At 41.4% G+C, this 144,179-nt stretch overlaps 3 protein-coding genes and 1 long non-coding RNA gene across 5 annotated transcripts in view; 3 read left to right on the forward strand and 1 right to left on the reverse strand.

The window, feature by feature from the left end:
• Positions 1-23,491: 23,491 nt before the first annotated feature.
• On the forward strand, positions 23,492-108,378 carry NPAS2 (neuronal PAS domain protein 2). Its single transcript, XM_018554113.1, has 21 exons — positions 23,492-23,940; positions 56,265-56,323; positions 57,245-57,393; positions 61,831-61,922; positions 63,704-63,793; positions 64,714-64,834; positions 66,612-66,725; positions 71,650-71,768; positions 74,140-74,222; positions 75,577-75,683; positions 76,952-77,099; positions 78,815-78,899; positions 84,238-84,379; positions 86,766-86,875; positions 87,144-87,233; positions 94,228-94,368; positions 95,195-95,410; positions 96,595-96,764; positions 97,616-97,699; positions 100,463-100,631; positions 108,232-108,378. The coding sequence occupies exons 1-21, from the start codon at positions 23,764-23,766 to the stop codon at positions 108,376-108,378; spliced, it is 2,613 nt and encodes an 870-aa protein (XP_018409615.1). The 5' UTR covers positions 23,492-23,763.
• A 3,098-nt stretch (positions 108,379-111,476) lies between these two features.
• Positions 111,477-135,851, forward strand: LOC108785118. The gene is made up of 3 exons (XR_001941111.1): positions 111,477-111,513; positions 115,298-115,300; positions 135,697-135,851. It is a non-coding gene; the product is annotated as an uncharacterized LOC108785118 (long non-coding RNA).
• Positions 123,489-130,293, forward strand: RPL31 (ribosomal protein L31). The gene is made up of 5 exons (XM_018554126.1): positions 123,489-123,587; positions 124,815-124,923; positions 125,311-125,436; positions 125,932-126,044; positions 130,224-130,293. The coding sequence occupies exons 2-5, from the start codon at positions 124,817-124,819 to the stop codon at positions 130,253-130,255; spliced, it is 378 nt and encodes a 125-aa protein (XP_018409628.1). The 5' UTR covers positions 123,489-123,587; positions 124,815-124,816; the 3' UTR covers positions 130,256-130,293.
• A 147-nt stretch (positions 135,852-135,998) lies between the features above and the next one.
• The window catches only part of TBC1D8 (TBC1 domain family member 8), a 77,595-nt gene continuing 69,414 nt past the window's right edge, over positions 135,999-144,179 (reverse strand). For both annotated transcript variants that reach the window (XM_018554143.1, XM_018554142.1), the window contains exons 16-20: positions 142,347-142,587; positions 142,098-142,163; positions 141,552-141,641; positions 139,763-139,863; positions 135,999-136,664 (exon numbers count right to left, since the gene is read on the reverse strand). In XM_018554143.1, coding sequence (XP_018409645.1) covers positions 136,221-136,664; positions 139,763-139,863; positions 141,552-141,641; positions 142,098-142,163; positions 142,347-142,587 — 942 coding nt within the window. In that variant the 3' untranslated portion in view covers positions 135,999-136,220. The remainder of the gene's footprint in view (positions 136,665-139,762; positions 139,864-141,551; positions 141,642-142,097; positions 142,164-142,346; positions 142,588-144,179) is intronic.

Consider the following 144,179-nt stretch of genomic DNA (forward strand, 5'->3'; position numbering starts at 1 on the left):
GGCCTCCCACTATTGTTGTTACTCTGAATGCTCCCGCCATGGTGGATGCATTAATATAGTGCTCCTGCAACAGGGGCCCTTTTTTTTGGGATCATCTACTGGGCTGACGGCATAGATTTAACCCACATCTAGCTGTTCTACTGTCACATGATAAATTGCTATACCTGTACTTCTCAACCATTACTCGAGTTGTCCGGTGATGGCTGTCCGCTTGGGCGGCTATACTCTGTTTATGTATATTTGTTTGTTTGTGTAAACCCTCAATAAACACTTATTGAACTAAAGAGAGTCGTTGATTTTGTTAAAGTAATGTTTTCAAAACTCCTAGCAGATATTGAAACAAATTTAAGAAGTTGTGTTTTTTTCTTTAAAAATAATTAAAAGCATTGTTACATAATTACCTGAATCACATATAATCCCCTACACAGCACACTCAGTAAAAATGCTGACAGGAGGAGTGAGGATACTGAGTAGAAGGATGTTTCAGCTTGTGAAGCAGGCTAGGGCTGAGGAGCGAGACCACTGGATTTTTGAACTGTAACTTACAGGAAGGGGTCATGTTCATGGCTGAGGTGTAGGAATAACAAATGGGGCAGGTAAGACGCTTCAGATTTCTGTTATTTATAGGTAGTTATTTTCATACAGTGAGGTATGCATAAAGGGGGAGTACCGCATCCTGATAATTTGTATCATAGGGAAAAGGAAGGAGGGTTCGGACTTTTAAGGTACTCCAAGGATCACACAAACATACTTTGTTTTTATATAAAGTATAACACATTTTTATTTAAAAACGTATTTAAAAATGCATGGTTTTAAAAAAAGACAACAAAGATTGCCTAACAAAGACCATAGGATGTAGCCGCATCCTCCCACATTTTTGTATATATATTACAATACTTGTTGCAGTTTGCTGGATATCAGCTTCCTAGTTTTATTGTAGTCCAGTGGGAGGAAAACAAATTTCAACGCGTTTCACGGAGATCCGCTTCTTCAGGAATAGTCTACTGTCTTTCTACATGAAAATTATATTTTTTATATAAAACAAATCATAGTTTACCTATGCAAATACATTTGATATTTAATACAATTTGTTTAGTTCCATGAACTTACGATAGTCTATAGAGATGGCTGGATCCACCACTGACCATCACTCAATCATGGGTGCAGACCAGTGACGTGCGGTACCTCTTGCTCGGGGTGAGGCATTCCCCAGCCCCGTCCCCGCCGGCTGAAGCCTGCCCCCACCGGCCGAAGTTCCACCTCCTGCCGACTGAAGCTCTGCCCCTGCCCGACAAAGCCCCCCCAACCAGTCCCCAAGCTAGTGTAAAGGAGGAAGGGAGGAGCCTCCCTGTCCCTCACTTGCTCCTCACTGCTGAGGCTCCGTGACAGGTTACACAGCGGGGAGGATTTCCCTGCTGTATAACCTGTTATATGCCAATCTGAATGGAGAAAAAGCTGACAGCTTCAGACAGGAAACTGATAGCTTTTTCCTCCATGATGCTAGGTGAGGCTCTGCCACACCTGCCTCCCCTGACCGCACGTCCCTGGTGCGGACGGGGAGGGACCAAAAGAAATGGGGTAGAGAGCAAGACAACCCCCAAGTCAGAGCAGAAAACAGGAGAGTGAAAAGCATTCAGAAGAGGCCAGATTTCTGTTATTTGTGTACATGTAATAAAAATGAGAGTGCTAAATACATTTGCAATACAGATGTGGGCAAAACATTTTACATTTTTGGATCATGAAAGTTTCACTAATGCACGACAAGAAAGTAAAATGAGGAACACACATCAAATATTACTCTCAGGTAAACCTTACAATAATGGCACAAGATTGGGTTAATGCATTAAAAGCAGAGAAAAGAAAATGGTAGCAGAATTGGAAATGTTGCCTCTAGCATCCAATCAAAATATTGCTTGATATTCGCAACTGCTTTTGTTCTCATTTTACTATCCCCACATTTTATTGATCTAGCCTCAGTATATTCTCACTGAAATTACACTATGGTTTTCTAGTGATATTACATTGTTTGACCAATTTAATACCTACAGCGTTGTGCACATATTCATTCTTATGTGATAATGTGTAAAAAATTATAGTTCCATCTCAATTTTCACATAAACAGTGGTCAGTTTGTCAGCTTATCATTGTTTTTACTCAAGATTTACACACTTTTCAATTAGTAAATGTAACAATCTTGGACACGTAGACCCTACTATCTTTGTTTTACAAATAAATATTTAATACATAACAGAGGTTTCCATAGAGCACTGCCGTGATGCTCCGTTTGTATGACACAAAGGCTGTCCAACAAGAGACAAGTCACTGGGATAAGTCAGCCATGTCTAACTGTGAATTGCAGCTTAAGCTATTGAGGTCTGTAAATAACTTTTTTTCCCCTTTTTGACACAGAGTCTAAAGCTCCACTTTCTGACTCCCAAGAAGAAGGAAAATACTGTAATGCAATATTTTATGTTGACTATATATCCCCTTTATGTTAACCTGAAATACTAATCCATACCTGAATCTTCATTGGCACTGCATAACATATCCTAAGTTCCAACATTTATCCCCTTGCACCATCCAAGCAAACCTGTTGGTCAAGGAAGAGTGGGAGAGGTGGGCCACTCTCGCTCTGTTTTGCATATAAGATCAGCTTATTATATCTCTGGCTCTAAAGATAATTTTCACTTTATTTGTACTGAAAACAACGTCTGCTTTTCCAAATAAGGTTTTCTTTTGGGGTATTGTTGTCCGAAAATTATTTAATTTTCTATATGGTTTAAAGTCAAAATAAAGTAAAACATAGAAATAAATATGTGATACGTGGGGGGGGGGGGTGTTGCGCTAGGTCTTAGTGTATCAAAGGACTATTTTTCAAGCACACCAACTTCCAAACACCTACACCAGTACCTTAGCCCCCGAAACACCTGGGCTATTCAGTGGTCTAGGTTAGTGATCATAAACCTATGTGTATATATTACTCTTTTGATAGTGTATGGTGACCATTGAGTGAAATGATATAAAAAACCTTCTGAATTAGTAACACATGAAATCAACATAAACGTGAAACCCCTGGAAAGTGGTTTACAATGATGGTAACACTAAATCATGCAGTGATAATAGTGCTCTAAAACCGAGCAGAATAAAAAATAAAAATTATAAACACAAAGATTGTGAACACTTCATAAATCAAGTGTTTCGTGGATCTGTTATATCTATTCCAAATCAGATCAAGTGAATGTGAGTTGTTAGCTCTTAGTCTTACCCCAAGTGAAAAAAATAGCAAAAAAAAAAATGTGTTAACAATGAATGTAGGATCTAGATAGGACCTTAGACGCAAATAGTCATTCTACATCCAAAGAACGAAAGAGCAGTTAATGTTCCGTATCTTCTTGCATGGCACTTTCCTCGGTTGCGTGGAGAATAGGAGTTCTATATTATATTCTCCAAATTATCCCGGGGTGTCTCTAGCAAAAACCCAATATTCTACTTTGCTCTCCAATTCCCTGGTGTGTCAGCGGATAAGCTGACCACACACAGCTCCCTCTATTTAGCCTTCTCTCCACCACGATTTCTGGCAGTGCACACTCAGAGGTATCCCGAGGGAAAGGAGAGAGAGAAAAAAAAAAAAAGATAATAGAAATAGAAATAAATATGTTTTCCATTTTAACCAATGATAATTTTAAAACAACTAGTGTTACTGTACTACAAAGTACATATTTTATTCTGGGATTGGTCACATCAATTACAACACTAATTTCGACATTGTTTTTGCACTTTGATCTGCTATAAGAGCTGCAACAAATTATATTAGTTTATATGAATGTTGAAACTGTCACAGTGATCTTTGAAAGTATTCTAGCAGGGTCACATGTTTAATTGTGCACAGCAGGGGGCATTGTAGGGCCTATATACAATACAGTATATAGTACTTTTGTTACTCTCTTCCCTGTATTGACGGGTTTTGGGCTTGCAACGATAGCAACCATGGATTACAGTAAGGCTCACATTACAGTATTGTTTTATGTAAAAAAATCTGAGGGTTTAATGTCACTTTAATTACTGTACAACTGGCAGATTTTTGTCTTTCAAGCAGTCTAGAAAACTTTGTCTAGTTGGACAAAGATTTACAGGTTAGTGGCGTTGTTGTACAACAAAAATCTCAAGAATAAAACTGCACATGCTCAAACGAAAATCTGTCCTTTCGATCGATGAAATCAGCCAGATGGTGGAGCTGATGGGCGTTAATTGCGAACTACATTGGTCTGTGCATGATGGGCTAGTTGTGAGAAAATTGAACGAGGGTTAGCTATCTGGACAAAAAAAGTTGTACAATGGTTGTAAGGTGTATGGCTACCTTAAGGCTGCCCATGCACCTTGCGATCATCGGACTAAACTTTTCGTCCAATGATCAAACCGTTGTACGATTTTCGTACGGCGGCCCCATCCTGCCCCTATTATCGCAAGGTTGGATCAGCGGTAATTAGAAGAAAGCACCTGGATGAATTGAGGTAATCGACAGCATGTAGTTTCGTTAGACATGTGCGATTCGTTTCGTTCCGAATCGAAATTGGGGTGGAAATTCGGAGATTCGGATGTATCCGAATTACAGCTAAAACGAATGCAGAATCCGAATTTCCGATTTCCCGAAATTCTTTAGTGGTAGTCTGGGCGAAAATTTGTTTATTGGACGAAATTTCATTGCAACAAAATGACATTAGAAAAAAAAAAGAGGTTCCCCCAAATTCATACCTAAAGGGTCTGGTATGAATTGGGGTGAAACCTCACGCTTTTTTTTTTCTCATCTTCTGCAGACTAAAAAAAACAAAAGTTTTTTTCCCCCCTCAAATATCACTTTGCTGCCACAAACGAACGAAAAGGAAACTAACTTTCGACCGGAATACCGCTAATTAATTTCATCCGAATCCCGAAACAAATTAAATTTCTGAACAGAATCCGAAAAACGAAATAATGCAAAATCCGAATCAAAACAAATTTTTTGCTGGTGCACATGTCTAATTTTCGTCTGTGCATGTGCAGTGTAGATCGCACGAATTTTGACGTACGGAAACGCCACCAACCTTGCGAAAATAGTACGATCGACCAAAGTTTTCTAACCTGCTGGTTAGTCAAAAGTCGATCTATTGTACAGTATTTGCGGTTGTACACTGCCCACGCACCTTACGAATATCGGACGAAAACGAGATTGCATACGTTTATCGGTCGATATTCGTAAGGTGTGTGGGCAGCTTAAGAGCCAGCCGGCTTTGAGGATCAAGTGAGTATAACTTTTTTATTTTTCTCTCTAGACCAAAACGAGCAGTTAACCCTTGCAGTGCAGGAGTAGCCCCGCTGTAAGGGTTAATAAAAAATTTCCCTGGAGTTCTTCTTTAATTCTGTGACTGTCTCTTTCAGAAAATGAAAACATTTCAGATGTGTAATAGATAAGTTCTCAGTTACACTGCACAGAAATAAAATCTAGGTCACTGGGTTGGGGAATAAAAGCACAAGCCTGACTGTGAGCAGCCTCATAACAACATAAGAGCAGTGTCAGCATAGCCTGCCAACGGGACTTATATATGATATCACCATCATGTGACCGGCGGTAAGTGTTTATCTAAAGGTGCTGTTATAAATGGGTTTGCTGCGATCAATTATTAACTGAGCGTGGTTTACCAACTGAAATCTTCCATTTCTTTGAATGATCTGTTCTTTTGAGCTCCATAATATATGAAATGTAGGGATTGTTTTGTGAAATGACAGTTGGCTGCCATTTATTTACTGCGTTTGGCAAAAATATAGGTACAATTTAACAATCACCATATATAGCTCTTTGCCTATAGCAAGATTGTACCTCACAGCACTTTTAATCCATTCATTCTTCCTCCCATCCCTGTTACTGAATGTCTGTACCTTGGTCTATACCTTGGTACGGACACGGATGGGAGGGGAAAAACAGCAGGACACAGAGCATTGCACTTGCGATCCACTGGTTGCAGTTGCAGTGCTTTACTGGCTCCAATGCAAACAAATAATAAATCCACATATTTTTCTTTTATGAAGATGTGTGCATTTTTTTTTAAAGTGGACTTTGCCTTTAACAACACAAACTTTTTCCCTTGTGCTGGTTGCTACAGCTTCTGGGGTCAGATTGAAAGCTGTGGCAGCTTTTGGGTTGTTGAGATCAGAAGGTCTAAGTGGGGGGGCCAAACCAGATACTATATACGTAATCCACTGGACTACCAATAATAAAATGTGTGTTACAGTGTTGCTAATGCCCTGGGCCTAACAGTGCTTAGACAGCCCTAAGAAACTTTGGTAGGCTTGAAGAAAATTTCTCATGGGTGAATCCCCTAGGGTAGAATGGCAGAGCTCAAAGCCAACATGTGGGTAAGATTTGATGACACTGTGATCCTTTAGCCGCACCAATATAATAGATCCTATACCGTGTATATTCCAGCTAGAGCAATACAATATTTCATAGCTGGCATTGTAATATATCGCATTATATATCAAATTATGTCATCCTGTTGCAGCTGAAGAACACACTATAGCTGGCCATACACTATTCAAATTTCGGCCGAATTCTGCGAAAATTTGAGCATTGGGTGGCACTGCTGGCACCAGTTAGTTTAACAAAAGTCAATGTATTTGTCACTGTCTCTATCATTGACACTGTTCATCTGACAATTTTCAGTCAAGTCGACTGAAAATTGTCAGCTGATCAGTGATGAAGCAGGCACCAGCTGTCAGAATACAATAGCTGACAGGGGAGAATGAAAAAAACTGCCTGTTAAAGACCTGTTAAAGGAATACTGTAAATGTCCTCATGAGTACTTCACTTCCCTAACAGCATTCCACTACCCCTTCACCCCCATAACAGCATTCCACTACCCGCTCCTGTGCAATTCACCCTCTCTAACAATAATTCCTTCTCTCCAGGAACAATTTAACCCCACCCCAGCATCAACTGGATTCCCCTTGCAAAAATGTATGCAATTTACAGTCCCAGTTCTTGCCCTGAGTACACCAGACCGTAGGGCACACCAGCACAGCCAATAGTAATTTGTCTTCCATCCATAGGCCCAGTCCTTCCACAGTAAAGCCTGCCAGCAACTGGTGACTAAGGAGCATCAAACAAGCTATTTGTAAAATAAGATTGTGAAATTACTCCGGCAAATTTGGAAATGATTATAAAGAAAACTTGCCATAAAGAAATATGAAAATCTAACCTGCTTGTGCATGATTAACACTGCATTTCCTGATAATTTATTTAACCCAGGCTTACTCCCTGGGGTGCCTTCTGGCTTCTCCAGGGGCGCCTTGAAGTCTTGTGATGGTAGGACTAACTACTGGTCAGAAGCCGGATGTGAAGGGGGGACTAAAGTTTCAGATGTGAAGGGGGGATAAAGGACCCTGGTGTGAAGGTGGGACTAAAGTCTCAGACTAAAGTCTCAGATGTGAAGGGGGAAATGAGGACTTTTAATTAAATTTAATAATTTGAATTATTATTTTGTGTTGTCATCGCATCAGAAATAAAGGCAATGTTGTTGGAGTAAGACTGTAGTTGTGTCATGTGGAAAAATTCAATGGGTTCGCCAGTGATCCCCCAAACCTAACTGTCTCCTGGACCTGAGAGCCCTTGTCATGCATTCACCCCCCACCCCCCCCCTCCTTCCTTGTCAGGTGTATGTAACCTACTGAGTACAGAGTGCAGCTGTCACGAATATGCAACGTTGTCCTCAAGTCAGGAAGTGAGGGAAAATCAATTTTTAGGAATTTAGGACACAGACCACAAAAATCAATTTTCTTTTAGTAAAGTGTAGGGGGGCTGGAGCCCCAACCATCTTTTTACAGAACTGTCCTTAATGAGCAGTAAAACATAATATGAAGTTTAAGTATTTCTCCCGTTATAAAAAAAAAAAACTTTGCTGAAGATACAATGTAGGCCTACCAATACCTCACCTTGTTTTAGGAATCAGTAGGGTCACTCAGGCAGTGTATTTGACTATGGTATGGTTAAGGTACAGTGGAACTAGAATGAACACACATCTACTAATGGGAACCATAGTCACAATTGCAATCTTGTCTCTAACACTGTTTATTAAGAGAACACCTAGGAGTCTTGGCAAGTATTGGGAAAAGTCATGTTTTTAGAAGCACGGTAAAGGGGTATTCACTGTCTCAGGAATACTGATTTATACCTGCCTAAATGAATGCAGTCATGCAAATTCATGGGGGTATGAAACGACATAACTCAAGTGATTAACTTGTTATGTGGATATGGTAGGCGCATTTTAAAACATCAGGCCACTACCTCTGAAATCAGAGGCAGCACAAAGGCAGGGTTTAAACACGTGGTCCAATAACAATGAAATACCTGCAAGGAATGCCGTGACACATTAAAATGTTGTAAATTGTTACAAATGTTTTGTATAAATAATTGAGACAATTACATGTAACTAAAATATATTCCTCAGCTTAAAAAGCACATCACCAAACATTTATTTCCACTGAAAGTAATTGCTTCCAGCATATAAAAAATATATGTTCATGTTAGATTTAATTGAAAATGACAAGTAGGTTAATTAAAAGAAATGAAAATATGACCCTTTCTTAAAAGCCTGACAAGCTGTAGGGGCATGAAGTTTAATTTAGTTTTTGTGCTCTGGAGAACTGTGAGGTAAGCCACAGCTATCACTAGGAGCACTTCTTAACAACTGGAGATACACTGAATTGCTCTGGATTAGTTTCTGATTAGAAAATGCCCAGAGCATCCCATTTCCATCGCAGGCCTGTCACTGAACTGAGCACCAAACTGAACACATGGCAGGCATGGAAAATGTGAATCTACTGCAACATGTTTTAGGCACAGTGTGGCCTGGAAACCAACAGCAGCTGTATTTTCAGTCCTGTCCTGAAAATATATTTTTTATGACATTGCCGTATTATGCCAAAGTCAACTTAATTTATTCTAGTGCATTGCGTGCAATTAATTAAAGCACAAGTTTTTGTGAAAAAAATAAATAACAATGTATCTTATTTGTGTATCGCTCAGCTGTAGATCCTCAAATCATCTCTGAATTGGTGCTGACACTGTCCTTCCATCTGGAGGGCGACTACTTTTCTTCCCCATGGTCCCTGTGTTTTTGTTTTAGGGCCCGTTCACACCATCCAGTGTGTTCATGCCACAGTTCTGTGACATGAACTCACTGGATTGCATAATTAAAGCCTCCCCACATTCTGGGGAGTGATCATCCACACAATTTTCTTGTGTGATCACATCGCACTGGAATACATGGCATTGCTGTACCACACGTTCCAGTGTGGGTGATCGCACTGCAGGATGAAGTTGTGTTTGAGGTGCCATTGCAATGAATGGCACCGCCATGATTAAAATACCTACTACTATAGTAGGCATTCGTATTACAATGCTGATGTCATAACAGGATAATATATGCTGGGACTTTATAACTTATTTAAAGAAATCTCTAACTTTCCTGTGATTGTCATATGTGTCCAGTCTGTCTGTTCCTTCACCGTGGAATCTAGTAAATAAAATTCAAGTTCAGGTTTAACTGGCATGTTCTAGAGACCCAAACTAACTCACTAATACATACAGTATAGGAAAAAAGAGGAATAGATAGATGCACACATATACTGTATACAGGCATACACATGAAAAATATGCTCATATAAAAAAGTAAAAAAAAGTAATGAAGCACTTAGTTATTTTAATGAAATGAGGGTAACAAGACGTTATGTTAAAGTAGCCTCAGGAGAGGAATTGGATAAACCAACTGCACATAATAGCACGGCATAATCCAATAGCCTCTGGGCCAGTCTAAATGGCACCCTGGTGTGCTTTTCATGCAAGAAATCAGCTTGGAAATTGTCTCAACATGATGTCTTCTACTGCTAAATAATGATAAGACACCCCTCAGTGACAGATGTTAATATTAAGTCAATATTAAGTCAATATTAAGTCAAGCACAATATAACATTTTTACCTGCTAAATTACAATATAGTGAATACTAATCCAATCCACACAGGTAAATAATAAACATGTTTGCTGTTACAGGATGATATCCGGAATAACACTCCCTAATGGAAATTAGAACAAAAAAGAACATATTTATACAGATTATATACGTGATACAATTGGTTTGTTTGTTTGTCTTAATAACTTGAACAGAAATGTTTAATCACAAATTCTTGTCATTTTACAAGGTTACCTGGAATAGGTATTGTTGCAGCACAGTAGCCAGTTTTTATGTAATAATGCCTGGCCACTATATATAAACTATGAAAAAGAATATGCCTTTTATCTCAAGGCCTTTTGTACAACTCTTTGGCATGCTGCCATCTCACTATTTTAGCATACGGACCTATTATTATTATTATTATTCATGATTTATATAGCACCAACAGTTTGTGCAGCGCTTTCCAATATAAGGAAATCATTACAGTTACAATTTAAGACCAAATGGTTAGGAGGGCCTTGCCTGTGAGAGCTTGCAATCTAAAAGGAATAGGCAAGTGATACAAGAGGTGGTAGCTGTGTGGGGATGAGTTGTTTAAAAAAAGGAATAGTTCAGCAGTTGGGTTGAGGCAGAATAGGCTTCCCTGAAAAGATGAGTCTTCAGGAATTGCCTATATTAATCATCTGCAATTAAAACATTTTGATAGCCTATAATAGGGTTTTATAACTATTTTACAATTACAGGCCTGCAGTGAATTGCTCTGCTCAATAAGTCCTAACAGGGCCGCCGTCAGGGGGGTACGGCTGATACTCATGTAAGGGGCCTGGGCAGCCTTCGGGGCCCGCCCGGGACCCATACATGAGTATCGGCCGACGGTGAAGGGCAAGGAGGCGGCCGGGCCCCCACAGCAGCAGCGGTGGAGGCCTGGCCCTAGCAGCGCAGGGCCCCAGCATTGCCACTCCAGCAGCTTCGAGACAAGCTGGAACCCCACATACACATAACATACACGTGCACCATATTGTGGTGTACGCCAGGCACATGCGCTGCAGTGCGTTGTTAGAACGCATCGCAGTGCATGATTTTTTTCTATTGTAAAAAAACATTAATTTAGCTGGTGCAGCGCATGGCAAAGCTTTGTGATGCATTGCCGTGCGTTGTGATAACTTGTGGTGTAATTAAATATATGCCTGTATCACAACACAGCGCAAAAACCATTTATAACATAAATTGCTTATTTACAGTTTAGTGTTCCTTCATTTTTTTTTATAATCCCCCTTTCCTCAGCCTCTCATTGGTGTGGCAGTATTAAAGAAAAGTGTTAGGCCTCATTCAGGCGCCATTCACACCAGGGCGGAAGCGTTTCACCGTGGTTTCTGCAAGATTTTTGAAAGATAATTTTTGTCTGTTTTTAGTCATGTTTCAGCGCTGAGATTTCTAGTTAACCCTAACCCTGGGATTTCTAGTTACGCCCCTGGTGAGAACCCTCTCCTGCGCTCCTCCCCTACACTGGCTGCCAAGGTCTCTGGAGAAAGAGGTTCTGCAGGAGTTAGGTGAGCCAGTGGGGTCTATGGGTGATGGATGGTCCGGGGGGGAATCGTAAAAAATCACCCCCAACGGGTCATTCAGTGCACCCACATTCATTGCTATGGGTAAGCTGTACCCTGCTGGACTACTGGAGGCCACCAAAAGTACAGCTTAAACTTAGAAATGAATGGGGCCACAGGGCACATGCACATACAAAGGAAGATTAGGCAGAGATGCTTTTGCAGAAAGTGCTGTGGCCATGGCCGCACAATAACGATTTCTGGATAGAGGCGGACAATTAGTATTTGTCAAGGTGGGCAGTACTGTGGGGGGTTGGGAGAATTGATTATAAGACAATTGTACAAAGGTACAGTTGTCATTTAACGTTACCCCAATTAGCAAAATATATTGCAACGTATCAGTCCCTACGGCCATCATGCACAGAGGCTTTTTTTCTTATTTTTTTATGCCTCTGAACACAGGTCTATTTTGGCCAATGTGTCCATGTACATTGTGGCCATGAGATCCGTAGAGCAACATTCAGGGGCATAAAAATAAAATGTTTCAAACCTGCATTTGTAGAGGAACTTAATGGAATAATAAATGCATATATGCATGTAAATTAATTCTAGTGGCTAGTATAAACAAATAAATATTCTAACCAACAGAATTAGTTTGGGCACATATGTGTCGTACGCATGTTAACCTGCATAAACGTATAATTAAACACCAAAACTCACATTCTTTATGCTGGATTTTCTCCCAGAAAGGTCCAGTGTAGATGGGAGTATTTTAATACACCCGTCTGCATGAGCCCTAAATGTATTAGTTTTCTTTCTTCAGGTTTTTCCTCGTTTTTTATATTTGTTGATCCTGCCGGGAACACATTTCCTATCCTAATGAGACAACGTTCATTCACTGTATTGTACTGTATTGAGGAGCAGCATTATCAACCTAGGATAGGAAGTGTGGGACAGCCGATCCATGCCTGGATATCAATAAGCGAAACAAATAAATTTAAGTGCGCAGGATTTTCATGAACACGTCATTTCAAAAGAGCACTGGGTACTGAAAAATTAATAGCTTGTCATATATTGCAGATCAAAATATTGTCTGCTTGTCAACCACTCACCTTTCTATCTACCAAGTTGTTTAATTATGTATTTATCTTTGTGATTAAATATTGAAAAAGCAAATGGTAGTGAGAAGCAGGTATGTGCCAATGATTCACAGGTTCAGGGGGAATACAATTAAGACTATTTTAACAACTGCAAAAAAGCCACACCAGACAGATAATAACAGATGAGATACTAAGTTCTAAGCTTTGATCATTTCCTTTTTATGTGGAGGAAAAAATCTAACCACAAATTAAATTGCAGCTCATTGGTAATCACTTTTGTGTAGAGCACTATAACTCTCTGTAAGAATAAATGCTTTATGAGGGTACCTGCACACAGGTTCATAGGGGTTGTACACTTAGGGGGTTGTTCAATAAAGAGCCGAAGCTTGTAGCTGAACCGAAGGGCTGCTGTAAGCGCTATTCACAATAGCCCGTACAGCAGCCGAAGCACACAGCCAAGCTGAATGCTTTGGCTCGGCATAGCCAACTTCCTGCAAAGTACTGAAAAATAGAATAAAAGAAACACAGTGCAGGGTCCCCCTCCCAATTCATACCAGACCCTTTAGGTCTGGTAGGAATGTTAGGAGGGACCCCCGATGGAAAAAATACATGGGGTTCCCCTACAAATCCATACCAAACCCTCTAGGTCTGGTAGGAATTTTAGGGGGGACACCAACACTCCCAAAAAAAAAAGAAAAAAAACCCAGTGGGATCCTGCCTAAAATTCCCAACCAGACCCTTAATCTGAACACTGGCCTGGCAGGACAGGAAAGGGGGGGGGACGAGCGTGCGCCCCCCCCACCCCTGCATCATACCAGGCCACATGCTCTCGGCATTAGGAGGGTGCTTTTCCTGGGGGGGCCATGCTTATGCGGACAAGGGCCAATTCCCCACAACCCTGGCCCAGTGGTTGTGGGGGTCTGCAGGCAGGGGGGCTCCTATGCATCTGGATACCCCCTTTCACAAAGGGGGCACCCAGATGCCACACCGCCCCCACCCCCGCCCTTGTGAAATGTAGGCCAACTATGAGCAATGTAAATGCAATTCAAAATAGAACACCTGAAAAATAATACAGTCAAAGGCCTCATACTGTCACCTAGATACAAGATTAAGCCAAAGATAGGTCATACATATTGGCATCAGTGCAGTGTGATATAACTGTGTTAACACAAGCATGAATATTTAAGGCCGTTCTCCAGACAGAAAATCTTACTTTGATCAAAGCAACTGTTCCAGCTAAACTTTGTTTTGTTTTATTTAATCCTGTACCTTCTATAGATTGTCAGGAAATCCGTTAAAAAGACCAGTCCGCATGTTAGGTGTGAACACTGGCATTGTATATGTATCAGGAACTGAAGTGACAACATTTCATCACTACATAAGATGGAACCACTCTTTTGGCCATACTGTAGATTGCCACTCTTCTGACAATAAGAGTTTTATACTCTTGCTGTGTTCTCCATAATATAAAATAACTGGAAGGATAAGTTCCCTTTTTAATGGTTGTGACAGGCGTCGAAAGTTGGAATCTCAAGTGCCAGAAATCTTACCATCAGAGAATGCAAGAGATAAAGCCAGTAGACCTTTCACATTTAAAATAAGTATATGATGAATAACTATATATTTAGTATTGTTACTATTGGCAACATTCATTTCTGCTCTCTTGATGTCTGTGTGCATACTTCCGGTGTTACCTGCTGAAAGGGAGCAGGGAATATTTTTTTTAAATTTCCACTAGGACTAAGTCAATGTTAGTCTCATGAATGCACATGTTATGTGTCTACAAAAATATGTCTCATGAACTTCTGTGTGATATGTCTACAGAAATGTCCATAGGTCACTCTCAGCAAAAGGGCGACAGGCTTTGGGCTTGTGTTGATGGCATCAGTTTTACACACTTCTGAGATCATTTGGAATTCATTGGCAGGTTTATTTGACCTGCAGCTGACCGCTTTCTGAACTGCATTTGACCAGCTTTAAGCTGGTTTTGCATTCCTTAAAGAACTATGGAGTTAGGGCTTTTCGCCATAGTTCTACTAAGGGTAACAGGAGGACACAAGCTAGCGTCCTCCCGTCACCCTAAGCTTAGTATACCGCGAGCTACAGCTCGCGGTATACTGAGACGCCGCAGCTGAAGCGGATCCTACTGAGCCGACCTGTGACAGTCTCATTGTCACATGTCGGCTAGAACTTTGAGGTGAGTGGAAAGCACTCACCTCATAGTTCTCCTTTAAGACTTGTATGGGGATGTAAAACCCGTTTAACATGAAACAAAGAAAAGCCTGTCAACACCGGCCGTTAGAATGCTCCTAACTTGAATGAATTAAATAAACTTTATTTGGGTAACTTTTTGTGCACTGAGAATCTATATTATGTGCATAGATATTGCTGTTAATGGCAGTTACTAATGGTTTTTGGTACGGTATTCATTCATCCTTTTTACATTTTAAACTGGCATTTTATATCTGTTTTTACACTTAATATATAAAACGTTGCTTTACAGCTAAACATTTAATAGAGTTCAACCTTGTTGCAGGATTACAAGAGCACCTGTTCCTCCTATATAATATGATTATATAGCAATAATTTCAACAGTCCTCCCCTATATAGCATTCTGTAACTAGATCCTCCTCAGTTCAATGGTGGGACCCATATGATGCTAAAGAGATAAGTCAGGAAAGGAAAATTATTGTACGTATTCGGACATGAGTTTTTAAATGTTCCTGATATCTCCCTGGCAACACACTACCAGGAAATAAATGGGGAAGAGATGCTTAAGTGGTTTATATTAAAGGAGTTACTGACAGCTGGAGAATGTGCTTTAAGTCCAATTCCTAAATCCTCCCACCTGATCCGGTGGAGGCTACCTTAATCCAAGTGATCTTGCAAGAACCTCTTTCCAGTCTGTATTTAACAAATACTGACTTCTAATACAACAAGAACTCAATGGTTATGTCAGTGATGGAGGAAGGATATACCTACCCTAGAAGAGGAAAAACTGGAATGGAGCATTACATACTATGCTTCTCATATTATATTATATGATATAATAAAGACAGGAACATCCAACTTACAAACTTAAGATGTTACACAGAGCCTACTACACACCTTGCCGTCTTTCCAAGATTTACAGTACCTCTAGCCTCCTCTATCCTAAATGTTTCACTGACCCTGGCTCCTTTCCTTCATATAATGTGTTCTTGTCCTGTGATCAGAAACGACTGGTCACAAATCATCAGTTGCATCTTGTGCTTGGATCCAGTTGTTTTTCTCCTCAGACTGATCGATAACTTTGACCTACCTAAGGACACCCGACTTTTCCCCTGCAATGCTTTCTTTTATGCAGGGAAAGAATTTCTCCTTTGATGGAGTCTCTCTTACCCTCCTAAAGTTTCTGAATGAAGAACACTAGTAGACATTGCCATCCCTTCATAGAAACTTACTTTAAAAACTACTTAAAAAACACAAAACTATTATCAGGTATGGTGCAACTGCATTGCATTTCATCACATTATTGACCCCCAGAGGCCATGAAGTTATTTTATAGATGTATCTTGGTTTAATACAGTCTCCAATCTTGTGTTTCAGACAATACAGCATCTACTGTACTAATTTCTACTTGATTCTTGCTATTATTAAGAGACTCATAAGAACACTATGCACTTTTACCTTGGGTTGTGTATTATTAGTGATGAGCCGAACACCCCGGTGTTCGGTTCTAACTCGAACTTTCGAACATGGAAAAAGTTCTAACTCGAACTTAGAACTCAATGCAAGTCTATGGGGGTAGAACTCAGAAATTTAAATGTCCCCATTTTGAAGCCTTATATGCAATTTATTGGCCATAAAAAGTGTATGGGGATCCGGGTACTGCCCTGGGGGACATGTATCAATGAAAAAAACACTTTTAAAAAATACAATTTTTAAAGGAGCAGTGATTTAACATCACTTAAAATGAAACATTAAAAATGAAAAATTCCTTTAAATATGGTGCCTGGGGGGTCCCCTTTCACTGACCGTAAAGTGGCACATCTGTATGATGTAATTCGCAGTGCATTGTGGGATGTGCCGGGGTCGAACAGACCGCGGACATCCCATAATGTTCGGCGTTCGGCGAACGCTAGAACATGCAATGTTCGAGTCGGACCTATGGTCGACTCGAACATGCAGCCCATCCTTATGTATTATACCACATTTCTATACCATCTTGTCAATGTTTCTATACCATCCTGTCAATATTTTTGGTAATGTTACCCTTTAACATTCATTCTGTATCTGACGGCAAAAACGTAATAAACTAACCCGTTAAAGAAATAAAATAAAAAATTGGTATTTGGTGTTACAGAAGCACCAATTTCCAATGACAGCATCAGCGAAAATTAAAAAAGCCATGCTTCATTTCTTCTTTTTAAACCCACCATTGAATAACCTTCTATTATGCGTGCTTAACAGAGCTTTAAGACCGCTTTTCAGTTGGTTTTAATGCAGGTATTATGGCCAACATGCCTCCTAATCTCAGCAGTCTCAGAAAATTAGCTAGATTTCTCCAACCATGTGACTCCTCATTCCGCACTCTCCAGCAAAATGTCTAGGATTACACAGGATGTTGTGTAGGGGAAAGGGATGTAGAATTTCTTGTGTAGTATTTCTATAAAAACATGTAAAAAAAAACTTTAAAAGTAAGTGTTTCATAAATGGAGCATAACTATTTTGGCAAGCTGGCTGGCGAGTGTGCTGGGAAAACTTTTTGCTGTTTATACTGTATAAAGCCCTTCCATGTGCACCTTGCTGTAAACCTGGTAACAAATTGATGAGTGCGTTTGCCATTTGTTTTGCTTGACTGATTTGACGCAGTGATGCATGGGGAGTCTCAGCTGCCTTGAGATGTGCGGGATCCCTTGTGCGTCCCTGTGCCTTTAAGGGAGGTTGGGCTTCCTCCTGACAAACCTGCACTCAATTTGATCTTTTGCCATATGTGCTCCAAGAGGGAGACTTTCATTATTATTATTATTACATAGTATTTATATAGCGCCAACAGTTTGCGCAGCGCTTTACAATATAAGGAAGACATTACAATTACAATACAATACAATTCAAGACAAGATGGTAAGGAGGGCCCTGCCCCTGAGGGCTTACAATCTAAAAGAGGAGGGGGAAGTGATACATGAGGAGGTAGCTGTGTGGGGATGAATTATTTGAGAATGTGAAGGTTCAGTGGTTAGGTCGAGGTGGGATAGGCTTCCTTGAAGAGATGAGTCTTTAGGGAATGCCTAAAGGCAGTCAAGGTGGGAGATAGACGGACAGGTTGGGGTAAAGAGTTCCAGAGGATGGGAGAGACTCTAGAGAAGTCCTGGAGGTGAGTATGGGAGGAGTGGACAAGGGAGCTGGAAAGCAGGAGGTCTAGGGAAGAGCGGAGTGGACGGTTAGGGTGATACTTTGAGACAAGGTCTGAGATATATCCGGGGGCAGAGTTGTGGATGGCTTTATAAGTGACTGTTAATATTTTGAATTTTACCCTCTGGGCGAGTGGAAGCCAGTGTAGGGATTGGCAGAGGGGGGATGCAGACACTGAGCGGTTGGAAAAGGTGAATGAGTCTGGCAGCTGCATTCATGATAGACTGAAGGGGGGATAGCCTGTGTAGTGGAAGGCCAATGAGGAGGGAGTTACAACTCTCATAGTTTAGAGTTAGGACCGCACCATTTAGAGGTGCCTTACGCGGCTGTGCGGCTTTCACATTTAACCTTAGCGGTAAGACAAGTTTTTTTGCATGCTGGCTGGTGAGTGTGCTGGGAAAACTTTTTGCTGTTTGTACTGTATTAGGCCCTTCCATGTGCACCTTGCTGTAAAGCTGGTAACAAAGTGATGAGTGCATTTGCCATTTGTTTCTCTTTAACTACCTTCCCGGTTTACTTGTCAGCGAAGGTTTATGGCCGCCTTCAGACAATCTACTTTTTCTAAAGATATAAAAATTTGATAAGAAGTATATTTGTTCAGGATATTGAGAGTAAAGACACATTTTTGAACCTGACAGATTCCTAGAAGATCTAAATTAGTCCCTGTCTTGAAGGCTCCAATCACACATGGCGTTTGCGTTTTCTGCGGGGTTGTAGTTCAAAAGTGCTACTAATAATTAATAGAATTGACCTGCTTGTTGTCATCAATTAATAAAAAAGTCAACTGCTAGACAAGAGACCTTCAGTAACACAACTGGCCAACTGATCTCCCAAAATTGCTAAATTCTGCAGTTTAGTTGTGTAGTAAAAACTGTTAATTAGTTTCCTCCATTGTACTCCATAGTTTTTAAACCGCTAATGCCAGACATAAATTACTCCTACCGACCACTGACAGAGAGGTATTGATTATTCCTGCAGACCACTGATGCAAAGACATTGGTTAATACTACTGACCACTGATGCAGGAGAATTGATTACTCCTACCAACCACTGACGCTGGGGCATTGATCACTCATACCAGTGACTGACACAGGGGCATTGATTACTCCTACTGACCACTGACACAGGAGCATTGATCACTCCTACCAGTGATTGACACAGGGGCCATGATTACTCCTACTGACCACAGACACAGGAGCATTAATTACTCCTAACAACCACTGACACAGGAGCATTGATTACTCCTAACAACCACTGACACAGGGGCATTGATTACTCCTACTGACCACTGACACAGGAGCATTGATCACTCCTACTGACCACATACACAGGAGCATTGATTACTCCTACTGACCACTGACACAGGAGCATTGATCACTCCTACCAGTGATTGACACAGGGGCCATGATTACTCCTACTGACCACTGACACAGGAGCATTAATTACACCTAACAACCACTGACACAGGAACATTGATTACTCCTACTGACCACTAACACAGGGGCATTGATTACTCCTAACAACCACTGACACAGGGGCATTGATCACTCCTACTGACCACTGAAACAGGGGCATTGATTACTCCTACTGACCACATACACAGGAGCATTGATTTCTCCTACTGACCACTGACACAGGGGCATTGATTACTCCTACTGACCACTGACAAAGGGGGTATTGATTACTTCTATGGACCACTGACATGGGGGCATTGATTACTTCTACGGACCACTGACACAGGGGCATTGATTACTTCTATGGACCACTGACACAGGGTTATTGATTACTCCTCTTGACCACTGACACAGGGGCATTGATTACTCCTACTGACCAGACACAGGGGCATTGATTACTCCTACTGACCACTGAAAAAGGGGTATTGATTACTTATATGGACCACTGACATGGGGGCATTGATTACTTCTATGGACCACTGACACAGGGGTATTGATTACTTCTAAAAACCACTGACACAGGGTCATTGGTTACTCCTAATGACCACTGATGCAGGGGCATTGATAACTTCTAACGACTACTGACACAGGGGCATTGATTACTCCTAACAACCATTGATGTAGGGGCATTGATTACTCATACTGACCATTGATGTAGGAGCATTTTTTTCTCCTACTGATGCTGGAGAATCCAAGTGAGTAATTCTATAAATCTGATGCTCCTGCACTAAGAACTATAGGGGACTTCCGGTTCCGGCGCCCAATGTGCTAGTCGTGTGCAACATCGCTCCGTCCCGTACAGTTATCGAGTGCACCGTTCGGCTCTCTCACAACGCTCTGCAATCACCGGAATCACCAGAACGAGTCATCCACATACATGGACAGGTTTGTTTCTCGGCCGAACCCGACGAGAAGGGCAATCCTACCTTCTTCCAGCGGCGCCTCCGAGACATCCAAGATGGTGGAGCTGGCGGAGACAGACAACAGTTTAACCTTTTTCCTAAAGGAAATAACTGTTGCTCTAACTGTTCTGTCCCTGCTACATATTGCCCTGTGGCTTTTGAATAGCTTGACATACAGCTAAATCCTCCTAATCTGCAATAAGCCAGACTGGGTGAAATCTTGCTTGATTAACAAAACAAGGTGGGGTGAAACTGGTAAAAGAACATAGAAACATACAACTGGTATATAAAACATGTAAATATAGTGTCAACTCACAAATACGGAGATAAACCAGTCCCTTCATACTAGCAATGCTGCCTAACAGAGATTTGGGCTCTTTCCTCCTGCTGCGGATGGCAGTGGATTTTTCATTCTTCTTTCTAAAATAGAACCTGATCTCCCAAGGTGCACTTGTTTCCTTCTCTTTGGGCAGAGTGATGTTGGAAGTTTTTAAAGGCAAGGTTGTTTAATGTAGTTGTTTACATTACATTACATTACAGCTGAGCGAGCTGCATGTCCTGCACAAAGAGGGTGACCCTTTTGGCGTGCAGACTGCAGAGGGAAGAATCTTCAAAGAGTCGCACCAGAAAGGCTTCAGCTGCCTCTTGTAATGCGATAATTGCCATACTTTGCCACATTTATGGCACGCCACAAGTAAACTCCATGCAGACTTCTCTCACCAGTCTGGCGTAGGGGGCTTTTCTTATTAACAGATATGTTTACTTTTCATATTTTCAAATCTCCATGAGTGCGCTTGTTCCTGGCCGATAACGACGCACAGGTATGTGGGGTGTGACTTGTCGCTTCTTGCTTGGTGTCGCTATTGGGGACGGTGGAGGTGGTGCCACTCTCTTAGGATATGTTGACTTACGGCGAGATGACGAGGATCTGTCAAGTGGTCTCACTCTGGATGCGCACAATTTATTTGGATAGGCAAGACCCTATGTGCGTACACCGGCCCCGCTCACACCGTTCTTACAATTCGACAGGATGTTAAAAGTTTTTACTATTAAAGGAAACCAATCCTAAAGCTGCTTTAAATATAGAGGTTTTCTCTATAACTCCATCTTGTGGCTGGTTTCGATATTTCAGGTAGATAAACTTAATCATTTGTTATGACGGAGGCAGAACAATCACTGTATAAAATGATTAGCTGGAGAAAGAACTCCTGAAAAAACGAAGTATATAAAATCAGCTGGCTTACAATGAGATAAGTGCAAGAGGCCTATGACAGCCCCTATCTGTCTCACTTTTCTTTACAATGTACTGGTTTACTGAGCACCAATAGTATAGCTTTGGCTATACACTGGCGCTTTGACAGAAGAGATAAGGCCTGCTTACAAAAGTGAGACAGTAATTTGTCTTACTCAAAGCGCATTTAAAACCACAGGCCCATCTCAGTCAACTCTGTCCTCAGGGTGACACCGCAGCTGTGCAACTTTACAGCACAAAGTACAGTGTGTCACCTTGTTAGGCCCCTTTGAGACAGGCGATCAGATCAGCCTTTCAGGCGATTTCATTGGAAGCCCAATGTTAAGTTGGCCATATACAATGCGAAATTCAGTTGCTTTTTGATGAACCGGATAAAATTTGCATCGGCATCCCTCGATCAGCTGACCGAAGGTGTTGGTCGAGAAAATGTTCAAACAAAAAGAGTCGGCAGCCAATCAGCTGCCAGCTCTGTTCAAGTATTCTGATAGCGGCTGGTGGCCGCCATCGAATACATTGAGGACAGCAGCAGGAGATTCCTCCATCAACATTCATAAGCGTTGATGGAGGAATCGGTTATATCTTCTTTGTTTAGCCCGCAGGTTGAACAAAGAATATATTACAGTGTATGGCCAGCTTTACTCTACGTGCAGCCAGATCTAAACTGATGTGCACCCGTTTACCGCTCCCGTCTAGGTCCGGAAAAACCAAACCAGAACAGTTCTGTTCTGGTGGACCTGATCATGAGAGATCGGAGGTAATCTGATGTAAATGCACACGTCTGTTTACATCTGACTCCCTCCCCATAGACCTAACATGGATCCATAATCCTCCTGTCCCATCGCACTCCTGACCGGACAAAAACCCAAATCCAACTGGGTGGGTGCGGTGGTGACAACGGATGCCTCCGTGAAATGTAGATAGATGAAAGTAGTCACTCGCACTCCATGATATTAAAGTCAATGCTGTTTATTGACTGAGATAACACATCTCCTTAGTATCTCAGTCAATAAACAGCATTGACTTTAATATCATGGAGTGCGAGTGACTACTTTCATCTATCTAACATAGATCCATTCTGCTCAGTTTTGACCTCCATCATAGATGGATTTACAGAAAGGATCAACAGGTAATACTCAGAAAAACAAACGCTGCTGTGTTAACACGCTTCATCATATCTGCATTCTCTTTTAAGTTGCATCTGGTTCCGCTATATTTATAGAACCGTGAGGCGACGTGAGCTTTAACCCCTTGTTGACAACTGCCTCGGTCCATCACAAACAAGCCAGCTGTTGGCAAGAGTTTACCCGTCACCATGCGATGACAGTCTTACAGTGTAGCGTGATCCCTGATAGAGTGTAGGCTCTTGTGAGCAGCTTAGGGTGACATTGTATCAGCTAGAAGGGAATGCTTAGTAAAATGCCCATCTTGTGCTGTCATTTGCTCCCAGCCATAGCAGAAAGCTGCCTGTGCTGTGTTCTCATTCTCCCTTCTCTGGCTCCCTTGGATCCTCCCTGTTTCCTCCCACACAGCAGAAAAAAAAGGTCACGTATGTTTGGGAAAATATGTAGGTCAGTGGAACATTTCCTGCACTTGTGCCTGGCAGCCAGCGAGCTTTCCTTTATCAAACCCCATCTGCAAACCACCTACATTAGGATTTGAGTCATTTTTTTTTGTATTTCTTTCTCCTATTAAAGAGTAATTTTTTTTATTCCTGATTTTGACCCATTTCCACAGCTAACAGACACTCCACACCCACTGTGACTTGCTACCATCACCCACTTCTACTTGTGGTGCCATAGATGACATGTTATTGGCAGTGTTCATGCCCCTGCAAGCTTCCCTTCATCTTTGCTGTGACTTCTGAGGAACAAAGCACACATATTAGCAGAGAAGAAGATGGTGTAAGACCTATCATGACTTTGGCTCTGACAGGAGCAGGAACTTTGTGGCCAGCTCGAGATGCAGCCCTTCTCTGGGGTCTGTGAGGGTCACCACACCGCCAGTGCTGAGGGGATGCTGGAGAGTCCACCTTCGTATTGTCGCCTGTGCTCGTCAGCTGCCGCAGCCTCCCCTCAAGTGTCAAGCAGTCACTGCACTGCCTGCTGAGCCTGGCATGCGGTGCCCCCTCGCACCATGAGATACAGCGGCTCTAAAGCCAAGGCGACTACTAAGGGTTCGCCTTCGGACTGCACAGCGCCGGACAGTTCCCGCTGCTCGGTCCTCACACAGCAGGATTCGGCGGACAGCAGCACTGTGGGGAGCAAGAAGTGCCGCCTGAGGAACACACTGCCGCCCCAGCGCCTCAGCGCCGCCAGGTAAGAGCTCCGCAGTGAGTGACACATGGCCAGGCGGGGAGAGGGTCAGTCCCGGCAGGCGGGAGGTAGGTACACGCTGCCGAGAGTGACACACAAGACAAGTTGCAGCATTGACTCCGAAGGTGAGCTGTACAGAGACTTATGGGGGACACTCTACATGTGAAGGTGGATGTGTTGGTGCGGTCACACGGGGCAGAAAGTTATCACTACTGATTCTTAAATCTCAATTTAATGAAAATTACCCTCGCAGTACCCCTCTCCCTCACTGAAAGGGGTAAATGCCCTTTTTTTTTTTTAAACTAAGGCACTGTTGGCCACGGTCACATGCACACCACCTCACATACAATGCAGGACGCTGCAATAGCTCACATATGGTGAGGGCCCACCCCCAACACTGAGTGTCAGGGAGAAGAGGAGAGTGTCAGAGGCTACCAGAGTGAGGGATAAGGAAGGAATACATCCTTTTTCTCTACCCAGGGTTGTCCCGATAATCAGGCAGCCCCCGTGGGGTTGGCTTCATGCAGAGCTGCACAATGTTTGCAGTGTGCCTGCCACCCACTTTTCAGCCACAGCACCCCAAGTTGCTAAGAGCCAGGCTAGGAGATGTGTAAGGGCAATACACGTCTCCACCCGGCTCTTGGCAACCTGGGATACTCTTGTCGGCGTCCCGCCAAGGTCCTGGCAACCGGTGACGTCATTGGGTGCCAGTAGCTCGGCAGGAAAAAACACTAAGGATGCCCCTGTATTTATCGTTAGACTCTAGATGCCCCCCCCCTCCCCGGCAAGGGTTAACTGCTACTTATTTGCAGGGCCGGCCTTAGGCCTTTAGGCGCCCTGTGCGAGAAAGCTTTACAGCGCCCCTCAGTGACCACACCCCTCAGTGGCCACACCCTTTAGTGGTCACACCCCCAGTATTGCCACGGGGTAGAAGAAAAGGCTGTAATAGTCACCCTATTCCTTGCTTCAGGAGGTTCCCTCCATCTTTGTGGCCAGTCTTGCAAAGCCTCTTCTCTAAGGCACTCCCGGCCACATACAATGCAGGACTAATAGCCCTGCAATAGCTCACATATGGCGAGGGCCTGCCCTCAACCTGGGGCTTCAGGGAGTGTCGGAGCCTGCCAGGGAGGGGACTAAGGTAAGGGATATATCCTCTTTCTATTCCTATGCAAAAATGAGTAAAGGCTGATAACTGTGCATGTTCTGTACCTTGCATATTCTTTTCTGTAGCTGTAGATGTAAACTACAACTTCCAACAGCTGTAGATTTACAAGAAAAGGTGGGAGAGGAGACAGATGTGCATTTTTTCAGTTTAGGAGCCTGGGTGCCTCTCACTTGTTAATGTTCTTCATTTCACCCCCTGCCAACTACAGATTTTAATATATCACATGTTCTGTTGATCACTACTAATTGTAATACATTACATTCTGTTTCCAGTAGTGTGGAAAGTGTGGGAGAGAAAGTAACAGATCGTCTGTCTGATTTTGCCTGTGAACTGCTGTGTAAGCAAAATGAGGGAGGGCAGTGACTGGGAAAGGAGAGCAGGATGCTATATTAAGTAGGGTGAACAAATTCCTAATGAATGAAATCAATTTTTGACTGCTGATACGACTTTATAATAGTTGATAGGGTCAAATTCATGATCAATTTTGACTGCAGTGATGAAAAAAAAAATAAAAGGAGCATGCTGGAAAATATTTCACGATCTAACAAAATTCTAACAGTGAATGTGGGAAACTCCATTCATTCTAAAATCAAATGTTAAATTAAAAATGACGATTAAATGAGTTTGTGAAGGACATTTGTCAAGTCTCTGACAGCATTATTGAACGTTCTGATGAGATTTTTTATAGCAATGTTTTATAGAGAAATTCCGAATGGCAACCGGCTATAGAGGAATACAAATCTAAACAATACATTATACAGCAATGCCAAATGGCAACCAGCTAGAGAGGACTACAAATGCCAGCAATGCAAAATAATAGTATTATTCTACATTGCTGAATAATGCATTGCTCGGATTTGTAGTCCTCTACACTGAGTGGCCAGATTATTATGACCACCTGACGTTTGTAGGCAAATTAGCTACAATTAGCTATAATTTTGCGCTGAAATTGCTAGAGGGCCAGACCATTATAAATAGGGAAGCAGGTTGTTTACCACGACAGTAGAAGTGATTTTTTTCTGAAGATATGGGTAAATAACGCGATTTAACAGCCTTTGAACGTGGGATGATTGTTGGCGCTCGGAGCCATGGAGCGAGTATCAGCAAAACAGCAGAATTCGTTAAATGTTCAAGAGCATCTGTTGTTAAAGTGTTTAAAGACTGGACTGTCAGCCGAAAATCTGGGTCTGAACATGTGAATTGTGGCCATCAGCGACTAGTCAATGTTAGGGCAGAACGGAGAGTGGCAAGACTGGTACAAGACAACAGAAGGGCAACAGTGCAGTGTCAGATTCCTCGCATCACCTTTCAACATCTTGTGGAGTCATGAAGTGGCCCATCTAAGTCATCTCGTGGCCCAACGAAGTACTGATGGGGTGGGCATAAAAGGTGGCCAAAATAATCTGGCCACTCAGTGTATAGTCTGTTGCCATTCGGCAGTGCTGTATAATGTATTGCTGGGATTTGTAGTCCTCTATAGCTGATGGTATTATCATATTATATGCTATAGAGGACTTCAAATCCCAGCAATACATTATACAGCAATGCCAAATGGCAACCGGCTATAGAGGACTACAAATCCTAGCAATACAATATACAGAAATGCTGAATAATATGTTGCTACATACGTGGTGCTGCTCCAAGGGTGCCGGCCTGATGTCTCCAGCGGAGGGGTGCGGTGGGTCTCAGAAGGCATGCGGCGGGTCTCAGCAGGGGAAGATGTGCGGGCAGCAGAAGCACTGTAAGCAGTGTTGTGTGATTCCCCAGAAGGCTGCTGCTAGGGTCACAGCAAGCGTGGGACCTCAGGCAGCCGTTTAAGTTTAAAAATTGAAAGCGCCAGTGTCGGTTTTTAGTATTCAGGCATTTTCAGAAGTACGAGCCATGGTACTGGTATCATTGCATCCCCACAATGTCATGTGCCAGAATTACGACTAGGACGCAAGTGCCGGTTTTGGCACAAAAACATCCTGTAAGCCAACAAAAGCAAATGGTTTTCTCAGTGGGATAGTTAAATTGCCACAATTAATTGTTCTTAAAAGCACAACTCTACTGTTTCCATTTAAATCTGCAGTCCGATTTTTACATTTCTCTTTTTAAGAACTACGGATGGTTGAACAAAATGCCTGATTATACCATCAACTGCACTCCTGATTGGTTCACTGCTCTTCCAAGCAGTCTACAGAGATGCCAAAAATACAGGCATGTCGTGCAATAGTTCTAGCAGTACTTTTTCCCGTAAAACTTGCACATATTGTGTCACATGTATCACATAATCATAAATTACATAGTAAATGTGCTCTATAGGTTATAAAACCCTAAACTTGCTACTGCCAGTGGAGCTCAGAGAACTTTGAGGACAAGATAAGGCACTGGTTATGAGAAAACCATTTTTGTGATTTAAGGTGTGCTTTTTTAATTTACCTTTAAGCCCAACTCCAGCCTAACAGGGTTATCCACAAAAGGGTGAAGAGTTTGGAGAAGGCAGGAGAAGTGAACAATCTAGGACAACATAGCTGATGTGGAAAAATTCTCCAATTCTGCTCACTTTCCAGTTTAGCTATGTTGTCCTAGATTGTTCACTTCTCCTGCCTTCTCCAAACTCTCCACCCTTTTGTGAATAACCTTGTAAATGTTTCGTTTGAATGTCAATCTTGGGTTAATAATGAGAAGGTGAAGTGGTTAGAAATGGTAGCCTCTATATTAGCCCACTACTGGTTTTCTTTGAAGAGTCACTGTCACTTTGCCATTCAGTTGTGAGAACAGTGCGATGACGCCCTCAGTTGTATTGGTCGCTGGATGCCATTATTCTCTGTTTCCCACCAGTTGTGCTGCAAAGGGGTTAACTCTGTGGGACTGAGCGCTGATGTCATCTGCTAGGCGGAGTGTCATATGCACACTCCACGCTCTCTTTCCCACCATACAGCATCAAGGAAACATATCCCTGCTACTGATCCTGTTGCAAAGAGTCACATGGTACTTTGCTCTGTTCCTGTTGCCTGCCTAGAGTGACTTTGGTCACCGCCTGCCATCTGATCCTCTGGTCACTAACCCTCATCTGCAATCAGCCTTTTCCATGTTGTGTGCCTTCCTTGCCTTATCTTTAGTCTATATGTGCCTAATTGAGCTGTGGCTACAACATGCCTGATTCTAGACTATCCACTAATGAGTAGGAAGCTGCTTGCAGCGCACCTAGGGATAGTGCTGACATCTGCTGCCTAGAGTCATGTAGTTCTCTGAAGTTAGAGTCTCTCTCCTCCTCAGAGTCCTCTTAAGCTCACTCAGCTGTGGCTGGGTCCTCTGCCCTCTGAGCTGAGGTTTTTACCATGGTCTTGCCTTAAAGTAGTATTAAACTCAAACTTTTTTTCAATAATGAATCCAGATCAAATAAATATACATTGCCCAGCAAAGCATTGCTTTACAATAAATTTTTACCCAAACACTTACAGTCATCTTGTTTCTGAACAACTGGCTCCAACTTTCTCAGCTCTGCTTTCTTGCACTTCCTGCCCAGCACAGGATCACAAAGGACAGTGCAGACTCCAGCAACTGTATCTAATAGTTGGAGAATGGAGGAGAGAGGAAGGAGTGGGGGGCAGGGGAAAGAGAGCTTGCCTTGCTTTGTCTGTGTGTTTGTGGAGACACACACAGCTTACTAGCACGCACGAGGGTGACTCCATAGCACTCTGCTTGAGAAAGGAGGCAATCTAAAACAGGAAGTCGGGACCAGTGCACCATCCATGGTAAGTGATTCCAACAGCATTTGAAATAGCTTAAAATCCTTTTAACTTTAATATCACTTTAACAAGGTGGTGGATGATGATTCACCTGCCTTTACTGACCCTACTGAAGCAGTTGAAAGTCTTTTCAAGAGCTTAGTTCTCCCTGGCAAGTCCCACCATGCACCCTGATTGTGGCTATGACTTTGTTAAATTATATCTGGCTGGTTAAAAACCATTACAAATGATCTAACAGCTGCTACAGTTGATCCCTTGTGGAGCAGATGGTTGCACATTACAATTCCAGTTTTATGTAAGCCTCCCATCTTATCTCTCACATGTGCCTCTTGTCAGTGCATATTTGTAGGGCAAATTTGCTGGACTGTGGAACCTTTGTGTAAGAAGCAACAACGTCTCTTTGGATAGGCTCTTTAAAAAAAACCAAAAACAAGTGTGTTGCTTTTGGCAAGAACACCCAATCTTCCTCAGAGGCCTATCAAGAAGCAGCCCTTTAATTTCACCACTCCCTTGACTTTAGTGTCAATGCTCTTCAAGTTTGGATCCCTGTACAAATAGCTCCTTGAGGCCAGGGACTGATGTGAATGTGCAACTATGTAAAGCGCTGAGTAAATTGTCTGCGCTATATAAATACCTGTAATAAAATGTTAAAAAAAAGAATACAAATGCACAGTCTCATTACTTGCCTCCTCCTTGTTTTCTCACTTTCATTTCACGTTCAACCTTCCTATGTCTCTGCACAGATTAGCAGATTCCCATCTGGCCCTCTCTGGTCTTCTGAAACACGGCCATTGTCTGAGTTCCTGAAGCGGAACGGTAGAAGGGGTTTTCATTCGACTCATTCAGTGTTTCCAAGTCCAAGGCGGACATTTGTCCCATCTTGGATCTCAAGGCTTTGAATGTTTTCATTCATGCCAATAACATCCAGATAGAATCCACAACATCTGTCATTGCTCCCCTCCACCAGGGAAATTATCTGGCTTCTGTGGACAACAAAAATGCTTACCTTTTTTTCCCAGTACATTAGAGATTTACAATTGTATTGGTGTCTGTGTGAATAAGCCATAATCCAGTAGCCATCCAACTCTCTGCTTTTGTGTAAGAGTCTTGAGGCTGATGATAGGAAGGCAGTTTTCGTTGCCCAATTTCAGTCAGGACATCTACAACACAACAGTCTGTCACCATTGGATAAATCAATCCTATCTTTGGATTCTGCAATCAACCAGCAATAGATCACTATAGCAGTGATCTGCTGCTGCAGAGAGAGGCCCCAGCCTCCGTTCTTGGAGGAGGTGCTGTAACATCATGCATGACATCACATCCCTTCCAGTGTAAACACATAGTGTATGTGAAGGGAAACCTTTTTTAAAAATTATTTTTAGTTTGTGGCTGCTGACTTTTCCAAGATGGAAAATAGGATGAAATACTGGATTTTAGAGTTGACACCAGAGCAAGAGATGATGGACAGGACAGGAATTGAAGGAAAATCTATATAATTCACATTGTACAACAGTAATACAACCATCAAACCAAATCTCAAGTAACAAAAACTTACCCTAATGTAAAGAAAGGACTTATCTGTCCTGCCACCAGCACCCCTGGTCTTTACTGATTTGCAGAGCTACGGTGGTGGAAGATTTTTCAACACACTTTTGTTTCAATACTTGGTCTCCCTTTGTGTTTTGTGGTTCCATCCACTGGCCGCTACGTCACTACAGGACATGTATTTGCTTAATAGTAGCATATTTTTTGTGGCTCAATAAGTAATATCTCTTTGAATGTAACACAAAAGAAAGAAAAATAAGAGGTGGAAATAATGAAGGGCAACAAAGCTGGTGAAAGGAGGACACTTATCGCACAGTGTATATCTTCTTGAAGCTTAGAGCCAGCTCAAACAGCGATTTCACAAAGGAATTATGTAGTTCTTTACACGTAACAGTTGTGGCGATACTGACCCAGACTTCCCAAGTATGTTGTTTATTGCTTTTTTGATTAACCAAGTACTACTGTGAACCCAAAATTGAAAGGACTTAGTTACAGCACAAAGAACCCAGAGAAACCAATACCCGATCAGTCGTCAGATGATGAAACTCTACATATTACTGAAGCTGTCATTCTCCAAAACATTTAGTCAGCTTCTAATGGATTAAGATTAGAAATTCAAAGTTTTTGTGATCAATATTGTAACAATGGGATTAAGATGACATTTTATCTAGGTTTAACGTGAAGATCTGTAATACAATGTAATTCGCTGTTGTTGAACACCAGAATTTGTAGTATCATTTGTAGAACAGTACCCCAGCTAAAATAATCCAACGTAAAGTTAGCCCATGAAGCTAGAAATATGGTAGCTGCCATTGTTGACTTTTTTAACCCTGTCACTGCCACGAACATGTCATATGTAATGACTGTAGCTGTTTCCTATGTGGCCAGTGATTTATGTAATATATAATGGCAATAAAAGGCTTAAAGTGGACCTTTACCCCTTGTGAATTTGGGGAGCTCACAGAGCACTTGCCCAGGGGGCTTTGCATAAAACAAAAGCATTTATTTTCCTCTTGCAGGGTAGCCAAAAACGGTAAACACAAATATATGCTTATCTTCAGCAAACTCAAAGTAAAAGTCCAAATCTTCGGCACAGATAACAAAATATAAATGTGTCTCACCGACTTGTTGTATAAAAGTCCCAAACCTGGGGAAATCCCTTCCCAGGAATATAAATCCTGAAGCACAGCAGGTCTCAATCCCAATAGCCACAGCTGATTCACTTCCTCCTCAACTCCCACAGTCCTCTCTGGAGTGGCTGTCCTTTTAAACTGCTTCCTGTGGCAGGAAGATTGACCACTGTGGCGGACCTTAAGGGAACAACAACCCAAATAGTGGCAAAATATATCGTCCGTCAACAACCTAGGCTTGCCGTCCTCTACACCCCTTTGACTAAAAATCACATCAGTGTGCAGCTCTGCATGCTGATATGAAATCAGCTTACATCCATTAGCTAAACAAACATATTTATTTTACGTACAATTTATTTTTTCCACTTCCTGGTCCACTTTGGCACAAATGATGTAATATGCCCAGGCATTGCATTCTGGGAAGGTTAAATCAGCAGAACATTGCTGGGGAATCTCATCTGTAATTTAATTAGATCTCAGGGAAAGACATTTTTCTCCCCTGAGATGATGTGGATGGTCACATGTCCTAGTCACATGTGCCAAATATCTAGTAACCTGCCCTTAATTAAAATGGCCACTCTCAAAAGACTGGGGAAGAAAATAAAAGTAAGGTGTGCAAAGAATAAAACGCCTGCAATTATCTAGAAGTATGTGTTTGTAGATTGTCATCACTAAACATTTCTAAATGTGCCTTTGTTGTTATTTTGAAGATATGGGTAAAGTTCCTATTTAATTCAGGCTTGATTTAATTTGAAAGAGTGACCCCTCTACTCTCTACACTTATCTTCCTGAACTCAGAAAGTGATGATTAGCTATGTTATAAGGGATATCTAATAATTAAATAATTAAACGTGTTAAGTATAGTACCCTGGAAAATCTGAAGCATATGCGTGTTCTTCTCTTAGGCTCAACCAAACCTGATGAGCATGTTCGGCTAAACCGAAGTGTGCCGAAGCCGGCCGTTGCATGGCTGAAATCAGCTATACACAGCTAAAGTAAATAGCTGAAAGGGGTTCAGCTCACTTCACTTCAGCTCGGTTATTCACTCGGCTGCTTTCGGCAGCTGGGTGAATAACCTCCCGTGTCTTGAATTACTCCCGAAAAATAACAGTGATCTTTCTGTGAATAGGCACTCCATTACCTCATAGTTGTATATCTGTAGTGTGATATTATCTAAGGAAGCTGATGCCTGTGGCTGCAGATCCAGATATGAGATGTCATGATGTTGCTACTATGCTGTTCCCCTTGCTGGAGAGAAAGGTGTACATAAGGAGCTGCAGTGTAAGGGTCTCTCTGCTTCTGCTTCATTCATTTTGTGAATTTGTGCTTTCTAAACCTCTCCTGCAGCTTCTTAAAATTTCCCTGACCAGTTATTAGGAGACAGCTCTAAAATTAGGAAGTAAAGCTTTCTCCTTTACCAAGATGACCATCCCTACACAGAGACACGGTGTGGAACAAGGCATGGAAAATCTGGAATGGGAACAGATACTAGTGAGTAGTCCCTTGCCATCTTTCATTCTCTTGGAAAGCTAAGCTTCCACAGTACAGGTTCTCTTAATAAAAGAAAGTATCTTTGCCACAAACACACTGACATGCCATTGGCTTTGGTCCTTTGCTATTTTTTAGGTTAAGAATGGTGATTGAGGAAATAAGCAAACATGAATCTTAAGTTCACTGATCTCTTAGGCTTTTTCTTCACTGCATCACAGGATGAAGGGAGAGATGAAGATTAAGGAGTTTGTTCCCTCATATCCATCTTCACCACACAGGGAAGAAATCAGGAGTCTATTGGAATCCCTAATGTCTCCACAAAGAGGACCTGTTATCCCCTGCAAATAATGTTACACAGAGAGACTGTTAACACTTGTGAAAGTGACATTAACAAAGTAAATATTAGTTAAAATATGTAAAATGAATGATTAAAACGTAAAAATAAAAGATACAATGGAAAACATGCACACACATGATATAAACATGTGTGCAGCTGGGGCTCACACATTAAAGTAGAACTAGGGTCTCTCGTTTCAAAATAAATTATAAGTGCATCTACATTTAAAGTTTTCTGTTTGTCCTCTAGCAAAGTCTAACAAATACCTGTTGATCCTGCCAGTGAAGTCCACCTACTGCAGCTTACTGTAAGGATGTGGCAACAATACTGCACTTATTCTGAATTCAGAGCAGATTTGCCACTCTCGATTAGGAAGTGCTTGTTTGCACTACGTTTGGAGGATAGGACGTTTCAGCATTGTCACTGCTGATTCACAAGCCTGTAGCTTGTCAGTCAGCACCTGGCTACACCTAGTCCTGCCCACTGCTTTCTGGATTGACAACCCAGCCTCTATTCCACCTGCCCACTGTGAGCTGCAGTGTCTGGAAGAGGGAGTATAGGAGACACCAATGAAGGAAGATTTAGCTCAGTCAGAAAGGTAAATTATGTTTTTTTGTTTACTTTAGACTTATGCATTACATCGTAACTCCATTTGGTACTTGTTTAGACTGTCACACAGGAGCCTTTAGTTGTACTTTAAGTATTCACATACATGGTTTAAGAATTATGCAAGGGGCACACATCATTTTTTTATAATGCTAAATAATGAGGTAGTAAAGGTCTTTAATGTAAGTTGGTTATTCACAGTTTTTTATTCCTTTAATCTGTCTGTCTCTAAATGTACAAACATAAAGCCCAACTCTGGGCACAAAAAAACTCACCAGTATCACAGCAGATATAAATTCAGTTGGCAGAAAACAAACCTCCCGTCCTTCTGACTTTATTCTTCAGCTGTCAAATATGTTCTTCTATCTTCAAGTGGAAATACAGCTGCCTCTGTACTTCCATGCCAGCTCGGATGTAAGCACTGCAGATTTCAAAGTCATCATTGCTATGATCGCATCTCTGACCCCCTTGCCTCCTGCACAGTCAGAAAACACACATCCCAGACTCCTTTTTGTGAGTCAGTTTTGTGAAGTCTGAACTCCACATCTCCATGCTTGTTCTAGTTTGGTGGCTCACTAGGAAGAGCATAACTGTCCCACAGCATACATGTTTAAAAACCAAGCCAGCAGTGGTAGCTCCCATTATCCTGTACTCACAGATTCCTGTAACAATCTGCTAAAGACAATATCCCGGAAGGGGAATTTGTTTAATGTACGCTGTTTAGCTGGGATGGGGGAATCAATTGCAGACTGAATGAGAGAAATCTAAAGGTGTATGGCCAACTTAAAGTGTAGTTCCACTTTTGCAGCCAAATTGGAATAACACTTACTTTATATTTTTATATGTTCCCATTCACATTACATAACCCGCTGGCTGATTGACAGCTGGCTCTACCTCTCTAGAGACAGCAGTGCTCACCCCCTCCCCATCTGTTCCTCCAGTTAGTGCTGGAAAAACAGAGAGGGGACTGACTGCAATTAAAAACGCCCAAACTGCACTTAACAGCGCGGTTCCATTGAATGCAGTATGGAAACTGCGCAGATTAGTGCGGGAAAAAAAGGGTCAAGTAGCAATTTGGGCGGGAGGCGGTTCGGAAGATTTGCGGCAGCCGAACCACCCTAGTGTGAATGGGGCCTTAGGCCCCTTTCGGGCAGATGGTCCAATCAGGTCCACCTGTCAGTTTTTCAGACTTATCTAATCTGAAGCCTAGGGTTAGTGTAAGGGCAGACGGATCTTAAAGGAGAACTATGGGGTTAAGGCTTTTCCCCATAGTTCTCCTTAGGGTAACGGGAGGACACAAACTAGCATCCTCCTGTCACACTAGGCTCAGTATACCGCGAGCTGTAGCTGTATAATGAGACGCCGCAGCTGAAGCGGATCCCGACAATTGTGCCGGGATCCACCCAGCTGCGTGACTGACAGCTGGACGTTCCACCAGTCACCGCTGGCGGAGCGGGGAGGGGGGGAATCCAGCCCCTCTCTGCCGTGACAGGATCGAGAGGTGAGCGAACGCCGGTATGTGTTCGCTCACCTCCCGATCTACTGAGCCGACCTGTGACAGTCTCATTGTCACAGGTCGGCTAGAACTATGAGGTGAGTGAAAAGCACTCACCTCATAGTTCTCCTTTAATGGACGTGCATGAGTTTTCGTGATTATAAACACAAGGTCATAAACTGTACATATCATTTCTATCTGCTATCTACATGCAACTTTGCATTTTGTGACAGCTGCAACTACACTGAAAGAGCCCCAACAAAAATGGCATGTGCTATGACCAGGTCTGTCCTTACTGAGAACCCCTTTACATTTATGCATACACGTGCGTAAGGAACATTTTGTAGTGCATTGCCCATTAATTTTCATGCCCTTACCCCTTTGCTCTTTACTTGTGTTAAATCCATATTATAGATGCCAGATTTATTTATTTTTGCACGCTACAAGGTAATGCATGAGAGGCCAATGCATTTGTTTACTCCATGTATATGCACTGAGGTGCCTTTTAAAATGAATAGCAATGCAACATAATGCACATACACAGTACATAACACTCAACAAAATGTGCATTAATAGTTGTAAAGCCACCTAAGGCCTTGTAGGATGACAAAGAATGTAACTTGGAGACATTCAGGTTATAAAAATTATGCATCCTTATACAAATATATTGAACGACTAAATACAGTGCCAATGCTCCACGTAATTTCGCCATACACTGTTATAAAGATTGCTTGTATTTTTACTGTTGATAGAATTTCCATTGTCAGTGTTTATTAAAGATAGTATTGCCACACCATCAGTGTCTATGTGTGCAGAGATTCTAGTAACCATAGTAACATCTATTTTATTAAAACCCACTAAAATCAAGCTATCTGGATCCTTCTCATTTTCACATATTCACTACCTGCTTTTTTTTTAATTTACTCTATTCACTCCTAAACCAGAATATAATCTTGACCATTTCAATTTTCCTGCTGTCCTGATTAGAATTTTACTGGTCTCCCAGTAAAAATGGGACGTGTCATGAATGTTAATAGTAGTAAAAAAAAGTATGTTTTTTTAATCTAAAAAGGTGGTAACTTTAGTTGAAGGATAAGACACAGATTATTAATTGCCAAATGTTTTTAAATTAAAGGTGCCAATACACCTTACGAATATCGTACGATACTCATATGCGATCGACTTTTCGTACGACAATCGTAACGTGTGAATTTTTTTTTTTTTTTAGTTTAACATGGGCTTTCAGTGCGTTCCAGGCATTTGCATGCGTTTTTGATGCGACCCAGAGCAGGTAAAATAGGGCTAGCTGCAGTTTTTTCACCTGCTCTGGAAGTGCACACTGCGATGTGAACTGGAGCAAAAAGTACCATTGGAATACATTGGACGCAGTTTTGATCCGGTCTGCAACTGATCTGCTCTGCACCTGCTCCGCGCTTGGTGTGAACAAGGCCTTACAGGTATGTATTACTTCTCACAGAGATCAGAATACCTCCTCTGACAATACATTTATCTGCTATCCTTGACAAAAAGACAGCACCATATTTCAGCAGGCATTATTCAGAGAACGCATCCACATCCTAGACTGAAGTGCTGGCTCAGGCATGACAGAGTCATGTAAATCCTGGTGCTTGTGCAATTCTTGCCATTGTTCACAAATATCTGACACAGCAGCCGCTCACCTTGTGACTTTTTACAAAATTACAGGGGGACTTTTATCAATTCTGTTGCATGAAAAAACAATGCTAATCAGGAGCAGTGAAACAATTTGTAAGAGATTTTCTACAAGGTTACAGCATAAGTCATAAATTCCTCCTCAGCTGCGCTAACGTAGCACTGCAACAATAAAAACTGACCCTGATCACTTCTTAATTTACCAAATGTTTCTACTGGAAATCTTTCACATCTTTAGTAATAAATCTGTCTTTGCAAACCGTCACAATTTGTTGCCCAGGAATTCAGACACACAGAACTGTAAATCTGTTGCAGAGAGGCAGCCTGATTTGCAACTAATTATGCTTACTTGCTTGATAAAAATCCCTCCAGGGTTTTGCAGTCTGAGCAGTCACTAGAGGAGAGCAGATCGAGGAAATGCTTCATCATGCCTGCAGCAGACAGATGATATCATATCATGCCACGCAGCAAAATCACTTGCTTTCGATGCCTTGGCCTTTTTTTCCACCCTTTTTTTGCACACATATTGTAAACCACATTTTAGGCCTGAAAATGACTACAAACCCCCAAACATTATATATTTTCTGAAAGCCAAGACCCTGTAGAATACAATGATGGCAGTTGCAAATTTGTATGTAGCAGGATATTAGCGCAGCTCTTTAGCAAACCCCAACATTTTGTGAAAAATGCACTCAAGTTAAATTTAGTGCCCCAAAACAATATAATAACAATTTTTTTGTAAAAATATAAAAGAAGATGTTACGATGAGTAAATATATACCCAACATGCCCAGGCTAAAATTCTGAAACGATCATTAGTGTCACCTTCCCACTCTAAATAAGTTATTAAAGTGCAGATCGCACTTCAATAGCTTATTGCTCGACTTCAGGAGCCCAGGAATGACAGCTATGGGACCAGAAGTGATGCAATCCCCGTAGCTCCCAGTCCCATAGAGTGGGAAGGAGATCGGTGAACGGACGTTCGCCGCTCTCCTCCCCAGCTCCTGCCAGTTCTGGGCCCATGCCAGTTCTGGGCATGTGGGTGGTGTAGCGGAGACGGGTAACACAGCGGGGATGTTGAGCGAGGGGGGCACTTTGCTGGCCCGTAGAAGCGAGTTGACGGCAGCTAAGTGGCCAGAATCCCTTCTATTGTAAAACCGACAGCTGGCTTTACAAATGTGAACAATTGTCTGTTTAAATGGGCCCGATGCCAGTGATGACTGGTTGTGAAGGGGTTGATGATAAAATCTAGGGTTCTTTTGAAAAAGGACATTGTTTCTGGCTATTGTGACATGTCAGGGATGTGTTTGTGCAAACTGGACTGGTCCATATAATAATCTGATCATTGCAAATGACAAGAAGGCACTCTTTGCACTTGGGGGAAAATAAGTTTAACCTTCACATGCTGAGAGGCTTCTTTACAGTAAGAGCTGTGAAAATGTGGAATAGACTTCCACAAGGATGATTTCCAGTTAACTGTGGTTTGCTTCAAAAAAGACTGTATGTGTTTTTAAAGGTTTTTAAATTATAGTTAGCTATCAGTATAAATATAACACTGTAAATTATTGATCCAATGAGAATATAATTGCCTTTGAGGACTAGGAATGATTTTGGCCCTATTGGAGCAAATTAGACTTTTGCCTGATAAGGGTTTATTGCCTTTTTCTGGATCAAGTGCAAGTTTCCGATGATGCAGATTTTAATCTATTTATTTTTGTCCTATTGTTTAACTTGGTGGACATGTTTTTTTTCAACCTTACTATCTGTTACTTGATAAGGTACTGAGCCCACTTAAAAAGAAAAACCCATTAATGAACTGAGGTAGTATGTTATAATTCTGATTTTGGCACACCTTGCCACAGTGTTTTTTCTCAGCAAGGATGTTCTCTGAGGGCATTTGAGGTGAATGACTCAAGCGGAACAAGGGTTACAGGAGTATTTATATTTGCAGCCATTAGGAGTAGAAGAATGAAACCTGTTATCTGCACATCTAAGCTAATATTGTCTACTTAACTCATTCAGTTCTAAAAGTCGATGGGATATTTTTGTTAAAGAGGGCCTAAACTGTAGGAGCTAAACCTGGAAAGGGCAAGCTGAGGGCAAAGTACAAGTTTCCAGTATTGCCTGTGGTCTCCCTACAGCTGATCTTTTATCGGTTTACCATGCCTTGTTCCACACTGTGTCTTGATATGGAAGCAGCCATAATAGTGCAGAAACAGGTCGTTGCTTCCTGATGTCAAAACAACCCCCTGGTGAAAAGTAATGTGATAACTGGTGTGGTTAAATGTAAGAAGCACCGGCCCCCCATATGCCAGAAAATGAACTGTTATTTTTCTGGAGGAATTCAAGGTAAAAGGTAGATTTTTCAGGGTACTGTTTCGGAACAATTCAAGTCCATCTCTAGGTCAAGCTCTATCCCATATCATCCCTACTGACCAGCCATATTTTTAAATGTTTTATTTATGAGGGATCTTGAAGAATTTTCCGTAGTTGTTGACAGTGTGTCAAGCATACAAAAATATAGCCCATGGTCTGCACAGGGTGTGACACAGGATGCAATTTCATCAGCTGCTTCACAGGAGAGGACACAAAGGAATTCCTGTCATTCTCATTGCTCCAGTTCAGCCTTGCAGGGTTTGGTATGCCGATGTGGTTCACCTTTTGCCATACAATCCCTGCCTTCTTTCAGATCAACCAGATTTCTTATCTCAGGACCCAATCTTCTACCCTGTTTCTCGGTTGCTGGCTTTAACAGCCTGGCTGGTGAAGCCCTTGTGTTGAAAGACAAAGGAATTTCACATTGTTATTCCGGTTATGCTTAAAGGAGAACTATGAGGTGAGTGAAAGCCTTTCATCCTCATAGTTCGAGCCGACGTGTGACAATAAAACTGTTGAACGTCGGCTCAGTAGATCGTGAAGTGAGCGAACACATACCGTCGCTAGCTCACTTCTCGATCATAAATAGAAAAAGTCACCGGCACTCCAAATAATTAAGTCAATAAGGTTTTATTGACCCAAGTGATAACATCTCTAGCAACGTTTCGGAACCATGCGGCCCCTTCTTCAGGCAAACAGAGAGTGAAACAGCAATACATCACAAGTTTTAAATACATACTGAAAACGACCCATCTACCAATCAAAAAGAATCCCAACCCACATATGACATCATAAAGGCGTCATTTTCCCGCCATTGGTAAACAGGTATGATCTACTGTGTAGTATTCATATAATCACAAATTATGGAACGTACCTTAAATAGATCAACCCAGAGTATAATGTGACCTCACCCCTGGTGTCCCTGAAAGTGCACAAAGTAACTCGCAGGTACATCGTAGTTGGAGACAGGAAGTGCCATCCACTGATGGCTACTAACTTCGATCAACCATTGTGTGGGGACAGGCTCGGTCGGTCGCGCGCAACATATTTCCGGCGCACACGTATTCCCAAACATCATTGCACAGTCCATCGGCCAATGGGTGTGGGCATGCCAGTCAGGTGATCGCTGCGTTGCCAGGTAACTGGGGGACGCTTGTCACCATATACAGAGCCCCGTATGCAGCAAGTGACAGCCAAAAACATAATGAAAACATTGTAGACTGTTGAATGACAGAAAAAGTGTTCCTGAGTGCAAATGTGCAGCTGGCCAATTAAAGGCATATAGCGTGAACATATGCCTCAAAATATGATTGTGAGAAGATACATACAACAAGAATATATCCAATAAGAACATAGTGTCAATTAATCTCATGATCCCAAATACATACAACATTATCCTACACAATCGTCAACTGAGTCATTTGATACAAGCTCTGTTTGGGCACCTGTGGAAAGCGGTTAATGTGTGGGGAGGAAAATCAAGATAAATAAACCAACATATACTTAAACGGTCCAAGCTATCGTAAATCCATGGACCTGAATAAAATCAACAAGAACATAAGCACCATAATAAATAATTACTGCCCTTAGTAGGTTATTCTGGTGGAACTATATACCCGGAGTATCGATGTCTATCAATGAATAAATATGCAGTAACTAGTGTCCCCATATCTACTAGGGGGCATTACCTATCTGACAGGAAGCATGTGTATGATGAATTGGAATTCAACCCCCTTCGTACAACCGTATCGAGGGTGTAAATCCAAAAGGCTTCTCTACGTAAGAGTTGTAGATCCCTATTGCCGCCTCTATGATCTGCCTGTATGTGCTCAATAGGCATCCCACGTAGTTCATGTATTTGGTGCTTATTTTCCACAAAATTATTTAATATGGTGCTTCTGTTCTTGTTGATTTTATTCAGGTCCATGGATTTACGATAGCTTGGACCGTTTAAGTATATGTTGGTTTATTTATCTTTAGCTCTGAGTGAACTAAAGAGGACTCTGAGGAGGAGAGATTATGGAATCCAAGGCAGCTAGACATCTGCCTTTAGATATACTGAAATGGCTACCCTCTAGACTACGTCCATCTATCATGGCCCCTACCCTCTCTAACTCTTTGGTCCTTTGGGACCGTGTAAAAACGTATGGAAACATTAGCTCATCCTACACTCCCCCTTGCTCCCTTGCAATCCGTCATTTGTGCCTGGTATTCACTGTAAACAATTTCAATGGTGGCTGGATAAGGGATTATATAGAATTTGTCAATATCTTAAGCTGGGGAGACCTCTGACTTTGGAATATTGCAGGGAGCAGCTGGGCATGCCATCATCGGAGCTGTTCCATTATTATCAAATTACTCATTTTCTATGTACTATACTTGCACGAGGTGACCGTGGCAGTGGCCTCAGTCCTTAAGAACGCTGGTGACTTCAGTCTACTAATCAGAAAGGGGCCATTTCCCTACTTTATTCTATATTGTTAGAGTCCCCCCCCCCCCTAAACAGCCATATATGCTGTCCTGGGAACAGGACTTGAAAATGGTAGTTTCAGAGGAAGTATGGAGTTGTCGCTCAAGGTGACAACCCGGGGTTTGCTTAATGTTTCACTGCTGGAGGCTAATTTTAAAGTCTTTTCCAGGTGGTACCTGGTGCCCTCCAGACTTGCCCTTATGTATCCAGGATCATCTGCTCTATGTTTTCGGGGATGTGAGCTGGGGGGCACTATGTGCCATGTGTGGTGGTCGTGTCCTCGTATCCATGCATTTTGGGGAAGGGTTTTCAACCTAATTTTCCGGGTTACGGGTGTGCGTGTTCCTAGAGACCCTGGGTATGCCCTTCTTAATGATACCGTTCCTGGAGTCTCTAGACATTGTACACGATTGATAACTTTCATGTTCATGGCAGCTAAAATTACGATCGCTAAAGCCTGGAAAAAACCCACAGTCCCTCTGAGGCAAGTAAAGACTAAGCTGTCTTGGATCATGACTCACGAAAAATTGGCGAGTATTCTCCAGGACAAAGTTGCGCAGTTCGAGCTTACATGGGATCCCTGGTTGGCTTATATAAGCTGTACAACAATATGAGAAAGATAGAGTGATTTTGGGCCCCAGCCCACCCCAACCAAACTACTTACCTTGATACTGGTTCCCCTGTTTTAGTTTTACTTTTTCTGGTTTGATGTTCTTTTCCCCTGTCTGTTTATTGTCTTGTATGTTATTCATGTCATTTGCCTTTGTTAAAGATATGCTTTAAGTGCATCTTATCAGGGATTATTTGCCTATTAACCCCGATTGCTATCAGTTATCTTTTCAGTGGACTACCCTCACCACTTCATATTCAGAATAAAGCTTTTGGTGAAATATACCGTGTTTTAACTGAATTATATTTTAAAGGTGTGCCTGAAACGTTATCTTTCTTGGCACACCAAGGCTATCCGTATGTATTTTTACACGGTATGTTTAGTATAAGAAACCAGTGGTGCTATAAGAGTAATGTCTCTTTTAGGATGGATGTTGTTTAATACTTTGTTTTATGTTGTATATGTCTTATTATGTCTTGATGAAAACAATAAAAACTTTTGACAGTAAATACTTTATTAATAGAGTCGTATTGTTGCGATTATAGCACCGGGCACCTAGAACATCATTCCAATGTTTTGGAGCCTGCTTGCTCGCATGTGGAAGAAACTAGGTTTGCACTTCATACCTGCAGTAGGCTTGTTTATACTGACACTTTAACTTATTTTAGTCTACTTTGTCATAAACAATAAATATTTGTTAGGACGCAGAGAAATGTAGCACCATGTTATTGTTCCAGATTTGTTTTGAAAGCCGCAAAAATATGAGCTACATTTTCCTGGAGCACTGCCATTGACTTCATAAGGAGTTGCATGTACAGTCTAATAAAATGTATTTGTTGTTTGTCACCGTGTATCTAAGGAACAAAACAAGTTTATCAAACAATGCAAAATATTTACTGACATTGATGAAAACATATGTGTAAACTATGACAATTGAAACTGCTGTGCAAAAAGAAGAGTTCAGATGTGTACATCATTTTATTGGTGCATGATGTAGAGACATTTACACAAGATTAAGTAACATGATTGTATTCTGCAAACAGGTGTGGTCAAAGCTAGCTGTAGCTGCACTGATAATTAAGACAATAAAGAACAAGTCGTTCAGCTATAATATTTCTGCTGGCAGTGTTTCACAACTTTGAGTCCACACCCTCTGGAAGATTTTAATTTTGTGAATATCTTAGTTTAAAGTGACACTAAGCATAGGAGTTAAATCTTAAAAATGCATTTAAATATCTTAACTATTAACAAAAATTTTTTTTTTTTTTTTTTTTTTTTTTTGTGTATCACTCAGCTGTAGATCCTCGAATCATCTCTGAATTGGAGCTGACATTGTCCTTCCTTCTGGAGGGTGGCTACTTTTGTTCGTCATGGTCTGTGTGTGTTGTAAAGTAGCCACCACTCCAAGCTCACTACTGTGATGGACTACAGTCTCGCGTTTAGTTTACTAATTTGTATTGAGATTGTAGTCCATCACGGGAGTGGAGCTTGGTGCGGTGGCTACTTTACAACACACACAGACCATGACGAACAAAAGTAGCCACCCTCCAGAAGGAAGGACAATGTCAGCTCCAATTCAGAGATGATTCGAGGATCTACAGCTGAGTGGTACACAAATAGGATACATTTTTGTTAATAGTTAGGGCACTTTAATGCATTTTTAAGATTTGATTCCTGGGTGTAGTGTCACTTTAATGCCCTACCCACTGAAAATTAGAACAACCATAACAGTTTTACTTTTATTTCAAATTAAAACAGATCTGCTTTGGAAAAAATATATTTTACAAAGTGTCTAAAGACTTAAAGCCCATTTCCACCTTTGCAGAGGTATTTCTTAAAAAACATGCCAACGATGTACACTGAGGGGTCTTTTCACGAAGCTGCCGAAGGATCTGGCCGTAGCTTCGGCCAAACCTTCAGCTAGCTTCGGCCCCAGGACCCCTTCGGTTAAGTAGAACCGAAAACGCATTCAAAACACAAACGCATGCATATGCACTGGAACTCTCTGGACTGCACCTGTAAGCCTATTTTAAGCTAAAAAAAAAACACTGCAAAATTGCGGCAAAACGCACTGCACTGCGTTTACAGATCTGCTTTAGATCTGGTCCAACCATGGTGTGAACATAGCATTAATGTACGCAAGTGGACATGTATCCCCATGATTGCTCACAAAACTTTTCATTTGGATGGATAAATAATGAGTAAAAGGCTGCAATACTAACCTTTCCTGGAGAATATGCCTCTTCATATTTCCTCAAAGCAGAAGTAAACTGGCATTTTTAACTAAACATCATCAGCAAGTTGTTACTTCATACTTTTGTTAGACGGCATCCCGTTCATCCATTCCTTCCCATTTAAGAGATATCTCTGAAATTATTTTTTGTGCCACTATCAGCACTAGACATGTAAGCTGACAAAAAAATTGTTTAGTTTCGAATGTTTCATTATTTCCTTTTTCAGGGTTCATGTCTGAAAGTCAATTTGTTTAGGCATTTGCATTCGGATGAATCCGAGTTTTCATTAATTTCGGATGAGTGAAATGAAATTACGAACCAAAATTGCCTTTCCCAACTCTACTAAAGAAAAAAAATATATATAATTCTGATTGTGTTGCTTTTACTACCTGTCTGGTAAAATGTCAGCAGGACCAGAAGCGCAGGTAAATCTCTCTGTTGGAACTCCAGATAGCAGTAAAAACCTGACACTGCTTGGAGAGTCAAATTCTCTCTGCATCTTGGTCAAGATATTGGACTTGTGGCAGCTCAATAGTAGCTGCTTCATGTAGCCAACAATGCATAAGACAACATGAGGGAAGTTCTCTCAGACCCTTCAATCATCCCTTTTATATCTATCCACCCAGATATATAAATGTAAACATGTTAATGTATTATTTTCCCCTTAGCCAAACAAGCATTTAACCCATGCAGTGAGGGGAGATCCTACTGCATGGGTACATTTTCAAGGAGCCGGAGTGGCTTTAACTATATTTCATTTTTTTTGTTTCAAATTAATTTTTATTAAGATTTTACATGGGTACAATAGGGATACATATATATGTTATCGACCCGCACACGGGTCGTTCGATGTGTCAAATATACAAAGTTTTGAAATCCCGGATACAGTGGCGTAACTAGTGACCTCAGGGCCCCATTATTTTTTTTAAACAAAATTAGACAAGGAAAGAAAAAAAAAAACACTGTCCTCTTTCATCTCCCCCTTCATGTCCCCAGCGACCCCATGTCACCTTCGTTGATACTTCCAGCTCCCTGTCTCGGTCTCCCCCTTCGTGTACGCAGCACTCGGCATTCGGCGGCAGTTCTGTGTGATGAGGGGGCGGGGATTACACCGCTCCCTCTCATTGGCTGCTGCTCGGCTGGATGATGCTTCACGCTGCGCCCGGAACAAGATGAGGGGAGCAGCGTGAAGCATGTAGGGCCCAGGACGGGAGGAAGAGGTCCCGGGACTGGTAATCAGCGGTCACCAGTGGCCCCTTCCTCCTGTCCTGGGCCCCCTCCAAGTGGCCGAACTCCAGGGCCCGGCCGCGACCTCTGCGACCCTGGTAGTTCCGCCACTGCCCGGATATTAACATATAGGGGGCCAGTGGGGTAGTACAAGGTGGGGGTATGGGAAGAGAAGGGAGGGTTAGGGCGTAAGTACCATCAGTGTTCTCATGCTACCAAAATGTTCCAGTGAGCTCAATGGAGTCTCAACAGAGTGTCCCGGTCAAATTCGTCGACATCAAGGTATACCAAGTTAGTCATTGAATTAGGTATGCTAAATGTGTAGCGTATCAGCTGTGCGAGTGTCATATATCCATAGTTGATACCCTATTGTTTTTCGTCGGAGCGGTCTAAAGACCGAGAGGTTAAGGTCAGTTTGGCGCATAGAATTGTAAGTAGCGGACAAAGGGAAGTCAGTGGGGGTGCATGAGGAAGGGGTTGGGTTAGGGATGTAATATAGGGGAGGCGATACAGAATTGGTTCCTACCAGACCTGAAGGTGGCTCAATAAAGGGTGGTTAGGTCAGTTGTCGCGGTAAAGTAGGTCCAGCAAGCCCACATTGATCTAAAGTGATCCAGTTTATCTTGTTTGGTGGCCAACAGTTCCTCCATTTCGTAAACATGGCCTACCTGTGCTAGCCATTCACGGATCGCGGGGACGTCATTCTGCCGCCAGTGGCGGGGGATGACTGTGCGTGCAGCATTAATGAGGTGTCTGTGTAGATATTTAAATGCTCTTGTTGGCTGGTCAGGTTCCCAATGTAGAAGGGAATGTGTGGGCGTAAAGGGAAGTGTGGCTCCTGTGATCTTACGAATAGCCTCGTAAACCCTCCTCCAGAACGGTTGTATTAGGGGGCAGGACCAAAAGATGTGCATGAGGGTGCCATCTTCTTCATGGCATCTCCAGCATAGCGAGGTCACGGCTGGGTGTATGCGATGTAGCAAGTGGGGAGTTCTGTACCAAGAGACTACAAGTTTGTAATTAGTTTCCTGCATTCTGCTGTTAAATGCGCATTTGTGTACCGTTGAGCAGATGTCCACCCATGTGTCCTCAGGGATCGTGGTGTGGAGAGTCCGTTCCCATTTGGAGCGTGGGTGAGTTCCATGTCTTGGGAGATCACTCTGGAGTAGGGTATACAGCCAAAAGATCAGGTGTCTGGTCGGGCCTTTGCTTAGGCAAAGCCGTTCGAACGGGGTAAGGTCTCTAGAGGTGGAGATTCTACGTGTGGGGCCCATGAGAAGGTGTCTGACTTGAAAGTAGATCCACCAGGGTAAAGATCCCCGTTTGGTGAGGTCTGCTAGGTCTGTTTTAGGTATAAATGTTTGGGATCTGAAAAAAAGATGTGCTCGAAGGGGGGTTCTTGGGACCAATGAGAAATGAAATCTCTTGTGACACCTGGAGGAAAGTCCCTATTATGCATCAATGGTTCCATAGGGCCATGTAGGGAAGTGAGGGCTTCTCGACGTCTGGTAGAAGAGAAAACTGCAAGGGTTGCTCCTATGATTGGGTGGGTGCGTATAGTTAACGGCCATAGCGTGGGTCTGAGCCATACCATCGATGAGAGTGGGATGTCAGAGGTGGCATTCTCCAGCGAAGCCCATAGTTTAGTATCCGTTAACTATATTTCTTTCTACGGTTTGGCAAATTGTAGTCTTAAAAAAGTGTAAAGATTTATTATTGGTGATACAGTTACAATAGTTTACTTGGTTACATATAGAGATACGGTACCGGTATTTCAGTATTGAGTACCAGTACCGATATTTTTTTCCGGTACGCACCGATACCGGAAGCCCCACTCAGGAAGCCAGGTGGCGTGTAATGATTTGCCACCTGGCTTCCTGATTAGCCGGGAAGCTCGGCAGCGTGTAATGACTTGCCACCCGGCTTCTAGTGACGAGAAGCCATCCACATGCTTCTCGTCACTAGATGACTAGAAAACATAGAGCCAGCTTTCCAGCCAATCAGGAAGCTGGGCGCCAGCGTAATGGCATGGTGTCTGGCTTCCTGATTGGACGGGAAGCCGGCTCCATGCTCCCTCATCATGGGGTGACGAGGGAGCATGGAGCCGGCTCCCTTGCCAATCAGGAAGCCGGGCAGTGTGTAATAACTCGCTGCTCGGCTTTCTGATACTGGAAGTTTCAGGCTAGGCATTGGAGCATTTGGGCGAGTGTGAGTACTCGTCTAAATAATTGTCATTGGCACCGATACCGATTCTAGTATCGGTGCATCCCTAGTTACATGCCTTCAGGTGTTTTCTATTTAATGACTGTTACCAAATTAAGTTATTTTCTTCTAATTTTTACCTCTCTTTCGTTTTCTTTTTCTTTCTTCCCATTTCCTTTATCTATATATACCACTTGTACGTGTGTGTGTGTATAGGTGCTTAAAGGTTGTCCAAAAATAGCTACTGCAATCTCATGCAGTAAAGTACAGAGCTCATGTCTAATTCATAACATTTTATTATAATGTAGCATTACACCCTTTTCAGATGGTCACATCCAGTACAATGCAGATTCTTACTTACAGTATGTTTGGAGTATGCTTTACCTTCCTTTGTTGCTTATTACTCACCACTATACTGGTACAGCATAAGGCTTGTTGTTTGTTTCTGTGCCAATGCTTTATAAATAATCAATGTGGAGATACAGAGCACCCAGTTGGTACGTATCAAAAGCATCACATACACACCATAATTAATGTAAATGTTTACAGCGGTAGGATATTTTAAAGTACTTGATCCCAAAACCTAAAATATAATAATATATAATAAAGAAAACATATTGTTACAGTATAAAAAGACATATTACAAGGAACATACCTTCATACTCATCGAGAATATGCTTTAATAACCATATATTGAAAAAACGTTTTTGCAATCTTTATTTTAGGGACCGTCTAAAACTATTTATAAACATATGCAGGGTCCTGCACAGTCTGTCAATAGGTATATTTGTATATGTCTTGCTTGTCTCTAATAGTCATATGTGGCTATATCAGCTGTAACCAAATTGAGTTTAATGTTTTCCACAATTATTACCAACTCTAACTTGTAATTCCTCTATAGTCATTTGACCAATGTTGTTTATGTCCCAGCAGTAAGATTAATAGCAACTCCTAGGAGCTTCCTCAGGCATCTCTGAGGAGGTAATTTTCCTTTGGATGAATGTAAATGCCAGGCTGTAGCATTGCTTTACACATGTACATAGACTCTGGTTATAGGGCCTCTCATTTGTCACTGTATGCATACAGCAGTGAAAGGGTTCATACCCCCCCCAATATTAAACATTACCTGCAGATAGTGGGGTGGAATGCAGGCAATTATAAAATCAAACCCTGCATGGTTGCATTGTAAACAACAGCAGGGCAAAGGTCACCAGCAATTCTCTGGTCGTCAAACTTGACCACTGAGGCCTGATAGCCAATGAACCTGAATTTGGTTTTACTCCAAAACAATGTATTTTGTTATATTTAGGGATGTTCCGATACCGATGCTAGCATCGGAATCGGGCCCGATACAGGGCATTTTGGCAAGTACTTGTACTTGTCAAAATGCCCCGAAGCCTAGCGCCGAAGCTTGCGATAGGTTTTTTTTTTTTTCTTCTTACTTACCTCGCCGAGCGTCGCGTCACTGCTCGGTGAGGTAAGTAAGAAGAAAAAACCCCGGCAGCGGCCAGTCAGCGCTGGTCAGGTGAGAGGAGCTCCAATGCATATATACAGCTCACACCTCCACTACACTTCAGCAATAGAGTTACAATTCTCCACTGCTAACATGAATAGGTTAAATCATGATCCATAGTACATAACATGTAGTTGTACTATGGATCATTTAAAGTCACTCGTCCCTTTAAGAAAAAGTATCGGTAATTGGTATCGGCAAGTACATGAGGGGATGTACTTGTACTTGTACTTGGGCCTGAAAAAGTGGCATCGGGACATCCCTAGTTATATTCATATTATTACTTGTAAATTGCTTAGCAATATCTTCTAGAAAGTCGCGCTATCCCGGCCGTGCGGATCTGCTCCAAAAGGTATGTCACTTAGTGTGAATGGGGGCTCAGGGTTTCCCCTCTCCATTTCTTCAGCACTGACTAGAGTAATGTATGGGGGAGGGTGCGAGCACATTTGGCTCTGCCTCTAGAGAAGCAAAGCCAGCTGTCAATCAGGCAGCGGGGTGGTTCCGGACAATACTGTAGGGATCCTTCTCGGCTGCAGCGCGGCTCTGCACTGTCAGCCTATAGCAGGCATTTGCCAGCTATTTGCTGAGTTTTGGGTCACGGGTGGACATTAGTATTCAGTATGTCCTCCTGTGACCCTAAAGATTGGGCCGTAGTTCTCTTTTAGGGTCAGATCTAGCTGAAGTTCAGAAATATTTTAAATATATTTATATAAGACCCCTGCCCCAGTCCCAAATACCAGGAAGTGCTGAGAGAAAACTTACATTCTTGACATATCAGCATATATGTTGGTTTATATAAAATATGACTGCTAGCAAACTACTGCAATAACATCATCACTGTGCAACAATGTTGTTAAATTAACCTACTTTTACTGAGAACAGGCTAATCCAGTTTAGCATGGCAAAAGGAGGACGGGCACACTAAAAATATTTCTGGTGTATGAAACTGAAATTATTCAGTGATGTGACATGCAGTGCTTGCCTCTGAAGTGATAAGAGGAGACTGAAAAATGGTGGCTTTCTTCTCCTGGCAAGGGCATCAGAGGTTTGTGACATTATTGGCAGTTATTCAATATTAGCAGTAGCAAAGCTCACTTATTTTGCAGGCACACCTGTGTACACAACTCTCTGGTGGTTAACAGTTAAACAGAGTTTAAATGTCATAGCAATGGTTTGCAAATCTCTAACAATTTTAGATTTAGAAGACAACTGAACAAGCCTCTAATAGAAACTGCAGATAGAAAGATTTAAAAGCACAAATACATCTGTTACTTAACATGCACAATACGAATAACACACAGAATAAAAGTGTATTACTGCGAACAATTGCTAGAAGTCTGCAATACTTCAGTGGCTGCTAACACTTTATTCTACAGTCTACAAGTACATAGATAATGAAATTCAGATTCACTGCTGCCATGGGTCTGTGGCAGATCCAGCGGGTTTGAAATTCACGTTCCCATCAAATTAATGCGGAAATTAACCAGACCAGATTCTGTCTAACCAAAATGCATTGCCTGGTTTTTGAACAGAGAAACTGGCTTAGAAGGGCCAATAAGGGGGCTTTTGAATGTGTCAGCCCCCTCACTATAAAAAGGTGAGGTCACAGCAGCCAAATTGGCAATGTGCTTTATCTGTGATAGCATGGGGAAAGTATGGAGAGTGCTACTGACAAACTTCATAGGGAGAGATCAGTGTAGGGCTTTAGGCACTGGCAGGGCTGTTAAAGTAGATATAAACTCTTACTAAATGTCATGTAGGTAGCACAATGCTGTGTATCTTTGGAATTGTGGGGGTAGGTAAAGGTTATAACCCTATCTAGAGTTACAGCGTAATACAAAAAGGGCTAAAACAAGGATACTAACATATCAGTTGTCAACACATAACAGAAAGGGGTTGATTTACTAACCTTATAAACACGCCACAAACAAGTATACACCTCTGTAGTGTGTTCCCTCCCAGCATGATCTATTGGTGGAATCTAGACACCTTTGTAGTGTGTACACACCCAGCAGGTGTGTTGTGCAAAGCCCTGCATGAATTGCAAGGTGATGTTGTGTAAATTAGCTCTTTTAGAGACTTTTTGGTTGATAAATACGTTTTGCTGTGTACAAATCACACGCACCTAGTGCGTGCGTGTGTTTAGGTTAGTAAATCACCCCCATAGTGTCCAGATAAGGACCATTATATCAGTGTCCTTAACTATTGTTTTCATGAAAGTTAGCAATTTAGAAAAAAGGCCTTCCAAGTTATAATATTATATTAAAGCCTATATGAGATTTGAGTGATTGGGTTTGCATCTACTTTGAAGAACTGAAGCAAAAACTTTTTTTCTGGTTTTGCATAGTGTGGGGCAGGGTTTTAACCTCTGTCAGCTTTTGTTTGTCATCTGTGCCCCATTGTGGGATGATTATCCTTCGCTTCCTGCCCATTAGCCACAACAGGAAGCAAGAGAAAGTCCTTCCAAAGTGAGGGAAATCTATGGGGGTGAGCAGAATCACCCCAACTAGTGTCCCTATTGGAAGATATCTCATGTATTCCTGTTCTAGTGACAAAAAATGTGGGATTTTCTTTCACTTTCAGTGATAAAGGTCAAAGGGACAAATAGAGAGGCTAATTCTCTCCAACGGGGACACAGGGAGCAATAAAAACCAGACAGGTGTTCTAATTCCTTTCCACTTTATCAAAACTGAAAATTGGCTTCAGTTGCATTTTTACAATCTGAGCTTGAGTAAAGTGCTAGGGGAAATTCTCTTTTGTACCATACCTGTATTTACAGATCTGTAAAGCTGGCCATACACCTTACAATTATCTGCAGATTTTCTGTGGTCAGATGGAAAAGGTGCAACAGATTCCTCCATCTACACATAACTGTGTGGATGGAGTAATCTCCACCTGGGCCAATCTGTTGCACCTTTTCCATCGGACCACAGAAAATCTGCAGATAATTGTAAGGTGTATGGGCAGCTTAAAACTAATATCTGTCTGCAGCAACTGATTCATAGCTAGCTCTTCAGTTATTAAAGAACTCCAGAATTTTTTTTTTATTAACCCCTGCAGTTGGGCTACCCCAGCACTGCAAGGGTTAACTGCTTGTTTTGTGTGTAGCTAACAAAAAAAAAAGGATATACTCCTTTTTTTTTTTTATTCCAGAAAAAAAATGACTACAAGCAGCAATAGTCAAAACCCTGCAGATACACGCAAAGAAGGTGTGTTTTCTACAATTAGAATTCAGATACACTTGTGAAAACAACTGAGGAGAGACAGGACAGTATGTGAGATGTTCCAATAGGCCATTTATCTGTAAACGCAAGTCAGTTTTTTTTGGTTAATCTGACATTCACCAAACAATCACTACTGGCAAATTTTCCTGGTGCATGTGTTTTAAATGACAGTGATTTAATTACCACCAGTGCATCTTTGGTAAAAGTCACATTCGCTGCTTTAAAAATGTGCCCCTACTTAGTGTACCTAATGGCCACAACTTGGTATTCATTTTGCAGAAAGTCCATCACTCTTCAAGGGCAGGTTCACACCATTTTCTGGACCAGATCTGGAATGCAGTGCTTTGCGTTTTGCCACGTTTTTGCTGCGATTTTACCACGATTTTGCTGCGTTTCAGAAGCTGTTTTTTTTTAAAGTTTAAAATGGACGCAATTCCAGAGCGTTTGCATGAGTTTCTGATGCATTTGCATGCGTTCCAGTGCATTCCAGACCAGAGAAAATGAGACATGCAGTATTGTTCTGATCTGGTCTGGAACGGACTGCACTAGTGTGAACAGAGGCCAGAAATAGCATAGGGATATATTAGGATGCATTTTGGGTCCGGAAACAGTCTGGTCTGGTCTGAAGATGATCTGGATGTGGTGTGAACTGGCCCTGAAGGATGTGCTTGTTAATTACAGGCAGCTCCTTATACTCAGGACTTGTGTGAATTGGCATCTCTCTCACCATATTTTCAAAACAAGCACAGGCCTAAATGTGGAGACATAAGACAGTAAGAACAAGGCCAAATATTGAGACAGAAGCAGTTAAAGTACCAATAAGCTTTGCCAATCTCACATTCAGGTGCTGGGTGTGGGGGTGGTTTCGGGATTTTTTTTCTTTTGCTGCAGTAACTGGGGGGAGGGAAACCTGCCACGGGAAGGTGGTTACTGGAGAGGGTGTTGTGGATATTGGCAAGTGCTGCTCTGAGTCTCAAAGCTTCACTCTGGGTAAGGGTGGCAGTCTAAAATTGTAGGATTGTTTCCCTAATTTGTGCTGCTGCCTACCATTCTCCACTTGTCCCTGAAGAAAGACTCACAGGGAAAGGCTAATGAGGACTGAAGGGGGAATAAAATGAGTCTCCCACCAAATGTAGTGGCCCACAAAATGTAATTGTTTCCTCTTGTAGCATCCTTCCCAGCTGCCAATATATTTACCCAATCTGCGTTGCTGTCCCTGCCCATATTTTCTTGATTTGGGCAGGAATGGTCTCATGAACAAAACATTAAATAACAAAAATCATTAAAAAAATAAATCTGAAAATATATAAAAAATGTTGTGATGAGGGGTAGAAATCTGGTATTGTGGGATGAACTGGAGGAAGGGAGTTGTTATCACTAGTTCTTTACCATGTATGATTCAAAGGTACTATTCTCTTTGCTTACCTGAGTGTGTCATGCCATGAAACAAAATACAGGGGTCATATTCCTCTGCAAGCTCCCACAAATAGAACAGAACTTTAAGGGCCGGTTCACACCACAAAGTCCGCATTCCAGTGCGATCGCCCGCACCCGGAATGCAGGCACTAATGTGCCTGCTTTCCGGGTGCTGGTGATTGCACTGTGGGTGGGGTGCGGGGCTGCGGTGCCATTGACTTCAATGCACAGTCACGCCCCCCCAGCCCCCGAATGCAGGAAACCGGCCAGCTTGTGTTCTAGAGGCTGAACACACAGGAACGCGGACTTTCTGGTGTGAACCGGCCCTAAGTTGAGGATTTTTAAATTGAATATTAAAACTGCTGTCCCTGTCAATGTTTGCTTGACCTGGTCAGGGATAGACTTAAAAGGAATAAATAAAAAAAACTAATAAAATAAAATGAATGAGGTTTACAACTTCCTTTGACTATCAGAGACTATCATTTACAAAACTCTTACATTTAGTTTACTAATTGGCTACATTTTCACCCAGCATGGCCAATTTGTTTATGGCAAATTGCCATTTTTATTTGGGCACACCATATAGATGACATTTTTTCTATGGGATGAATCTGAATATACACAAATTGTGTCTTTACACAGTTCAATCACATTGTTCTGGTGAATGTGCGACCTGTTGGAGGTGGAAGGGAGGTGCAGCTCAGAGGTTACATTGGTTATCTATCTTCTATGAACTTTTAAGTGAGCATACCAGCTGCTGCCGTTGAAGTTTTCCTACTGTTAAAAGCATAGTTTTACTTTGTGCCTTACCATTCGGCATCATGCTGGCAGGAAACAGGTTTTTCTACCCTCTTCCCAAATGTATTTAGCTGATTTAAACTAAATGTTTAGTTAGGCTTTAAAGAGAACCTATCAGCAGTGACTTTCCAAGTCTGGAGGAATACATTTCTGGCTTATCAAAAAATGCATCAACACTAATATTTAAAGCAGCACTATGGCCTCTAGGAGAAACAAATATGTGCTGCACTAACAGTCTTCTCATAGTACCCCTGCAAAGTCCCATCAAATATCTGTTGATCCTGCAAGTGAAGTCCACCTAAAGCTGCCCATACACCTTACTAATATCGGCCGATTTTCGTATGCGATCGCGTTTTACTCTTGCCTGCTCTTCTGCAGGCAAGAGTAAATTGTATCTGCAGTTTGCCTTATCCTGTCATTACTTACTGGGGCTGCTGTTACATTTGTAACTTTTTGACAGTGCACAAAGTGAGAGGAGCGAAACGTTCTACAGACACAGCAAACTGCAGGCACCTGTATTTACATGAACAGACATGGCAAAAACATATTATTTTATTGTCTGTGTGGCAGAGGGAGGAAGTGCTGTGATCTGTTTGAAAGGTAATAAATACCTATAATTACAACACATTAATTAGCATGCATGGACTAAGCTAAAAAAAAAACAAAACAGCAAAAACGCACTGCACTGGGTTTGCAGATCTGCTCCAGATCTGGTCCGGACAAGGTGTGAACATAGCCTTGAGGGCTTGTTCACGCCATAAACAGCGCGTTCCAGAGCGGTCAGCAGCTGGAATGCAATGTATTGCATCCCGGCCGGCTTCCTGTGTTTTCTGTTTCAAATGAAACAGCAAAGTCTGACAGGGTTATTCACAAAAGGGTGAAGAGTTTGGAGAAGGCAGGAGGAGTGAACAATCTAGGACAACAGCTGATTTGGAAAAATTCTCCAATTCAGCTCACTTTCCAGCTCAGCTATGTTGTCCTAGATTGTTCCCTTCTCCTGCCTTCTCCAAACTCTTCACCCTTTTGTGAATAACCCTGTGTGTGATTTTACTATGTAAACTTCAACTCCTGTCTCTCTTCACAGGAATAGCTGCATAAGGAAGCTAATGGACAAAGATGAGAAGGATAAGGCAAAGAGGTAAGATATATGTATTGAGTCAAAGCAAACTTGTCATTACTGGGTTTTTTTCACTCTGACCCTGCAGAAAATCCCAGGAACCCCGTAAATGCCCTTTAAAAATACCAATTTTCGAAAAGTCAGAACACATGGGCACATACTCCCAATCGCAACACATATTGCAGTACTGAGTCTTCAGGTACCTATTGTATGGACCGGTCATGATATTGCTGGAAGGCGTTGAGGGATTCCATGTAATCTGACTTGTCTGTTGTATATAATTATTATACAGGACTTATGAGGTGCGTACGGTTTGCGCAGTGCTTTACAAAATAAAGGGAGACAGTGCAGTTACAATACAATTTAATACAAGAGGATTAGGAGGGTCCTGCTGGTGAGAGATAACAACTAACTGTACCCTAGTAGATTTTCATATGAATGTTCATACGAAAAATCAGAACATTCGATAATGGCATTAGAGACTGAAAAAATGTTATTAAAAATTTTGCTTGCTTGTAATATTTGATTTTGGATATGGAGAATTTCATTCGTTGGAGTAAAATGTTTAATTCTTTCATTTTAATTAATCACTACGGTCAAAATTAATTGTTGATTTGACCCCATTACATATTGGAGAATTGAACATTCTGAAAACAACATTTCTGGAACAAAAGTTGACTGGTATTTGGCCAACTTAAAAAGGAAGGGCAGGTAATACAAAAGGTAATAACTGTGAGGGATGAGCTGATGGAGGCAGTGCTACGGGCTTTATTTCAAAAGACGAGTTTCGTTTGTCTACTGTAGTTTGGAAAATATAATTTTAATTAATTACAACGGGCAACACAGTTCTTTCTCAAACATGCAGTAAGTTAGGCCAGTTATGTTAAACTATATACTATTTATAAAATGTTTTATAAAGCTTTTTTTTTGTACAATCTTCAGGGCTTCACGTAACAGATCAGAGAAAAAGAGAAGGGACCAGTTCAATGTGCTTATCAAGGAACTTAGCGCCATGCTGCCTGGAAACACCCGCAAGATGGACAAAACCACTGTGCTGGAGAAAGTTATTGGCTTCCTACAAAAGCAGAATGGTAATTGACCAGTTGATGTTAAAGGGAGAAATACTGTATATGTTTATTATTATTATAGAGGATTTATATAGCGCCAACAGTTTGCTCAGCGTTTTACAATATAAGGAAGACATCACAATTACAATACAATTCAAGACAATATGGCAAGGAGGGCCATATTTCAGATAAAATAATTTGTGCTTTGTGATGTATTTATGAAGTAGATCTAGACTTTTTTTTATTTAAAAAACACATATTGTATAAATTGTGGGGGCTGCCATTGCCTTCTAAAAATACTAGGTGCCTGGCTCTCTCTGGCTTTCGTACTTCCTGATCTGCATACTTACTTCAAGTCAGCAACTCAAAAAGTAGAGAATCGTTGAGGTTAGCATGACTAGAATTTCAGAAGGAGGGAGTTTCCTTCAAAGCCTAACTTCATCTTAAAAAAATCCATTATTCCGGCACCATTACCCTATTCCGGCACCATTTTCCACAGACTCTGCTCTGCAATCCAGTGTCAGTCCTCTTCCCAGATAAGTGGCACCCAGCATTATTGAACCCACTTCCAGGTTGTCAAGGACACTTCCATCTGGGAGTGCATCACCAAGCCTTCCTATGCTAATAGGAGAATGCTGCATAGAACCGCGCTGTCATTGTATAAATTATATTCTCTGGAGCCCACCTTCTAAGGAAAAAGGGGAGGACCTGTGACATCACGTGACCATCCTCAAGAAAAAAGCTATGTCCGCACATTATTTAAAAAGAAAATACGTGAGGAAGAGGCAAGAAGGTTGACTTAGACCTTAACTAACAGCCAGGACTTTGGCCTTAACTAACAAGTATGTTTATTAACTAACAAGTATGTTTATTTGGCAAACTTGAGGTCGGCAATGGGTTATCCAGATAGGTTGCACTGCACTTTTTACTTCCTTTTCCTCTCTGTCGCCTTAAAGTGTATTTACACTTTCACAGCCAAATTAGGATAACACTTATTTTATATTTGTTAAATGTTCCTATTCACATAGCATAAGCTAAATATAATATTTTGCAATATTTGGATTTGTAATGTTAGCAGGGGTTGTGAGGGGTGAAAGGTGTGTTTATTATTATTATTGTAAAGTAAATTTTAGCACTGTCTGCCCTAACAAACGGTTAAAAGATTACAACACTGGCTTCTGCATTGTGTGTACTGAAGAAGAACTAGAAGAAGAAGAAGATTGCACTAGAAGAAGCTACTTCTTATCTTAGAAGTGAACAATAGTGATCAGCACAAAGAAAATGTTTAAATCATGCCTGGCCAGTCTCTTCTCCCTTTGCCAGCCTGAATCCTGCTGTATAGTTGGATAGCAAGTCCAATGCAGGTACTTATACTAGTTGCAATTGAAAAAAAAAAGCAAACTGTATACATCAAGAAGACAAACACATCTAAAGGTGCACGAGTTATGAAGATCCATTGTGAAGTCTAACTTGCCGGTATCTAAAGCTTACCAAGGTCTGCATTTAGAATCACTGTTCTCTGCCTACAGAGGCAGCCAAAGAAAAACTTCATATATATTTCAGCCACTTATATCTCAGAAGTAGAAGTGGAAGTGGGAAAAATTCCTCTCCGACACCAAATATGAAAAAAATGTATACCCTGGATCCCTACTATTTTTCTGCATATTGCTCCATTCTCTTCTTTTTCCTCACTGTGTTTTTCTTGTTAGTGTTTTACACCAGCAATATGTAAGAGCCATAGCACCCTAGCCAATAGAGAGCATGAGCTTTGCAGAATACAGAGCTATAGGTTTGACACAGCAGTGGATATGTTTGCTAAGAGACCACTGTTTTTACACAGAGATGAAAATACTTTTTCGATATCTTGGAGGTTCTCCACAATGGATGGCAGCCTCATGAGCTGAGGAGGAGTCGCAGACAAACTTGTTGGTGCAGGGGACTTGGACACTGGAGGAATCTCATGATCAACATTCTGGAGCTCTGGGTGATTTGGTTGTCTCTACATTGCTGGATATCCTGACTGGTGGGTTACAGTTAGAATCCAATCAGGATCCAGTTAGACAACGCCACAGCAGTGACGCGAATCAACTCTCAGGGAAGTACCAGAAGTCTTGACAGGGCAAAAAAGGTAGAAAGGGTTCTATTCTAGGCAAAATTTTATGTCCGCTGATGACAGCTTTTCATTCAGAAAGAGCCCCCTCGCTGTCGCCACAGCCAACGATACCGCTATTTCCTCCCTGCTGAGCGCCAGCATCATGATCGGCTTGTGTGCCCTCCAATCCCCACTGCTCTACCCGTCTGTGTCAGCAGAAGCAGTTTGGGATCGGAAGGGATACAGAACCAATCCACTTGCTGCTGCCCAGTGGGGAGTAGAGAACAGTGACAGGGGCCAGTTAGGGTACCAAGTGGGAGGAAAGCTCCAGTGACTGACGAGTGGGGCGGAGCTTCAGGATGCTGAGCGGAGAGGATCAGCAAATATGCAAAATATTTGCTGATCCTTTTTTAAAAAACTGAGGAGATACCAACTGCTTACTATGCCCCCAGTTATGAATGAACAGGAAGTGCTATACATTGCTTCCTGTTCATTGATGACTGGGGACATTTACTATCTTAAACTAAACAGTTACTATCTCCTCAGGTTATGAATGGAGAGTAGGTGCTCTGTACAGATCACCTCTTGTTTATCAATAACTGGGGAGATAGTAAATATTTACTTTCTCCCCAGTCTGTGAATAAACAGGAAGCCTCTTTACTGAGTGCTTCCTGTTCATTGACTGCTACTCTCTAGTGTGGGTCTAACACTCCATTAATCCGTTAATTGTATTTTTTTTATTACACGCCATTCAACTAAGCACTGTGTGGGTTTTAGTGGTCCAGTACTGCATGAGGATGCGATCTGTACTTGGCACAGTGGTGTGGCTGGTTTAGTTGTACTGTGTTTAGTATTGGTGTGGAGTAGTAGCGTGAAAGTAGAAAGTTTGCTTATTCTGTAAAGAACATTACTGTTGCTTACAGAAATAGAAGTATAGACTTGATGATTAGCAGCACACAGAGTACATTTTAATTGAAAATTGGAGGATACACATATGAAACTAATGGATTGCAGAACACATGAAATGTTTGGTAATGACTTGCGTGACGTATGTAGCAGAAAAGGCAATCCTCATTTTCACATATAAAGCATGTTGCGTGGGCGATTTATTTTTTCGGAAAGCAAGAATGTGAAAGAGTTACATTATCTATGACTCATATTCACAGACTGCAAATGATTTGCATTAGCTTGTAGCTCAGACATCTCAAGCTCTGTTTGAAAAATGTCTGTTTGCATCATCAACACCAATAAGTAAAGACACCTAATACAGTTAAAGAGATTTTCTTGTGAAAATTAAAATGTGACTTCTGCCTTGTTATCAGTGAGGCTCGACTTCGGCTCCATTTAAATTTACATTTGCTTTTTGCCCAACTTTCTCCATAGTCAGGTCACAGGTTTCGGTTTTAGGAATGGGAACCTTTCAGGATACTACACAGGAACGATTCCAGCAGCATTCCAGATTTAGCTTTTTTTTCTGTTCTATATTTTAAATAAATAGTGGAAAGCCTTACAAGCAAAAATGGCTTGAGAAGAAATTATTTCTCAGTATGAACTGTATCCAAACTAAGTTCTTGTATTTGGTTGAATGTGCATATTTTAGTTTGCTATGGGCTTTTACCTTCTCTATGTTATTTATTACTAGCTCTGCATTTATTACTCTATGGATACTTTTATAAGTGCTGTCTTTAACCGTTAACAAAGTTATCACTGATCATGTATGATCTTTTCACTGATAATTGTAAGTTATTGTTGACTTTACACAGCTTTATTGAATGAGCTTGTTGGTGTTGTATTCAGTGCAGTGGCGTAACAACCGGGGGGGCACTTGCCCCGGGCGCAGGACTGAGGGGGGGCGCTGTCACGACCCCCGCTAAACGAAGCCATGGCTCCCTCTCTCTGACACGATCACCCGGCTGTCATCGGGCGGCCGCTCGCTCTTCCGAGGCCACTGCGAGCGGGCCTCTACAGTGCCTGATTGGAGGGCGCGTCTGCCTGATCCAGCCAGCCCGGATCGCATAGCATTCAGTGTAGAGTAGAATTCATGTTTCACTTTGATACCAAATACCGCACCCTGAAATTGCTTGTTTGAATGGTGTTGTATCTGGTATGCAATGGGACTATTTTTATTATTCTGTACATAGAATGGGTATCTCAGTAATCTGGAATGATTGTAATTGTGATACATACAGTTCTAACTTGGAGTAAGCTTTTGACATGTAAACCATCTAAATCAAATTACCTTAACATCTTTATAAGAACAGTTAGTAATGTATTAAGGTTTGATGAGTATCCATTCTTCTTTCAGTTGCTTTTTTATTTTCTACTATCCAGAAATAATATTTTAAATATATTTTTTTCTGTATGGGCAGAAGTTACAGCACAGACAAAGATTGGTGATATTCATCTAAACTGGAAGCCATCTTTTCTCAGCAATGAAGAGTTCACTCAGCTAATGCTGGAGGTAAGAAAGCAATTGTATGCTCATTTGCAGCCATGTCAATCCTTTATCCAATTTGTTATTATGTCACGATACCGTGCACGGGTGTCCCCACACCCCATGCAGGTATCTATACAGGAGAACCAAATATGTGACCACACCAAATAATGCTTATGAACAGTAGTTTATTAGCTACTCCAAAAACACCACCACCATAAGCACCCCACCAACAACCGCAAGTAACATATAAAAATACAAGTAACAATTACACCCCGGAGACAACAGGGCAAACCCTGGGGAGCAGGACAACAACAATGCTGAGGCACAGGCCTCACTGCAAGGAGAGGCTAAATACCTCCCTAGACCAGCACCAGGTGGTGACTAATTGCGGGAGACACTCGCAGGTGCCACAATGCCACCCAGAGGTGGTCTGGTACCTGACAGCTACTGGCTGGAGACACCTGCAGGTGAGCACTGGAACTGCAGGATCTGGTTCTAGCACCACAGTGCCAACTGGAGGTGCTGCAGTCCCTGACATATTAGTTATTGAATGCAGACTTCATTTTCACTACAAATGAAGTGCGTAATTTAAACTTTCCATTCTAGAAGCTAGTGCTACTCTTTCATTCAGTAGGAAAACAGATTGCATAAAGGAGAACATTTAGCATGAGAACACAAGACTTTGTACAAGTACTGTATGGAATAAAAAAAATGTTCTCAGCTCTCTCTGTTTTGAAGCTTGTGCTGCCTCTATGATACCAGAAGTATTGTGCTTTTTTTTGCCTACCTTAAGGCAGCAATACTGCATCTGACTTATTGTGCTTGCTGTGAAAGATGTGTGTACATTTTCTATACTGAACTGACTTTAGCTCATCATAATTCCATGCTGATTGCATAGTTGGACTCTCTCCACATTCATATGGCAAAGGGAAAATAATTTGCATCTGAAGAGCCAAAGATAGCTTCATTATCTCTGCATAGACTTGCGATCATTTTGGAGAAAGGTAGCTATTTCAGAGCTCTGTATACCATGGTTTAATATCACAATGATGGATAATTAATATTTCTAATGTAAAACAAAATTTACATTATAGGCAAGCCTTAGCCTTTAAAGTTATCCTTTATATATTTATAAGTTGTAAAGTGATGCCCCTGATCCTTTGCCCTCTGTCACACTAGTGAACCTGTGGCTGGAGGCAAATTGCCAATAACACAATCCCTTAGAAAACAGAAAAAAACAAACCAGCTTTGGTGACGTTATTTTCTCACTTGCCGAACCAGCAACATTTAACACTGTTTCTGCTCCCATGCTGGCAAGCGAGATTCTGCAGTAGGCCAGTGGTGGAGCAAAACTGTAGAATTGTTCCAACTTTTCTAGAAATGGAAGCTTCACCAGTAGAAGATCATTTCTTTATCATTTATTGAAGGACACAGCTCTGACGAGATTTAGCAACGTACGGTTATACTGCTACAACGAGGCCACCAGGATAGCAATGTTATATCATTTAGTCAAAATGACACAAAACCCCAGCACCAAGGGGCACAACTATCTAGGAGAATTTACCTTAATCTAGAGAGGATAGTCCTGGAGCGAGGACAAAAAGAGAACACTCTATGGAGGGATTAGCTTGAATATTTAGACTACTGAGGTGGTCCTACAGGGGGTCAAGGGTTGGAGAGGACCCCGAAGTATGCTGACATAAGGAGGCCAGGAAAGTAGGCTTTTGGTTAAAAAAAGTTATGGAAAGTAGCAATACTGTATTATTATATTAAAAAGTATATGCAATCCTTTTCTTATGTTGTAGGCTCTGGATGGCTTCATTATTGCACTTACTGCAGATGGAAGTATTATCTATGTTTCCGATAGTGTTACACCACTGCTTGGGCATTTACCAGTAAGTGAGCATTACATTTTACTTTCTCTCATTATGAGTCTTTTTGGATTTGTTGAAAGATTAATACTACTGCCACACATATCAATAATTGTCATATTGATAAGAATAAATCTGTTTTTCAGTGTCAGAAAACTGTCTTAATAAATTGCATACCTAGGTCCAAACTGCACATGTAATTGCAGAGAATTGAGCAATAGTGTCACAAAGTGTCACCAATGATTGATCAGAGATTTGCATGAATAATCACCAAAAATTGCACCAATTCACTGTTCCAGAGATTGCTAGATCACTGTTACTCATATATGATCAAACAATGCTGCACTGTTAAGGGTTGTCTTAGTTGATCCCAGTCATAAAATAAATAATTGATTGCAGTGGACTGTAGTTACAGCTTAGTTTCAGTTGTGCAATTTTCATGAGGTCTGATGAAATGAAAACTTATCATCTGATTCCCTGTGATAATTTTGGATATCATTGTAGACAGTAGTAATTGTGCTCATATAACATTTACTGAACTGAGACGGTGAGTTTCTGGTGAGGAAGGTATTGCTTATGTGACTTATTTTATAGTGTATGGCAAGCTTAGGAAATACTTACATTCTGTCATGTCACAGTGGAGCTTGTTTATGATAAAAACTGGGTTTGAATATCATACGTTGTGGTCACAATGGGTATGATAACCAGAATTATATACTGTCCATGTAAAGATAAATAAAGCATAGCATTTCATAACAAAGGATAAACTGTTATTTAGCTAAGGGCTTATAAGTGCTTGGAGGATCCTCCGTCATCCCCCAAATCATTGCCATGAATTAGATAGCTGCTCAGACTGAACAGTACATTGTTTTAAATGGGACTTTTGCTCATGACAAATGAATATCACTGTCACATTTGTTACTTATGTTCTTTTACCTGAACAGTCTGACATCATGGATCAAAACTTGTTGAATTTTCTACCAGAACAAGAACATTCAGACATCTATAAAATCCTGTCTTCACATATGCTTGTGACAGATTCTGCATCACTAAATTATTTGAATTGTAAGTAGTTTTCATTTTAATTTCACCAGTTGTGCAACCGGTTGCCCAGTGTATTGAGCAGCTGCGTGCACGTGTTAATGTATTTTCTTCTTTGCTAGATTTGCTAGATTTCTTTAATAAAATATATAAACATTGATTTGTCTACATTTAAAGTACACAGACAATTCATTTTAGGAAATACAATTTTTAAAAGTAATCTCATTTTTTGCTTTTAGTTGTTATTGGGCAATCCCTCTTTGCTTCCTAAAGGAAACCTTTGCTGAGGGAATTGTGGAGACTCACTGTTGACCTCCTTCCAAGAATACAATTTGCCTGGCTATCTCTGGTTCAGTAATTTGAGTAACTGACCTGAAATCAGCATGCAGATTCAAAAATCAGAGTAAAGTCAGATAATTTTTGATCTGCATAAGGTTTCCAGGTCAGTGACTCAGAAAGTATTGCTCCACATGATCCTGGAAAGACAGGAAATTACATATGCCTGATCTGCCCATTTTGTAAGGGAAAAGATCAAGTGGATTAGTGTGAAAATGTTGTCCAATTTCTATTCTTACCCCTAAAAATAAGGAGTTGTAAGCCAACTGTCCAGTTAATGTATTATATTTTTTAGCCGTCCACAAAATCATCTTGGTTTCTACAGCACCATCCATAATGTTGCATAAAATATTTGAGTTACCTCCTACTGTTTTCTTTTTGTCTGTAGAGGTCAAGTAGGATGTCAGTATTAGTTTAAGTTCAATCTAAAAATGTACATTTCCTTTAAACCCTTCACTGCACTGCAGTGAAGGGTCACTGCAGTCTTACACTTTTCTAGGTGAGAGGCCCCTCAGCCTCCCTCTAGCGCTGCACTGTCAGTCCTCATGCCAAGCAGCCATTCAAAATATGCTTTCAGGCACCAAGTGTCAGCTCGAGGTGGTGTGGTATGGGGGTTATGGCCTGCGAGGCAGCTCCATCCATACGTGCATTGTTTACAGCTCCCTTAAGTGTCCTGTAGAGATGCCTGGACCGGAGTGAAGTCACATTCTGTCTCCCGGCACCTCTACACGGCACACAAGAGAACTGTACAAGCAATGCACATATGGATGGAGCCCCATCACAGCACAGCAGTCAACACTGGACCCCAGGCTGAGGATCCACTCCAGTTCTCGTATTATAGGGAGACTGGATGGATCTTTAAAAAAGATCAAAAATTTAATTTGTTTTGGAGTGTGTATGTGTGTGTGAGATTGTGTCTGTGGTTGTGTGTGTCTGTCAGTGTTTTTGAGGGCCCGTTCACACTAGTACAGTGCGTTAATTGCACCCCAATGGCAACCTAAACGCAACTCCCACCCACAGTTTGATCGCCTGCACCAGAACGCATGGTACCACAATGCTTTGCATTCCAGTGTGGTGCGACTTGGGTCACAACTTAATGACCAGGGACAAATGCGGGTCCTGAGGTTACACAGGTTGAGAACCACTGGTTTAAACAATATAAAGCAAATTTGTGATGATACAAATATGGTAACTGTCATTTCTGACTTGGTTTTAAAGATGCAAAGTCCAGGGTTATAACCTGACCTAGTGCAAGAACACAGCTAGGAAAGTCAAGAAAATCTGTACTTCAATTCTGCATGGTTTTTCTAAGTCAGTAATTCACTAGGTAGTAAAACTAGAAACTGGGTGATAGCTCTGAAACCAACATCTTTAAAAGCAACCAACTAAAAGCTCCCTTACCATCTCATGCTGTCAGTATTTTGTAAGTTTTAAGAATTATTTTATCTTTCTATCAATTTTTCAGCTGACAGTGACTTGGAATTCTGTTGTCATCTTCTTAGAGGAACTTTAAACTCCGAAGAGTACCCAACCTATGAATATATTAGGTGTGTTGGACATTTTCGGTCTTGCAGCAATGGTAAGCATGTTTTAATGTAAGTCTATTTTATTTGAGTGCAGGTTTATCTATATTGTAATAAAATTACCCATATGTTCTTTAATTAGTAGTGTAATATACAGCCCATGAACAAAGTATTTTATTTTTGTCACTTATCAGTATAACCTGAGCATGTGAAGTTCAACATTATGAAGTGAAATACTACTGCGAATAAGATATTGTTCTTGGATCTGAATAATACATTAGAGCTCATTAGACAGTGTCATCTTAATAAGCTTCCTTAGATACAAGTGTTATAGGTCTTCTCAGGCCCCATGTATCATCATAAAGTACATGACCTAACTGTAGTATTTCAGACCTATGCAGGACGCTTTGACATTGTATGTAAATCCTTTGGTAAACAGATGCACATGCTAGATAGAGCATGTTATCAAATGCTCCTGGTCAAGGACTTTCACTTTGCTCTCGCTCTTTATATACATGGAGAGGACCTTCAACTGAGTAGATTGAGAGTTCCTGAAATTGAACCTTTAAAACATAGGCCTTCCCATGCCTATTGTGGTAGCTAGGATCAATGGTGCTTTACACGATAGCCTTTAGTGTGGAAACCGACAGGGTTTCATCCTGACCTTATAACCCTTCCTTAGGAAAATCAGACCAAACCCAAAAGTCAAGGTCATCTAATTGGGCCATATACAGCATAAGGTGGCAACATACATGGTTAGCCTCCTTTTGTGTGTTAGTCCACCAATTACATCCCTTCTAAAGCTACAAGAAGAAATAGAAGACCATATTAAATGTTAGAACTAATACAATTTTAGTTTTTTGATGTATCTACGTCAAATTTCCATCTCAAAGCGCTTAAACTTAAATTTCCCTTTACAAGGGCTTACCATGTTAAAAAATACCTAGTGTGTGTACACTGCTGACCTTTACCACATTTTCCACTTAAAATGTATTCCTTTGTTCCAAATCCTAATACACAATTTGACTAAATGGAAACAGAACTCCCCTGGTTAGACAGATGTATAATCATTAATATTATTATGTATTAGTGGTATTTCATATAGCACTGACAATTAATGCAGCGCTTTACACAGTGCACATTAATAACAGTCCCTGCCCTCTGGGAGCTTACAATCTAAGGTATGAGACAAAACAGAAGATTGGTGCAACAATTCCATAGCGTAGTATATTTATTAATAAAACACATAAAAGATGCACTCACAAACAAATATGCCGGAAAGGCAGCAAAGTCATAAGCAGCAATCATCACAAAACGTCACAAAATAATCCCTTAGCTGGGTAAGGCTGCCCTGACTACAAAAAACGCTCTTCAGGCACAGGATGGAAACAGCACCACAACCCTCATGAAAGTGGCTGATGAAGGGGATGTGTCTTCCTGGAAATGCGTTCCAATACAGTGACATCATATCAGAAAGGAGCAGAGCCTAGCATGCCGTCACCACTTTCCTGCTGTGGATGCTTGCTGTGCTGTTTCTATCCTGTGCCCGACATATGGTAGCTTATTTAAAAATAATACTGTTATGTTGCAGTTGGAAGGTGACTGATAGTGAAGGATCTTCTTTGTTAAAGGATAAGTTCACCTTTTGCAAAAATTAAAGAAATGCATAATTCATAATATGTCAAAAAAATATGCACTTCTTTAATATTTGCATTCAAGCCTGGAAAGCATTGCATTTGTGATCACTCGATCACAGGTGCAAAGCTCAGGCTTCTGCACATTTTCAAACTGGCAGAGCACGTATGGTGCTACAGAGTTTCAGTTAGGAGAGATGGGGGAAGGACGGCTGGATTTCAAACTGCATGAAATCCCCTCATACAGCATCTAGCTGTCCTCGCTGTACGTAGATGCGGGAATATGGGCAGCTCTACCAAGCGAGGATGGCTGGACGCCGTATGAGGTGATTTAATGCAGTTTGAAGTCCAGCCGTCCTTCCCCCCATCTATCCTAACTGAAACTCCATACCTCAGTACGGAGCTCTGCCTGGGAGAGAATGTGCAGAAGCCTGAGCTTTGCAGCCCTGATCGAGTGATCACAGGTGCCATGCTTTCCAGGCTTGAATTTAAAAATTAAAGAAAAGCATATATACATTTATTTTTTATATTAAATATGCATTTCTTTACTTTTTGCAAAAGGTGAACTTATCCTTTAAGCTGAGTAGTTTGGTTATATGTTTTATAAGGAACAGTGTGGCTTTACCGCCGATATATCAAATACTTGTGGCATGAATAGGCTTTAAGCAATCCCACTTTTTGAATATTAATTCACTTGCATATTTTCTATGTCCAGAAGTTTACATACAGAATAATGAATAATTCACCTGATACAAATGTGAGCTTGACATTCTATAATCTGGGCCATAGGTGTGTAATCTAAAACTGAGAAACCAAACAGGGATTCACAATACATTTTTGAGAACCGTACAATGATGGAGATTCTATTAACTTAAGATGTCTATAGAAAAAAATAAAGTATTAGGGTTCTGAAACAATGGCCAACCTTTAGCTTGGATCTCAGACAATGGCACTTTGATATTTGGGGCTACAACACAAGTTAGATTTTTGTACTTTAGAGTGAATGTATTAGCGAAGGTTAGTAAGTAAGTAAAAACACAGGCAAGACTGTCTGCACTTTATTTGCCTACTTTATTACAGAGACCAGTAATTGAAATGCTGCTGGTGTCTTTCCAAATAGGTCATCCTTTGCAGAAATTCCTCCGCCTGCCTTCCAGAAACCACACTGCGTTTCCTTCACATCCCTTGCAGGCAGTGTTACTCAGTGCCCTCATTTCACCTCTCTGGTCCAAAGCATGTTTATAACATGTAGGAAAGTGTTTGGGGAAGGACATACATATTTGTGTACAGAGCATTGATTCCAAATGTCATTTTGTTTTATACGGGAATAAAAAAATCAGGCCAGTGTTTTCAGCAGGGGACATGTTTTAGCTTATTGCTCATTTGGTTTTCATTTTTTTAAGGATTGCTTTTTTTTTCAGTGTGACTCATTGTTGGAGGCAAATCAGATGACAATTCATTATTTGTGCCTAAAAATACTATGATGAAAGTATTTAAAAAGAAAAAAAAAACTTTGTAACGCAAGGATTGAAATATAACATTTTGGGGAAGGTTCTTAGCTACATATTGACCATGCTAGGAAAATAAACGTAATAAACAAAATGAAAGAGCAAACTATAGTAAAAAGATGAAGGTGAAGCTTACATTTTAGTTGGTGTATAATGCTGTCTGTTTTTAAATGGGATTTCTCTTGCGAAGAACAACTTTCCAAAAAAACTTTGAAAACAACAATTCATTTAAAAAACATCTTATTACATAAACTATTTGTCGTTGGATCTCAAAAGGTCTGGCTGTTTTTGTTCTCTTCAACATAGATAAGTTTGAAGAGGTCCACATCCTTAGGTGTTCCCAGCAGATGCTGGCTGAGTTGTAGAGAAACATTAAGCTTGAATATATTAATGAAGACACGCAACTTTGGAAGACAAATCTGCTTGTTATAACTTCTTTTATATTTTCTTATAAAATCTAGCTACTAGAGTCCAAAGAGATATGTAGAACACATATTGGTTTGGGTGGAATCACCTCCATCATACATATTTTAAATAATGATTTGGGTAAGGGCAGTAAAGCACTGGTTTACAAAATTCAGTAAAGCTTGGGACACTTAAAACCAAGCCATAGATGGAGAAGACCACTTTACATTACATGCCTGTAAAAAAATATGAATTATTTATGTGCTCCTTCCTTTCCTGCACCTCTCATTGATTTAAAGGAGAACTATGAGGTGAGTGCTTTTCACTCACCTCATAGTTCTAGCCGACCTGTGACAATGTGAGACTGTCACAGGTCGGCTCAGTAGATCGGGAAGTGAGCGAACACATACCGGCGTTCGTTCACTTCTCGATCCTGTCACGGCTCTCTGGCGTAACAGGGGAGGGGCTGGATTCCCCCCTCCGGCTCCGATCCTCCAGCGCTGACTGGGGGAACGGACGGGGGAGGGGGCGGGTACAGCTGGCTCTGCCTCTAGACAGGCAGAGCCAGCTGTCACTCACGCAGCTGGGCGGATCCAGACATAATTGTCGGGATCCGCTTCAGCTGCGGCGTCTTAGTATACCGCTGTAGCTCGCGTTATACTGAGCTTAGGGTGACAGGAGGATGCTAGTTTGCCGTTACCCTAACAACTATGGGGAAAAGCCCTAACCCCATAGTTCTCCTTTAATGCCTTGTTGTTATCTTGCTACTATACTTTTGCATCAGTGCTGTCATGTGGGAGGAAGGGGAGAGAGGCACGTGCTCCCCAATAGCAGGTGTGCCTGGTATTTTTCTTCACTCTTGGCAGTGAGAAAGCAAAGGAAAAGTGAATATATACTGCTCATGGGGCTGGCATCAGGGCAATGCAACATGTTTGCTTTTAAGTGTGTACAAAGCCAAACATTTTATTTTAGTTTTAGATAGAGTGTGGAAGGTTATTTGTTGCCTTCTGGGGAGATTTCCTCTGACTTTCCGTCCTTAAGATACAACAGGAAATGAGAGAAAATCTCCCAAAATTGAATAGAAGGTCCCTTTTGCAGCATTTTCCCTTACTTCTTGCTCTGGTGACAACTCAAAATTTTAGATTTCCTCTTGTTTTCTGTCAATGTGACAGTTATCACCTTGACCATTACAAATGGAGGAGTGAATCATAAAAACTTAGAGGGTCCAATCCGGTTTTTTTTATTGCATACACTTTACATATACTTTAAGGGATTCTGACCAATACAGTGCATTAGACAGCAAATTCAATTACAAAAGATATATAGATATTATATGCTAGACAGACCTTACTGATTTATTATTCATGTCAACCACAGATACTGAAGATAACATATTTTCTTTAAACATTAAAACATACACATTATCATTGCAGTGCCAATCCCTTCGTGTAATGGCTATGAAGGAGCTGTTTCAAGAACATACAGATCACAGCTCAACAAGCAGGTTTGCTTTATTGCTACAGTCCGGCTTGCAACACCTCAGTTTTTAAAGGTAAGTGGTAAAGCTTCATCATTAGTGCTAACGTGTTAACTGAGTAGTCACTATCTTTTTGTTGTGACAAACATTCTGTAATTTTTCTTTTTAATTGGGAAGTTTTTAGGTGTATTCTTTCTTAGCATGCTTAATTTTCCAGAGCCCTGCAGCAAAGGGCCCTTATTTCACCTTTCCGCAACATATTTTTTCTATGATTTTGTGTGTTTGCCCTAAAGTGACACTAAACTCGGGAGTTAAATCTTAAAAATGAATTCAAGTACCTTAACTATTAACAAAAATGTAACTTTTTTGTGCATCAGTCAGCTGTAGATCCTCAAATCATTTCTGAATAGGTGCGGACACTCTCCTTCCTTCTAGAGGGTGGTGTTATGCCCCGCTTCCCTGTGCGTATGTGTGGATCACAGCTGCGGAGTATGCGTTTATGGTATTTAGAAGAATGGGGTTCAGTCGTGCAGCTCAGTCCTCAATGCCCTGTGTTTGTAGAGGCTTAGAGGGAGCTGCTACACATCATAGCCCCGTGTGAGTGTGGTAGTGGGTACCAGCACATATGAAGGTGGGGGTATGCCGCTTCAACCCCTACAGCAAGGGTTAACAGCAATTATGGTAACCGAGTATCAACAGAGTACAGAAATCACTCCTTAATGCAAGTGAGTAGTAGGAATAGGTAGCACATCTGATGCTGCTTAATTAGGATCCTTATCAATGATATTATCTATTAGGTAAGTTTAGACAGTTATAGGAATACACGCACTAGCCAGGTGATATCAGCACAACCACACAATGAGGGTGAGCGTCAGTGTTTCTTATAACATAAAGGTATATGGCAATCCACAGGAGTATCCTTAGTAGTATCAATCAGGCAATACCATTTCAGGGATTCAGCACAGCACCATCCAGCAACCACTGTTGGGAACTAGCCCAGAAGTATACCTAAAGTAAAACAGCCCACTTGCCCCACAGACTGCCTTAGTTGTAGTTTCAGTCTGCTAGAAGAATTCCTCAGCTACTTATCTGTCTTGAAAACACTGCACCAGGATTCCATAAAAGTCAGATCCCTAACCAATTGTATTTGATGTTGCTATCTCTTATAGAGGAGAATTGACGTTAAGTTTGACTGATGCTTTCTTCAGAAAAATGAATAGAGCAATGGAAGGTATTTTAAGGGTTCTAAGGGTATTATTGTACTTCAGGTACCTTTTTTTGTGGTAGTTTAGATGAAAGTGGTGTCATATTGTAAATCAGAATAAAGTAATATGGAATGTTCCCAGGTTTGCATCTCATGTATTCAGAGAGATGACTAATGAATCAAAAAGCATTTTAGAGCATCCTTAGAATATGACTATTTCAAAAACATAATCAATTATTAAAAAGCATCCTGTGAAAGCCTGTGACATTGTAGGATCCACAAAACTATTACTGGATAAAAAGTATATAAATCCACGTTGTGTGTTAGAGATACCTTTGCAAACTCAAGTTATTTCCATACAAAAGTAGCAGTGATGTCATCACTTTGCTGAACATAACCTGTGCAGAGAGCAGAGAATGGACCCAGTAGGCTCACATACTTGCAGAAAACTACTGGACAGTGAGAATACAAGACCAATTAAAAAGAGAGAGCGCAGCAGTAAGTGGTCTTTATTACAGGAAGCTCTTGCATAGAGGCAAAATTTCACTGGATTGCGCCACAGATCTGGAAGAAATCCACAAAACACACCAAGATTCAAGCAAGAATAGACAAGCCTCTTGGATTCAGACAATACTTCTTTACCTTGGAGTTCAGCACTAAAACTTGTTTAAAAAAATACTGTAATTGCAAATATTCCTTCATGTACAATAGGTTTCCCAGAGTTCATAGAAGGGAGTGTATTTATTTCAAATTAAAATGTTTTTTCAAATCACTATCTATTTTACATACAAATAACACTTAAGTGACATTAAACCCTCAGTTTTGTTAACATAAACCAATACTGTAATGTGTGCCTTACTGTAATCCATGGTTGTTTCCCTTCTCTTTGCTGCTCTTCCTTTTAAATCCTCATGTCTTCTCATGCTTGGGGAGAACTTCCCTTTGCAGCTTAGGGCCTCTTCCTGTAGTGCTGGCTCAGGTTACAAGCCTATACAAACCTATACACATACACCGTGTATCCATTCCTGAGACAAGGCAGTCTGCTGCAAAACAGAAGTTCTGCCCAGCATGAGAACAGATACAGATTTAAAAGGAAGAGCAGCAAAGAGAAGGGAAACAACCATGGATTACAGTAAGGCACACATTACAGTATTTTACAGTATTGTTTTATGTTAAAAAATCTGAGGGTTTAATGTCACTTTAGCAAAATTCTTTACAGTTTGTGTATTTTTGTATTTGCAGGAAATGTGTATAGTCGATGAGCCTTTTGAAGAATTCACGTCAAGGCACAGTCTTGAATGGAAGTTCCTATCACTAGATCACAGGTACATTACAAGTGGATTAAAGTTGAGATAGAATGTGCCAAAAGGAACAAAAAGACTTCCAACTGCAAATAAATTACAGAAAATACCTTTTTAAGGCAAACCTGATTTAAGAGAAATGCATGGGCTGCCATTCCTTCTAATAATGCTACTTGCCTGGCTGTGATGCTATTCTTCTGGCTTCAATATCTTTAAGGTTGTAACTAGTACATAACTAAATTTGTATGGGCCCAATGAAGATTTTGAATTAGGCCCCTACTCAACACACACCCTTCATAGCCCCCACACACTTATTGCCATCCCTTCCTCTGTACTTTATTGATGTTTACAGTTTTACATAGTATGCTAATTAAAGAAGAGCTTTAAAAAGATCATGCATAGATGACAGGGAAACAGATGACTGACGCAGTGACATATATCCACTGAATTTGGTTATATAATCTGTGATGTCACATTGGAAGAGAAAGTTTTGTAGAGTTTTTTGCTGCCTCAACATTACATTGCTGTGTATTGTGAAAGAATCCAGTGTTCTGCATTTTGAGCAAGCTGTTCTGCATTTCAAGTAGTTTGAATTGAGATCCTTTTACACTTCTACTGTCCCCTGACCCAAGCTCCTTTGCAAGTCTTATACTCACCTATGTCCAATCTAGGAAGATATTTCCCACAAAGCTGATGAAACACTTTTCACATTCTTATGAGTTGTGCAGTACACTCTATTCCATCCTGTGGAGAGTTCCTGCTCCAGCGAAGTAAGACCTTTTCTTAGGACTGAATAGAGTGTGTTGTGCGTATCAGCAAGTGTCAGTGGGTGAATGCAACAAACAGTGAAGCTTGTGTTTCGGGGAAGCAACCCATTAATGACCTGACATTTTAAAGTAACCCATAAAGTCTAACTCCAATTCTGCTGAGAAAAGCAAGTAATCCCCTCTAGGTAAACTAAATTTATTTTAAAAAATTGAACAAAGTGTTAGCACCAGAGACATCCACTCTTGCACCACAGGCTACCAGCACTAGGAATCATTGTATGATCTCCCCAGGTTTGCATGGGCAACCACCTTGCCATTATACTGATCTAAAAAAGCACCAATGAAAACCTATGGGATTTTCAGATAATGTGCTCAGTTATGATATAGTCAGCTACTTACCCTGAGCCACAAATGCAATGGTTGAAAAAGAGTCCACGTATTATTGACCTTTTTTTGTACACTACTTTTTCGTCAGCTAACTCTAATGAGATTTAGATTTCTTATTCTTTCTCTAATTTTGTTTTGTAAGTGTGCACTTTTCCTTTCTTGTTTTTCTTGAGTGTTTTCTGAATCCACTCCATTAACTCTGACATTGTTCTCTTATTGTGCAGAGCTCCACCAATCATTGGATATTTACCTTTTGAAGTTCTTGGTACATCTGGATATGACTACTATCATGTAGATGACCTAGAAATCATAGCAAAGTGCCATGAACACTGTAAGTACCCAGACTGGTTAAACATAAAAGTAGGAAAATTGTAGATTTATATAAACTAAAGCTAGGAGTTAAGCTCTAAATAAATTTTTGTATGGATTCTAATTAGCTGCTGTGTGCAACATAACTACATTTATCTACACCAAATTATAATTACTGAAGATTATAAAATATAATCTTCTTTATCAGCAGAATATTTAATATACCAATACTAGTATTTTAGGTTTGTTGACACTTTACAAAGATATTAAGAGAACCCCTTGTTTACATTCAAAAAGGTTCCAACCCCCGGTAACCAACGTATAAGCAAAGCACTATCCACTATTACCTAGACTAGAGAAAGTATACATAACCCAACTGCCTTTTAGCTGCCTCTACAGCATGATACAACTAACCTTACAAGTTTATTTCAATGAATAGGGGAGGCGTGGCCTCGCAAAAGGAACAGATGCAGTTGGGGCAAATTTTCTAACCTGCCCTAATGCTCATTCCACCCTAGCAGGGGGAGACCAGCATCATTCTATAGCCAAGCATAGATCAAGCAGAAAGCAGCCGACCACTGTCCTCTCATACTTATAAGAACCATAAAGTTTTATTACAAATATCATATGAAGGCTACAAATTTCATACCAGTGCAATGCAATACATTTTTTATGTGATTTGCAAATTATTATGTTACATTATCTCAGAATCAGAGCCTGAAGAAAGGTTTTGACATGTTTGCATGGCAATATATTTTGTTTGTAGAACTCAATAAAAACATCTTGTAGATGAATAGATTTTTGTATTGGTATCGGTGCATCCCTAGCGAGTACTTGAGGAACAGTACTCGTACTCGGCCTGGAAAAAAATGGTTATCGGTGCATCCCTGGTTACCGATTATTGTGCATAGTCCTAGTGTTCAGTTTTATTTTTAAATGTCCTCTCAAATGTTTATGTTACTGTTGTTGTAAAGGATGAATGACAATGTCCAATGTGTAATGTAATGCAATAGGTAGGAACTTATCAGGAAAACCCAAAAAATATTTAATATCTATGGGAACTTTATGTTTGTGCAGTCAGATATACTGGCAGCCCAAGGGAGCTATTAGAGCTATTTTTTCTGAAGGACAAGTCAGTACTAGGAATGGCGTATAGACTTAACAAATAGGGGTGTGCAGAGAGCAGAGAGGCAGCCATGGTGTTAATCATAACAGACTACAGTACAGGGATACCTAAGCTCACTATTTTGTTTTTATGAATTATTTTATTTTATTTTTTTGTTTTGACAGTGATGCAGTTTGGTAAGGGAAAGTCTTGCTGCTATCGGTTTCTTACCAAAGGTCAACAATGGATCTGGCTTCAGACTCATTACTACATTACATATCATCAGTGGAACTCCAAACCAGAGTTTATTGTATGCACACACACTGTTGTGAGGTATGTAATTATCTCTGGCTTTCTTTGACACTTAACATGCCAGAAAATGATTCAGGACATTTATAAATCAGGTGGAGAACCGAATTTTCCATCCTCACGTCTACAGTTCCTTTGACCCTAAGGCTGATTCTTTTATTGAGAATCAGGGTAATCGATAGGTATGACACTGACTTTTTTTAATCAATATCCAAAATAAAGCTGAAGAACCATCACTGTGTTGAAGTGCATTCTTGTATCTACTGCAGTGCACCATAAATAGCCATAGAAGTAAAATGTGGGTTTTTATCCATGTGCCAATGCATACAACAGCAGCAGTGTTCAGACAGTCTTTCTAAAAATGCAGCTATAAATCATGTGCTTAGTAGTAATATCAGTAAGTTAGTCAATCTTTTTGCAGAAGGAAAAAAAGAACTTATAAATTAAGGATTTTCATTGGGAGTTTGTGACTTCTCAGTTGATCATAGAAAAACGGGATCAAAATTGTTTATTTAACAGAATATAGGGACTTTTCCTTCTCGTTCATTAAGGGATACAGGCGTTAGTTATTTAAAGACAGTTGGGTTATAGAGCAACCTACAGGAACACAGGCAAACAAAAAAGCCATTGGCCTGCCAGGTAGAACCTTCCCATTTTGAGAATGCTTGATTTTTTTTTTTGTCCCAAGAAGATGGACATGTTTGTCTATTAAGAAAAAGTTTAACCATGTGTAGATCACAGAACCTCCTCCCAAACTTCAGGAACAGGTCCCAAAGGTACCTGCACCCTCCGTCATCTTTTGGCTAAGATCAAGTGTAGTATCTGTTCTTATCAGTTTTTGGGGGAGAACAACACCATCTTCGGACCGGGAGATGGTGGTTTAGTATTCCCTGATGTGATAGGTGGGTGCTGGAGGGGTTTCCTTTCCTCCTGGGTTGATTCTGGTCCGGTTACGCTGGGCTTGTCCCCAGTTGTAGTTAGGTACCCATCTGGTGCTAATGCTTTCTGGTAGGGATGGGTGCTTGCTCGTTCTGGCCGGAGGGCTGGGGGGTGGCAGAGGCCCGTGGTGCTGTGCCCCCTGGCGTAGGCGTCCCAGGGATGCCAGAAAATCACTATGGTGTGCTAAACCTGGTTCCTGAGTGCTTTAGGCTTTTTTCACATCAGACAACTGTTTCTCAGATTTGCAAGGCTGCCACCTGGACTTCTTCTCAAAAGTTCTCTACATTGTACCAAGTGAATGCTCAGGCCTTATCTAATGCCAGGTTTGAACATAGTGTAAGCTCCTTCAGAAAGCTCTTTGAGCTTCAGGCTGTCCCAGTATTTACTGTTTTGTTATTGGTTAGTGTTTCATTACTGTTGCCAATCCCTCAGTTGGGCTGGTTTTGGATGTCTCAATTGCCTCAATATTTAATGAATGAAAAAAATGTTAAAAGGATTTTTGTACCCACATAAAATTGTGGATTTCATTGAGGGGCACAGGTCCCGCTTCTATGTGTTTGTGTTCTACACCTATTACTGTTTTTCTACAAAACTGAAGCATGCTAGGAGTTGGAGGGGTTATACCTGGCTGGCCAATGCCTTTTTTCTTTACCTGTGTCCAATTACTCCTGTGGCAGTATAGCCCACTTTTCTCAGAATTTCTAACACCTGTATCTTTTAATAAACTCCAAGAAATGAATATTATGGTAAGTTCAAAAATTATTATTTTTTGTATAAGATATTACAATCTCTGTTGTCAGTTATGCAGATGTGCGAGTGGAAAGAAGACAGAAGGTGAGCTTGGATGACAACTCATCAGAAGTCATTGTCACATCTGTACTAAAGGTAAACCATGTTTTCATTTTACACAATACCCTTTTTATTATCCTAATACCTTAAAAGTGCAACCTGTCCCTGTACCAATGCAACATATAGCATGCATAAAATGATAATAGCAGGAAAATAACGTAAGTTAGGTTTCTGGTAACTTCTCTTCCAGGAATCTTCCAGGGCAGCACAGGAGAGAGGATCCACCCACCTAAAGCAGGAAACACATTATCCACAATTAAAATAAAAGGTGTGGTCACATCCAACCACCTCAGTATTATAATAGAACAGAAGGCCTTAGGACCACCAGACCGTAACAATAAAATTCATGTTGAAACACACCCCTTAACAAGCAAGGTGGGAATTCCTGCTGGCCTGGAAGATTCCTGGAAAAGAAGTTACCAGGTACCTTACTTATGTTTTCCCAATTCATCTTCCAGAGCAGCACAGGATAGGATAAGAGAGAAATGAGCATACTTGTTCAGAGGGACAACTGCCAGGAGCACCTTTTTGTCAAAAGTCTGATCACAACATGAGAGGAGGACAACTCTGTAGTGCTACACAAGAAATTGGAACTGGACCTAGTGGCTTCCCTACATATTTGCTCTGGTGAAACTCCAGCTTTCCCTGCCCAAGATGAGGCTAAGGCCGTAATGGAAAGTGCCGTAAGATACTCTGAAAGATGATAGAGCAATGGATGCATAAGTCACCAGGCATTGGTGTTATGATGTTTTGCAGCCTTTCTTAGGCCCTGAAACAGGCCAAGGTATTCTTGGATTTCCTCCAAGGGTGACTGCTTTCCAGGTAGCACCACAGACACCTTCTAAAGCCTAAATGTAGAAAAGCTTGCTCCTACTCAATGGATGGGTTAGGATAAAAAGAGGGATGGTTAATATCCTATCCTCCAAGCAGACACAACAACAACTGTCTAAGTGCGGCACACCAGGACTACCCGACAGCAGAGTCTATAGTGTACCTAAAAAAAACCTCTGCCCCCAATGTTATCCAGGGTAATGCAGTGCACACTGTAGAACTAATAGTATTTTATAAGTGGTTATTAGTTCACCGGTAATTTAGTATTAGTTTTTTATGGATATTAATGTGTGAATATATATATATCCATATTGTTTTATGTGTATGTCTGTACACACACTGTTAGCTATGAACTATCACCTACTTAAGTCACCATGAATTATGGTCCTTTGTCCTGCTAAAAACTCCTTATATGGTTATACTTTTTTAACTGGATTTTAACTGTACACTAGCCCCTCAGAAAGAAGGTAATGTATATGAGTGAGATGCAAAGTCTATTTGAGCCTCGTCTAGGACATCTTGTTGAAAGACCTTGTTTGAATACTGTCCAATCCATGACTTTCTGATCTTTTCAGAAGTCGAGGGGCTCCCTTGATTGGTAATGTTATATTTATTTAGTTAATCATCTGTAATACCTATATATTGTATGTAGGTTAAGTACATGTCTCTATAAAGCTGGCCATACACCTATAGATTTTCTATAGATTTTTTTTCTAAAAGGGGATACTGAGAATAGATGACAATTTTTCTCATTATCGATTATTATTGATTGATCGATTAGTTGGCTGTTCCCTAAACGCATGACACTTCACAAAAGCATGTAAAGCATCAAGCAGAACGCTTTCTGAATGCAGGTAGCAGTCAGTATTCCTACGCAGTCTATGTCATGTACATAATACACAGGCAAGTACAACCTTGATATCATCCCTGATATATGCATAATGAAAAGTAACACATTTTGTGTGTGAGAATGAATAGAAGATAAAAGCATAAAGTCAGATACATGCTTCAAATGTGTACAGGACAAAACTAGCACATTGCACAGCATAGTCCGGAAAAAGGCTATGTCCCATAAAAGTCCCTTAAAAAAGTATGATATACACAGGCTAATGGTCTTTAAACTGCATATGTGAGGCCCAATTCTCAGGGATGCATTTAGCCAAGCCCCACCCTGGAGAACCTCCATGGGATGTGCTTAACCCAACCAGGGTTACTTGGCAGGTGCCAGTTTACATGAAAATAGGCACTATAAGGCTACATTCAAACTTGCCACTTGCACTTTATAGCTCTATATGCAGAAAAAGATCTGTGACTATGCTTCTAGATGCTCTAATGACATGTGTATGAGTGCATTTACATGCATATGCGTTTAGATGTGTCTACATGCGTTTACATGTGTCTACATTCATTTGGTGCAAATAGAAGTAAATATTGAATCCTAACACTATGTGCAAAAAGATCCGCAGGAAATTCTTAGATGTATGTACAGTATATGTATATATACACGTACACAAATACTTCCAGAAGAGCTCTTCTCCAAGATCATAAAAGTGATGTATGTGTTCAATGCATATACATTCAAAACTCCAATAACAGCATACACCATTAAGCATGAAATTGCATATAGCCACCTTATTACTTTTGCAGAGGTACCACATGCATCTGCTGTAGTAAAGATGTTACACTAGGATCTGTAAATGCAGCCTCTTATTCCCCTTACACAGCAATAAACATTATGAGCTGTCTTTCCCAGGTGGGACAACGTCATAGCATTTCCGCTTACTTGCACTCTCAGCGTGTGCTGAATATATAGAGCCTTATCAAGTTTAACCCTAGCAAGAAAGTAAGGCTCTTGAGCTATAAAGGAAAAATATAACAATGTAGCCCAAAAGGCAGGATCACTAAAGATTATCTGGAGGTTTCCACCAGTGTAGTTAGAAGGAGCAGACCCACCCAGGTGAAATTTAAATCAATTAGGAAAACTCACCCGAACAGTGAGAGGAAAAAATGGCCAGCTTAAGAAATTATAGTAAAATCCCTATCTTTAATAAGCCAGATATAAAAATAAGAGTTGAAGAATAAGAGATGAGTGTGGAACACAACACCAAACATCTCCAATCTTTTAAATTTCAGACATCATCCATGCCTCAAGGTAGAACAGGGTGATCCATCCCGCACCCCTATATCTCAAAATATTTCAGCTAAAGGAATGTGAATAAAAATAATCTATTCCATGTCTTAGCACCAAAGGAAGAGGCATTAGGGTTCTTTATATTGGATCTAATGGAGAAACAATCATACCTCGCCATCTGTTGCACCAGTAAGTTGTCTGCAGGCATTAGAACATGGCTGCGCACCGAAAAACAAACCACTCCAATCTCCAGCAGAGTGTGGCCATGCAGTCTCAGGCTTCTTAGAGAAAGTCGCCGCTGGAAACACATTCCTTTCAGACTTTCTAAGCTACAAGTATAATCTGCTGCCACTGCTGAACTCCCAGAATGTCCCGGGTTGGTAGCTTCGAGCGTGCTCGGCACTGCCGAAGTCTGTATGATAGAGCAAAATGACCAAAAAGTGGAAACCATCTCATCTCTCATGGAGTCTGAAATGCCTTTGAACATTCCTGCAGACTCTTTTGCTATCAACTTCTCTACACAACTTTGGAACAATGTTTTTTTTCCAGCTTGTGCCGTCTGAGGCCTGGACCTAAACAATGAAACAGGAAGTGCTGACTAACCTGCTTTACATTTTTTGTCCTAACCTGAGCCAAAGAACAGAGTGTAGAGTGATGCGTACCTCTTGTCCTACCAAAGTAGGCCCCCACTGTAAAAAGGGTACAAGTAGGAGAGATTTATTCACTAAAAAAGACTTGCCTACCATCGCGCCGGTGCCTTGGTTCCCCGGATCAGGAGAGGTAGCCTGTGGTGCAGCGTCCGAATGCATCTGCCTGGTCTGCTGTCTGCGCTCTAGCCCTGCTCCTGGCTGTGTGTGGATCCCAGCCAATCCCAGCATGTGTCCTCCCAGCAACACTGCTAAACTTGTGCGTGGCTCGAGTGGAAAAAGCTGTTTTGATTTTTTTTTATTGCTCTCTCTGTTCCCACAAAATAGCTTTCTGATCACTTTCTGTTCCACTGACCCCCCTGTCATTGACACAGAAAGTGAGGGGAAATCCCCTGTCTGGGGACAGACAGCAGTAAAAAAAAAAAACAGAGGTTCTAACACTTACTGATGCTATCTAAAACAAAAAGATGGAGCTGTGCTTTACTGTATAACAAAAATCACCAAGCAAAAATGTTCATGATTTTTATGGACGTTAGAAAATTATAGTAAGTGATTTATTGCCTCACCGGTAACTCAGTCACCCTAATTCAATGAAGCTAGCTTAATGAGTAGTGAAATGTTTCCAACATATAAGAACAAGTGCAGTTGAATGTGACTAACTGCTACTAGATATAAGCGCTAAAGTATTAAAAAAGGGCATAGAGTTCTGCTTTAAAATCATTATTTTGTATTAAAGGTATAGTTTGAAAATAGGCCATCCTGCTCTGGGTAATTTTTTAATGCAGGAAAGGAATTCCCAAACATACCCACCATTAGCTCCATGCTGTATTTTACATACATGAAGACTAATGCATAACAACGTAAGTACTAAGGAGTTTTTCAAATGCCACCAATCGAACTCAATGCATTGCACAGGAGGGCAGAGAGAGTACTCCCACATCCTGGAGCGTAAGACAGCGGAGGAGAGTACTGGCTACCAGGAGAGCTAAGAATAAGGTAAGTATTTGTACATACACTGAGTGGCCAGTTTATTATGACCACCTAACGTTTGTAGGCAAATTAGCTATAATTAGCTATAATTTTGCGCTGAAGTTGCTAGAGGGCCAGACCATTATAAATAGGGAAGCAGGTTGTTTACCAAGACAGTAGAAGTGATTTTTTTCTGAAGATATGGGTAAACAACGCGATTTAACAGCCTTTGAACGTGGGATGATTGTTGGCGCGAGCCATGGACTGAGTATCAGCAAAACAGCAGAATTTGTTAAATGTTCAAGAGCAGCTGTTGTTAAAGTGTTTAAAGACTGGACTGTCAGCCGAAAATCTGGGTCTGAACGTGCAAATTGTGGCCGTCAGCGACTAGTCAATGTTAGGGCAGAACGGAGAGTGGCAAGACTGGTACAAGACAACAGAAGGGCAACAGTGCAGTGTCAGATTCCTCGCATCACCTTTCAACATCTTGTGGAGTCACGAGGCAGCGCAACTAAGTCATCTCGTGGAGTTATCTCGTGGCCCAACGAAGTACTGATGGGGTGGTCATAATAATCTGGCCACTCAGTGTATATCTTTCCCCCCCATTTAAATGAGCATTTAACCATAGTCATATTGTTTGAAGGATAGCAGTTCACTTTTTGATTGTATGTGTTGCCTGGAATTATTATTTAAATCTCAAAAAGGAAATTAATTTATGTTTGTACAGTGTTTTCAGATAACCGAGAAAAAAATGTGTCACTATAAAGTAAACTACGTTTTATATATTTACTTTTAGGACAAGGACCTGAGTGCAGACAGTGACCAGCATTACAATGTGCTAGAAGGTAGTGCCTCACTTCTCCGTACCTGCCGCACTCCTTCAGTTTCTTCAAGAAGTTCATGCAAATCTTCCCAGACCCCAGCCTCAGAACCTGCATGTGAGTAAGCTGGCACAGATATGTACTGTAACTGAGTTGTTTGTAAAACTGGCTCCTGCTGCTTTTACACAAATAAGAACATGCCAAAGGCATTTAGACATAATTTTATACATGGGAGTTACAAATAAAACATTTTCAAAGTTCACGCAAAACACTTTACTGCAATTATTGACAAAAATGACCTGTATATTTTAAGTATCATGGCACAGTAAAATTCACAATATTGTAATAACATTTACAGATGTTAATTGGCTATATTGACATTTAGCAAATTCACCTTCTTGCACTTTGCTTGGTTATTAATCCTTATTCCTGTGTAAGGAAAAACAAAAAATAGCAATTGGCACCTGGGTAGAGCAGTAGGTGACAGCATGGCACAGTGCACTAGTATAGTAAACCAATACTAAGCAAACAACAAAACGATTATCCAACCTGAGATTGAAGTATCAGATCCTCTATTCTATCTTCAGTTGTCTTAAAAAAGTAAGTGTGCTTTTAGAATACATTTAGGGAGAACAGTCAACTTTTTGAATATAACCTTTACCTATACTTTTATTTCCTTGGTGAATATATATTTTATTGTTTATATTAACCCTGTCTGCAGTCTGCACTGTACAGTGTGGACAAGAACTTGCTTTCAGACCAGGAAGAAAAATAGGAGGAATGCAGGCGGTAAGGAGCCCTCTATTTGTATTCTGATTTCCACAGTTGGTGGTATGGAATCACATGGATAAATCAAACTTGCAAAAGACTGCTCTCAAGCTTGAACTTGGGTCGCTCTCCCAGAAGTTTAGATACAGCACATCAGCAGGGGCTCATCCTCTGCCCCACACATTGCACAAATCCAAAAGGAAGGAAGCTGGCTACACTCTGAAACATTCAAATACTGACAAACTATTAAACCAGACAAAATTACAGAGTCCCTGCCTCAGGGCCGGCCTTAGGCCTTTAGGCGCCCTGTGCGAGAAAGCTTTACAGCGCCCCTCAGTGACCACACCCCTCAGTGGCCACACCCTTTAGTGGCCACACCCCCAGTAACCACACCCATTTATCACCCATATTTTTGGTAAAATATAAAAAGACGGGGTCACGTCGGGTAAATAGACACCAAACATGTCATGCTTTAAAATTGCGCGCACCCGCAAAATCGCAAAAAATTACCATGCCCAAAATTGACCATAGGTGACGCTTTAAAAGCTTACCTGCCTGGGACCACCCCACTGATGCGTTTCACCAGCTAACCTGGACTTAATTGTAGCTCTACAATTAGGCCCAGGTGAGTGGATGACACACATATAATTACTCTCTTTTCACTTTTAGACAGATTTATAAAGTTTGTGTTTGAATCTTTGGGAGCCAAACTAGCTTCCTTCTTTAGATGTATGCATGAAATCATATGGTTTGGAAGTGTGTGAAAGGTTTGGCTAAATACATGCATGGGATGCATTCTTTTAGCAGTTTGTTATCTGTTTCTCTAGTAAATGAAATGGAGTATAAAAATCATGATGTATCATTCAAACGGGTATGTAGTGCAGGTGCTTTCTTGTTGTTCTCAGTCTTCGTTGGCAGATATGTACAGTATCTCTCTAAACTGTTAAGAGCAGACTGCAGACAAAGTGAATTTAAACTAAATAAGGTTTACGGTGGCCCAAGCTGTGATGACCACAAGCAAAGCCCAGGGAAAGGAAAGACAGGTAATGTATTATAGGTTACATTAGTAAAGCTCATCAGTGTCCCTGGATATAGTAAAAGAGTTAGTTTGTTTTGTTTTTAATGTGCCCATTATCTTCTAATACGTATAAAGAACCTTCTTCTGCAATGTAAAATGTAAAAATGCTCAACAAGTGCTAACTATGGTATGCAAGATGTAATAAAAAATAGTGATGGTGCCAGGTGATATTGTGCAATGGTATAAAGCCCTCTAATGACCATACCTGGAGATGGATTCCATATCCAAAACCTAATATTCAAACTATTTTACTTGCCAAAGGATCTGTAATTTTCTTTAATCCTATAAAGCCAGTCTTATGTCTTATGATTCAAATATCTTATCAACACTGCATAGAAACACAGGTAATACCATGATTTCTAGTTTCAGCTTTGCAGTTTCCCACCAGCTTCCTCATCAGACAATGATTAAGTATCATGACACTGCTCCTAATGAGTGGGGAGGCAGTGTAGAAAGCTGCAAAACTGAAATAGGAACAAAAAAGGACCCTGACTGTCCATGTGATGAAATGCATAGATATCATCAATACAGAGAGATTTAGAGGAGGTGGAGGTGATTTTTTAAAATTAAAATAAAACTTTAAGTGCCACTTTAAAATGTAATGTCAAATGATCAGCCATACGGCTAACTGAATGTAATTCCTATTCTTTCCTACAGCTACTCCCACAATTCTGCCCACAGACGCCAGTCCACAGTCACTTCAGAGAGTCCCCAGTAGGCCGCCTGACCTATCATTGCAGTTAATGAGTCAACCAAACCTAGCACAGGTATGGATTACCGTTTATATTTAGTGGGGAAAAAAGGGGGTGTTGCCAGTAGAAATAGCGCTCTGATTCTTGTTCTAAATAACTAATGTACATATAAATTTACAGCATGACATGGTTGTGGATAGGTTCTCTAAAAAAGTATAGGAAAGGAAAAGTGTTGGTATTGCAACCAGTATCCAAATGGTTAGGCTAGATAAAACATATTAAGTCTGTACAATACATATACTATTACTGTGTGAATTTATGAGAATGTTTTAAATCTGTATAGGCTTCAGCACCATTAAAGCATTGTGACCTCCTCCAACAACAGTTTGTACCACAAAATCAGCTACTCAGTGAATTACCATCTATAACACAGGTAGGTCTACTTCAAGTAGGGAGCCCTTGCAAATGGTAACATCTTGTCCAAAAATATATACAGTAGAATTTACGTGTCTTTTTATAAAGATAATTTTGGTAGTTTGTGGAGTTAACTGATTGAGCATAAAAGAGAAGAATTTGTCCATAAAGATGAACAATTTAGGGATATGAATTAACAAGCTTTCCAACCTAGCTCTCTGGTAGGTTAATTGGCTCCTCTCTAAAAATTGGCCCTCGTATGTATGCATGTGTGATAGGGACCTTAGACTGTAAGCTCCTCGAGGGCAGGGACTGATGTGAATGTGCAACTATGTAAAGCGCTGCATGAATTGTTGGTGCAATATAAATAACTTTAATAATGTTTGTTATAGTATAAGGAATACCAGCATGTACATCAACAGAGTGGAAGAAAAAGTCTAAACTCCATGTGACACTGCGAGACTGTGCAGCCCTTGAATTTAGCACATGCATAACATTTTAAAGAATCTAAATTTCAGACAAATAGCTAAACATATTTTAACTACTAGAATGTTGTGATTAAGCAACTTTTTCAAAACAACATAACCAAATCTAGAAATGCTTCATATGCATGTCACAGGCAACACCTGGGTCTCACCTTTATGTTATCACAAGTAAGAGATTTAAGGTGCCCATACACCTTACGATTATCGTACGATAATCGTATGCGATCGACTTTTCGTACGACAATCGTAACGTGTGAATAGAGTGCCCGACCGATAGTACTGTACAATCGTATGACTTTTGACGGTCAAGCATGTTTGAAAACTTTGGTTGATCGTACGATGTTCGCATGGTTGGTGGCGTTTCCGTCCGTCAAATGTTGTACGATTAACACTGCGCATGCGCAAACGAAAATAATTGCGGTCAATTACCGCAAGTCGTCCAGGTGTTTTTTTCTAACTACCGCTGATTGAACCTTGCGATATTCGGGGCAGGATGGGGCCGTCGTACGAAAATCGGACGACGGTTCGATCATCGGACGAAAAGTTTCGTCCGATAATCGTAAGGTGTATGGGCACCTTAAGACTCAGGGCAACAAGAAGTCTGCAGCAAGTAAACCAGTTATATTCCTCTAAAAACAATAAACCTGACTATGACTGTAAAAGGATAAGCACAATGTTTCTGTCCCTAGACACATATAAATATTTGATGGACTGAACTAGCACTGTCAGTTTCAATCATTGCTTCTCTTTGGCCTCACAGGTCAGTTAGTTGATGATATTAAAGTGTATGTATGCCAGCCCTTAAACCGAAATCTATCGGATGGGATCACTGTAATCCTCTCTATCACTATGTGATATATAGTTTCACCCATCTGGGTTGTACATTGTCATTCTTGGTGGGGTTTTTTTTGCTGTATTTATCAAGCCCTTGGTGATGGCAATTTGTGAATCATACCTGGGAATAAAATAGACAACCACTTGGTGAGACTTGTATAAAGCCAACTATAAACCAATACTCAGAACCTAAAAGCAAGATCTAGATAAATCACAAACCTACAAAATATCCTGTTGTGGCAGACTTTTCTTACAAAATATGAACGGTTTTATCTTATTAACCCTGCTGGCCCAATGCCATTGAACTCCAAGAAAGAATAGGGAAATTTGTTTGGGCAGGCATATGTCCTAGTGAAAATGGCCATAGCAAAAACAGAATTTTTCCCCCAAAGGGGATCCCACCATTGTTTCAAGATTTAAGTACACAAAAAGTATTTTTTTCATAGAAAATATTTATTAAATATATTAAAATTGCACATATATCGAAAAATCCATATCAAAAACATAAACACACATATAAATGGCTGCATACAGCTAGTAAATGAAAACATGCATGTGGATAAACATGGGTTATAGGCACACCGTGAAGCGCTTAACTCTATAAGGATGTAACGATTTGTTATCAGAGAATTCTAAATAACTCAAGCTCTCTGTTGATTAGAAAGGAGATATCAGGTCTTGGGTAACGGTGAAAAAATATATATATTTCTACCATACACGTGTATGAAAAAAGGAATGAAAAAAGGAGGAGAAAAGAACAGTCAAACGTCAAAAAAATCTAATTTAGTTGGAAAGAATATATAGATTTCACTCAAATACTGTGTATGTTCACTCATAGGCCAAAATAGGACGATCGGAGTAGTTTTACCCTTGATATAGATGGGTTCAGCTTGATGTGTAGATGGTTCAGGAGATGTCTAACCTCATCTCGGCTCTTGCCTCTCCACTGCAGAGATATGCCTTTACTGAACACATGCTTTTCTGAAGTGGTAGATTTGTCCAAAATGGAGAAAAGGAGAACAGGAGGTATAGAAAAGATCAATCACTCCAATGGATGAACTTCTGCTGAGGAATACTTTATTCTCCTGGAATTGAAGTTTACAGGATCAGGGTGGTTCTTTCGTCCAGCATAGCGACTTTCTGTAATAAATGCAGTGTGTTTCAGGAGAAAATAGCTCTATCTCGGCTTAGTTGTTCGCTGTGGGAACAAACCTTTACTGAGCAGCTGCTTCAATTAGTTTCCTGATTATACTTCAATCAGAAGAAACATCCTGTGTGGCTGGATCCAATGGTATATGGATATAATTCAAATCCAAAATACATATTCAGTGGTGCACAGTGGCGACTCTAGGAACAATATATAGGGTGGGCACATAAGATACCACAGTCAAAACTGGGGGGGCACTAATAATTTTCACCAACCCCTCTGTAGCGACGCCACTGGTGGTGCAAGGGTTGGTTCAGCCTTTCCAACTTCGAAATCCTATAATATCTCCAATCAAAATCAAAAGTTCTTCTGGCTATATGTTGGAAGCAGAAGGGTCAGGGCGGCCTCAGCCGCAGCAGTCACATACAAAACACCTAGCCCACGCCTATGACGCGTTTCACCCCCCACCGGGGCTTCGTCAGAAGGGTGAAAATGGCCATACATAACCAAAATGTAGAGGAGGGTATGCTATACCTTATTTATGACACTATTTTCTGGTCTTTCAAATTGCCCTAGAAATTTCCATCCATAGTGCTCAATCAAAGTTATATTGTGTAGAGTAGCTGCTGATGTGTGGCAGTCATTTGAACTCTCTTGCACGTTTACACACTAAGGGGTCTATTTAAAAACAATCTGCAGAGCCATTCGCCTTGTGAATGTTTTTGTTCGTTCATTCTATACTATTAGATGCAAAAATTATCTTTATATTTTCTTTTCAGGTCCAATGTATGTAATGTAATACTGCATTTGGTCCTCTAGATCAGGGCTCAAAATTTCAAGTCCTGAGCTACTAGCCAGGCCTTAAGAGTTACTAGCCACCAGTTGCCCCACCTAACCCTTACCCTACCCCGGCCTTAACTCCGCCCCTAAACACACCCTCTTAAATAATCTTATGATAATTCTTATCTTATGATAGCTTGTAAATGGCAGATTAGGGATTCCTGCTGCAGGAAAACGCAAGTTCCTGACGCAGGAATCCCTAATCACACCTGAAATATACTGTAGGTGTGAATGGGGCCTAATATACACATACACTAAAGGTGCCCATACACCTGCCGATTATCGTACGATAGTAGTGGGTGATCCCGTGATCGTACGATAATCGGCAGGTGTATTGGCAGCGTGCGACCGCTTCTACTGTAAGGTCGTACGTCTTTCGTCTTCTGAGCACGTACGATTTTCGGCGGGTTGCTAGTGTGGTCGGAAGACGAATGCCGCACGGGCTGGAGGGCTTGCGATGATCTGCCTGTCCAAGATGGGCAGATCGTACGAAATTTTAATGACCTTACAACCGTCGCACAACGAAAGTCGTGCGATGGTTGTAAAGTGTATTGGCAGCTTAAAACACAATAATACACTTCTCAACGTTACACACACCCCCACACAAATATAATAATAACATTCCCCCCGCACACAAAAAATACACTCCCCCCCGTTATAAGCCCCCCACACACATAAAATAATATACTCCCCCTTATTAACCCCCACCCAATATAACCAGGGATCAATCCTCTTCACATACATCCTTTCTTTCAGACGGAGCTCAGAACTATCAGTGCTCCGGCCGAAGGAAGCCAGAGCTGACAGGAGCTGCTCTGCGGTCTGCATCCAACACAGATGCTGACCGTGGAGCTTCTCCCGCAAGTCAGGTACGCGGTCTGCGACCGTGTGCCTGACATGTCAGCTGGCTGCGGGCCACGTAGTACCTGCTTGCATGCCGGAGTTGGCCCACAGGCCGGTACTTGGAGACCCAAATTTTGAACCCTGCTCTAGATGAAGCTGAGGCACATTGGAAATAGGTATTTATTTTCTATGTTCCTCAGCTCCATCTAGTGGCCATAATGCAGTATTACATTACAATACATTTATCCTTACAGAATTGTATTATTTTTCACAGCTCAGTTTCCTAACTCCAACAGTGTATGTTGCTTTTTTCCATGCTTCTTTGTGCAGTAGAAACAGAGCTACAGCTTACTCCTCTTCATATCCAACCATGCTCTGCAGGGGAGACAGCCTCTTGGTTAACAATGTCCCTGCACTTTCCAGACACGATTGAGGTCACAAAAATGCAGAGGGAGGGGGCATGATCTCACGGGAATCAGCACAGGCACTAAAACTGGAAGCAGAGCCTTGTTTTGTGTTGGGAAAGTGCAATTCAGCTTGTTCAGAAAATTGTTTTTCTATTGGTTTATAAAATGAGAGCTATTCACAGGATTCAGATTGACCTACCCAAGTTGAGAAGATATGGTACCCATCGCTATATTTTCTTGTAATGATTAGATATATACATGGAGAGAGACATCCCACCCCTAGACTAATGTGCCAGAGCTGGAGGATTGTGAGATCTTCCATTAGACAAAAATGTGTCTTTAACCACTTGCTGACCGGGTTTTTACACCCCCTTCCTGTCCAGGCCATTTTTCAGTATTCAGCGCTGCGGTACTTTGACTGACATTTATTCCATCATGCAACGCTGTACTGAAATTAATTTTATACCATTTTTTGGGGACAGATAGAGCTTTCCTTGGTGGTATTTAATAACCACTGGGGGTTTTATTTTTTACTATATAATGAAAAAAGTACCGAAAATTTGGGGGAAAAAACAGTTTTCCCTACATTATGTTATAAAACAGTTATTATTACCCACATTTTTGGCAAAATATGAAAGTGGGGGTCACGTCGGGTAAATAGACACAAAACATGTCAAGCTTTAAAATTGCGTGTGTCCGCGAACTCGCACAAACTAGCATACCCAAAATTGGCCATAGGCGACGCTTTAAAAGCTTTTACCGCTCATCAGTTTAGTGTTATCAGTGATTGATGGCCCGAAAATTATTGCTCTCAATGTGACGTTTGCGGCGATACGTAACATGTGCGGCGTAATGGATGCAATCGTCGTTTACACACATAGGCACACTCGACGCATGTTTGCATGTGTATATGGGGGGCGGGGACTTAAAACATTTTTTTCTTTTTTTATTACCTTTATATGTGACTTAACTTTTTTATATATTTTTTGTAACCAATTCTTTTAAACATGTTTTTTCACTTAACTTTATTGCTATCACATAGGGGACTAACAAGCCCCCTTTGTGATAGCCAATTTTCAGTGACAGGTCCTCTTTATGGAGACATCAGGGGTCTCCAAGAATATTACAAGTGATCGGGCGTCTCTACAGACGACCTGAGCGCTTGTATGTAAACAGCCATCACCGGCTGTTTACATTGCAGGCTGATTTCCCGCTCGTGCATGCTGCGTGGGGTGGGATGGGACGTTTAAAAACGCCCACCCGCATTCAAAAAGCCGATGTCCGGCCGTTTAATTACAACAACCGGACAGCAGGTGGTTAATATTTACATATGTAAAAATTAAATTCAGCTTTTAAAAATAAAGAATTAAAGTCAGAGGTGGCTTTACATAGTACTGACGCATTTAACATTGTATTGTAATTTTAATGCCTGACATACCAAACTGAAGTTAAAAAAAAAAGGGAAAGCTGCAGCATGATTATCGCCGTTTCTGCCAATGCTCACCTTTGGAAGTTACCGTTGTGTATAAGGACTTCTCACACTGTGTAGCTTGTCCTCATTTCAACATGTAGAAGGGCTATCTGCAATGCGCAAGGCATCCCTACCAGATCTGGACAGCTGTCATTGTGATTGACAGTTCACTACACTACTTACATTTACTTCACTTTGTACCATTAGTGCCTCTCTTACTAAACAAGCATAATCATTGTATCAGTATTTACATATACCTATTAAAAGTCTCTTTTTTATCAGTATTGTATCCCTTTTCCTGCTCTTCTCAATAGACACATCATAGTATTGTACTGTTTCCATGACTTTATACTACTTTTACATACATTTTTATGGTAATGAGTCTCACAGCATGATTTGGTTAAATACTACAAGAAACACCCTATGTTTTATTTGGATTGATAATGTGAGGTAATCTCTTTTATGGGTTAGTCAGTGTGATTTCATAACATTTAATTTTTAAAAATGCAGTAAAGCACACATGAATTGTGAATGTGAATTGCACATGTGAAATGACCGCTCGGTCTTTTATTTTTAGTCTGGCTGCTTATGCAAAAGTAGTTTATTTTTATGTAGGTTTTTTTTTTTTTGCATTCTGTAATTTTATTCTGCTCCCCATTAAAACCTAAAGTGACAGTTTGGGATGGAATACTCCAAGTAGATTCCATATGCAAATTCTATTTGTCCACCTATTTAATAAGAGACTATAGACAGTAAAAATTATATGTAAAGTGCAGTTACTCATATCAACTAATCAGAATTTAAGTTTGTATTTAAAGTTTTTGTCTTCATGATGATTGCAATAGTTTATTCTGTGGAATGATCCATGAGTCAACTTGGCTGTGTTTTATTTTCTACATCAGTGACTTTAAATTTGTAATGTGCAATAACATATAAAGTGGAATTGCGATAAACTAAGGAAACACTAACTTTGGTCTGTTCTCTAGTTTTCTGAACAGATGTTCCAAACCGTCAGGGATCAACTGGAACAACGGAGACAGGATATCCAAGCCAACATCAGATGGCAACAGAAGGAACTACAAAAGATCTTGGAGACCCTGAATATGGTCCAGGATTCCAGTCCACAGGTGAGGTATTTCCTACTTCTGGGGAAGCAGAGTTTCAGCCAAGACTAGGCTTTGAGCTATGATCTCATCTTTAAGCCAGAAGACTTCATAGGCAGTGGCTGTGCAAACAGATGTTTTGTCTGAATGGCAGATAAGAGAATCAGCAGTGCATCGGATGCATGCTTGATTCACATTAAAGTATATTTAAAGTCCCACTCCAGGTAAATTAAAGGTTTTCCCTTGCAGTGGGGCTGCCTCCGTACTGCAAGGATTAACTGGTAGCTTATGTCTAGAGGACAGGAAAAAGCGGTTTTACTTACATGAAACATTTAATTACCTTGGAGTTCGGCTTTAAAGCTCAAACACATTTTTATTTTTAATGTAGTAGGGAAAGGGATAGGCAACACTGGCACTCTAGCTGTGGTGTAACTACAAATCCCACCATGCCCCTGCCTCTGGAAGTCCTGCCTGTGGCTGACAATGTCTTGTAATGCCTCATGAGAGTTTTAGTTCCACAACATCAGGAGGTTACCTACCCCTGTAGTAGGGAATGGTTAAAACCTCTTTCAGTTTTATTGCCATATGGGTTCCATTTGGGCGTTTTTGCTTCAGGTTTCCCTAGGGGTGAAAAAATAAACTGCAACAAAGAGAGGTCCTGCCCTACTAGACCTTGCTGTGTATTAAGACATAGCTGTGTAAATCTCAGGACTGGTTGAACGGATATACAAATCAATTAGCAGGTAAAACAATCTGCAAATATGTATTGTGTCTGTGTATTTAGCTGTATTTAGCAGTTTGTCTGACATTCAGCCGTAATTTTAAGATTTTTATTTTTCATTTTCATCAGATGTTTTACCAGCCTCAGATTGTTTCACTGAGCTTTAGCAATATGCAACAAGCAGAGCCTCACCAGCAGCAAATGCATAAAAACTCTGGCATGCAACAGGAGCAGCAACTGATGTCCAGTGCATTAGCTCAAGGACAGATACCATCCCAGACTGCAAACCAGCATCTGTTATCATCAGAACCTATGCTGCCAGATACAAATGTCCTGCCAAGCAAGGTAATATTTGAATTCTGTATACCAAAGTGTATCATCAGTTCATTACTGGCATTGGTATACATTGTTATGAAGCTCTAAACATATGTAACAGCATTGCACTCAGTACCTGAAGGCTTGATGTACTTGAAAGTAGATGTACACATAGAATATACTCTGCAGAGAGACAATTTCCATATATACTAGGACAAACCTTTTTTTTTTTTAGAGATGGGTACTGTTTGTAAGATTAGGCAAATCTAAAATTGTTTGCTGTTGGTGCAGCTAACAGACATGTACATCCTAAGTGTGTTACCCTTTAATAGCTTTGCTATTTAGATAATATATAAAGATAAATGGATGGCTAGATAGGTGAATCAGCAAGTGTACCTGACTGCAATTGTATTTAAGCTTTATCTCTCACAAATGATGACATGTCAGATTTATGAGATATGCATCACACTGTTTAATCTAAAAGTGGGTTCATGAATGTTTAGGAGAAATAGATCTATTGGCAAAGAAAAAAAAGAATGGAACTATTTGGATTAGGATGTCTGAGTTTTAGGATGCAAACAAGGTAGCGCTCACACTACTACTACTGCTACTGCAAAACTTAAAACACTAACAGAGTTATTCACAAAAGGGTGAAGAGTTTGGAGAAGGCAGGAGAAGTGAACAATCTACAACTGGATAGTGATCTGAATTGGTGAATTTTTCTAGTTTAGCTATTTTGTCCTAAATTGTTCACTTCTCCTGCCTTCTCCAAACCCTTCACCCTTTTGTGAATAACCCTTTAAGTACATCAAAGAACATGTTCAAGTTGATATTGTGCTACTCAAATCAATGTAATTACTTTTATTAATTAATAAGAATTTGGGCCATTTGACAACCAGTAATACAGTTGTGAACTGGTGGCAATAACAGGCAGCATTTAGGGCGCATTGACACCCATTATCACCTACATTATCATGCATGCTGCAGTGCACATAGAACAGCGTGAATCTACCTTTAATTTAGATTTCAGTAACCATACTGTTTTTAGTACGGTCAAGCAATGTAGTGAAGCATTTAATAAAATGAAGGGTTTGTTTACACTTTTTAAATGCTGAACTGAAATGTATTTGTATAACAATAACAAATAATGCATGTGTAACTTTGCAAAATCTCTTATAAACATTTTACAAGCTTAAGTTTGGTTTCATGGACAGAAATCAATGAGCACCATGCAAGGCATACCAAACAGGAGCCTCTCGACCAGCAGAAATGCTTCTCAGCTCAGCAGTCCTACAGGTTTGAACACAGCATCCCCTAGTGGTTCACAGCAGAACAGCAACCAATGCCAGAGAGCCCCAGATTTCACTCACGACAGACAATTAAGGTAAAAGTTCCAACTTACCTCATACATATCTGTTGAAGGATGTACAGTATGTGTGACTGTTTGTATTACTTGGTGATTTTGAAGGAGAATAGTAAGGAAAATAGACAGTGATGAAGGTTTAAAAGTATTATGAAAAATGGCGTGAGTGCATTGGAGCTAAAAGTTTGACCAATGACTTTTTACTGCCAATATGTATTTGGTACCAGTGCTTATAATGCACAGAAAACCTAAAACTTTACAAACATTTACCTTTAAACCCCCCCCCCCCCCCCCCCCATAGCTGTAATATTTAACTCCCAGCCTGTTCACTATAACTGTTCACTATCCTGGTCCTAATGATGATATTCCATTTACAACCAAAATCTTTTTTAAAGCTAAAACACAAACAATTGTGTAAATATAGAACATGGCAAGAAATAGATTAAAAAAAAATTGCATCAAAATGACAATGGCAAATACCATTGATCTATAGAAGGAGAATGTTGCCTAAAACATGTTCGATTTCCTGCTAAGGCTGTAATCTCTATATAACAAGCAGAGCGGTTACACTGCTTTTCATTTAAAATATCTGTTACTGATTTTTGTATTTTGCCTGAGGTCAGTGCAAGATACTGACTACAGTGGAGATCCCCTTTACCATTTGAAAAGCAGTGCAAATGCAATTCCAGTGTGTGGAATACAGTATCCAATATCAACCAACCAGATCTGTTTACTATACTAATATTGTGCTGTATCATTAAAGAGAACATGTAAGGACATAGTATAGAAGATGGTTGTTCTTCAGTTCAGGTAAGCTTTAATTGTACAATATTTAGTTGAATATAAAAAAGTATTCTTTTTTCATTATGCAGACTATTGCTCAGTCAACCTATTCAGCCAATGATGCCAAGCCCCTGTAGCACAAGGCGGTACTCAGACGGTAGACATCAGATAAAGTAGGTGCTCTGTTATAATATGATACATTTCTACTACTGACTGTGTTTGGCATATATGGCTACATGAGTAGGGGTTAAATTAATAACTTTTTTTGTAATTTTGTATTCATGTAGTTTTCCTTTTCAAGCAACAAGATAGCAAAACATTTACAAAAATGGTTGATCTGTGCAGCTCATAAAAATGTAAGCTGTGTGTAAATGTAACCCTTTACACACACAAAGAGTAGCTGCCGCCAGGTGTTTTAACCCCTTCATGACTGAGCTTGTTTTTAGTTTCTGTTCGTAAATGACTGACACACTTTTGACATTTTTGCTGTGTGATTCTTCCACCTCAGTAATATACTTTCTTACAAAGTGCACCCACACATATTATATATTGTTTTGTAGAGGACAGATAGGGCTACATATTTATATCACATAAGTGTGTCTAACGCCTCACTTAGGACAAATACAATATAAAAAAAAGAGGAAAAAACTTAACAAAAACACTTTTTTTCCCCAGTTTTGATTTGTAGTATTTTTTTACAAAACCAGCACAGCTAAACAAAAATGCAATAAATACATTCATTTATTTGTCCCTTATTTTTTTACACTTATTTTTTTATTTTTTTACACTTTTTACAATTTGTTTTTTTTTACACTTCTCACTATTTTTTTTAAACTTAAAAATGTTATTTTATTTATTTAATTATATCAAGCAGTCATTGTGAATTAATCTCACTATTACTGCTTGATAAATTAATAGATGTTTGGTTATTATCAGGCTGCTTCAAACTTCAGAACAGCCGATAATAAGTTAGTGACACTGATATTGCAGCAGTTCAGGATTCAGCTGTCACTAGTTTTCTGATTGTTCCAACAACCATCAGAAAACTGAAACATTCTTCTTTCAGGAATAAATACATTATGTATCTATTCCTGAAAGAAGTGTGCCCGCTCTGCTTTGACTCTCAGACACCTGATATTAAGGTATCGGGTGTCTGAAAAAGGTTAACCCTTTCATTAATGGATGCCTCTATACTGAGGCATCCATTAATGAATGGTAACCGCTGATTCTCAGCGGTTACCAGCCTTCTAGTGCAGCAAATAATTTGTCACGTACAGTGTACGTGACGAGTCATTTGGTCCCTTTGTGACGGGACATACAGTGTACGTCTCCCATCACAAAGGGGTTAAGGAAACACACACCATTCACAGTAACTATTATAGCAGTATTACAAAAAAAATCGGCAATAGCAACAGTAAAATAAATGGGATAAAAACCTAAGCAAACTTAACAAGGTTTGCCTGGTCTTTGGTTATGACAAAGTTCAATTATGCTGCAGTGTAAGTCTGATTTTGACAGGGTCACTGGCCCTCAGAAATTGCTTGCAGCATTTGTGCATTGTTTGGATGGAAAATTGAGAGCTCTCGATCTGCAGATGCAGCCATCTTTCTGTTTTTTTGGGAGCATGTTTACTGCAATGACATAACCAAAGGTTCCGAGGAGTGTTGAAGTGTTTCATGGTAGGTCAGCAAACATTTCCAGTGACGGTTTTTCCGAACTGTATCAATACTGTATTTCCATGTTTTAAAAACCAACATTATTGCACAAATTGAAATCGCAATTTGTTAGAGACTAACCATGTACATCCGATGTATATATCTTTCAGGACATATAATGTAAGCAAGTAACCCTCAGTACATTATGACATAGGCATAATTTGTACCTAATTGATAGTGACTTTATGATATGGACATATGAGCAGACACTTGTTATGACTGTAATTTTACTATATTAGAATTTATGGAATATGAATTCATTTTAAATAGATTTTGGTTTCTGGTCATTATAAAACACAAGACTAAAATGTGTATTCCTTTTACTGCTCTGCAAAAGTATTTATGACATGCATTAAGAGCCTCTGGGGAAGGGTTACTACAACGAATTAGCCATTAAGAGGTTTTGCGGATGCAGATTTATGATCCTGCTAGAAGTTTAGGTTTTGATCTGTTGAAGCTGGTGGTATCTAGTGTGGGGGTTTTGAATCTCATGTGTTACTTTTAGGGCAGGTTCACACCATTTTCTGGACCAGATCTGGTCCGGAAAATGGTGTGAACCTGCCTGCAGTTCCAGTGCATTCCAGACCTGACAAAATGAGACCAGCAGTATTTTTTATAGTTTGGTCTGTAATGGACTGCGCTGGTGTGAACAGAGGCCAGAAATAGCAAAGGGATACATTAGGATGCATGTTGGGTCCGGAAACAATCTGGTCTGGTCTGGAGATGATCTGAATGTGGTGTTAATGGGCCCTCAAAAGTTGTTGTCCTTTGCTGGAGCACAAACAGATTGAAATCTAAACGATGTGTTGCAGACTTACAAATTTTGAAGAACTTACTTCCCCATTCTCCTTACTCAACCCTCATTAGTCACACTTTCTTTTTAAGGACCAATGAATTTATTAGTGTTCTTATATAACTCATTCAACTCATATCCGGTTAACTAGCTCAGTAAGCATTACGTCTAATCTGAATAACAAGCTAATTTCAATTTTGCACACCTCTTTTTATTTGTACTTCTATATCCAAATAAATGTGCACAACTATCCATCTCCAAACCTTAGATTACAACCCACCACAATGAATGTGTGTCCTGATAAACATATTGCTAAGGTTTAATTATCTGATGAGCATATCCATTCTCATAACAGATGTTGGCTGAAAATCTCATTGTATGGAAACAGAAGTCTCTGATTATATTTTTCTGTTTTTCTAATACAACAGATATTCACAAAACCCACAAATATTTAGGGAAACAGAGCTGCAGGACTCTGCCAACAATGCTCCAATTGTGCTAATGGATGAAGCCATTTTACATCCAGGATTTACATCAGTACAGTCCTCCCAACAGCAGAACACTCAGGCTATGCAAGCTCATCAGCAATTTTCCCAGGTAAGGTATCACTGGCATTGGATGTGACCAGTTGATTTCAGAGATGGATCTATAACTATAAGTATGAATTCTTGCTGACATGATGCATATTTTGAAACTGAAGTTTGTTTCATTAGCTTCGTACATTCAGAGAAATACAAGATAAATAGTGATTGATAAGGGCTTCTGTTCTGCATCGCTAATTGACTCTATTACACTTTTTCGACAAATAAGATACTGTAAGGTGTGAATTGTTTACATGTTTTGTTCCCTTATGCTTGCAAAGTCTCTTAAACCAACTACTGTTTTCAATGGGGAACATTATAAAGTTGTCTTAAAAGAGAACTATGGAGTAAACTTTTTATCCCATAGTACTCTTCAGGGTCACAGGAGGACATATACTAACCTCCTCCCGTGACCCAAAGCTCCATTTATAGCAAGCTACAGCCCGCTATATACTGAGAGCGCGGCAGCCAGGACAGATCTCGACAATACTGTTGAGTTCCACCCAGCTAGCTATCTAGAGGCAGAGCCAGCTGTGCCCGCCCCCTCCCTTTCCGTTCCTCCAGTCAGCGCTGGAGAATCGGAGAGAGGAGGGGGGAATCCCTGCGGGGAGCCGTGACTGACAGTCACCGCTCTCTGCAGGGAGATGATCGGAAAGTGAGTGAGCAATGGTATGTGTTCTGATGAAAAATGGGCTGGCATTGCTGACTTCCTTCTGAAAACATCGCTTTTGGCTACATGTCTTCATAAGTTGCTGAACAAAGAGCAGGTATGCAGAGTAGGGTCCTGATCCTTCTGCAGTGCCTGGAGTCATGAAACCTAGGCCCTTATGTCATATGTTCTTCATGAATTCCCACCTCAACCTAACCACTCAACCATCACGTGCTCAAACAATTCATCCCCACACAGCTACCTCCTCATGTATCACTTCCCCCTCCCTTTTAGATTGTAAGCCCCCAGGGGCAGGGCCCTCCTTACCATCTTGTCTTGAATTGTATTGCGATTGTAATGTCTTCCTTACATTGTAAAGGGCTGCGCAAACTGTTGGCTCTATATAAATACTATGTAATAAAATAATAATGAAGGAATGTTGAGCTATCTCTATCTACTTCTATTCTCCATACTTATTGCTGGTGAGTGAGGTTGTCCTTCTTAGTTATGGACATACATAGGGGGACATTTATCAAAACTGGAGCAGACAAAATCTAGAGCAGTTGCCTATGGCAACCAATCAGCTTCTCTCTTCAGTTTGTTTAGTTAAGATTTGAAAATGAACGATAAAAGCTCATTGGTTGCCATGCACAACTGCTCCAGATTTTGTCTGCTCCAGTTGTGATAAATTCCCCTCAACGAGTTAGGCCAGGCTTTATTTCCTTTTTGAATTAGGCATTTGTCAAATAGAGAACTCCAGGTTTCGGGGCTCCCAGGGTGCTTCTGCAGAAAGCTAAAAGGTGTGTGCAGACACCTCTAAGTTACTGCTGCAGTAACATCTGCAATTTAACAACTTTCACATTTTAACAGGTTTACTGTGGAATGTGTCCAAAAGCAAAGCACCTTCATGGTAATACCTTTGGCAGGCCTTACATAGAAGCTCCCATTTTTGACCTCCTGGACATATTCTAGCATTAGGACAAATCTATACAGTTTCACTGCCTCTAACACCTGTGCCCCAGAACTTAAATACAACCCCGGAGAATGTCAGCTTCCAACTGAAGTTCCTCACACATGTTTTGTTTCCGTAAACAGAAATATTATTAAGCCTTGCATACACTCATAGATCTGTGTTATAAATCAAGACTCAAGTACACAAACGATGATGCATGGGTTGCCAAGGAAACAAGTTATTTTTAGGCCAGAGTCAACGTCGAACATTCAAACTCTCCTTTAGGTGTTTCACTTATGTATTTGTGCTTTTTTTGGTTTGATTTTAAAAGGCTTATTTGTAGTGTTGATTGTGATTCTTAGGACTTGGATTAAAGGAGAACTATGGGGTCAGTGTTTTTCCCCATAGTTCTCCTTAGGGTAACGGGAGGACACAAACTAGCGTCCTCCCGTTACCCTAAGCTCACGTTACCCCAGCTGCGTGAGTGACAGCTGGCTCTGCCTATCTAGAGGCAGAGCCAGCTGTACCCGCCCCCTCCCCCGTCCGTTCCGCCAGTCAGCGCTGGCAGATCGGAGCGGTGAGAGGGGAATCCAGCCCCTCCCCCTGTCACGGCAGAGAGCCGTGACAGGATCGGAAGGTGAGCGAACCTGGTATGTGTTCGCTCACCTCCCGATCTACTGAGCCGACCTGTGACAGTCTCATTGTCACAGGTCGGCTAGAACTATGAGGTGAGTGGAAATCACTCATCTTATCGTTCTCCTTTAAGTAGAGCACAGAAAAATATGTTTCTTTATTGTCCACTGAGGGACATGGGAATCCAGGAATTTTGAAACAGTCGACATGGTGCCACCTACAGGAGGTTTGGATTCTGGCAAACAAAAATAAACTTTTAAAGGCCAGCCACCATTTAACCCTGTCCCTAACCTTGATTGCTTTGTTTTTTCTATTGTCCCAGGATGTGAGATAGTTTTTTTGTACTCAGCAGAGTTTTAAAAAAGGTATCAGGGTCATTCATAAAAGAGTGGAGAGTTTGGAGAAGCCAGGAGAGGTTAAAAATCTAGGCCGAAATAGGTGATTTTGAAAAAATTATCAGATTCAGCTCACTTACCAGTTTAGCTATGTTGTCCTAGATTGTTCACTTCTCCTGCCTTCTCCAAACTCTTCACCCTTTTGTGAATAACCCCATTCTGGGTCCAGAGCCAAAGGCTCACCCAGTGAGCGAGGCCGCAGTTGGTACCTTTGGGGACCGTTTGTAAAATGTCCTGGCTCTGCTTTATTCATTGCTGTAAGGCTGAGGAATTCAGCATGTCATTTGCTAGGTGGAGGGCTGTGCACACGCTCAATGTTCTCTTACTTCCCATTTAGCCTAGAGGAAATACGATTTTGCTGCTGCTCCTGAAGCACCAAGTGTATCACTGGGCTTCGGTTCTGTTACAGTGCCCACCAAGAGGGACTTGGTTACCTCCGGTCACCTGAAAACACCAGCTGCCCAGTTTGTACTTGAGGCCTTGCCTCCCATTGGGTCTAGTTGCTGGCCACCATGCGGCACAAATTGTCTTCCTAAAGATACACTGAGGACAGACCCACTGCTACAGGTGACCTGAGCCTACACTCCCACAATGATTCTAGCAGCATTTACCCTGGTACCCAAGTGAAACCAATGCCTGTAATCTGGGACCCTTATCAATATAGGGTCCTTATTTGTGGAGTCTATTTTAGCTTTGCTGGGTAGGGCAGAGGCCTCCCCCAAGTCAACTAGGGACTCTCTAGCTGTTTGTGTCCAGCTTCTGGATACGTCTGTCCATTTACCTACAGAAAACTCCATCCCACTGATGCCGCTGCAGGGGTGTGGAGATTTAAAAAAAAGGGACTGAAGATTATGGACTAAGGGATTGTCCCTCATGACAATCTAGTTGTCCTGATACAAAAAATTATTTTAACCAAAACATATTTTAATAAGGTCTTTATTTGATAGCAACTTAGAAATCAGACCTAAAAACACTTTAACACAATCAACAAACACAAGTACGTAGATAGTGAGCTTAAACAGAACAGATTTCCAAAAACTTATGTTAAAAGAGGCAACTTCACAATGCCATTTATATCCATGGATATTCAAAAAACCAAGAAAGGGCGCAGAGAACACTGGCTAGTTAACAAAGTAGTGATGAAAAACTGAAGGTGGTGGCACTTACGTGTGAATGCCAGGATCTGGAGATGGACGGCCGGTATGGAGGATCAGGGCACTCGTGGTGTGGTGTCCGACTGTGATCGATGTATTAATCCAAGAGGTATATCCACGGGAGAGTGTAGATGAGAAGAGGGGACTTCGTCTGAAGTGCCGTGAGGGGTCTGTGCGGTGTGGGAGAGAGGCAGGGGGATCGCTGTGTTATCGGCAATAGGCAGCGGGCAATGGACGGGGCTGTAACAGCCGCAGCTGTGTGTGTCTCAGCGAGCGGTAACTGTCAGATCTGCTGGGGACCATGTGCAGAAGCAGCTGGCAGAAGACGCAAGTCGAATCCAATGACGTCATCGATCACAGTCGGACACCACACCACGAGTGCCCTGATCCTCCATACCGGCCGTCCATCTCCAGATCCTGGCATTCACACGTAAGTGCCACCACCTTCAGTTTTTCATCACTACTTTGTTAACTAGCCAGTGTTCTCTGCGCCCTTTCTTGGTTTTTTGAATATTTACAATCCACAGGTTCTCCTCCTGTTTTCCAGGGCTGCACACACACCTCTAAGCTAATTTGTTGCCCATCCGAGAGCGCTGTTTATATGTTCTTTCTATTTATATCCATGGAAATGCTTGGTTACACTAGATGAGCTTAAACTGAACATAAACACATAAAGGCAAATTAAATAACAGGGAGGCACTGTCTTGACAAATACACTTTAAGCAGAGTCAACCCCATGAGGCCTCTTATGTCCACCCACATGCAAATACTGAATAGCTCTGCTGGGGTCATATTCCTCAAATTCAGTTCCCTTCATTTTAATGAGCATGAAGTCCTGCAGCATACCCTGCTAATGTTCTCTCCTCTGGGTGGTACAGTCTAATAAACTCATTCGTGGTTTTTGAAGAGATCAAACTTCAAGCCCGTCAATTTTATTGCACATGTTTTAAGAGAAAGCTTTACATCTAGTAACAGTAGGTCATTTGATTGAAAAAAAATCTGACAGCTGACATACAGGCTCAAGAATATCTCTCAAAATGTACAGGGTAGAAAGGCAATTCACACTTGTAATGGATTTTAATATTTCCTTGCTTAGCTGAAGACTCATCAGTCCCAGCACCAACTTGGCCAAGGTGTAGAACAACAGTTGGCAAGTTTTGCTGCATTGCTTTTAGGCCCTTTTTTACTTGAAACCCATCTAATTTGCTTAACTGAAGTAAGCAAAACTTTCTTCTATTACTTTAGTATTTTCTTTTGCATCTCTATGCCTTTTTAGGGCTATTCCAGTAGAACTTAACCCATTTCAATGTTTCTTCAAACAATGGAAGGTATTTTCTTTACTGCATCTAGAATTCACAGTTGAATCTTGTGTGCTACATAGTATACAGGCAGCAGAAATAAAATATTGTTCTTTATAAGTGTTGCTACACCACCTTTTAAATCTATAATTATAGCAGCACCATCAAAATTTACAGACATAAGTATTGGACTGGGCTGTTCTGGAGGCCGCAGATGTTGCACATCCAAAGACAGGTTTTTAAGCCATTTAACAATCGCATCAAGGACTCCTGCAGCATGTGCTTGCTCCACTGGGACAAGGTTTACAAATGCAGTAGACCTTGTTTCCCTTCATTGACAACCCTGACCAGAACAGTTTTCTGTTCAATTATGGCAATATCTGTGCTACCATCTGCAATAATACAGATAAACCTTGAATTTCTGACAATCTCTTTGATGTCCTGTCTAATTATTTCCGCTTCACATATGATGAATTCAGCAGTTTTTCCATGATTAGTGTAATTTTTCCCTAAGCACACACCCGCCTTTATCATTGCTTGGCACAACATATCTATGTCTGAAAGAGGCTTCCCATGTTTTTCAATTAATTATGTGTTGTTAAATAAAATAGTTAGTCTCTTCCTTCCTAGCTCCTTCAGTTTCTGTAGAGCTTTAACAATAATGGCCTGCGCTGACTGAACCTCAGAACTGACACTGCTAGTTGCTGTACTTGTTGATGCCTTAGACTGCACAAGTGCTTTTTTATTTACTTGTTTGAACCACGAGCAGCATGCCATGTGAGCTGTGCTTGTTTGAGCTTTAATTGGTTCAATGCAAAATTTACCACAGCTACTTACAAAGGCATTTCTACCAGATCCAGAGTGACTCATTGCTATGGTAGGGTATTTTACGCAAATTTCACAATACATCTTTTCTTCCCCCTGGCTCTCCTTCAAAAGAAGCCAAGGCCAGGAATCTTTCCAGTGAGGTTAAAATACACTCTATCTCTTCTCTGTATCACACTCTTTGTCTTTTGATACAGCAGTAGGGTTTGGGCTTTTACTATTGCAGACACATTACTTTGAGACACATTGGCCACATATTGTTTTCTTGAAGCCAAAATAAAGAAGACTTTGAGATGACATGATACACTTTCACAAAAACTGCTATGAAACCTGCATTCCTAGGCAAACTGGATTCTATTCTTAAAAGACCTCCACACTTCAGAGTTTTGCATCCCATGAATCTGAAAAAAACAAATAAGATTGCTGGATTTTACATTTTTCCTAGGGGATCTGCCGTCTGAACACAAATGCAAATTTCTAATTTTCGAAATTCCAACACAAAATATTAGGCAAAGTAAAGATGAATCTGTCCTATGGTGAAACTTGCTTGACAATAAGGCAAAGCTACAGGCAATTACCCATACAATTGCACGCAGTCATTTATCCATGCATGCACACAGTCACTTACCCATACATGCACACAGTTATTTACTCATACATGCACTACATGCACACAGTCACCTACCCATATATGCGCAGTCACATAAGTCACTTACCCATACATGCACAGAGTCACATACCCATACATGCACAGAGTCACATACCCATAAATGCACAGAGTCACATACCCATACATGCACCGTCACATACCCATACATGCACACACAGTCATTTACTCATTCAAGCACACATTTAGCCATACAAGCACACAATTACAATTCTAGAAATCATGCATTAGGGACGCGATTAAAGGGACATTCATCTCTTAGGAAACTGTCTCATTTAGTAGCATTATAACGAAATGAGACAGTTGTCTCATCTTTATATAAAAAATGTAATTGTAATGTGCTGATGAGACATCTAAGGTGCAGCTGATTTGTCTTTCCTTCGTGGGAAGTTGTGTCTTAGGACCGTCTCTTGATTCTGTCATTAGCATCGATTGGGCAGCCACAGTATGCTCTTACCAGAGCGCAGGAGATCTGTGGAACGGTCAGAGGAGCACATTCCTCTTCCTGTTCTGCCTTAGCAGTGTGTACTTGCAGATCTTACAAATCTAACTCCTGCTTAGACCGTAGATTCAGAAGCTGGTCTGGTTCTCTCCTAGATATGTCTTAGGCTGTTGCCCACCTTGCAGATGTACTATTTTTGGATGTTCCAGCTGTTTCAAAGTTCCTGAATGTCTTTGTCCCTCAATGGAGAATAAAGAGAATAAGATTTTTGCACTTACTGTAAAATCTTTTTGTTAAAATCCATTGAGGTACAAGGGTCCCACTCCTCAATGTTTATTGGCCTTGGGTACTGCTTGCTTACAAAACAGAGACATGACTAATAGATGTGAGATTTTAGGAGGAGTTGGCCTTTAACTTTTTTCTGTTTGCCAGTGTTCAAACCTCCTGTAGGTGGTAGCATGTAACCCTACTGTTTCAGAATTCATGTATCCCTCAATGGAGTTGAAGAGAAAGATTTTATGATAAGTATACAAATATTTTCTAACTTACCTAGCCAAACGTGTTATTGGGGAACCCATGTGTTTGTTTTGTTTCCCACCAGATGCCGACAACAAGCACTTTACAGAAAGAACAGCCAGATTCTTTGATTTTGCCAACTTACTCCCAGCATCAAGGGTCTATGGGGTTACAGCAGCAGGTCTCATCAAGAAGAACTAATAGTCTATCAGAGATTTCAGGTGTTCAGTAACGAACATGCAGTCAAGTCAGACATGTTTATTTTTACTAGCTGGTCGGATATTCCCTGGTGTCTACTCCATGGAACTCTTTGGGATCTGATGATCAAGATGAGGCATCACATGTCTCCTGACAAATATGGACAGCTGGCACATGGATCCATTTCATTTACTGCTGTTGGAATTGGTTCACGTTTTATAAACAGGTCTGTCCGCACATAACTCCTTAATGAGAGAACATGCACAATTTTACTTTCTGAAAATGCACTGTGTTTAGTCAGTGTGATACCTGCAGACAATCTGGACAATCTGGAACTTTTTGAAAATATTTTTTACTCATGGTCAAAGATTTTGTGCCCGGTGTGTGGTTCATATGTCAGGGATGGTCTGCCATCTGCTGCTACATGATTTTTTCTATTTTCCTGTATGTTTGGATTACACCTCCATGATTTGCTCTTATTTCTGTAACAGCTGAAGGTGAATTATTCTTTAAGAGACAAATGACATAACAGATATGTATGAAAAAATGTATTTACATGAGAAGGTCCTATACACTATGTATTCTGCCTGTGTATTGTTCCATTTGTCCTATTTAAGGTAAATGGGACTACTAATGCTTATAGGAGAGCAGTAGTCAGTGTATACTGTTGTTTAGACAGGGTTGTGAAAAGACAATAAACCCAACCAGCAGAACTGTTTCCATGCAACATAAAACATGGGAGCAGGTAACAACTATTATATTTGAGCAGTGTCTGCATGTAGTCAGAACAATTGCCATTCACTGCTCAAACCAGCTTTTAAACAAGGCATTAGTTACATCAGTTGACATACTGCTACTTGTGTCTCGGTGATACTGTTAGTTTCTAGAAATTTTTTAAAAAGCATTCTTGTGAATATTAGCTAGGACCACATAATCACTCCTTCCACGGGGTTACAGAAACCCAATACTAAGATAGGTTGTGCACTGACTACACTATAAACATAATCAAACCATTTATTAAATATTAAATAACTACAAACATATCTGTGTGGCCATATACGTATTCTCAAACAGAAAAGAAGGCATCTGAAAGCTGGCATTATGGAGAAAAACATCTGTCTGAAAAGCAAGCAAAAAACACTTCTTGCTGGGCAATGTTTATTTGTTTGATCTGGATCCATTATTTAAAAAAAGTTTTAGAGTTTAATACTTCTTTAAGAGAAAGTCAGACTCTGGACTATCCCTCTTTTCCTGCACTCACTATTAGCCTTATGCAGCCTCACTATCCAAAACTGAAATGCAGGGTGGAGTGGGCCAACTTTTGAAGAAATTTATATCTGCATAATAGAGCACCCCAGATTTCAGGGCTGTAGTAGTGCTTGAGCAGAACACAAAGATTTGTAAAGAAACCTAGAGGTACTTGTACAGTTCTGCTGTTTAATGTGTTCCGGCTCAAGACAGCTTTATTTTAAGATGTATGTTGGGGGTGTATAAAGGTATACAAGGAATACAGTGTTAAAAATATTGGGTCGATTTATTGTGCCTTTACTAATTTTGCAAAAGTTACTGTGGAAGTAATCTACAAAGTACTGCCATTTTGTTTTGTTTTTTACAGTTTTTGCATTTTGATCCCTTTCAATGCAAATACGTGTTAATGTAATATTGCTACCGACAGAAAGTCATATTTGTTCCAAATAAGTGTATAGAACAAGTTATTAATGATAAAACTGATGCTGCTCTAAGAAGCTCTGTAAATAAAAAATGGCATTGCTTCTGAAGGGCTGAATTTGTTTTTCCTGTATGTATAGTACATAAATGTCCTATTAAAAATACTTTTTATTCAATTCTTAATGAAAATGCAGGCCAAAATTTGGCATGTGTACACAATGAAAACCTGTGATTAGTGGTGCAGCATGGTAACAGTCATAATGCACCAAAAGCAAAGTGTTTGGTCTCATGGAGTTATTTGAGATCCAACAGAAAGAAACTTCTTGCTGTTCAGAATCACTACCTTTCCTTGCACATATATAAAGCAAGTATACCCATCAATGTTATGGTTTGAAGGGACTAAAGTAATCAAAAAGCTCTCCAACTCAATCAGTGCATAGCACAATAGAGCCATCTTAGAGCAGAAGGTATTCACGTCTCATTCCATCACATATGCCAAAAGTAGGAGGGTTATTCCTAATTTTAGAACAGTGGGTAAAGCCTAGCAAATATTGTAACAGAGCATGAGAACAGCATTGGTCACAGCTAGAAAATGAAAACTGGTTATGTGATTGGGCTGGTGGTGAAATAGCTTACTTTATTGTATTTATAATGTTTAGAGCTACTGTATGTTAGAAGGTATATATACTACCTTTCTTTAGTTTAGGCTTACAAACACATCATATTGCTTGTGTAAGGTTTTACTACAGGGGTGGCAAGTCACACAAAGTATGTGTTATCACTGCACAATCTTAGATTTAAATGTATACTTGTGTAAAAGTGACTATAAGTGAAATACACCCAGTCATGATTTCTAAGTTGTAAATGGCCTGTTAGTGTATACTAACCCATAGCAACCAATTTGAATTCATTTTACTGGATTCATACCAGACTAAGTCAATAATCTTTGAACTCACTCTTATATATATCCTATAATGGACAATTGCTGGGATTTGTAGTCCTCTGTAGCTGGTGTTATTTTGCGTTGCGCCGTATATTCATTATACAGCACACTGCAGAATACCAGCAGCTATAGAGGACTACAACTCCCAGCAATAGTACATTATACAGCGCAATGCAGAAGAACACCAGCTAGAGAGGACTACAAATCCCAGCAATAGTCCATTATGGTATAATATACCTCTATAGCTGGTGTAATTCAGCTGTGCTATGTGAGAGTCCTCCTCAGCCCTCTCCTAGCGCAGCAGTGTCAGTTCTCCCGCCACGATGCCAGATGTCGCTGCAGCAGCCACATCATGGCTGTGGGGGTCACCACAACTTGGCAAATGTTACCAAGGGGTCCCGGTCCTAGAAAGGTTGAGAACCACTGATCTAGGACAACATAGCTGAACTAGAAAGTGAGCTGAATTGGAGAATGTTTCCAAATCAGCTATGTTGTCCTAGATTGCTCACTTCTCCTGCCTTCTCCAAACTCTTCACCCTTCTGTGAATAGCCCTGTAAGTATTCTACAATATCTTTATCTAGAGTGTTCCACTGTAAATGTGCTGTAGATATATTTTGCTAGAAAAATAGCTGATTTAGGGACCACTGCTATTACTGCTGTCAGTGGGAAAGGGGCAGAGCTTCTTAAAAAAGCTTAATGTTCTTTACAAAAGCCTCCTATTTTGTTGACTGGAACATATTTCTGCAGTCCTTCAACTGTGAAGAAAGCTGGAGCAGAACCTTTTTTTATAGTCCACTGAATATAAGCAATCAGGTTCACTGGAGTCTCAAATAAAATGCTACTGTGTACATGTGTTTTCAGACATTTTCATAGTAGTATACACTGGCGGAACTACCAGGGTTGCAGCGGTCGCAATTGCACTTGGGGGAGCCCAGCGAGGAAGAAGAGGGCCCCCCCGAGATTGTGCCGCTCCTTCACTGACGCACAGCCAGCTGCAGCATGTACGGGCGGCTGTGCGGCAGGGATGGAGAGGCTGTCACTGGTCCCGCAGAATGTGCTGCAGGCGCCACCGGGCAGCACATTCTGCTGTGAGAACCCTCTGCTTTTAGCTCCGCCCCCTGGCCGCAGAGACGAGGAAGAGGGCCCTGTGTGTGTGGGGGGGGGGAGGGGTTTGGGGGGATGCTGGTGATATAGTGCTCACTTTTATTATAATGTATAGCTATACATTATAATGTATTATAGTGGGGGGGGGGATGCTGGGGGTACTTTTATTATAATGTATTGCTGGGACTTGTAGTCCCGCATAGCTGGTGGTAGTCTGCATTGCTGTATGATGATTATACAGCAATGCAGAATAGCACCAACTATGTAGGGCTATAAGTCCCAGCAATGCATGATAGTGGGGTGTTATTTTGCATAGCCGACTTTTATTATAATGTATTGCTGGGACTTGTAGTCCCGCATAGCTGGTGGTAGTCTGCATTGCTGTATGATGATTATACAGCAATGCAGAATAGCTTCAACTATGTAGGACTACAAGTCCCAGCAATGCATTTTATTATTAAGCAGGGATACACCACTGCCAATAGTGGGCATTTTCACAAGTATTCATACTCGTGAAAATGCCTCGATACTAAGCGCAGATACTGGTGTTCTGTCGAGAACGACGACGTAGTCGAATTTGCCGACCTCAGCATCTACGCTTGCCAGTATTATCGAGGAAATCGGGATTTATTCACTAAGTATTTAGTTTAAATCGTTAATTGTGACTGTTAATAATATCCCATCCATCATTTACTGCCATAGATGGTATATTATTAACGGTCACAATTAACAATTACAAACGAATACTTTGTAAATAAATGCCGGTTTCCTCGTTAATCCCGTCTGTACGTAAACGCAGATACTGGGTCGGCGTTCTTGACAGAACACCGCACTAAAATTTTAAACAATCGGCTGCCTGAGGTCCCGCGCTTGCTGGGGACCTCGGCAGCCTTCCTGTTAACCATGCGGTGCCGTTGGGGGGGGACCCTTCAAGGTTTCTTGCACCAGGGCCCTGAAGGTTCTAGTTACGCCTCTGGTAGTATACCCCTTTCAGTGAACACATAGTTGTGACAGTTACTTGGTTTTGGGTAGAGTATATCTGTTTAAATGAGTAATCAAAGGACCTTCTTGTCCCATTTAATCCATCACTGATAACTATGTATTGTGAGTGTTTCATGAACAATCTATTGATTCACATGTAGTCAGGTAAGTTCTCACATTGCAGTAATTTGCTAACTTTTTTGATCAAACAGATCAAATCTAAGACATACAGTATGTATCCAGTGTGTGGTCAGCTTTATATGATAGAAACTGTTTACCACAGTCAGACACCTAAATAAAATGGTCTTCACAGATTGTACTTGAAAACATCAGATATAAGCATGACACTTTGATTTCAGGCAGGTTGCACATATGTTACTAACAGAAGAGCAGATATGTAGCAACCCAGAAGTTGGCTAACAATAATATAACATTGGTTAGATCAGTTATTAGAAGCTGCTACACTATAGTTATTTCTGCTAGTAATTCCCATGGAGTTCTCATCAAGCTGCCATATTGCCTTAGGATTTTGTTAGAAACAGGAAATGCACCTACAATATATACCGTATTTTGCGGTCCATAAGACGCACCGGACCATAGGACGCAGGGAGGTCCGGCGCGCCTTATGGAGCACTCGAGACTGTAGCTTCTGTGACAGCTTCTATGACAGAAGCTGCAGTTAGTGACCGCTGAGACAGGTGGCGCTGTGATTACAGCGCCACGGTCTCAGTGATGACACAGAGCAGGCGAAGAACGTCTATTCTTTGTCTACTCTATGGTGATCTCGATCGACGCCGCCGCTCGGTTTTAATACGAGTGATCTCATTAGATCACTCGTATTAAACGAGCAGTGGCTCCTGCTGCTGAACTCGATCGCCGCCGCCGCTGCTCGGCTTTAATACGAGTGATCTCGTTAGATCACTCGTATTAAACGAGCAGTGGCTCCTACTACTCGCCCGGCGCCCGAAACTGCATGTCTCGGGCGTCGGGATTTTCCTTTTGGGGGGAAAAAAAGTGCGTCTTATGGAGCGAAAAATACGGTATATATTTAATTGTATACAAAATCTTCACTGTTTTAATTTACAAAAAGTAAATGCAGCACAAAACTGCAGGTCTTTTGTATAAGAACATACACTTATACAAATGCAGGTATTCCCAGGAAAATTTACTGAACCTAAATCTTTGAATTGACCATGGATAAAAACATAATGCAAAACAATTACACCACATCAAGAATTGCACAATCTGTTGTAATGTAACCTTAAGGCCTGGTTCACACCTAGGCGTATTGCATATGCGCGGCTGTCGCGCGTTTTTTTACCGCGATTCGCGGTAACAAAATCGCGCGACAAACGCGCGTTTCCGAGGGCTACTTGGCTGTATCCCAATGGAAACGCGCAAGAAAAACGGCCCAAAGCAGTACATGTACCTTTTGAGGCGTGGGCCGTTTTGTAGCGCGTTAGGGACGGGCTGAAATACGCCAAGGTGTGAACCAGACCCATTGAATACAATGGGATTTAGATGTTTGAGCGTTTTGTAGAGCGTTCGTCGAGCGTAGAACGCACTACAAAACGTTCAGGTGTGAACGAGGGCTAAAGGTTTGCCTGTGGTTTGCAGACATGACCTGCAAGCTGTGAAGTATGGCATGATCTGCTTATTCTCTGGCACTACTAATATCTGGTGACAGTTGGTACTGCATAATACAAGTATGTGTTCATTCTAATGCGGGGTGAGGTGGAAAGTGGCTCAACCAAACCACGCTGCCTTATTTCTGGGGAGAAAAAACTAAAACAAATGGACAGTAGAGTTTTTTTACCCTCTATGCCTGATGTTCAACCTCAGAGTGGTTGGCCAAGGGTATTTAAAACCCCAAGGCCAAAAAAGTTGGGCGCTGTGTAAAATCTACATAAAAACAGAATGCAATGGTTTACAAGTCTCAACCCCATACTTTATCCATGATAGAAAACATCAAATGTTTAAACTGAGAGAATGTAACATTTTAAAAAACATTTTGAAATTAATGGCAGCAATGCGTCTCAAACAAGTTGAGATAGGGCCATGTTTACCATAGTGTAGCATCCCCTCTTCTATTAACAACACTCTGTAAACATCTGGGAACTGAGGAGACCCGTTGCTGATATTGGATTCCAACTGCTCAACAGTCCTGGGTCTTCTCTGTTGTATTTTCCATTTCAAGATGTGCCAAATATTTTCAATTGGTGAAAGGTCTTGACTGCAGGCAGGCATGACAACAAGCAGGTTGCGGCCCCCTCAGCTGCCACGCTCTACCCCCGCTGCCGGTTATCCCGGAAATCCGCTGTCCCCTCTGCGGGCCTGGGACCAGCACAGCAGCTGTTTACAGTGATGACGGAGGAGAGATCAGCATTCCCCCACTGCTGATCTCTTCTCCTCTCTCCCTAAAGGTGGAAGCGATGTGTATTACATTACTTCCGCCTTTAGCTGTCATTTCTCTGGCTCCTAGAGCCAGAAGAAGAATCTAGTGAAGCAGATCTCTGCTTCATCAGCTTCTTTGGGGGTCCCACTAGGGCCCCTAATGTCTCCATAAAGACGACCTGTCATTGTATATTGGCTATCACATAGGGGGCTTGTTATCCCCCGATGTGATAGCAATAAAGTTAAGTTGTAAAAAAAACCCACGTGCACGCACATATAAACATAAATACGCGTTGGGTGAGCCTACATGCGAAAATAACAATTAGGCCACATGTTATATATCGCCACGAACGTCGGAGTTAGAGCTTTTAAAGCGCTGTCTATGGCCAATTTTAGGCATGGTAGTTTATTGAGATTTTGCGTGCGCGCGCAGTTTTAAAGCTTGACATGTTTGGTGTCTATTTACCTGACAGTCAAATAGAGTCCCACTGCACTCCTGACCGAGAAGCCCCATACAATGTGTCACTTTTGTTTGCCTGATGAAGGGACCGGACAGGTTCCGAAACGTTGCCACGCTTGGTGATATGACCTGTCAGAATGAATAAAAGGATTTTGTTTCGAAGAAAACCTGGAGTGCTGGTGACCATTTTTTTGTTTTGCAAGTATTTACCGGACAGGGCCCACATCTTTTATATTTTACCAAAAAATTGGGTACTGATCAATGTTTTATAACATAACATAGGGAAAATTTTCAGAACTTTTTTCATTATATAGTAAAAAATAAAACCCCCAGTGGTGATTAAATACCACCAAAAGAAAGATCTATCTGTCCCCAAAAAATGATATCAAATTCATTTCAGTACAGCGTTGCATGACGGAATAAACGTCAGTCAAAGTACTGCAGCTCTGAATACTGAAATATGGCCTGGCCAGGAAGGGGGTGTAAACACCCCGGTCAGTAAGTGGTTAAAATCGTTCTTCCAGCTCTTCCTTGTCATTACCACTTACTTTGTCAGCTTTTTGATGCCCTGTCCCAACTTTTTTGAGACGTGTTGTTGCCATACATTTCAAAATTACCTTTTTTTCTTAAAATGGTACATTTTCTCAGCTTAAACATTTTATGTTTTCTATTGTGAATAAAATATGGGTGTATGAGATTTGTAAATCATTGCATTCTGTTTTTATGTAGATTTTACACAGCGTCCCAACTTTTTGGGAATTGGGGTTGTAGTTCACTTCTTAGACATGACTTTGTTGACGACTCAGCCAAAAAGCACTGCATCAGGCAACTTTTATCTTTATCTTTGTTGACGACCAAAAAGCACTGCATCAGGCAACTTTTATCTCAAGTCTATGGGCAGCTTAATGTGGACCTTTCATTAAAAAGGAACTAACCTCTATCTATTAGTCCCTCACCCCTCTCATCTGAAGTCCTAAAAAAGACCTAGAAAAAAAAGCAATAAATAATTCCACCATGCTTGCCTAGGTAATAGGGGCACTGTGCAAGAGCAACTTACCTCAAGATTTGAGATCCTCAGCTTTCCCAGGATCCCGCAAGTGACATGACCTTGCCGAATGCTCTGGAAGCCGGAGGGGTTTTGTAGGATTAAGTTATCATATTTATAAAGAAGACGGGGCTAATAATAATTTATTTTTATGTCAAATGGCAGCATTTGGAGAACAATGATGTTACAATGTGATCATCAGTTACAGCTGCAACCAGCTTATTGCCCTGTGCCTGATTCCCTATCTCTGTTCACAGAGCGGCGCTACATACCACAGATAGATTTTGTATCAGGATGTGTCTGCCACATATTATGAGTATATGCCATCTGTTAACAGTCCAGCCTAATTTAAAAAAACATTGACGTTTCTCCATAACAGAAGCATTTGTTCCAACTTTGTCTCGTCAGATTCTAGTATTTGTAGCAAATAAATGTAAAAAGATTCTATAGCGAATCTGAAATACATGCCCGCTACTTGTTTACAGTCTTCAAGCAAACGTGCTATCAGGAGATCACAATAGACATGTAATGTTTGTGCTGTTGTTGCCTGCTGTAAATGACCCCAGCCATTCTATAACTGTTGATAGTATATAAATATAGAAAATGATGTATTATATAAAAAGCCCAGTTGTGTGTCATGCTGCAAATGATTTATATTGCCCTGTTCTTGGCAAAAAGGACTAAAGATTCAATTAAGCAAATGCACTTTTTAATCTCTATATTTTGTATGATTGTGTTTTGTTCTGGTTTATATAAGAATATGTTTATGTTGTAAAGAATTATAGTGTACTGTACAATTACTGTAATATTTAGATATTTCACTTTTCTATATAAAATCACTATATTGAAAAATGTCTTGTGATTTATGATACATTAGCCACATACCAACAAATACGATATTCTGCCAAAAGACTGGGGTATTGGGAATAATATATGATATTAAAAATGAGATGGGGATTTTATAATATTTTAGGAACACCCCTTTAGATTATTAAGGAAACCTTTAGGTAACAAAAATATACCATCACATACACAGTTGTCATTAAAAGACTCCTTCGAGCAAGTGTACAGCAAAAAAAAAAAAAAAAAAAGCTTTTCAAGAAATGTGTAATTGTCAACAAAAAGGGAATTGTTAGAAAATCAAGATGATGACTTTCCTAAAAAGTTTAGAAAGGTAAGGGAGACACATTTTATATGGTGTAGGCCAGGGGTGGGTAACAACGGCCCTCCAGCTGTGCTTTCCCTACGATCCCGGCATGCCTCTGGGACACAAGCCTGTAACTTTCAGTCTTGCGATGGAAATTGTAGTTCCACAACAGCTGAAGGGCCAGAGTTGCCCACCCCTGGGTAGGCCCTGTAAATGTGGTCCGACCATTGCCCTGCACAGTACTCCAATCAACAATGCTGCTCAAGGAAAATGAGACTTGTTCAAGTACTGCAAGGGTCAGTTTGAGACTGTTGGAGACCCCAGCTCCTCCGCTCTGTGAGAGAACAGCGGTCTGGCTCTCTAATGTGCTGCTGACACAAAGGAGCTTTTTGTAAGCACACACACACGTAATAAAAGCCAAAGTCTGTTAAAGCAACTTGACTGTATAACAAGTAAAGAAGCGAAGTTTCAATTGAGCTTTAATACATGACAAATAATTTTCTGAGAACTTTGGGTTAGCTAACGAAAGAGCACAGCAGTGAATACTGTTTGTAAAACTGAAACTTGGGACTGAGTCTGGGCTGATGTTGATGGGAAATTGCTTTTTAGGTGCATTCTGCCACTTACATTTAACATCAGTTTGAGACACATTTGAGATTACGGACTAGTGCATATGATCTGCAGTTGGCTTACCTCTGCCTTGCATCTGACCTGCTTCTAAGCTACATCATCCTCCTTTACTATCCTTTTGCATTCACATTGATTTGTATGGGGAGAGAAGCAACTCTGATGTGGACAAAAATTTCAGAGACACTGGCCCTAACAATCAGGCAGGGGTAGGCAAACTCCGGACCTCCAGCTCCGGTGAAACTACAAATCCCCTCCTGTGTATGCCTCTGGGAGTCATGTCTGTGGCTGTCAGGGTCTTGCAGTGCTATTTTTTTGGTCCTGATCATAATAAATGAAGAAATGATGAAAGCTTTGTGAATTGGTGAACTGTATTGCTGACATGTTGGACCGCTGTACGGAATCCGCTGCTTTCACCTGAAGCAGCGATACCTCCATGGAGCAAGTACCACACAATTTATGGGCAACTGAAGCTTGTAAAACATTGTTCCAATCTTCTTTATTGTAAATGTGGCTTCAACTGGGCTCTAAAGTTTGAGGCTGGGTTTACACTTCACTCGTCCATTGGCTTTGCTTTAACGCACCTGCATTACTGCTCTTTTTTTGCATTGCGTTAAGGCATGCCAATTAAATGAATGTGATGGCAATGCACCAAAATATACAAAATGGACATGTACCATTTTTTGTAACACAACACACCACAATACATAGTAGTGTGCAGCCATGCACTGTAATGTATGTGTGTTGGAGCTGTGTTGCATTAGTGCATTAGGGTGCCTTTCAAAATTAGAAGCACCACAACACACTAACACACATAATGTGTCTTAGTGCCTGTGTTACTGCAACACACCCCAACAGCAAAGTCTCAAGGACACATCCTATATGTACAATAGACATGGAGAACCTACATTATCTGAGGATTTTTGTTTCAGCCAATGGAAAGCTAGTTACTAGGGGGAGGCAAATCACATGAAAAAAGTACAGTATGTTATGCACATTGTTCAGGTGCTCTCATTGATGTCCATTTAAGGCATGTTTCTGCCTGAAAAATACCATTGAGCATTGTGCTTTGGGAAATGTGTGATGAAGCGCTCAGGTGGTAATAGGGACTCAGCCTACAGTTTACAATTAGTTCAATGTGTGTATGCTAATGTTAAGCGCATGCATACAAATGACAAAATATTGAAATCTATTCAGACACAAGGTTCAATTGACAAAGCTATTACATTAGGGGACCAGAACAAAATATTTAAAGACACACATGGAATTTTCACAATTGTGCCCCACAAGAGATGCCACAGGTGACCCAGGTATGCACTATTGCACATAAAAGATGCCCCAGGTATGCACTATTGCACATAACTCAAATGTTATTTAGTCACAAAATATATGCATAGTGTATACTCTACAAAAAAATTGCTGCGAGGAGCTATGGCTTGAAGAAAAGGTGGCAACCCTGGTACCCAACAGTAGCTAAAACCAAAGAATTAAGGAAAGGAGTGTCAGACTATATCTTTTGTCCCCGCTACACGTTACCCTGTGGCCTATATAACTCGACATGCAACTAAACCCTCCTATTCTGTAATAAGCCAGACTGGATGAAATCTTGAAGCTTTATTAACAAAACAGGGTGTGTGAAACTGGTGAAAAAGAACATGAAGTAAATAGAGTGATAGCTCACAAATAAGAGTGCAAAACAAGTCTGTCCCTACCAGCGATGCTGCCTTAAGGGGAATCTGGGTGTTTTCTCCAAACGTGCTCAGAATGGAACTGGATCCTCCTTTACTCTGTTCCAAAATGGAGGCCGAGTTCCCAGAATACTTTTATGTCCTTCTTCTTAAAGGAGAACTATGAGGTGAGTGCTTTTCACTCACCTCATAGTTCTAGCCGACCTGTGACAATGAGACTGTCACAGGTCGGCTCAGTAGATCGGGAGGTGGGCGAACACATACCGGCGTTCGCTCACCTCTCGATCCAGTCACGGCTCTCTACCGTGACAGGGGAGGGGCTGGATTCCCTCCTCCCCGCTCCGATCCGCCAGCACTGGTGGATCGGACGGGGGAGGGTCAGTCACGCAGCTGGGCGGATCCCGGCACAATTGTCGGGATCCGCTTCAGCGTCTCAGTATACCGCGAGCTGCAGCTCGCGGTATACTGAGCTTAGGGTGACGGGAGGACGCTAGTTTGTGTCCTCCCGTTACCCTAAGGAGAACTATGGGGAAAATACTTAACCCCATAGTTCTCCTTTAAGCTAGAGGTTTCTGGGAACCTACCATAGAAGTTATTTCTCTTTAGCACCATCTTGTGGCCGATTTTGAGGTGGCAGGTAGGTAAGGCAATAAATCTCATGCCCATAAGGCAGAACGCCATAAACAGATGGTCATTTTTATTTGTTGATAAATAGGTCATTTAACCATTTGCTCCCTGGCCAATTGTATTAAAATGGCCGGATGGCTCACTCATGACAGCGGGTGGGCATTTTTTAACATCCTTTCCGGACGCCCCACTTGTTCACACGCACCTGCAAGCAAACGAGAAAGAAACCATTCACATTGTTTACAGCCAACGAAGGCTATTGCATACAATCGTTCAGGCAGCTATAGAGTCGCCCAAACGCTTGTACGGTGCCAAGGAGTGTGCCCCGCCCTCCACCAGCTATCAGTGGCACAGCAGGTCTCTGTGAGGTGAATGTCGGAGTAAGAGCAATAATGTTAGGGCCACCAATCACTGTTAACACTAAATTGATGAGCGGTAAAAGCATTTAAAGCATTGCCTATGGGCACGTTTGGGTGTGGTAGTTTTTTGCAATTTCACTAGCGCACGCATTTTTAAGGCTTGACATGGTTGGTGTCTATTTACCCGACATACCCCATATTTTATATTTTACCAAAAAATTGAGTACCTGTTTTATATAATAACGTAGGGCAAATGTTTATTTATTTATATAGTAAAAAATAAAACCTCCAGTGGTGATTAAATACCACAAAAAAAAGCTTTATCTGTCCCAAAAAATTATATAAAATTCATTTCAGGCAGAAGGGAACAATCTAGGACAACATAGCTCAACAGGAAAGGGAGCTGGATTGGAGAATGTTTCCAGTTCAGTTATGTTGTCCTAGATTGTTTCCTTCTCCTGCCTTCTCCAAACACTTCACCCTTAGGTGAATAACCCGGTTGGTCTTCTTCCTCCATTTTGGACTAGCGCTCCTTTCTGTAATCAGTGGATTACACCAGGGTAACAACATTTATCTTCAGTTGATTTTAATGAGATTTAAGAATTAGTCACATGACTGAAATAATAAATTTGAAATGGGATACAATAACACTTCACAGGATAGTTGGATTGTTTATTCATTTCACAGCGTACCGAAGCCATATTTATGTCTGTGATTTGAATATTAGGAGAAAAGTGTCAAGTGATAAAATAAACGATTAACATCTAATCGTGAACTGAGCTTAACCCCTCGTGACTGACGACGTACAGTGTACGTCGCCAGCATCGGGGCTGTTTAAACAGGCTTCCGGCGGCTATTGATGCCGGGAGTCTGTTTAAACTTGTAAAGCCGACTGTCGGCTTTACAACAGAAGTGATTCTGGCCACTTACCTGTCCGTTGCCCCTCCTATGGGCCCGGGACCGGCTTCCTTGGTGTCCGCAGGGAGCTGGGGAGGAGGTCGACGAACTTCCGTTCATCGATCCCCTCCCCGTTCTATGGGACCGGGAGCGATGCAGATTGCATCACTTCCGGTCCCTGGGCTGTCAGTTCTGGGCCCAGCTATAAGCTATTGAAGTGCGATCTGCACTTCAATAGCTTATTTCCAGTGTAAAGGTGATCACCTTAAAGCGTACCTGTCACCACCATCTGCTATCACCTGGGGGGCTTGCAAGCCCCCCCATGTGATAGCAGTCAAAGTAAAAAAAGAAAGTTTTTTAAATTAAAATAAAATAAATCTAATAATAAAAAAAAATTAAAAGTCCTCCGCCCCCGTGAGCACGCGCGTCGCCACGTAAACACACGTCAGGTGCGCCTACGTATGAAACCATGTTGGGTATTGCCGCGCACGACGGAGAGCAATAATTCTAGGGCCAGTATTTTGGGGTATCTCTAAATTGATGACCTGTGGGGGCTTTTAAAGCTTCTTCTATGGACTTTTTGGTGTACTGCAGTTTTTCGCTGTTTCACGGACGCACGCAATTTGTAACCTGGGCATCGTTGTAACCTCATCTTTTCTATTTCATTTTAAAAATGGGTATTTTGTTGTGTTTTGGGGCATTTAATTAAATTTTTCACTAAATGTTGGGGTTTAATAAGGAGTTGCGCTATTATATAGTTTTAAGTCATTTTCAAGTCATTTTAAGCCTAAAATGTGGAATATAACATAGGTGCAAAAAATGAAAAAAAAAGGCCTCAGTCATGAAGGGGTTAATCTATAAATCTATTCACTTATTATTGCACATCTAGTGTAGAGCGCCACCTAGTGGACAGCGGCCGCAATCTCAATAGTCCAAGCCACTGACTTCATCACCTTGGTGCACCACCTAGTGGCCAGAGGCTGTAGCTGCAGTCTTCCAATGATCCCAGTCGCTGTCTTCAGCGCCCATTAAGTGGCTATAAGCTGCACAAATGACTAACGACAACATTACGAGCGCCTGCTGGATCCCGAGATCTACCGAGGAAGTTACGTGATTATTGACAAGCCGGGCACACTACACACGCTTGAACAGCTTCGACCTCCACCTGCTACTTCTAAAGACAGGCGCTGCCACACGCCGAACGTCACTACGTACAGGACCCGGAAGCACTTCTCTGCTGTACGAGTACACATCTGTCCCACAATCCTCTTCTACTTCCTTTCCGTCATTGTCCCTAGACGAGTGAGTATGGACCCGGAGTTGTGCTGTGAATGTATCTGCTGCCATCCTCCTGTCCTGTAGCCCGCACAGCCCCGCTACCCCCGGGAAGAGGAGCCGCTGTGTCTGAGGTTCCCGTCGGCGCTAGTATTGGGGGGTACTGGGAGATGGACCCCCCGGGACTGCTATCATGTAGTGTTATTCCTATCGTTTCCCTCCTAGTCACCACACACTCATTTGGAAGGCCTGACTGATAGAAGTTTTGGTCTGATCAGTATAAAGTGCTTGCTTGTACAGTCTATATACATAGCCCTGGTGGTACATCTCTGTTGGTTCCCTGCACTGGTCGTTGTAGGTAGAGACAGGTCCTTGGGACAGTTTGCCATAGATGTGAAATGTAGGATTGCTTGTGTCAGACCCTAGAGATAAAATCTGTATAAAGTGCAGCACTCGTGATCACCGTCTCCCCAGGACTGGTCTGTGGTGATACATTGGTCATATCGGATGGGTATGCCTGGGTCCAGGAAGACATGAGACACTTTGCATTGCTAGTTACCTGGCAGTCCCCCTCCTGTTGCTGTTTTATTGAGTAGATGGCCCTAGAATGCGGCTCAGGACTTCTCACATCACCGGCTGTATGCTGGTAGAGCTAAATACAGCACTCTGCAGAGTGAATTCAGTTCTCGCATATAATGACTTTGCTTATACTAGGCTCTGCAGCAGCTTCCTTCATCCATCTCTTACCCATCCTGCAGAACACCATGAAGCTCAAAATGCACCCAGGGCTAAACAAGCTCCCCATGTCCTCATGTGACAGCGTTCAGGATTGGTCACATGATCAGCAAGCACTGAACTGAGAGGGGAAGGGTACGTGTCTCATGCCTGGAATTACCTGGTCTTTTTGGTGCTTAGCAGGCAGCTCCATGTTATGAGAACGGTGCGTACAGGAAGGATGCTGTGCAGTGAACTTGTCACTTTCTCTACTATAGGATTTGGGTCTTTATCATTGAATGTTTATTAAAATTAACATTTAATATGCAGAAAGCGTATCCATCATGTAACCTGATCATCATAGACAATAGTGATGGTGTCACTGGGAAGTATTTTAAACTGAGCTCCTAGTGTGTCTTTCAGCCGTGGTGTGTCTCAGCGCTGGTGCGTCTTGCCACCCCTTCGTTCCTATAAGCCCTGGCTGTGCCAGTCTACAGTTTGCATCATCAGCTTGCTAATGTGTCATTCTTGTGTCTGCAGAGATGGCGCCAGCAAAGAAGGGAGGCGAGAAGAAAAAGGGCCGCTCTGCCATCAATGAAGTAGTTACTAGGGAGTATACCATCAATATTCACAAGCGGATCCATGGAATGTAAGTTTCTGGATGGGTCGTAGTCATTTTCTATCTCTTCATTCTCTAGTATTAAACTGGGAAAGGGGTCTTCGTTTCTGCATTTCATTGAGGGGGATTTATCAAAACTAAAGCAGGTGTGCACAGCAACCCATCGGCTTCTCTTTTTTTATTTTCAAATCTTAACTGAAGATAGAAGCCTATTGGTTGCTATGGGCAACTGGTCCAGATTTTATCTGCTCCCAGTTTTAATAAATTCCCCCTCTATTCTGCTGTTACTGGTTTTAAATGCTGTAGCATCTTATAGTGACACAGTTGTGGAATGTCTTGTTTACCTTTTTCCTAGCCTTTTATTTAACACCTGGATACACTGCATACATTTACTAATTTTCCTGCTCATCTTTTCAGTGGCTTTAAGAAACGTGCTCCCCGCGCTCTGAAGGAAATCCGCAAATTCGCAGTTAAAGAGATGCGTACTCCTGATGTGCGCATTGACACCAGGCTGAACAAAGCCGTGTGGGCCAAAGGGATCCGGTGAGTAGTTATTGGAGTCTCATGACATGTAAGGTCTGGTTCACACCTGTATGTTTTGTAGCGCGTTCAACGCTCTACAAAACGCTCAAACATGAAAATCCCATTGTTTTCTATGGGTATGGTTCACACCTTGCCGTATTTCAGCCCGTCTGATCGCGCTACAAAACGGCCTACGCCTGAAAAGGTACATGAGCTTCTTTGCGGCGTTTTTGTCACGCGTTTCCATTGGGATACAGCCAAGTAGCCCTCAGAAACGCGCGTTTGTCGTGCTTTTTTTTTACCGCGAATCGCGGTAGAAACGCGCATATTCAATATGCCTAGGTGTGAACAGAGCCTAAAGCTTTCATCTTGTAGTAACATTGGGTTTATTTTGCTAGAGCTAATTTGCAGCAAGCGATAACATTCAGATGTGTGTATATATAGTGACTAGAACTTTTAGCCGACATCTATAATACTGTCACAGAATTGTAATGTATATTTCCTGTTTTTCCTCAGAAATGTTCCATACCGTATTCGTGTGCGCTTGTCCAGGAAGCGTAATGAGGATGAAGATTCCCCCAACAAACTGTACACACTGGTCACATATGTGCCAGTTACTACATACAAAGGTACATCCACCTTAGACATGTTGTTGTTCATGTACTACAATAGAATGCTTATAGGAGATTGGCTTTACTGGTCTGTGGGCAGCAGAGGGGAAGGTTTCATGGCTGCCTCAGCAGGCTTTAAAGGTACCCTGTCATGAGAGGTTAATGGAGGCTGTCATTACTGAACTCTCCTCGAGATTCCCTGTCTATCATTCTGATGCTTTGACTTTAATGCTGACACTGTGCTGGAACAAGTGTAGGAGAGATAAGTAGTTCTGATACTCATTTACAGCATGTTTGTTCTGTGATTGTAACTGAAACATACTACACAGACACAAGCAGGCATCTAGAATGTTCGGGAGGCTTGCATTGTTGCTGCAACAACTAATCTATTATAATCGATAATTGTTGGCAACGATTCTCATTGATTAGTTACCGCTGCACTACTCCATTCTCCTCCCCGCTGGTGCTGGCTGCAGCGGTCTGTGTCCCTTTTCAATCCACGCCTGTATTTGCAGAGGCAATGGGGACACAGACCACTGCAGCCAGCACCAGCGGGGAGGAGAGCCCGTTGACTCTGCAGTCCCCGCTGCCCCAACCTCACTGCATGCTGTGTTGACATTGCGCTGCCTCGGCAGCTAAATCCAGTGAAGTGTAAAGGTGACACTACAGGTCTAAAAGACCTCTAATGTCACCTTAAAGAGAACCTGTCACCTCCAATGTGATGGCAATGAGGTAAAAAAAAATATCCCCCCCTCCAAAATTAAAAGTCTCCCAACCCTGCTGCGAACGCGTGTATACTAACAGAAACACAAGTTGGGTGCACCCACCTACATAGAAAACCGACAATTGCACTGCACATGTCGGGTATCGCCGCGTATTTTACTTAAAGTTAAGGATGTTTTTGTTTTAATCCGATCGCAGTTAATCAACTAAGTGTTTATGAAAATAATTGTTAGCTGCAGCCCTATTGCAGGGCAGCCTCCATACTTCATCTCATTTTACCATGACTTTGGTGATGAGGACAATTAGAGGATGAATCTGCCTAACTGGGTCTCAGATGGCAATGAAAACCTGACAGGTGTTCTAACCCTTCACTGCTCTATCTATTCTCAAATGTTAGTTGGCACTGAAATGCCAGTTCTTGGCACCCTATTTTCTATAGCAGCAGGGTCTTGGCAGCCTTGCAGCTTTCCAATGTAAACCTACGGCAGCTGCTGTTAGGAGGCCAACTGAACCCAGACTTCAGAGTCCATGGAGCTGGAGAGGTCAGGGATGGCTTGTGATAAAGCTTTTACTTGTTAAGCATGTGTAAGTATTTTGCTGCATCTAGGCACATGTGAACTGTAATAAACCATGCACCGCTGTATCCAAATGAAGTGTAACGTGACACATTCCTGGTATATGGTACTGCCCCCCAACACACATGAGGAATATCCTTTTTGCCCTGTACAGGTACAAGAAGGTATGTGATTAGATTGCTAGAATCTTCACTGATATGTATACTTTGTGCCGAGTCATGAACACTTATACCAGTTTTGCATTCTAATTGTGTTCAAGTGCAACTGAAGCCCAACCTTTTTGGAGGGATTTAGGTTTTGATTTTTTTTATTATTACCGGTATTGCTGTTGGGGAGATTCACCCTTTTTGTCCTGGTGACTGTCATCACTGAAAGTGAAAGAAAATCCCACATTTCTGATTGTCACCAGAACAGGAATAGATGGGAAATGTTCCAGTGTGGATACTGGTTCTGGTGACTCTGCTGACCACCAGGGATTTCCCTCTTTGGAGGGATTCTCTCTCACTTCCTGTCGTGGCCATCAGACAGCAAGTGAAGGGAAATCTCCCCAATGGGGCAAATCTGAAGGTTTGTAACCCTCCCTCTATCCACAGCTAAAGAAAAAAGGTTTTGCTTCAGTTCTATTATAAACAAAGTCTTTGCTGTAAGAGCTGTTCTGTACTGACGTCTGCTTGTCATAGCAAAGCTTGCTCCTTAGTGCCAGTAAAATGTGACCATTCTGTACCCAGCTGGTATTTGCAGTCTGTTTTATGGTCTCCGGTGTGATACCCATGCTGTGAGAACTCGGAATGTAGCCTGTGCGTTCCTTTTAGACCTCGATGATGGCTTTGAGTCCCCTATAATGAATAACTGATGGAGGGTAGTTTCTGTCCATTTAATCTCACTGATGGCTCTGATATGATCATATGGGTGTAGAAGTAGCAACCATTCGCTCATGCTAGCACAGTGACGGCTCATGCCGGCAGGTTGCACTTGTTAGACGGCAATACAGTGAGGGTAAGAAGTAACATTTTGGGCATTTATTGGTCTAAAAAAAAAAATAGGCAAATGAAGTTATTGCCCAGTTAACGGACGCTGCTAAATGTTGGTCTGGATGTCTAAGATTTCATGAGTGCTGATCAAGGAGTTAGTTTTGGTGTCTTCTAAGCAATAAACCTTCCAGCTTAGGGTCCACCCCGTCACTGTGTGCTGGTTGGTGCAGAAAGCTGCAGCTTCACCTCTCATACATTGGCAGGGTATGAACTCTTGTTCTTTCCCACAGCAGGGAGGACCTGTGTTCATGGACAATTTTTTTATGACTAGTGCTGCCAAAACGCCTCTTGGGTTATTTTATGCGGATTGCGTCTCATTAGGGAGATTTCCCTTTACTTCCTGTCCTGGAAATACAAGAAATGAGGGAATCGTTCCAAAAGGAATGGAATTCTCATGTTGGAGAGCTATCAGAGGAACAGTTTTCCTCATTTAGATTTTCCCTCCTCTTGCCCTGATGGCAACTCTAAAATGTTGGGTTTTCCTTTCTCTTTGTGACAGTGGTCACCTAAACAGAGAGGGTGGTCCTCTGTAGCGGGGACACAGATAACACTCCTCACCATTATCCAAAATAACATTGCCTTTGCATCCAGTTTAAAATGCCATCACACCTTCTGTTCACCATAGCTCCACCTTCATACATGCCCCTGCTGTACTTCCCTTAAGATTGTTCTGTGCTCCACCAGACACTCGCCCCGTCCACCCATCAAGCCACCATCAACAGTTTCTTCCTCTTTGGAGGGAATGTTTGCATTTGTAGAAGAATAACACTCAGCGTATCATTAAATAAAACTATCTTTAGGTCCATTGGATCTCAGAATAATGGAAATGTATGAGCACAGTTGTCACTTTCAAGTAAATTTCATGAAGTCAAAAATCAAGGGCTTTAGCTGTCCCCTAAAGTGGGCTATAGATGGCACTTGGGTTATTTGTCCCAGGAAGAACATGATCTGAAACTATCCTAAGGAATTCTGAAGGGGTGTAGAAGATCTCTATCCCATGTATAAAACATTGGGAATGTGACTAGACCAGCAGATGCTAACCAAGGATTGTAAAGCTATGACCTGTCACTAGGAAATGCTTTGTCTTCTGGGATCACTCAGTGAATGGTATTGCTCTCTGCTGATGTCACTGCTTGCTTCTTCTGGGTCTGAAGCCAGAGATTTAGCATTTTCAAGAGGGAGGTCAGCAATGGCAGCCACCATATTTTTCTCATAACAAAAATATTTTTAGAGTAACACTAATCTCAGGAGGTAAACTTTAAAAATACATTCAAGTACCCTAACTAGTAACAGAAATGTATCTTATTTGTGTATCACTCGGCTGTAGATCCTCAAATCATCTCTGAATTGGTGCCGACACTGTCCTTCCTTCTGGAGGGCGGCTACTTTTGTTCCCCATGGTCCCTGTGTGTGCTGTAAAGTAGTCACCGCTCCAAGCTCGCTCCTGTGACTCGCTACTGCAATCTCCCATTTAGCTTACTCATTTGTATTAGGATTGTAGTCCATCACAGGGGTGAGCTTGGAACGGTGACTACTTTTACAGCACACAGGGAACACAAGTAGCCACCCTCCAGAAGGAAGGGCAGTGTCAGTATGAATTCAGAGATGATTTGAGGATCTACAGCCGAGTGATACACAAATCCCATGGGATGGGATGGTGAATACAGTAACAGCATTGCCCCTTGGAGCCATGTAGATTGCGTGGGGTTTTTTCTCCCTATAAGCCAGACCTGAAGGATCATGTGGTGATACGTATCTGTAGAATGAATATTGGAAGGCTTTGTTGTATTGCTTTATATCTTGTGTTATATCTTGTGCAATACATGTTTGGTAATGGTGTATTCATTCAATCCTTTGTTCTTTTGCAGGTCTACAGACAGTCAATGTTGATGAAAACTAAATTCATTTTTCATTGTTGAAATAAAAAAAAAATTAAAATCGAGCAGCCTTGTCTGTGTTCTTCATTCACTTTGTTGTATTCATACTGTGCAGGTAAGCTTGCTTGTTTTCCCTGTGCAGGCTGATGATTGGACCTTATCTATTCTGCTTGTCTGTCCTGACCAGTTATGCACCTTTTGTTGTGACTCATGAATTCACTTTGGTAGATGAGAGGGTGCAGTGGATAAGGTTGAAACACCCCCCCCCTCCCTCGCAGCTTGCTGTTGGCGTCACACACACTTCTGGACGGGTTCCCCTTTTACCCTTGCCCTGCTGGGCTGTGCACTTGTAACCTCAGGTGGCCAGGCCAGAGTGTTTTTGCCATTTTCCAGTTTGTTTTTTTCATGTTTCACAATTTTTTTTTTTTACATACAAAAGTTTGTAAGCCATCCCCCCCTCACACACAGAACAGGACCATACAATAAAAAGATGGTGGTGCTCATTGAGTTCATCCCACAATAGTTGCACACATGTTTATCCAAATAGTTCTATAAAAATACACTAAAATCATTATTAGCGCACACTGACAATGTAACTTGCACAGCTCCTACATCTGAAAGACCAAACTTGGATTAATAAACAAATATTTGATTTTTAAATTACTACTTATTGCAAAACTAAAAATCAAAGGTACATAAAACTAGCACAAGTTGCTCAGTTCAAAGGAAATCTGAAGGTTAGCTTCACATCTATGCATTGTGGTAATGCCTGATCTACAGGGGTGCTGTGTGCACTGCGTTGAGATAAAATTATGCAGGTATGCGTGTTGCACTGTTGGATTAAAAAACCACCGCAGTGCACATGCACAAAAGCATTATGTGCACCATAACCCTAGCCCAATGGTGTAAATGGGCCCTTGGTGTGTGTGCTATGCAGTGCACAAACACTCATAACATGCATTACCACATGTGTACGTTATGAGGGTGTTTTGTTTAACCAGTACTGTCACCAGGGGGCGATCAAGGACGGAATCCTCAATCTCCTCTGTCCAGCGCTCACTGAACCTGGAGGGCTCATTCACACCAGGAGTGTTGGGGCTGCGTTTGCTACTTTTTCCAGCGCAGCCTCAACACACAGACTAGTAAGGCAATTTGCCTTGTTTCAAAGGGTGTGTTGTAGTTTGATTAAACATCATGAAATGTCACATTTCAATAAAGTTCTGACCTAAAAAAGGTAAGCAGTGCAATGCGCCGAGATACACGTCAACACTGCCTGTCATTGAACACGTTCAGCACGCTTGTTGTTGCAAACAGGCCTAGAAATGTTCAGTACTGAACACTCATTGGGAGCTCATTCAGGAAACTTGAGGGACTGGTAAACATAACACATGTTGCCATGCAGTGTGCCCACAATATTGTATCCACAACCTCCCTCTGATGAGAGAAGTTGAGCGTAGTGAGCATTTGCGGTCAAACCGTGGATTTTGGAGGGTCCGTAGTGTAGATCTGATTGCAGGCACACAAGGGGTAATCTAAGGAAGGGCACACGGCAGGGATGCCTGCGATCGAAAGCTTGTCAGATATTCATGAATCACCTGAGACTAGGGGACCGTTCTATGAGTTCATGGTTGCTGAAGTGACCAGAAGCTTATAGCCTAAGGTAATGGAGTGTAAGGAAGGGTTACTGAACTGGCTAGCTGCAAGCAGTTTTAATTCAACGTAACACTTATGTCTGGGGTAGTAAAAGAAAGTAGAACTAAACCCTAAATCTCTACCCAGCGGTTTCTGAATTTGTTTAGTCATGACACCCTTTAAAAGTATGCAAAATCTTGAGGCACCCCAGTCCAAAAAAAAAAAAAAAAAATAGCAAAAGTGTGTCCTCCAGTTCCATACCATATCCTTATCCTAGATTGGAATCTGGTAAGCATTTTCAGGTTGGGGGAACCCAGGCAAAAAAAGTGAAGGTTCCCCCTTTAAATCAGGAGCGGCACTCATTCCACGATGATGGTGCCCGGCCCACCTGCACCACGGAAAGGCATGACACTCAGTTTGAAGCACACTGGTTGAGCGCCTCTATCCTATTCTATGCCAGGAATAGGCAAACCCCAGCCCTTCAACCACTACAAATTCCATTAGGCATTGACAGCCACGAGCATGACTCGCAGGGGCGCATGATGGAATTTGTAGTTTCACTACAGCGGAAGGCCTGGAGTTTTCCTACGCCTGCTATTTGCAATCCCTGTTCCGTGTTAAATTGAGCAAAGCCTCAGAAAAAGATTTGCCATGTTACACGAACATCTAGAAAAGTTCATTTTGCCTAAACGCATACCTGTGAAAATGTCCCCGTTGTCTTGAATGTCGCCTAAGAAACATCGGTGCGCTTTTGTGCCGACGGCCTCAGATATGTACATATGTGTTTTAAAAGGCACCGCTCTCTACCTGCTAGTCTGAGAGGATTTGGTCAATGTCACCACTCTGCTGCTCCCTGTTTTTGCTGGAGAGGAAACTACCAAAGGACTGGCTCCGGTTCACCAAAAGAAAGTTTCCCTCCATTGCTTGGGTGTGGTTTGGACTCTGATAGTCTATTTGTCAGCCATTGCTTCTTTCAGGAAGGCCGATATACTTTTGTCATCCTGGGTGCTCCCTGTACGGGTGCACTGGCTTCTATCTCTAGGTGGCTCAAGCCGACCATCATTCAAGCTTATGGTGTCAAGGATCGGGTTCCTTCCGCTCCTGTCAAGGCAAAGTACTAGATCTGCGAGTGCTTCTTGAAAAGCCGGGAAACTGTTAATGATGAAAAGCTCACGGCTGCCACCTGGTCTTTTCTTTCCAACTTCATTCAGGAGGATGTTTTGGCCTCAGGCAGGTCACTAACCTGGTTGCACTATATACAGTAGACAAAACCACCCCGATCTCTGTATTTCAGTGGGGTATTTAGCTCTTTGCATGGAGTTCAGCTGTAATATAGCTGTGTGCCTCAGTGCAGAGGACAAATAGTTTTTGTACATGCTACAAAGCTCTTTTTTTGTTGTTTTACAATGCAAATAAAAACATTGGGGGCAATTTATCAAAACTGGAGCACCTGTGCATGGTAACCAATCAGCTTCTATCTTCAGTTAAGATTTGAAAATGAAAGAGAAGCTGATTGGTTGCCATGCACAACTGCTCCAGTTTTGATAAATGCCCCTCATTATGTGAACATTTGTGTGCTGAGTGATTGAAGCTATGAGATTTTTCACAGTAAGGTGAGGGTTAAGGTGGCCATACACTCTACAACCATCGCAAGACTTTAGTACTTTAGTCTTGCGATGGTTGTACAGGGATTTAAAAAAACGTACGATCTGCCTGTCTTGGACAGGCAGATCACACTCTCGATCATCGTAAGCCCGCCCCCCTGAGGGGCGGGCTTCCGATGACCGCAATGCTGAACGGGCAGTGTGCGCGTGCGCACACCGGCCCGTTCGGCATTTGTCTTCCGAGCACCGTTCTAACCAGCCGAGAATCATACGATTGCCGGCTGGTTTTCGAACATGCTGGTTCGACAGAAGATGTGCGACCGTAGAGTAGAAACGGTCGCACGTCTCCGTTCACACTGCTCGATTATCGTACGAAAAACCGATCGCATACGATTATCGTGCAGTGTATGGGCACCTTTAGGCAGGGGTGGGCAAGTAATTTTCTCAAGGGGCCACATTACAAATTGGGACTGTTGCGGAGGGCCAACACATTACTGTGTTGTGTAGGCACACACACATACGTAAATTGATAATCTGATAGGGGCAAGTAATGCAACCACTGGTGCCCTAGCAATAAATGACCTCAGGTGTCAGTCTCCGCCGTAGTCATTAATTGCTAGGACCGCTGGGTGGTCCTAGCAACCAATGACGTCAAACGTGGCCTACTAATAAAGTAGGAAAATAAGGTATTTGGGGACAGGACTGGGGCACATAGGGGAAGGTGCATTTTTGCAGTATACCAGTCATGAGAGAAATATGTGGCCTGTCATTTATGGCCTTTTTCTTAAAATGCTAGTTGCTTGGCTTCCATTGCTTTGAGTTACAGCTAAATGTCAGAGAAATGTTAAAATTCCTTACTCTATACTTGTTGCAGGAGAAGCTCAAAGTATCACCGGCTAAGTTTACCTTTCAGACCATATGTGGGGTGTAAAGTAAAACATGATCACAACTGTCCTTGTCTTTTAGCAGTATCTACCTTAGCCACTCCCCCCACCTTCTACATTGAGTTGGGGACAAACTGTGGGAATGTGCTTTCTGCTCACAGGAGGGAGGAACAGCAATTCCTATGTGACCCGGCATGTCTTCTATTCCCTGGGACAAAGTAGTGCTGTGGAGGTCAGCAGAAACAACCATGGAGCGCAGAAGGGGACCTAGACCATTGATGCCATCATTTCTCTTAATCAACTGACATTCTGGTGGCACGAGCAGTGGGGAAGGTACAGTGTGTAGTCACTGATTTACAGGTAGATCTAATTGGGATTTTTTTTTATTGATTGACTGACCTTTAGATCATTTATCTCTGTGCTACTCCATCTCATTGAACCAGTCACTGTGTATTGCCCAATGTAGTGCTCTTTACCCATTTTTGTCATGTTCACTCTCCTCGGCCCACTTCTGTACCTGTGCTCCTTCCCTTTGTAATCATCATTCTCTTCTTCCATGTATGCCCGCTCTCCTCTCTGGTCATTCACGTACACTCCTTCACTCTATCATTATTTTACTCTGCTTTCTTTCTGGAGATGTATTACAAGCTGCATATCTTACCTTCAAATATATGGAAAACCAAAACTTGTTTCATTGTGGATGAACTAGGAAATGGCGGAAATCATGTTTTCTTTTTTCCATCTGTACCCCATAGAGCAGATTTACCTTCACTTCCTGTAGACACAATAGGAAGTGAGAGGAAATCTCCCAGCCAATTGCTGACCCATTAAAAGAACATCCCTCTATTCTGGTGACAACTCAAATGTCCCCCCCCCCCCACTTTCAGTCCTGTTGACCGGACAAATAGGGGGAATCTCCCCACTTTACATTTTATAGAGTTTTACTAGAACAATCCTTTGTCGCCCCACCTCTGCAAAGAAGCTGCACACAAAGCATAATAAAAACGTGTTTATTGAAAAGTGCAGATTCTCACAGACCAACACAAAAAGCACAGGGTAAGTCAACTTGACATTTTTGAACATGAATTCCAATGCAAATCAAATAAAAGTTTCAATTTCCAGCATTGAAACATTAATATTAGTGCAAACACAAATTGGATGAAAACTCACATATACAAAACAAAGGACATTGGACATAACCCCAGCTATACACCTGAATGTTTGGCATGCCAGATACTCCTTGAAATGGGACAGCTTGTTGCCTGGAAGTAGCAGGGGCAGCACAGCACCTACAGTAGGGTTCATAGAAGAGATGCATCAGGACAAAGAAGTGCTGCTAATAAGTACAAGAATGAAAAACCGTCCAGTGTGCTTTGGTAACCCAAGAATACAGAATGTCATATTGCCATATCTGTCTTATGTGCCTATGTTCAATATAAAATACAGCTGCAGAGTATTGCAGCTGATTTCTTACTCCTATATAGAAAGCAAATACAAATAAAACTCACACTCATCACCATATCGGCTGACACATATACATGGCTGACACATATACATGGCTGACACGACTGAGGAGTTCAAGAAATCTTGGACAATCCAGTAGCAAGTTTCATCCGACTCCAAGCTGGATGTAGTAAGCGCCGCTTCTTTTCTTCTGGACAGACGTATCCAAGGCGTCCGCATACTGCTATAGTAGAGTAATGGAAACGTTGATATTGTCCGTTATGCAGCAATTAGGTCAGATATTGCTGAGCCAGATTGGTCAGACAAACACATAAATACTTGCTGAAAAAAAGAGAACAGCAAAGTTCTCATCATGCTAGCTGCCCGAAGTCTTATAAATACAGGAGACAGGCCTAGCTCTTTGTTCAGCATAACATGGAGGGCTGCTGGCCCGTTCCGTTTATTTTCAGGCTGTACGGATTGCTCTTTGCACTTTCTAACTTTGGTTTCAGGTCCAATGGCTTCTCAAAAAAATTCACCAGTGATTGCTCTGTCAGGAGAGAGGCCAGTATGTGTTCAAAGGACACCACCCAGTCTGCTTGGCTTAGTGACAGGGATGGGGTAGGATGTGACGGAGTGCTGGCAATCTCAGAGAAAACACAGTCATGATCTGAGGAGCAGGCACCGTTCTCTGAATCTAGAAATTCATCCGAGGCACTTCCTGAACTCATACTAATGCTGCGCTGCCCAACCTCTCCAATCTGAAGTAAAAGGGTTGTCACCGTGGCAATAGCTTGGTACAGATCATTCTCCTCCGGATCTTCATGAAACAGACTATATAAGGTTTTGCAGAATTGGATGAATTCTCTCTGAAATAAAGTTACAATATCATTTCATGGAAGTCACATTTTCAGCAAAACATTCAAACATCAAGAGGAGCGGTTACAAAGCAAAATGGATGGACGCTTCCGATCTTAAATTCACTCAATACAAACCGATTTAAATCATAAACGTCAAACTGCTAATAAAGTCTCTGCCCTGGTAGTAGAAGATTGCTTTGTGACAGATTCCCAGTTCCTTAATGATAAAAGCAGTCCTGGACACTCAGATTTATCAAAACTGGAGCAGCTGTGCATGGCAACCAATCAGCTTCTCTCTTCAGTTTGCTCAGCTAAGATTTCATGAAAGGTGGATGCCGATTGGTTGCCATGCACAGCTGCTCCAGATTTTGTCTGCTTCAGTTGTGATAGATTCCCCTCAGAGTGGTTGAATCAGGCAGTGTAGTCACCCTCCTCTTATAATGTGCTTACATTGGTTCTGAGGGGGCTCCAGGGTAAGTGTATTGTACACAGGTTACTGTTTAACCATTTGAGGGATTAATATGCAGACCATACATCCCAAAAAAACTTCCACAAAGTTCCTGTAGCCTACCTGAGGAATGGACACTGGCAAAGAAAAAAAACCCTGAAGTTTAAGACCTATGTTCTTCAATGGACTCCAAGGAATACATTTTATGGTGAATACAAAAATCCTGTTTTCTTTTGCGTCCATTGAGGGACACAGGAAGTCTAACACTTTCAGTTCATTCAAAAGCAGTCCAACTGAGAGGCAACACAGCCAGAAAACAGCTAACGGGCCCCAAAAGGACTAACACCGGGGGAATTTATGGTTCCCTTGGTCAGTACAGGGCCGGTGCTAGGATTCTTGCCTACACAGGCAAGGTGCATTTTTGCGCCCCCGACCCCCTGTAAAAAACTGACTTGCCTTGCGGTAGGACCGGGCCTGAGTCAGTGTTCTGAGACAATGCTACTTATAAAAATGAAGGGTTGACTGGGTGACCTGTTCCTCTCTTTGGGGGTAGTTTGGACTTTTTGTGGTTGATCCATAAGTTAAAGTGCCATTAAAGTCAGATTTGTTTTTCCCTCCCCCATGTTAATGTCAGCACTTACCTTAAATGATGTCTCTTGTTCCGATCTTCTTTCCTGATGTTTTCAGCTGTCCCTCCAGCGGTGCGGCGGCTCTCCGATCCAGCGCTGACTCCTCTGTCCCTGCAGGCACTTCCGATCCCGCGGTGTCTGCCTGCGGGTGCACGCGTCCATAGACTTACCTTGCACCTCTGCTCGTCACCCGGCCGAGAATCCAAACTGCGCATGCGCCCGCCCCAAGATCCTTTGCGGCCGTACAAGCAGTTCCTGATTCTCGGCGCAGGAGCACGCAAAGAAAAAAAGGTAGGTTTAAACCGCTGTTTTAGCGTGTTTTTTTTAAACCCAGTGAGGTCACAGCTCGACACTGAGGACGAGAGTCTAAGCTAAGAGTTCAGAACAGGGTCCTTGAGAGAAGTAAGTTGCTGACAGAGTTATACTTTTTTGATTTTCTTACACGATTGTGATTTCTGGTGCACAAACACTATGTCTTGGTCCGATCATATTGTGGTAGTATTTCCATGCATTGGGCCTCTTCATATGTCTGTATTTACCATGCCTTACTTTGTTTTATAACCAGCTTTGTATCAATGTTGTGGTTGTGAGGTTTACACATTTTATTTACATTTTTACAAAAAGTGAACAATTAGAATGTTAAAAAAAAAAGAATGGGGGACTCAAAGAGCTGGCTGAAGGACCTTACGCCCGAAGCAGGCATCAGATGTGGCCAAAAGGTCCAACTAGTAACACTTTGAAAACTTGTGAACTGTAGACCAACTGGTGGCCTCTAAAACCTGGGAAACAGAGGCCTGATGCTGAAAAGCACAAGAAGCCCTCACAGGCCTGGAGGAGTAAGCCAGGACTTAAAAAGGAGGAACTTTGTCTACAAGACCATAAGCCTGAACAAAGGTCTGTCTAAGCCACCTAGAAATGGTGGAGGGTATAGGAGATTACAGCCAGAACCAGGGGCAAGGCAGGACCTGCCAAAGAGAACATGGCCCGACAAAAAGCTTCCGGTGTGTTATTAGTGGGCCCCTTAAATTTAGGGACATCATCCACACAATAGTAAGAGCCTTTTTAAGGTAGGAGATGGCCAGATCCACAACCAGAACATACCACTCACTGACAAACTCCTCATTAACAGCGTATAATGTTAACAAGCACAAGGGTGCTTCCAAACTTCATACAGAGAGAACTCAGAGAGGATTTGCCGGGAAGGTTTTGGAGGCCTTAGGGGCCCTGTAGGACACAAGGCCAGATACAGCACTGGAAGAAGCAACAGGTTCGCCTTCCAGTTTTACACATTGATGCACACTGCATCAATCTCAAATAAAGAGAAAAAAGGTTGCTAGAAAAAAAGTCTTAATTCGGCAGAGCTGAGAAAAGATGTCCAACCTCCTAGGACACTAGAACAAAACTGAGGCATGCTGGGAATAGGGGGGTTATCTCAGGGCTGGCTTTCTGTTTTTTTGTTTACCAGAGTCCAGTCCTCCTGTAGGCAGCTATATAACCTGAAGGTTTAAGACTTCCCGTGTCCCTAAATGGATGAGAAGTATAAAATGCTTTGCTCCATAAGGGGTATGAAGGTACAAGGGCTGAAGTTGTTAAAGTGGTTACAAATAACCTTTGTGAGAATCCTCTGATGGAAGCTACAGGCTGTTTCCTGGGTAACATAACAGTCTCATTGGAGGACAATAGAGCAGAACGTGTTTATCCCTGCCCCAGACCATTTTTAACAGTCGGGGAGTCAGAGAAAGTTTACCTCCAGGTGAAGATTCTCCCACAGGATCCACTCATCTAAAATCCACCTCTTTTTTTTCCCTAAAGGAAGGGTGGTAGAAAACATATAATAAAAGCCTGATAATAAATAAACCTATAATAAGAACAGATATAACACTTCTCTAAGCCACACTTTCTTTTTTGCCATCTATTAATTCCCCTCCCTTCCTGTCCGAGGGTCCAGTGTTGCCAATACAGAAAATGAAGGTTGATCTCTCTACTAAGGACACAGACATGAGTAACAACCCAATGGAAGGTTCTGTTACCTGGGTCATTTTGGGGATTTCCTTTTCGGTGCTCTTTTCCTTCTCTCTGGCCAAGTCTTTAAGCATCTGCTTTAGTTGTTTCCGATAGTCTTTTTCCTCTCCTGTTAGGGACAAAGGTAAGAAATAAAATGGCAAATAAAAAGATTTTATAGAAAGTTCTATGCAAAATCAGCCAAATATCCACTTACTACACGCTGACCGGGGTGTTACACCCCCTTCCTGGTCAGGCCATTTTTTAGTACTCAGCACAGCGGTACTTTGACATTTATTCCGTCATGCAGCGCTGTACTGAATTGAATTCTATACCATTTTTTGGGGGCCGATAGAGCTTTCTTATAGTGGTATTTTTATCACCACTGCGGTTTTTATTTTGTACTATATAAAACGGAAAAAGTACCAAAACATCTGGAAAAAAATCTGTTTTCCCTACGTTATGAAACATTTATATTTACCCAAATGTTTGGTAAAATATAAAAGATGGAGTCTTCTCGGGTAAATAGACACCAAACATGTCAAGTTTTAAATCTGCGTATGCCAGCAAAATTGCAAAAAACTACCATGCCCAAAATTGGCCATAGGCGACGCTTTAAAAGCTTTTACCGCTCATGAGTTTAGTGTTATCAGTGATTGATGGCCCTAATATTATTGCTCACACTCCGACATTCGCGGTGTTTTGTAACACATGAGGCGCAATCATTGTTTTTGTATGTAGGTGCACCCGACGCATGTGTGCGTGTGTATGCGGGGGCGGGGGACTTTTATGACTAATTTTGTTTTACTTTTACTTAAACTTTATTGCCATCACAATGCGATAGCCAATATACAGTGACTGGTCCTCTTAATAAAGACATCAGGGGTCTTTCAGATCCCTAATTTCACCTAGGGACCCCCAGATAAGCGACCTAGCGGCAGGCACGAGCGGGATGGGAAAGGACGTCTAAAAACGCCCACCTGCATTCAAGAAGCCACCGTCCGGCCGTTTAATTACAAAGGCCGGACAGCAGGTGGTTAATCAGTATTATGAAGCATTTTTTGGGATTCTATCTCGGATTATAACTTCAACACATCATTTATGCTAACTACTGCATTCACTATATTCAAGAGAAGGATCTTCTACACACAGGTGTATAAAGCCAATAATAGATAAAGATGAACTCTGCTCGGCAGTAGGAGCATCTACACTGGCCACAGAACATTAACTCCAAATGGTTGAAGCTGATCTTAAAGCGAACCTTTACTCATGTCTTTAAAAGAACACCAAACACACCTTTAGAAATGTTTAGCATTGACAATCTACAAACACATACTTCTAGATAATTGCCAGCTTTGTATTTTTTGCATTCCTTATTTCTCTGTTCTTCCCCAGTCTTCTGACAGTGGCCATGTTTACCAAGGGCAGGTTATCAGATCTCCTATTACTTCCTGGATTTCTGGCACATGTGACTAGGACATGTGACCATGCACATCATCTCAGGGGAGGAAAATGCCTTTCCCTGAGATTACAGATGAGATTTCCCAGCAATGCTCTCCTGATGACAAGGCAATCCCAGTGTGCATTGCTTTGGCAAACTGAAGTCATTTTGCCCTGTCAAAGCAGGAAGTGAATGCTCTGCAAGTGTAAGTATTTCAAAATCGCAGCATTTTACCCCTGGCATGTTTATGTTCTTATTAATCATCATCATCATACATAGAGGGATGCATTGGTAGAATTTGATTTTTGAGTGTAAAGGTCCGCTTTAACTACCACATACATGTGAATACAATGTAAACTGTGAATAAACAAACATACCATTTGCTTTTGTAAGCTTTAGTGGTCTTGTAGTGGACAGAAGTGGCCCTTTCAGTGGTGACTGGCAGTCATGGTCATTCTCTGTAAGAGCTGAAAAAATATTCTGTTTCATCACAAAGCCATCAAATTATACATTTTGCAGAAAAAAATACAGAAATAGCAGCATAAAGTGGAGAGTGAAGTCCGCTGCGTGACCCTGTGAAAAGTGAGTGCAATACCCGCTCTATCACAGGAAACTCCCTTTTGGATTTTTTTACTGAACTAATAGGGTTGCTTTAAATCCCAAAAGGTTGATGTCTCTCCAACAGGACCTGTACTCCGCATACAAGCACAAGGGTTATATTGAGCACCAGCTGAAAACATTCATGGTCAGTGAAACAAAGGAATGAGAAACCAAATGTTGAGTTACTTCCAGCAACCAATCAGGTTTTAGCCAACAAGGAATCTGTTCGGTTACTATAAGCAACAGGTCCACTGTAGCACCAGCCATATTTACTACAACTTCCTAAATCAGACGAGGAGTGCATACTTATACAATGAAATTACCTGGTGGAATATGAAGCCGGTACAACAGTTTGATTTTTTCGCTCATCTCACCGTTGTATATGATATCTGCAGAACAAAACCATAACATTTTTGCATTCTTTAGTGTTTTGGAGTACAAATATCCAACCGTGTAAAACAACAAATAGCAACACACACACACACACACACACACACACACACACACACAAAACTCAAAAGGTAACCTGGTAGACCTCAGGAGCTATTAGTGTTCTTTCCGATTGTACTCACCCAAACACCAAGCAAAGGACTTGAACTCAATGAGTTGGTCCTGATTTTCATCAAGCAGACGGAACATCCTTGTAGCTAGGATCTCTATGTGAGGACCCCATGCCCATGGGGAACACAGCCTGAAGAGTGTCACAAACTGACGACTGTCAATTTTGTACTGTTCTGCATAGGGCCTGCTGGGGTCATGGTGTGCCAGTGATGAAGACATCCCTTCCCAATAACAGTAAATAAAATGTTCTCTCTGAAAAGAAAACAACAACACAAAGCATGTTCATTCGCTTCAATTAAATATTTTCCTTCAAAAAGGAAATTGAAAAGAAAACACCAACATACCAAATTAAAGTGACACTAAACTCAGGGGTTAAACCTTAAAAAATCAATTACCTTAACTATTAACAAAAATGTATCTTATTTGTGTATCACTCAGCTGTAGTAATGTATACACCCCTGGAACACTGCACAGCTAAGAGACACACTCGGCTACTTCCTGGCTCACTGAACAGAGGTGATGAGAATGAGGAGGATTTCTGGAGGCAGAAAGTTGTGACCGGTAGGAAATAAATGCGTCTCCTGCCTGGCTTTGCAGCATGCCAGGAGGTTTATAACGTTACAAATCTTTTGGAAGTTGATTCAGTAAACATTTATGTATTTCAACTGTGTTTTAGCCATTTTCATGGAGTTCTGCTTTGATGTTGCTAACATCTGAGCCATCACCCCACTGATCTAAATCTGGGTCCATCATCTGTATCTCCCTCCGATTTTTGTATTAGGCCATTAGATACCAGTGCAAACTCCTGGATAATCGGTAGCATCAGAGAACTGCGTAATGACTGGAAATACATATTAAAGGACAGGGCCGCCGTCAGGGGGGTACCGCCGATACTCATGTAAGGGGCCCGGGCAGCTTTAGGGGCCCGCCCGGGACCCTTACATGAGTATCGGCCGCCGGTGACAAGCGAGGAGGCCGGCCGGGCCCCCGCAGCGCAGGAGAATACCGGCTGTAGCAGCGCCGGGCCCCAGCATGATCTATTACCATCGGAGCAGGCTGGGGCCCAGAGGCAGCTCTCCTTCGTGTGCGTCCCGCGCTCCCCCGCCGAGTCACCTTGATGTGCGTCCCACGCATTGCTATGTGAAGAGTCCAGTGTGTTGCTATGTGCAGAGTCCAATGTGTTGCTATGATCAGAGTCCAATGTGTTGCTATGTCCAGAGCATTGTTATATGCAGATTCCAGTGTGTTGCTATGTCCAGTGCGTTGCTATGTCGTTGCTATGTCCAGAGACCAGTGCGCTGTTATGTGCTGTGCCCAGTGCGTTGCCATGTCCAGTGCGTGGCTTTGTCCAGTGCGTGGCTATGCGCAGAGTCCAGAGCGTTGCTATGCGCAGAGTCCAGAGCGTGACTATGTGCAGAGTCCAATATGTTGCTATGTGCAGAGTCCAATGTTTTGCTATGCCCAGAGCATTGTTATGTGCAGATTCCAGTGCGTTGCTATGTCCAGTGTGTTGCTATGTCCAGAGTCCAGTGCGCTGTTATGTGCCGTGTCCAGTGTGTTCCTATGTCCAGTGCGTGGCTTTGTCCAGTGCGTTGCTAAGTGCAGAGTCCAGGGCATCACTAAGGGTTAGTTCACACCATAAGCAGTGCGTTACGGTCCAAATATGGACGGAACGCACTGCCCGCATTGCGGCTGGCTCACTTTTTTGCCGGGCTGGAGGGGGCGTGGCATGCCATTGAAGTGAATGGTACTGTACCCACGCCCTCTGGCCGCAATTCGATCACCCGCACGGGATTGCAAGGCACATTGTGCCTGCAGTGCGTTCGGGTGCGGTGCGTTTAAAA

The sequence above is a fragment of the Nanorana parkeri genome, unplaced genomic scaffold, assembly GCF_000935625.1.
Source record: "Nanorana parkeri isolate BGI_ZX_2015 unplaced genomic scaffold, ASM93562v1 scaffold143, whole genome shotgun sequence".
Lineage (NCBI taxonomy): Eukaryota > Metazoa > Chordata > Amphibia > Anura > Dicroglossidae > Nanorana > Nanorana parkeri.

Bases quoted from the DNA above. Each gene is read 5' to 3' on its own strand.
- NPAS2 (XM_018554113.1), top strand. From the start codon at position 23,764: ATGAGATACAGCGGCTCTAAAGCCAAGGCGACTACTAAGGGTTCGCCT. The intron at 57,394-61,830 runs GTAATTGACCAG...CTGTATGGGCAG, and splicing joins CTTCCTACAAAAGCAGAATG to AAGTTACAGCACAGACAAAG. The intron at 94,369-95,194 runs GTGAGGTATTTC...CATTTTCATCAG, and splicing joins TCCAGGATTCCAGTCCACAG to ATGTTTTACCAGCCTCAGAT.
- RPL31 (XM_018554126.1), top strand. From the start codon at position 124,817: ATGGCGCCAGCAAAGAAGGGAGGCGAGAAGAAAAAGGGCCGCTCTGCC. The intron at 125,437-125,931 runs GTGAGTAGTTAT...GTTTTTCCTCAG, and splicing joins GTGTGGGCCAAAGGGATCCG to AAATGTTCCATACCGTATTC. The intron at 126,045-130,223 runs GTACATCCACCT...GTTCTTTTGCAG, and splicing joins GCCAGTTACTACATACAAAG to GTCTACAGACAGTCAATGTT.